The sequence below is a fragment of the Eriocheir sinensis genome, chromosome 61 (genome assembly GCF_024679095.1).
Source record: "Eriocheir sinensis breed Jianghai 21 chromosome 61, ASM2467909v1, whole genome shotgun sequence".
NCBI lineage: Eukaryota > Metazoa > Arthropoda > Malacostraca > Decapoda > Varunidae > Eriocheir > Eriocheir sinensis.
In genome coordinates this window covers 8990894-9106039 of record NC_066569.1, presented here as the reverse complement: position 1 = coordinate 9106039, position 115146 = coordinate 8990894, and the positions used below count along the sequence as shown (strand labels likewise).

The 115146-nt window shown below is 47.1% G+C and overlaps 8 protein-coding genes across 8 annotated transcripts in view; 5 read left to right on the top strand and 3 right to left on the bottom strand.

The window, feature by feature from the left end:
• The first annotated feature begins 10659 nt into the window (after positions 1-10659).
• Positions 10660-44385, top strand: LOC126986026 (uncharacterized). Its single transcript, XM_050841713.1, has 11 exons — positions 10660-10776; positions 12626-12832; positions 24710-24920; positions 25489-25587; positions 26419-26684; positions 26907-37211; positions 37675-37773; positions 39205-39411; positions 40030-40160; positions 41329-41529; positions 42379-44385. The coding sequence occupies exons 2-11, from the start codon at positions 12755-12757 to the stop codon at positions 42644-42646; spliced, it is 11865 nt and encodes a 3954-aa protein (XP_050697670.1). The 5' UTR covers positions 10660-10776; positions 12626-12754; the 3' UTR covers positions 42647-44385.
• A 3163-nt stretch (positions 44386-47548) lies between these two features.
• Positions 47549-63819, top strand: LOC126986025 (uncharacterized). Its single transcript, XM_050841712.1, has 16 exons — positions 47549-48224; positions 50163-50406; positions 50560-50646; positions 50698-50916; positions 50968-51105; positions 51208-52757; positions 53053-53161; positions 53251-53352; positions 53554-53963; positions 54291-54565; positions 54978-58815; positions 59432-59533; positions 59813-59974; positions 60074-60204; positions 60552-60647; positions 61248-63819. Exons 1-16 carry the CDS (start codon positions 48174-48176, stop codon positions 61438-61440), a joined length of 7707 nt encoding a protein of 2568 aa, XP_050697669.1. The 5' UTR covers positions 47549-48173; the 3' UTR covers positions 61441-63819.
• LOC126986363 (ankycorbin-like) lies at positions 63750-80307 on the bottom strand. The gene is made up of 20 exons (XM_050842418.1): positions 80233-80307; positions 77306-77465; positions 75613-75805; positions 75344-75442; positions 74575-74912; positions 74054-74356; positions 73202-73312; positions 72754-72837; positions 71904-72032; positions 71311-71490; positions 70875-71009; positions 70031-70147; positions 69736-69870; positions 69126-69263; positions 68246-68380; positions 67787-67924; positions 67276-67350; positions 66688-66849; positions 65233-65367; positions 63750-64647 (listed from the first exon to the last, which is right to left on the bottom strand). The coding sequence occupies exons 2-20, from the start codon at positions 77327-77329 to the stop codon at positions 64525-64527; spliced, it is 2754 nt and encodes a 917-aa protein (XP_050698375.1). The 5' UTR covers positions 77330-77465; positions 80233-80307; the 3' UTR covers positions 63750-64524.
• Positions 80308-83645: 3338 nt separating this feature from the next.
• Positions 83646-88902, bottom strand: LOC126986024 (trans-1,2-dihydrobenzene-1,2-diol dehydrogenase-like). The gene is made up of 8 exons (XM_050841711.1): positions 88822-88902; positions 88010-88227; positions 87627-87793; positions 86653-86780; positions 86421-86544; positions 85074-85199; positions 84340-84487; positions 83646-83683 (listed from the first exon to the last, which is right to left on the bottom strand). Exons 2-8 carry the CDS (start codon positions 88215-88217, stop codon positions 83646-83648), a joined length of 939 nt encoding a protein of 312 aa, XP_050697668.1. The 5' UTR covers positions 88218-88227; positions 88822-88902.
• Positions 88903-91757: 2855 nt separating this feature from the next.
• On the top strand, positions 91758-99280 carry LOC126986364 (F-box only protein 7-like). Its single transcript, XM_050842419.1, has 2 exons — positions 91758-91993; positions 94621-99280. The coding sequence occupies exons 1-2, from the start codon at positions 91764-91766 to the stop codon at positions 95963-95965; spliced, it is 1575 nt and encodes a 524-aa protein (XP_050698376.1). The 5' UTR covers positions 91758-91763; the 3' UTR covers positions 95966-99280.
• On the bottom strand, positions 97894-104993 carry LOC126986362 (pre-mRNA-splicing factor ATP-dependent RNA helicase DHX16-like). The gene is made up of 3 exons (XM_050842417.1): positions 104623-104993; positions 103560-103810; positions 97894-102788 (listed from the first exon to the last, which is right to left on the bottom strand). Exons 2-3 carry the CDS (start codon positions 103765-103767, stop codon positions 99880-99882), a joined length of 3117 nt encoding a protein of 1038 aa, XP_050698374.1. The 5' UTR covers positions 103768-103810; positions 104623-104993; the 3' UTR covers positions 97894-99879.
• Positions 104994-105100: 107 nt separating this feature from the next.
• LOC126986365 (gastrula zinc finger protein XlCGF7.1-like) lies at positions 105101-108863 on the top strand. Its single transcript, XM_050842420.1, has 2 exons — positions 105101-105545; positions 106698-108863. The coding sequence occupies exon 2, from the start codon at positions 107003-107005 to the stop codon at positions 107999-108001; it is 999 nt and encodes a 332-aa protein (XP_050698377.1). The 5' UTR covers positions 105101-105545; positions 106698-107002; the 3' UTR covers positions 108002-108863.
• Positions 108864-111588: 2725 nt separating this feature from the next.
• The window catches only part of LOC126986361 (gastrula zinc finger protein XlCGF58.1-like), a 5931-nt gene continuing 2373 nt past the window's right edge, over positions 111589-115146 (top strand). Inside the window, exons 1-2 of the mRNA XM_050842416.1 lie at positions 111589-111822; positions 113507-115146. The exon at positions 113507-115146 is cut by the window's right edge and continues 513 nt beyond it. Of these exons, the coding sequence (XP_050698373.1) occupies positions 113817-115146 (1330 nt within the window). The 5' untranslated portion in view covers positions 111589-111822; positions 113507-113816. The remainder of the gene's footprint in view (positions 111823-113506) is intronic.

Below are 115146 nucleotides of genomic sequence, written 5' to 3'. Positions count from 1 at the left end.
CGCAATATAATGAAATGCAACACAAACCAATGAAATGCAACACAAAAATGCAATGGAACACAATACAATGAGATGCAACACAATACAATGAAATGCAACACAAAACAATAAAATGGAACACAAAACAATTAAATGGAACATAGTAGAATGAACTGCAACACAATACAATAAAATACAACACAATACAACGAGATGGCGCGTAAGTAGTAGTGGTAGGAGAGAGAGAGAGAGAGAGAGAGAGAGAGAGAGAGAGAGAGAGAGAGAGAGACTTCATACTTATCGGGTACAGGACGTGTATAGTGCAGAACACACACACACACACACACACACAGACACACACACACGAGTAGTTATACATAAAAAAAAACAAGAACAAAAAATGCAAGAACTGAACACGCATGCTACATTAACTTGGTCATGACGCGTACCGAACAGGACACACACACACACACACACACACACACAGAAACGCACATGAATAACTGACCTTGAAGAGAGAGAGAGATAGAGAGAGAGGGAGAGTTACCAGTTCATGTTTTCCTCTATTCACGCAACTAATGAAAACAGAAAAAAAAAATAACAACAAAGAATCATGATCAGCGAAAACCATATCACCATTACCATCACCACCATCGTCACCATCACCACTACCACCATCATCATCACCACGCGGAAGTGAATAAATGATGATGACGCGGCGTTGGGGAGGAACAGAGGTGATAGTGACGTGACGTTAGAGGAAGCAATGATAGTAAGCTGATAGGGGAAGGGGGGGAGGGGGGTGAAGGGGGGTAATGGGGTGGGGCGCGGTGAGGCGTGTTGGGGTGGTGGAGGCCGTTTGAGAGGCGGTAGTGGGTGGTGGAAGAGTGGATTATGAGGATCAAGAACTGGTGATGGGTGGGAAGAATGGGTGACAATGGGGAAGGGGTGATGATGGGTGGAGGTGAATGGTTAACAGTAATAGCTAGGTGGTGATGGGTGGATTGGTGCCCTAGTGAATGGAGAGATTGGAAGAAGTAGTGATGATTAGGAATGTGGAAGAGTGGATGAGAATGGGTAAGGACTGGTGATGGGTGGAGGTGAATGGTTAACAGTAATAGGTGGTGATGGGTGGATTGGTGCACGAGTGAATGGAGAGATTGAAAGAAGTGGTGATCGTTAGGAATGTGGAAGAGTGGATGAGAATGGGTAAGGACTGGTGATGGGTGGAGGTGAATGGTTAACAGTAATAGGTGGTGATGGGTGGATTGGTGCACTAGTGAATGGAGAGATTGAAAGAAGTAGTGATGGTTAGGAATGTGGAAGAGTGGATGAGAATGGGAAAGGATTGGTGATGGGTGGTGGAGGAGACGGAGGGTGGCAAGAGAGGCAGTGATAGGTGGAGAGGAACAAGGGAAGTGGAGAGGGAGGGAGAGAGAAGCTGAGTCAACCTGTTAAAAAAAAAAAAAAAAAAAAAAGAGGTGCTGATCATGGTGGTGGGGGGGGGGGGAGGGGCGGTGGTGGCGGTGATGTTAGTGGTGATGATGGTGGAGGGGGGCAGGGGGGGAGGGGGCAGGGAAGCAGTGAAAATGGTAGTGTTATATTAATAAAAAATAAAAAAAACATTCTTTATTTTATACATTTCTTTCCTATTTTCCTGTTTTTAATTATACATGCCATTGGGTGGAATAAAAAGTAGCTAATATTATTTTTTTTAGTGGAGGGAGCTATGCTGTGGTGATGGGGAATGTATTGTGTATGGGTGGAGTGGGGTAATAGTAGGTGGAGCAGACTGTAGAATTGGGTGGGAAAGTGTAGTGGGAGCAGTGGAGAAGGGTGGATATGATCGAGGTGAGGTGGAAGAGGGTGAAATGGGTGGAGGGGCAGGTGGAGGAGGGTGGCAGAGGAGGAGCAATGAATGGAAGGAAGGGTGGATGAGGGGTGGCAGGGGAGGAGCAAAGCGAAGATTGAGGTGGAGTAGAGTGGATAAGAGGAGGAGCAATGGGTGGAGAGGAGGGGTGGAGGAGGAGAGCAACGGAAGAAGGTGGAGGAAAAGAGGGGGATGGATAAGAGGAGGAGCAATGGGTGGAGAGAAGATAGAGGTGGAGGAAATGGGTTGAGAAGCAGGTGGAGGAGAAGGAAAACTGGGTGAAGAAAGTTGAGTAGGGGGAGGAGGGTGAAAGGGAGTGGAGGAGGAGTAATTGGGGAAGAAGATAGAGGTGGAGGAGAAGGAGCAATGGGTGGAGGAAAAGGGTGGAGGAGAAGGAAAACTGGGTGAAGAAAGTTGAGTAGGGGGAGGAGGGTGGAAGGGAGTGGAGGAGGAGTAATTGGGGAAGAAGGGAGCGGTGGAGGAGGAGGAGCAATGGGTGGAGGAAAAGGGTGGAGGAGAAGGAAAACTGGGTGAAGAAAGTTGAGTAGGGGAGGAGGGTGGAAGAGAGTGGAGGAGGAGTAATTGGGGAAGAAGGGAGAGGTGGAGGAGGAGGAGGAGCAATGGGTGGAGAGAAGATAGAGGTGGAGGAAGTGTGTGGAGGAGGGTGGAAGGGAGTGGAGGAGGGGTAATTGAGGAAGAAGGGAGAGGTGGAGGAGGAGGAGTAATTAGGGAAGAAGGGAGTGGTGGAGGAGGAGGAGCATTATGGGTGGAGGAGGAGGTGGAGGAAAGTGGACTGGGTTATTCAAGTGCGTGGTACATCATTCTTGCGTCATTGTTCACCCCCTCACCCCCCCCACCAGTACCACCACGTACCCGGCTTATATTTTCTCGAGGGTATTGGCAACATTGTCTCGAGGCACACATCATCATCATCATCAGCTGTCCTTGTTACCACGGCATCTATTTTAACTTTTGATCTATCGTAACAAAGGAAAAATTATATACCTTTTCTCATTTTCCCTTTTCCCCTTCCTTTTTCCCCATCATCAATATTATATTTAGCCTATACTTTTCAATAATCTTAATACATAGGCCTATACGTACGTTTATCATCTTCTATATCAACATCATTTGCTTATTAACACAAAACAAACTTATCTTTTATGTATAGTATCTTGCCCTTCCTAACTTAACCTTAATATTTTTTTTTTCCATATCATCAGTATCATATTTAGCCTATACCTTTCAGTACCCTTAATGCATAGGCCTACGTATCCATTTCATTTTCTCTATCAATCATTTGCTTATTAACACAAAACAAACAGTTATCTTTTATGTATAGTATCTTGCCCTTCCTAACTTAACCTTAATATTTTTTTCCCAATCATCAGTATCATATTTAGCCTATACCTTTCAGTACTCTTCATACATAGGCCTACCTTTTTAATTTTTTATATCATCAACATCATTTGCTTATTAAATACACAAAACAAACAGGCATCTTTTATGTATAGTATCTTTCCCTCCCTATCTTAACCTTAAGATTTCTTTTTTTCATATCAACAACATCGCTTACTTAACAACGTCTCTTACATACCCTCTCTATCTTCCCTATCATCATCTACTTATCAACAATTCACACATTCCCTTCCCCTTTTACTGTCCTCGTTATCATATACTTATCAACCCTTATCATTCCTGTAGTATGCATTCCTCGTGGAAGGCTATACAGCTCACATTTGACAAGGCTTTCGTAGGAGTTCTGAGCATTTCCAGGGGTAGTTTTATGACCCTGGTGGTAGTTTGACCCTTCTTCTGTACCACGAACCTAAATACCCACACATTTGATAAGGCTTTCGTAGGAGTTCTGAGCATTTCCAGGGGTAGTTTTATGACCCTGGTGATAGTTTGACCCTTCTTCTGTACCACGAACCTAAATACCCACACATATTTGACAAGGCTTTCGTAGGAGTTCTGAGCATTTCCAGGGGTAGTTTTATGACCCTGGTGATAGTTTGACCCTTCTTCTGTACCACGAACCTAAATACCCACACATTTGACAAGGCTTTCGTAGGAGTTCTGAGCATTTCCAGGGGTAGTTTTATGACCCTGGTGATAGTTTGACCCTTCTTCTGTACCACGAACCTAAATACCCACACATTTGACAAGGCTTTCGTAGGAGTTCTGAGCATTTCCAGGGGTAGTTTTATGACCCTGGTGATAGTTTGACCCTTCTTCTGTACCACGAACCTAAATACCCACACATTTGATAAGGCTTTCGTAGGAGTTCTGAGCATTTCCAGGGGTAGTTTTATGACCCTGGTGATAGTTTGACCCTTCTTCTGTACCGTGAACCTAAAAAAACACTTATGAGAACCCGACTGATATCCTTTTTTGACCTTTGAAAATAGTTGATCTTCCTTCCTTTTTTTTCTCATTTCCATATTTCATTCCATTTTTTTTTTTTTTTATTATTTTTACTTATGTCGCCTTCAAAACAACAGATCTTCATTTCAACGTTATTTTTAGGGTGGTATTACAAGGCACTTTTGCTTCTCACATTAACAAATTCTAAAGGTCATAGAGGGGGTCAATCAGGTTCTAATGAGTGTTTCTTCAGGTTCATGGTACAGAGGAAGGGTCACACTACCACCAGGGTCATAGAACTACTCCTGGAAATGCCCACAATTCCTACGAAAGCCTTGTCAAATTAGTGTTCTTGGGCGATGAAATATCTTAAAATACGACCCATATTATTCCTGTTCGTATACCCACATAGCCTGTACTTATCAATACCATCTTACACTGACCTAGGCTATTTAATTAAGATGTTTTACCGTACACTTAAGCACTGGAAACAAACACAAGAATGAAACAACGCAGAGAAAAAAAATTAAAGTAAGGCGTCAGAGAGAGAGAGAGAGAGATTGCAAGGCCTGACTCCTGTTTTACCATACACTTAAGCACTGGACACAAACACAAGAATGAAACAAACGCAGAAAGAAAAACTCATTCTAAAGCAAGGCGTCAGAGAGAGAGAGAGAGAGAGAGAGAGAGAGAGAGAGAGATTGCAAGGCCTGACTCCTGTTTTACCATACACTTAAGCACTGGACACAAACACAAGAATGAAACAAACGCAGAAAGAAAAACTCATTCTAAAACAAGGCGTCAGAGAGAGAGAGAGAGAGAGAGAGAGAGAGAGAGAGATTGCAAGGGCTAATTCCTTTTATGTTTTGCTGTCGGCGCTGTAAGCATTTAGACGGGCATGGCAGAAGTAGAGGCTGCCTTCTTTGTGTGTGTGTGTGTGTGTGTGTGTGTGTGTGTGTACTCTATCCCTTCTTCCCTTCATTTATTTTGTTTGAAGTTCATTAAGTAAAAGTTAATAATGAACCTTAGCAGTTAACATAAAAAAAAAATTAAGTCCAAACCAATTTTTTTTTTTATTTCCTTACTTTGTCTAGTCTTAATTGTGTGTGTGTGTGTGTGTGTGTGTGTGTGTGTGTGTGTACGCTTTCATCACGTTTGCCTGCAGTTCTAAGATTACGTAACATTTCTTCCTCGAATCAACATATACATACATAAATTTCTGTACACCAATAATCATGTAGTGTTAATATCGTTTTTTTTTTCACTCACTTTTGTTGGGGTTTGTCTCGTTACTTTTATTAATTCGTGTGTGTGTGTGTGTGTGTGTGTGTGTGTGTGTGTGTGTGTGTTAATTCATCCCTTCCATGCCTCCTCGTTACTTGCAATGTTTCAAATTCAACCCACAAACCCACTTAAAACCCACCTCAATGAAAATAAAACCACAGGGAAGAGGCAGTTACATACATTCATCAATGTCTCATATATACCCAAATGTATCGTTCTTCCTTGTATCAATTCTACCTCTAACCCCACAACCCCGCCCATCTCTACCCATTCTACCGCTAACCCCATAACCCCGTCCATCCGTGTACCCATTCTACCTGTCACCCCATAAAACCGCCCATCCATTTCAGCCCCGTGACCCATTAACCAACTGCGCAGGACGGCTGAATCCGGGCTGATCAAGTAGTGCTATACCTGTATCGTTCACGTTGTGGGAAATATCAGTGAAAGGGGGAAGGGGGGGGGGGGGAAGCGGTGTTGCCACTTCCTCCCACTCTCTGTCCCCGTCACGTGAGGCTTACTGGAAGAAGGGGGGAAGTAGGGGGTTGGGGAGGGAGTGCTTTTGGTGGTGGTGGAGGGGGAGGTAGGGTGGAGCAGGGTAGAGGAGGGGGTGATACGTGTTGTGTACTTGTGGTGGTAGTGATGGTGATGAGGAGGGGAGGGAGAGGGAGGGGTATGCTAAGAGGTTGTTGTTGTTGTTACCACTACTACTACTACTACTACTACTACTACTTCTACCATCGTTATTACTTTTACTACTACTACTACTACTACTACTACTACTACTACTATCACCCTCTTATCATCATATTACTATTATCACTAATCACCACCACCCCTACCACCCTCATCACCTCCACCACCACCACCGTCACCACCCAATATACAAACATCACAAAAAACCATCTCATTTCCGTATTACCAACTTATATTTTTCAGCTTCGTGGATTTCAATCGCTCTGGCATTCGATAGAGAGATAGACAGATAACACACAAAATTATCATACCCGAGAGAGGGATGCAATAGATAACAATGATAAGATAAAGAAGATCCGTGTGTGATTTTGTGCTTTTGATAAACGTTGGGTATATATACAAATAACTGGGGTGTGACAACATCAATTTCGGAAAGCTGTCTCGCGCTCTCTACCTGGACGAAGAAAGGGAAGGTAAGAGAAGGGCAGGAAGTGATTAAGGGCAAAGGAAGGGAAAGAAAGGCTTGAATGAGTTTTAGATTTGGTTGTTGGTATTGGTGGTGGGGAAGGATGTTTTTGGTAGTGGTGGTGGTAGTGTAAGTAACGAAGATAGGGAAGGGGGGAAGTGATTATGGTAAAAAGGAAGGGAAAGAAAGCCTGGTGTGAGTTTTAGATGTGGTTGTCTGTATTGGTGGTGGGGTGGGTTGTATTTCGTAGTGGTTGTGTTAGTAACGAAGATAGGGCAGGGGGAAAGTGATTATAGTAAAAAGGAAGGGAAAGAAAGCCTGGAGTGAGTTTTAGATGTGGTTGTCTGTATTGGTGGTGGGGTGGGTTGTATTTCGTAGTGGTTGTGTTAGTAACGAAGATAGGGCAAGGGAGAAAATACTGAAAACGAAGGGAAAGAAAGGTCGGGTTGGGTTTTAGATGTGGTTGTCTGTATTGGTGATGGGGGAGGATGTTTTTGGTAGTGGTGGTCGTAGTGGTAGTAGCGATGATAAGGAAGGGGAGGAAGTGGTTTTAGTGGAAGGGGGAGGAAAGGAAGAGAAATTAAGGTTGAAGTGGTTTTAGTTTGTTGTTGTTGTTGTTGTTGCTGGTGGTGGTATTGGTGGTTTAGTGGTATATGGTGTTGGTGTTGGTGGTGGGGAGAGGTTGTTATTGTTGGTGGTATAGGGGGTATAGTGGTGGTGTTGGAATTGTTCTTGGTGGTGGTGGGGGTTAGTGGTGGTGGTGGTGGTGGTAGTCTTTGTTTTTTTGTGCTGTTGTTGTTGGTAGTGGTGGTGGTAGTCTTTGTTTTTTGTGCTGTTGTTGTTGGTAGTGGTGGTGGTAGTCTTTGTTTTTTGTGCTGTTGTTGTTGGTAGTGGTGGTGGTAGTCTTTGTTTTTTGTGCTGTTGTTGTTGGTAGTGGTGGTGGTAGTCTTTGTTTTTTGTGCTGTTGTTGTTGTTGTTGGTGGTGGTGGTGTTAGTGGTGGTGGGTATGTTCGTCTTGCGCATTTTTATCTTTCCTATAATTATCCTCTTTATCATCACCCTTGAACATTGAGGCCAAGACGCTTATTACATTAAATGACCAAAATGTTAAGATAAACTATAATATCCTTCTAACGTTTTATGAATAGCCCCGAGTCTCCAACAACCTCTTCACTAAAAAATAAAATAAAAAAATAGCATAGCGTCAACCGGGACCATCACAAAATGACCAAAATGTTAAGATAAACTATAATATCCTTCTAATGTTTTATGAATAGCCCCGAGTCTCCAATAACCTCTTCACTAAAAAAATATATATAAAAATAGCAAAGCGTTAACCGTGGCCAACACATCATGAATGGTGTATGTGTTGCAACCGACCAGTCTAGTACTGAACACACTCATCCCGTCCCGTTCACGTCTCAAACCTGTCGGCGCCCAATTACACATATTTTACAAGGCTTTCACAGGCGTTTCGGGCATTTTCAGGGGTAGTTTAATGGCCCTGGTGGCTGTTTAACTCTTCTTCTGTACCATGGATGTGAAAAAAATCCTCATGAAAGCCCGATGACTCTTCAATTTGACCTTTGAAAATAGTTATGTGCGAGGTGGAAGGGTCTGGGAATACCGCCCCTCACAGGTCTGTATCATGTATTCCCGCTCGCTCGCGCCTCCACTCCGCCTGGGTGAAAATCTAGATCTCATTTTTCTTCTAATTCTTCCTCTTTTTCATTGTCAACTCTCTTTTTCTCCTTCAGTCTTCCGTCTAATCCTTCTTCAACTGCTTCTTTTTCACCGTCGTCTTTTTTTTTCTCCATTTTTTTTTCTTACTATTATTATTATTATTATTATTATTATTATTATCATCATCACCGGAAGCGGCGTTCTTTAATCTTTTCATCGAGTTTTTGCATGACCTATAACCTTGAACTGACTGACTAACTGACTGACTGACTGGATGACTGACTGGCCTCACTGACTGAATGACTGACTAACTGACTGACTGACTGGCCTCACTGACTGAATGACTGACTAACTGACTGACTGACTGGCCTCACTGACTGAATGACTGTCTGACTGGATGACTGACTGGCCTGACTGACTGACTGGCCTAACTGAATAACTGACTGACTGACTGACTGGCTGACTGGATGACTGCCTCTGGCCTGACTGATGACAGGTGACTGGGGACGATTCTTGCCTCGCCGTGCTCTGCTTGCTGACTCCCTCGCGTGTAGTGAACGGGAAACATTAAAAAAAAGAGTAAGGGATAGATAGATAGACAAAATACATAAATAAATGAATATAGATAGATAATTGAATAGATATCACGACACCTCCCGAAATTGACCTCTCTTTCGGTCACCTCTTGATTCTCTTTTGTAGGAGCAGCGAGTAACGGTCTTTTTTTTATTATTGTTTCCTTTTTTTGTGCCCTTGAGCTGTCTCCTTTAATTGTTGTAAAAAAAAAAATGTAAGATACTCGTATATGATAAGAAAATAATAATGTTTGCGAGAGTTATTGGATGAATGGATGAGTTTGAGAACGTCTGAACGAGTGAATAGGGTCGGGTTAGTGGGTGACAATGGGTGAAAAGATGAATGATTGAATGGATGAGATTGGGTGAGTAACGAGAAAAATGGATGAATGAATGAGACACCATGAATAACACTGACTGAGAGAAAACGGATGGATGATTGGATGAGTGACACCGAAAGAATATGGGTGGATGACAATGGATGACTGACAACGAAAGAATGGGTGGATGACAATGAATGAAAATGGATGGATGACAATGGATGACTGACAACGAAAGAATGGATGGATGAGTTACTGGATGAATGGATGAATGAGTGAAAGGATGAGTGATGTAATGGATGAAAGGATGAGTGACAATGATGAGAATGAATGAATGGATGAAAGAAAGGATGAATAACTTAATGATGAAAATGGATGAGTAACAACGTGAGTGGATGGATGAGAGATGGATGACTTAATGAATCAGAGGAAGGATGAGTGACAACGAGAAAATAGATGAATGAAAATGAACGAGAGAAGAGATGGATGATAGAATGGATGACTTAGTGAATCAGAGGATGGATGAGTGACGACCGAGAGAATGGATGAATGAAAATGAACAAGTGAATGAATAAATGACAATGAATAAGCGACGATGAATGACTTAAGAATGAAAAGATGGATGACTTCATGAATGAGAATAAGAATGAATAATATTGAGAATGGATGAGAAAATGGATGACAAACAGAAGCGAATAAGCAAAAGAGTAAACAAATGAATAACCTAATGAATGGATGAATCAATAGAGAAATAACTTAATGAATGAATGGATGAAGGAAGGAGTGACTTGATGGTATGATGGATGAATGAATACGTATATGAATGGATGCAAGTTAATGCTTTAGAAGTATAAGTAGAACGGGGCAGTCAATTAGTTGCTAGGTGACACACACACACACACACACACACACACACAGCATACTAAAATAAAAAACAGGAAATAAATGAAAGTTCTATAATGAAAAGAATAAAAACACACACACACACACACACACACACACACACACACAGCATACTAAAATAAAAAAACAGGAAATAAATGAAAGTTCTATAATGAAAAGAATAAAAACATCAGCACACACACACACACGCACACACACACACGCACAGTTCTTGGAAATAAAACACTTCACTTTACATGAACAGCTACGTGTATGCGTCTCGTAGCGAACATGTCTGTGTGTGTGTGTGTGCGTTATCATGATACAAACAACATATATCAGTATTATCACAGACTCACAATAGAAGGGCGATAGAGCCAATCCTCCCAACTCAACCCCCTTCTCTCTCTCTCTCTCTCTCTCGTTCTCGTCACTGCGTATCTCTACACGTATAGTACGCGTCCCGTCACCCACCACCACCACCACCGCCGCCGCCGTCTGTCTGCTTGCCCCTCCCTTTCCTCCCCTCCGCGGCGCCTTACACCCCCTCCTCCTCCACCCTCATTCACCCCCTCCCTCTGCTCCTACCCCGTCCTCCCTCCTCAGTCAGTCAGTATTCCTCCAGCTAGTGGCAAGGGAGGACGTGTTTGTTGTGTGAGTAGAGCCGGTCTGTGTGTGTGTGTGTGTGTGTGTGTGTGTGTTATTGGGTATGTGCTGTTTATTTTGTTTTTGTTGTTTTCGTTTCTCTTGATTTGCATGTTTTTTGATACGATATTGGGTCTTTTTTTTTAAGTATATGGTGTAAATGTGTGTGTGTGTGTGTGTGTGTGTGTGTGTGTGTGTGTGTGTGTGTGTTGGGTATATGCTTTTTATTTGCATGTTTTTCTTTTTGTATATGGTGTGTGTGTGTGTGTGTGTGTGTGTGTGTGTGTGTGTGTGTTTGATTTCCCATATAGTGTTTGTTTTCGTTTCCCTTGTGTGTTTTTCTAGATATTTCCGAGGTAGTGTGAGTGTGTGTCAGGGAGGGAGGGACAGGGAGAGAGTGTGTTGTGTTTGTCATTCAGTCAGATATCCAGGCAATGCTTATTGTTTTAAGTGCCTCTATGTCATGTCTATGTGTGTGTGTCATGTGTCTTTTCATGTCCACTGTTGGGTAGGTGTGTGTGTGTGTGAGAGAGAGAGAGAGAGAGAGAGAGAGAGATGTGCCTTTTCATGTCCAGTGGTTTTGTTGGGTAGATGCTGTGTGTGTGTGTGTGTGTGTGAGAGAGAGATATGTGCCTTTTCATGTCCACCGTTTTTGTTGGGTAGCTGCTGTGTGTGTGTGTGTGTGATGACCCTTGACCTCTCCATTACCTAAACAGCTGACCCAAGCATGGAGACCGCATGGGAAAACACACACACACACACACACACACCTCCCCCCCTTCCCCTCTCATGTCACACACATTCATATATACACGTACACACAACACCCCCCCCCAACCTCCATCTCCACACACACACACACACACACAGTCATCTGCTAGTAAGGTCGATAGAGTGTGTGTGTGTGTGTGTGTGTGTGTGTGTGTAAGGGGTTGGGGGTTGGGGGTTGATGGGTTTACTCGGCTCATGTATGTGTGTGTGTGTGTATGTATGTATGTATGTATGTATGTATTTCAGAGAGAGAGAGAGATAGAGAGAGAGAGCACCTACACCACACAGCTGCTTACACCACCTTCAAAACAGACACGTGACCTTGACGTGGTGGTGGTGGTGGTGTGGGAGAGGGGTGGAGCGGCAGGAAGTAGAGGAGGAGAAGGAGGGGGAGGCTGTGATGAAGGGGAAGGGACAGTTGGAAAAAGAGGAGGAGGAGGAAGAGGGAGAGGAGGAGAAGGTGGAGGGGGATTAAGGAGTGGTTGGTGGAGGGGAGGAGATGGAAGTATTGGCAAAGAGGAGGAGGAGGGGGGAAAGAGGAGGATAAACAGTATGACGAGTAGGTGGAAGAGGAGGAGGAGGAGGAGGAGGAAGCAGGGAAATACGTGTTCACATCCTAGCCCCCCCTCATCCCCCCCCTCTCTCTCTCTCTCTCTCTCTCTCTCTCTCTGGATTTACTGGACTTGACATTCCTCTTGTTATTTCTCCTCTTCCTCCTCCCTCTTCCTCCTCCTCCTCCTCTTCCTCCTCCCTCTTCTTCCTCCTTCTCCTCCTCCTCTTCCTCTAACCCCTTTTCTTAACCCTTCTCCTCTCCCTCTTCTTCCTCCTTCCCTTCCCTTAATCTTCCTCCTCCCCCTCTTCCCTCTTCTTCCTCCTCCTCTTAATCCTCCTCCTCCTCCCTCTTCTTCCTCCTTCTCCTCCTCCTCTTCCTCTAACCCCTTTTCTTAACCCTTCTCCTCCTCTCCCTCTTCTTCCTCCTTCCCTTAATCTTCCTCCTCCCCCTCTTCCCTCTTCTTCCTCCTCCTCTTAATCCTCCTCCTCCTCTCTCACACATCTTATTAACCCACAATATATTTTTCCCTCACAGATTAATTTAGCCACTCACAAACACACGAACGAACGAACTAAAAAAAAAAAAGCTGAAGGAAGCAAAATTAAATAGTGACTAAGAAGAGGTTGTATCCTGATTCATCACCATCATCATCAGCAAGGAGGAATGATGGAGGGGTTGGAAGCAGGACCACCCCTACCACCACAACCACCACAATCACCACAATCAGATCTACACAGCCTGGTAAGTATGAGTGGAAGTTGATGTTTTGGTGTGTCCTTTCAATTTCCACTTTCCCACATTCCTATTTTTTTTTATCATTCCACTTTATTTCAGTTGATTCTTTTTGTGTCTTTTCAGCTACAATTTTCCTGTATTCCTGTTTTTTCCCTCTATGACATTTCCTTATTCCTACCATGTTTTGAGTGTGTTCCCTTTCCTTCATTCCTTTCCCTTCCTATCTCCACTTTTCTGTATTCCTATTTTTTTTCCCTCATTGTGTTTGTTGTGTCCCCTTCTGTTCATTCCCTTCCTTGTCTATCTCCACTTTCTTATATTCCTATTCTTCATCTTCCTTAATTACATTCCCTTCTTTTCCCATCATGTATTTGTGTGTTCCCTTTTATTCCTTTCCCTTCCCTTCCTATCTCCACTTCTTCTTTTCTTCCTCCCTTCCTTTCCTTCTTCATTTCTGTTTATCATATTTCTTCCTCATTTCCTTTCTCTTTCCTCTCATCCTTCCTTCCTTCACGCTATTCTTCCTTTCCTCATTTAAATTGCTTCCTTCCTCACAGTTTTCCATTCTTCTTTTCCTCCCTTTCCTTCTTCATTTCTGTTCACCTTATTTCTTCCTTATTTCTATTCCTTTCTCTTTTCTCCCATCCTTCCTGCCCTCCTTTTCCTTCCTTCTTTCTCTATTTTCCTTCCCTCATTTAAATTGCTTCCTTCCACACAGCTTTCCATTCTTTTCCTCCCTTCCTTTCCGTCTTCATTTCTGTTCACCCTATTTCTTCCTTATTTCTATTCCTTTCTCTTTTCTCCCATCCTTCCTGCCCTCCTTTTCTTTCCTTCTTTCTCTATTTTCCTTCCCTCATTTAAATTGCTTCCTTCCACACAGCTTTCCATTCTTTCCCTTCCTTTCCTTCTTCATTTCTGTTCACCTTATTTCTTCCTTATTTCTGTTTCTTTCTCTTTTCTCATCCTTCCTGCCCTCCTTTTCCTTCCTTCTTTCTCTATTTTCCTTCCCTCATTTAAATTGCTTCCTTCCACACAGCTTTCCATTCTTTTCCTCCCTTTCCATCTTCATTTCTGTTCACCTTATTTCTTCCTTATTTCTGTTTCTCTTTTCTCCCATCCTTCCTGCCCTCCTTTTCCTTCCTTCTTTCTCTATTTTCCTTCCCTCATTTAAATTGCTTCCTTCCACACAACTTTCCATTCTTCTTTTCCTCCCTTTCCTTCTTCATTTCTGTTCACCTTATTTCTTCCTTATTTCTATTCCTTTCTCTTTTCTCCCATCCTTCCTGCCCTCCCTTTCCTTCCTTCCTTTTTTCTGTATTTTTCTTCTCATTTAAATTGCTTTCTCACAGTTTTCCGTTCTTTTCTTTCCCTTTCCTTCTTCATTTCTATCCTTCCATCCATCCTGCCCTCCTCTTCCTTCCTTTCTCTATTTTCCTTCCTTTATTTAAATTGCATTCTTCCTCACATCTTTCCATTTTCCCTTCCACCCTTTCCTTCCTCCATTCTACTTTTACTTTTATCTTTTTTCCATTCATCTTGCCTTCCCTTCCTTCCCTCCCTTCCTTCACTCCTTCCTTCCTTAATTCTTTTTATTCTTGAACTCATTTGAAGTTAACCATGTGTCTCTTTTTTACTCGAATTCAGGGGAGACGCAATTATTTTCTGTGTGTGTGTGTGTGTGTGTGTGTGTGTGTGTGTGTGTGTGTGTGTGTGTGTGTGTGTCCAGTCCCTTTCCTTTGTCTTATCTGTAACCTTTCCTTACCCTTCTCTCCTTACCCCCCCTCACCCTCTTCTCCTTTCCCCTTATCACCATTTCCTCTCCTCTCATGGTTGTGTGTTTGTGTGTGTTCCCCTTCTCTGCCCCTTGCTTGCCCACTCCTTTCCTTCATCTCTTTTTATCATACTGTTATATTTCCTCTTTTTCCCTGTCATTCTTTTTGTTTGTGTTCCTCCTTTTCTGTCTATTCCTTTCCCTTCCCTTCCTTCCTACATTTCCTCTTCTTCCCTCATTCTTGTGTGTTGTGTTCCTATCTGTTCAATCCTTTCCCTTTCTATCTTCATTTTCTTGCATTCCTTTTCTTTAGTTTTTCTCATTGTTCTGTATTGCCTATCATATTTGCCTGTGTGTGTGTGTGTGTGTGTGTGTGTGTGTGTGTGTGTGTGTGTGTAAGCTGTCTCTTCCCCCTTATCTTCCCTTTCCTTCCTTATCCTTCATAACAATCTATTATTCCCTTCTTTTTCTACCCTGTGTTTATGTCTGTCTTCCTCTGTGTCCCTTCCCTCCCTCCTCTCCTTACTTCAAACGCTTTTATCAATAGTGTTTTTCCTACTCTGTGTTTTGTCCCTTCCCTTTCCTTATCTCCTTCCTTCCATAGCCTTTAATATCACTCTAATTTCCCCGTTTTCTGCCCTGAGTATATGCCTGTCTTACCTCTAATCCTTTCCCTCCATCCCTCATTTCAAAGCCTTTTATCAATAGTGTTTTTCCTACTCTCTGTTTTGTCCCTTCCCTTTCCTTATCGCCTTCCTTTCATACTCTTTAATATCACTCTAATTTCCCCGTTTTCTGCCCTGAGTATATGCCTGCCTTACCTCTAATCCTTTTCAAATCCTTTTATCAATAGTGTTTTTCCTACTCTTGTGTTTTGTCCCTTCCCTTTCCTTATCTCCTTCCCTCCATACTCTTTAATATCACTCTAATTTCCCCGTGTTCTGCCCTGAGTATATGCCTGTCTTCCCTCTTATCCTTTCCCTCCATCTCTCAATTCAAAGCCTTTTATCAATAGTGTTTTTCCTACTCTCTGTTTTGTCCCTTCCCTTTCCTTATCGCCTTCCTTTCATACTCTTTAATATCACTCTAATTTCCCCGTTTTCTGCCCTGAGTATATGCCAGTCTTCCCTTTTAATCCTTTCCCTCCATCTCTCATGTCAAATCCTTTTATCAATAGTGTTTTTCCTACTCTGATATGTCCCTTCCCTTTCCTTATCTCCTTCCTTTCATACTCTTTAATATCACTCTAATTTCCCCGTTTTCTGCCCTGAGTATATGCCAGCCTTACCTCTAATCCTTTTCAAATCCTTTTATCAATAGTGTTTTTCCTACTCTGATTTGTCCCTTCCCTTCCCTTATCTCCTTCCTTCCATAGCCTTTACAGTCATTCCCTCGCCTGTGTGTGTGTGTGTCCTCTCTCCTTCCTTCCATACCCTTTATTATTTCCCCCCTCCTTCCCCTTCCACCGCCTCTACCCTATGTGTGTGGGTGTGTCTGTCTGTCTGTCTGGGTTAGTAATTGGTCTCGTGGGGGTTAGTTACTGGTGGCTGTTAGGTTTCTTCATTAATTTGTGTCAGTGTGTCCGCGAGGTGTGACCGTGTGATTGTGGTGTGGGAGAGTGAGTTAGAGACAAGATGAATAGCCTAATTTTGCTGATTGGGATAGATTAGTGGTGATAGGTTAGGTTAGGTTAGTGATGGGGTGGGGTTTGGTTTGGCTAGTGGGATTAGGTTAGATTAGCGAGGTAGGTTAGCGATGGAAGGGTTAGGTGGTAATGGTGGTATGCTTAGGTTAGTGGTGATGGTGGGATTAGGTTAGATTAGTGAGGGTTAGGTTAGTGATGGTGGTAGTGTTAGGTGGTAATGGTGGTGGTGATAGGTTAGGTTAGGTTAGTGATGGTGGGGTTAGGTTAGGTTAGTGATGGTGTGGTTAGGTTAGGTTAGTGATGGTGGGGTTAGGTTAGGTTAGTGATGGTGGGGTTAGGTTAGGTTAGTGATGGTGGGGTTAGGTTAGGTTAGTGATGGTGGGGTTAGGTTAGGTTAGTGATGGTGGGGTTAGGTTAGGTTAGTGATGGTGGGGTTAGGTTAGGTTAGGTGGTGGATGAAGGCGGGGTTAGATTAGGGGGTGGTGATGATTGGTAAGGTAAGTGATTGAGTTAGGTTATGAAAAAAATAAAACGAAGAAAAAATAAAGAACGAGAGGAGAGGAAAAGAAGAAAGAGAAAGAAAATGAGAAATGGGTGGAATGGAAAAAAAAACGATAAAAGAGGAAAACGGAAGGAAATTAGAAACGAGACAAGGGAATGAGGAGAGGCGATGGGACTAGGGTGTCAGGGTGCGGTCAGTGAAATCAGGTCACATCAGGTCAGGTCAGGTCAGCGGCGTGTGTGTGTGTATGTGTGTGTGTGTGTGTGTGTGTGTGTGTCAAATTGTTTCGTAGGGTAAATACAGACAAACACGGAAGACCAACAGACAAAACTACACAGGGAAACGTTTATTGGAGAGAGAGAGAGAGAGAGAGAGAGAGAGAGAGAGAGAGAGAGAGTAGTTGTCTGTCATTCTTTTCCCTTCAACTGTGTCTGTCTGTCTCACTCTTCTCTTTAACTGTCTGTCCTTTTTTTTCTCCTTTAACTATTTTTGTTTGTCTATATGCCTCATCTCTCTTTAATACCTCTCTCTCTCTCTCTCTCTCTCTCTCTCTCTCTCTCTCTCTCTCGATTTGATATATGAATGCATATCTATTTCTCTCTCTCTCTCTCTCTCTCTCTCTCTCTCTCTCTCTCTCTCTCTCTCTCTCTCTCTCTCTCTCTCTCTCTCTCTCTCTCTCTCTCTCTCTCTCTCTCTCTCTCTCTCTCTCTCTCTCTCTCTCTCTCTCTCTCTCTCTCTCAAAACAAGATTGGATATATGGATGCATAGCTATTTCTCTCTCTCTCTCTCTCTCTCTCTCTCTCTCTCTCTCTCTCTCTCTCTCTCTCTCTCTCTCTCTCTCTCTCTCTCTCTCTCAAGATTGGATGGATAACTATTGCAAAAAAAACAAAACCTAATGGAACCGAATAAGAGATAAAATGAAGAGTTAGGACTTTTAAAAATACAAACAACGATGAAAATAAAAGGAAAATAGTACCAAGGAAACAATAATAGCCTAATAATAATAAAAATAAGGCAGGGATAACCGGTCATAACTGCGCGTGGCCTCAAGGCTCATATCCGTCTCACTAGCCTTGGGGGTAAGAGCAACGAAGATTAGAGGTTAGATAAAAACAACAATTATGATAAAGGTGGAATTTAGGGCATACGTTATAGCTGCGCGTGGCCTCGGTGCTCAGCTCAGTCACATTGTCCCTTGTGGAGGATAATACCAACGAAGATTCAATGGTTTAAGTAAATTCACGTTAAATGGATGTTTTTTTTATTTTTTTATGGATATGTAAGATTTATAATGCGGAATAGGGGGTTGTCTGTGCCTGGGCGGGGGTGGGTGAAGGGGGTAGGTAGATGTTCCAATACTAAGAATAATAATGAACTAATCTCCTCCACGATACTGAGAAAATAGATAAACTGATAAATGTGTTATGAAGAGTTTCAAGATGCGACTGGAGTGTGACAACCGCTAAGAAAATAATACAAAGATAACGAGCCTGGGACAAAAAAGTATGTTATCATGTTAAATGTGTTATGAGATCATGCGCTGTGAATGTGACTGACAATGCTTAGAAAATAAAAAGATTGGGTGCTTCTTGAGCGTGCGATGTACCCTCCCATTTTTTTTTACAGCAAAGGAGACAGCACAAGGGCACAAAAAAGAGGAAACAATATAAAAGCCCGCTACCCGCTTCTTCTGAAATTTATACTTTAATGTGCGATCTACCACCATATTTAAAATTTAGCGTGCAGTCTGCTACAGGAACCTTATACTGCAGGATGATGAAAAGACATGTTGAATAGTGCCGAAAAATTGTTTATTATCCAGAAGACTTATCGTAAAAATTCAACAGCTGTTTCCTCCGTCAAAATGATCTGTAGAAGTCTTTTAACCCGTCCGCTGCGATTGGCACGGATTTGGCTTTCACTTGTAGCCTGGTAACATATACTCCCTCCATACACCGCACTGGCCCAAAAGTTTATCACAGTCGAAATTTCTTATATCGAGGTCCGTAAAAGCGAGAGTTTACTGTATTAAGGGGCTACACTGGGCAAATTTTCCGTGGATCTTCAGTCAAACCACGATTTTCGCTGGCACGGTTCTGATTTATTTCTTCTTATTGCTGCTGATGATGATGGTGAGTAATACCGTCGTCCTTCAAGGAACTCTACCGTAGCTTTGGAAGATCGTGGACACGTCAGAAAAACACGGTAATATGAGAACCACTCCAGCGGAAATCGTGGTTTGACTGAAGATCCACTTAAAATTTACCCAATAGCCCTTTAAAGGAGTTCAAGTCACAGGAAGGAAAAAGTTGAGTGCAAAGATGGTGGCTGTTCCAAATTCTAATCAGACAACAACAACCACAAAAAAAACGAGAACAATTAAAGAGATAAGATAAAGCCGCGAATACCCGAGGCTTCCAGGAATTGATAAGCGCTTGCTGTCATACCTGTAAATACCTGACGCGTCGAAGAGGGGTAATGAACAGGTACGGTAAGGGAGATACGGTATGTGTGTGTGTGTGTACATGTGGGGGGGGGGGGGATTGTGTGTGTGGGGTGGGGGGTGGTGGAGGGTACCGGTTGACGCCCTTGAGATTGTCCTGTTGATAAGATTGCTTGAGGTGATTCTGATAGTGGTGATGAGGTGCGTGTGTGTGTGCGTGCGTTTGTGTGTGTGTGAATGAAAGACCTTCGTTTGTGTAGACTTTCAGGGGAAGGAGGTGAGGTCAAGGTGTAATGGACGTGCTGACAAGGTGGTAGGCCTATGTCATCTTCTTTCCCTCCATCTAAATATTTATCCTCTTAATTAACCCTCTTCTTCCATATGCATCTTTTTCTCTTCATTCTCCTCTATTATAGAAAACGAATACCTCAAATTTCAAAGAATATGAATGCCAATAATACGAATATTCATAATACATTCATAACCTTTGTAAAAAAATGGCTTCTCGCTACCATCTCAGCATAACATTGTACGGTAATTATGCCACGGTATGATGACATTGTGAACAGTAGCCTATACGGTTTTGGTAGTTTTTTCTCCTACTAATTTCAATAGAAGCACAACAATTACACCTATAGTTTCGAATCCTATCTCTGCGATTTCATCAATACTCGCACGTTCAAGGCAAAGCTGTCCACGTATCAGCCGTGTGGGCGACAGGATTTAAACTGGAAGGCGGCCGCTCACTCGTTCGAGGTCCGCAGACTCTGCACATGTGACCAGAACAGACCGGTTACCAACGCGTTCTGGACGGCTTCATTCCCCTTTCTTCCCCTTCACTCCCCTTTCTTCCCCATTAAATTCCCATTCTTCCCTTTCACTCCCATTTCTTCCTTATTTTTTACGAATATTTTCAATCTTTTTTCCTTTTCTTCCTCATTCTCTACTCTATCATCATCCCCCTCTTTCTTCCTCTTCCTCCACTTCTATTCATCTTCATAGGCATCCTCCTCTTTCTTCCTCTTCTTCATCCTCTTCCTCAACCTCTCATGTTAATTTTTCTCTTTCCTCTTTATCCTCTTCCTTGGTTGCCCGTCATAGTCATCCTCCTCTTCTTCTTCCTCAGCCTCTTCATGTTGATTCTTCTCTCTTCCTCTTCCTCTTCATCCTCTTCCTTCGTTTCTCTATCTTCTCAGTCATACTCCTCTCTCCTCTTCCTCCATATGCATCTCTTTCTTCACTCTTCCTCCACTTCTTCATTCTTCTCTTCCTCTTCCTTTTCCTCTTCTTTCCCTACATCTGCATATTCATCCTCTTTCTTCCTCTTAACCCTCTTTCTCCACTTATCTTGATCTTCATACTCCTCTTTCTTCCTCGTACCGGCCTTCACCTTTATCCTCTTCCTCCTCCTCTTCCTCCTCCCTGGTTTTATTAGTTCGAGTTCCGTACAGGTCACTTACTACGTACTATACTCGTCTGATACAGGTCTTCCTCCTCTCCCTCTCCAGCCATGCCGAGTCAGTCGCTTTGAAATCTTCCTCGCCTTCCTGTCTGCTTCCTCCTCCTCCTCCTCCTCCTCGTCTTCCTTTCTAGTTTTATTACCTGTTTGTCTATTTATCTATATCGGTAAGCTTGTGGTTTGACTCTCTCTCTCTCTCTCTCTCTCTCTCTCTCTCTCTCTCTCTCTCTCTCTCTCTCTCTCTCTCTCTCTCTCTCTGTGTGTGTGTGTGTGTGTGTGTGTGTGTGTGTGTGTGTGTGCATATTGAGCCCACAATCGGCGCCAGTCGCTGCTACTCCTCTTCTTCCTCCTCCTCCTCCTCCTCCTCTTTTAACCTCCTTTCCTCCTCTTCCTCTCCCTTCCCCTACCTCCTCCTCCTCCTCTTCCAGACGTCTCCTGTTCTCTCCTCCCTCTCCTCCTTCCTCCTGTATTTTTTTTCTTCCCTCCATACCTCCATTCCCTCCTCTGCCTCCCCTTTAACTGCATTCTCTCCCCCTTTCTCTCTTCCCCTTCCTTCCCCATTCCTTCTCACTCCCTTTCTCTCTTCCCTTCACCTCCCTTCCCCTTCATTCCTTTTTCTTTCCCTTTTTCCTTTCTTCCCCTTCACTCCCATTTCTTCCCCTTCACTCCCATTTCTTCCCCTTCACTCCCATTTCTTCCCCTTCACTCCCCTTTCTTCCCCTTCACTCCCATTTCTTCCCCATCACTCCCATTTCTTCCCCTTCACTCCCATTTCTTCCCCTTCACTCCCATTTCTTCCCCTTCACTCCCATTTCTTCCCCTTCACTCCCATTTCTTCCCCTTCACTCCCATTTCTTCCCCTTCACTCCCATTTCTTCCCCATCACTCCCATTTCTTCCCCTTCACTCCCATTTCTTCCCCTTCACTCCCATTTCTTCCCCATCACTCCCATTTCTTCCCCCTCACTCCCATTTCTTCCACTTCACTCCCATTTCTTCCCCTTCACTCCCATTTCTTCCCCTTCACTCCCATTTCTTCCCCTTCACTCCCATTTCTTCCACCTCACTCCCATTTCTTCCCTTCACTCCCATTTCTTCCCTTCACTCCCATTTCTTCCCTTCACTCCCATTTCTTCCCTTCACTCCCATTTCTTCCCATTCTATCCCATTTCTTCCCCTTCACTCCCATTTCTTCCCCATCACTCCCATTTCTTCCCCTTCACTCCCATTTCTTCCCCATCACTCCCATTTCTTCCCCATCACTCCCATTTCTTCCCCATCACTCCCATTTCTTCCCCATCACTCCCATTTCTTCCCCTTCACTCCCATTTCTTCCCCTTCACTCCCATTTCTTCCCCTTCACTTCCCTTTCATCCCCTTCACTCCCATTTCTTCCCCATCACTCCCATTTCCTCCCCTTCACTCCCAATTCTTCCCCTTCACTTCCCTTTCATCCCCTTCACTCCCATTTAGTCCCCAACACTCCCATTTCATCCCAATCACTCCCAATTCTTCCCCATCACTCCCATTTCTTCCTTCACTCCCTTTCTTCCCCTTCACTCCCATTTCTTCCCCATCACTCCCATTTCTTCCCCATCACTCCCATTTCTTCCCCTTCACTCCCATTTCTTCCCCTTCACTCCCATTTCTTCCCCATCACTCCCATTTCTTCCCCTTCACTCCCATTTCTTTCCCATCACTCCCATGCCTTCCCCTTCACTCCCATTTCTTCCCCTTCACTCCCCTTTCTTCCCCTTTCTTCCCCTTTCTTCCCCTTCACTCCCATTTCTTCCCCTTCACCCCCTTCCCTCCACCCCCCTTCTTCCATTCTCTTATTCACTCCCTTTCTTCCCTTTCACTCCCCTTTCTTCATTCTCCTTCCTTCCCCTTTATTTCCCTCTTCACTCTCTCCCCTTGCCCTTCTCTTCTTTGTTATCCTCTTCATTCCTTCCCTCCCCTTCCTTCCCCTTCCCAGCAAAACTCAAGCAGCCAATTAGACAACCCCCAGAGAGAGAGAGAGAGAGAGAGAGAGAGGTATATGGGAAGCAGAGGAATCTTACTCCATTTATTTTTTCTTTATTATTATAATTGTTATTATTTTTATTATTATTATTATTTGTTTTTGATCTTTTGTTCTTCCTTTGTGGCTCTTTCGCTGTCATTTTCCTCCTTTTTCTCTTCTTTTTCTTCTTTTCCTCCTTTTCCTCCTCCCTTCCCTCCTTTTTCCTCCTCCAATTACTTCTCTTTCCCTTTTCTTCCTCCTTTTTCCTCCTCCTTTTTCCTCCCTTTTCCTTTTTTTCCTCGTCCATTTCCTCCTCCTTCACCTCATTTTCCTCCTTTTCCCCCTCCTACTTTTCCTCCCTTTTTTCCTCGTCCATTTCCTCCTCCTTTACCTCCTTTTCCTCCTTTTCCCCCCTCCTACTTTTTCTCTCTTCTCCCTTTCCTCCTTTTTCCTCCTCCTTTACCTCATTTTCTTCCTTTTCCCCCTCCTACTTTTTCTCCCTTTCCTCCTTTTTCCTCCTTTTCCTTTTTCCTCATCCATTTCCTCCTTTTCCCCCTCCAACTTTTCCTCTTTTTTTTCCTCCTCCTCTTCCTTTTTTTCCTCCTTTCCTTCCTTTTTTCTCCTCCTTTCCTATGTTTCTTATTTTTCTCATCTTCCTTCACTCACTCCTATCTCATTCTCTCTCCACGATATTCATTTATTTCTCCTTCTCTTCTTCCCCTGAGTCATTACGTGTCTATCCCATTTTCTCGTCTTTCTTGTATACCTTGATATTTATTTATTTTTCCCTCTCCTCATCCTCGCTTTTCTTGTTATGGTTGTGTCTTCGCTTTTAAACGTACTATCTTCCTTTCTTCTTCTGTTGTTACATTCTCTCTTCCCTTCTTCATCCTTATTTCCTTCCTTTCTATCATAATTTCTTTTCTCTATAATCTCCTCTCTTGTTTCCTTCCTTTCTTCTTCTTCTGTTACATTCTCTCCTCCCTTCTTCATCCTTATTTCCTTCCTTTCTATCATAATTTCTTTTCTCTATAATCTCCTCTCTTCTTTCCTTCCTTTCTTCTTCTTCTGTTACATTCTCTCTTCCCTTCTTCATCTCCTTATTTCCTTCCTTTCATAATTTCTTTTCTCTATAATCTCCTCTCTTCTTTCCTCCCTTCCTCAACTCCTTTCTTCCTTTCCTTTTCCTTTCTCTTCCTATCTTCTTTCTTTCTTTCTTCCCCCCTTGTCATCACTTTCTTCTTTTCTCATCTTCGTAACACTTCGTTCTCTTACTTTCTTCTTCTCTTCTTTCATAACTCTTCTTTTTCTCTACCTTCGTATCACTCGCCGTCTCTTCCTTTCTTCCTCAACTCCTCTCTTCCTCTTCCCTTCTATTCCTATTTTCTTAGCCTTTTAAAACACACATCACCTCCTGTATTCTTCCTTTCTCCCTCAACTCCTTTCTTCCTTTCCTCTTCCCTTCTATTCCTATTTTCTTAGCCTTTTAAAACACACATCACCTCCTGTATTCTTCCTTTCTCCCTCAACTCCTTTCTTCCTTTCCTCTTCCCTTCTATTCCCATTTTCTAAGCATTTTAAAACACATAACTTTCTATATTCTTCCTTTTTCCCTCAACTCCTCTCTTCCTTTTCCCTTCTATTCCTATCTTCTTAGCCTTTCAAAACACACATCACCTCCTGTATTCTTCCTTTCTCCCTCAGCTCCTTTCTCCCTTTCCTCTTCCCTTCTATTCCTATTTTCTTAGCCTTTTAAAACACACATCACCTCCTGTATTCTTCCTTTCTTCCTCAACTCTTCCTTTCCTCTTCCCTTCTATTCCCATTTTCTAAGCATTTTAAAACACATAACTTTCTATATTCTTCCTTTTTCCCTCAACTCCTCTCTTCCTTTTCCCTTCTATTCCTATTTTCTTAGCCTTTCAAAACACACATCACCTCCTGTATTCTTCCTTTCTCCCTCAACTCCTCTCTTCCTTTCCTCTTCCCTTCTATTCCTATCATCTCAGCCTTTCAAGACGCACACATCATCCCACTCACAACACCCCCATCTCTCCCACAGCTCAGCCAGGCCGCGGCGGGGAACGTGGCGGGGGTGGCGATGGCTCTCTCCAGCGGGGCCCATGTTGACAGTTCGAGCCCCGCCCACCTGCCTTACCCCGGCCGCTCCGCCCTCCACCACGCCGCCGCCAAAGGTCACGTGTCTGTGGTGCGGTTTTTGGCCCATCACGGTGCTAATGTTAACCTACACAGCGGCTTTCCTGGCGACCGAGGTGAGAGAGAGAGAGAGAGAGAGAGGACTGGTAAAATAATGTATCTTGATTTTCTTTTAGTCTTCCCTGAGTCGAAAATAAAATAGTAAAGCGAGGAATAAGTGTATGGCCGAGAGAGAGAGAGAGAGAGAGAGAGAGAGAGAGAGAGAGAGAGAGAGAGAGAGTTGGCCAGTTTGTAATGCAGTCAGTCAGTCATTATTCATTCATTAAGTCAGGTTATCAGTAAGTTAGTCAGTTGGTTATTCAGTCAGTTAGTCAGCCTTTCATTCATCTATTCAGTCAGTCAGTCAGTCATTCATTCAGTTAGTCAGTTAGTCAGCCTTTCATTAGTTAATTCAATCAGTCAGTCAGTCATTCATTCATTTAGTTAGTCAGTCAGTCAGCCTTTCATTAATTCAGTCAGTCAGTCAGTCAGTCAGTTGGTTAATTAGTAAATCTCATGTATATTCTTAAACCTTAATATTGCAACGTTTCCTTCATTTTAACCCCCATTTGACCCACCCACCACCACCTCTCCCCTGCACCCCTCACCCCCTCACCCCTTCACACCTGCTCCCCCTCCCCTCAGGCGCCACCCCCGCGCACCTGGCCGCTGAGAATGGTTACTACCTGTCCCTTCAAGTGCTAATGGTCGCCGGTGCCAACCCTGACAGACCCGACGCCGATGGTGAGTGTGTGGGGGATTGTTGTGTGTGTGTGTGAGAGTGTGTGTGGCGGGGCGCTGTTGTGTGTGTGTTTTGTCTATAGTGTTTTAGTGCGATTGTGTATTTTTTTTCTCTTCTACTTAACATAATTATTACTGTTACTTCTCCTCCTCCTCCACCTTCTCCTCCTTCTTCACTTTTACCTCTTCTTCTTCTTCAAGCCGCAGTGATGTCTATGCTACTTCGCTACGGCTCATGAACGTCTCCGAGCATAGCGGAAAACTCTACGGACGAAGCCTTCCCTTTTTCGTTTACTCCCCCACTCGCTAACCTCTCTCTCCCTTGCTCCTCTTCCTGCTTGTCTCCCTTCCTCTTACTTCTGGCGTTCTGGTCCTATGATAAGACTTCCCTCCTCCTTTCTCTCGCTTCCTCCTTCTCTCCCCTCCCTTTCTCTCGCTTCCTCCTTCTCTCCCCTCCCTTTCTCTCCCTCTCACTGACAGCTACATAATTAACCTCTTTTCTGTCCTTCCTCCTAACAAGTCATATGATAAGGGTCGGTATTTCAAGACACATTTGCTTCTCACATCAGTTATTTCTAAAGGTCAAAGAGGGGGTCAATTGGGTTCTAATGAGTGTTTCTTCAGGTTCACAGTACAGAGGAAGGGTCAAACTACCACCAGGGTCATAAAACTACTCCTGGAAATGCCCATGAACTTCTATGAAAGCCTTGTCAATTATGTGTTCTTGGGCGGCAGAGTGTCTTATGATGTGACCCCTTAAGCTGTCTTCCCTTCCTACTCTGTACTGTTCCCTGCGCCCCTCTCAGCCCCACTAACCCCCAGCCCCTCCCCCAGGCCGCCTCCCCATCCACCGGGCAGCACTGAAGCGTCAGGTATGGGTGCTCAGAGCCATGTGGGACTTTGGCTGCAACCTCTCCTCCCCGGCCGCCGACTACTCCACAGCGCTCCACTTGGCGGCGGGCGTGGGGGCGCTCAACGTGGCCCGCTTCCTGGTGGAGGAGTGCGGCGTGCGGCCCGGCGTGACGGACGGGGCGGGCTACACGGCACTGCACCACCCCAACACCCAGCGGCACCCCAGGATGGTGGCGTACCTGGAGGAGGTGAGGGGGTGTGCTGACCTCTAATACTACACACACACACACACACACACACACACACACACACATCTATAATGGAAATTCTGATATGTTGATATAAAAACTTTACCAGGTAAGAAAAAAAAACAAAACATGGTAGAGTTTAAAACAAACATCAGGTTAGGGTGTTAAAAAGACACTCCCCTAACAGAACCTAAACCTAACCCCTCCTCCCCCCTCACACAGGTGGCAGAGGCAGCCAACAGATGGAACCCCCAGCAAGTCCCCACGTCAGCCTACCCTCGCCTCCACATGCGGCCCATACCCCGGCACGCACGCATCTACCATGGCAGCACACCCTTCCACCACTCACCCCGCAGCCCCTACTACCACCAGTACGACATCCCCCCTCAACGGTATAGCCAGTTCAGGGGGCGACTGTGGCAGCGTAGGGGGCAGAGGGGAAGGTTCACTACTTCTGGTGGCAAGTCAAGTTCATCCATGTCAGCCTCAGCCTCCTCTGCTTCTGTCTCCACCTCCACCTCCACCTCCTCCAGTCACCCCAGCTTAGTGCCTGCTCACGATGTTGCTCCGTCTGAGGCAGTGCAGCCACCCAAGGATGCTGTGGTGAATGGAGATGATCACTTGGAACATCACCAGGCTGAGAGTAAGGAGGGACAGGCATCGAGAGGAGAGGTGACGCAAAACGGACATGGGGATCACCACTCTGAGGCGGCACCAGCAGACGACATGGTGAACGGCTTTGGTCACACCAAGGCGGCAGCACCAGCAGGAGAGGCCTCTGGGGGACTCTTGGATAACCTTCAGAATGGATACCACCCTGATGACAAGTTCTGTTATCCTACGGCCACACCACCAGCGGATGACGGCCACCAGGACCTAGTGCATGCCATTTGGAAAGGCGCCCACTCAGATGCCCCTCAGAATGGCCACCACAGAGAGACCTACCCATCGGATGCACAGGTCTCGCGGAATGGCCACGAACACGTCTTCCAGCCCTCATCAAAGACACCTGACCCGTGGGACTCCGCCTTCTCTCTCTCGCTGAATGCACACACTGGCAGGGAGGAAGGGATGTCAGAGGGAACAGCCCATCAGACCTGGCACACTAATGGTCACCTTGAGTCATCGGGAGAAGGTAGTGAGATGGAAAGCCAGAACCAGTATGGGCTGACTCCTGCACGCCTTGAGGGGGTCACTAGCAAGGCAGGACACCATGGCACATCTGAGGAGACACATCGGGACATCACTTCATCGTCAGAACAGTCATCAGGTTCCTATTTGTCTGAACCCATGACACTGACTCCCTTCCCGGCAGCCTCTAAGCCATCTGATCCCCTCTCAGAGAACACAGAGACACAGACATCAGAGCCCAAGGAGACCACAATGCAGGCCTCAAAAGACAACGCCTTCATGAGAGCTATTGATATGTTTGACCCCCAGCCCATGCCAGGAGGAGAGGAGATTCAGGCTCAGACAGACATGGATGAGGGTGACTTGGGGAAGCATGAAAGTGAGGAGAATGAAGGTCAATGCGGAGATTTCATGGAGAAGGCTGAAGAAGAGGAGGAGGAGGAGGAGGAGGAAGAGGAAGAGGAGGATAATACACAAGGTTTTAAAGAGAGAGGCCTTGATGTGGTCATGGAGGAAGGCTCACCTCACCTGAACTTAGAGATGGAAGAGACAGAAAAGGAGGAAGAGGAGATGGACAAGGACGAAGATGCTGAGAGGGCCGAGGAAGAGGAAGTAGAAAAAGAAAAGAATGACGACAGAGATGAGATGATGGACAAGGATGTGGAAGAGGAAGCGGAAAAAGTAAACAGTGAAGATGACGACAAGGAGAGGATCAAGGGTGAGGAAGAGGAACCTGAAAAAGAAAAGAATGAGGAGAAAGATGAGAAGGCGGACAAGGATGAGGAAGAGGAAGCTGAAAAAGAAAGGAATGAGGACGAAGAGAATGACGAGGGTTATGGTGAAGACGTGGCTGAAGGGAGAGTGAGGAAAGACATTGATCTAACAGTGGAGACGGAGAACACGGCAGACCAAGAAGCAGTGAGAGTAGGGAATGAAAACAACCGTACTAGCATAAAGGAAGAAAATAGCCCCGACTTGGAATATGAGGAGACGGGCGGAGACATCATGGTGGTGACTCGGAAAGAAGAGAACAGGACGAAGAAAAGAAACATGTCTGCAGAGAAAGAGACAAGTGGCCACAAGAGGACGGTAGAAGACAAGGAAGAGAGCATGAAGACAGATAAGAAGACAGGGCTCAACATAGTCATCACAGGGACCGAAAACCACAGTGACAGTGATGTTCTGCTGGAGACAGGCAGCGAAACGGATGACTGCGACAAACTGCTTCAAGAAAAGGTGGTGATGGATGCCCAAGAGCCACTGAAAGCTGCAGAATCTGAAGTACCAGCCAAGGGAGACAAAGAGGAGCCTGAGATTGTGACGATTGAGGCAAGTGAAAGCAGTACTGAGATGACGCGGCGCCCGGACGTGACGCAGACAAAGAGGGAAGCCGTTACCAGCCAAAACTTGAAGAAGAGAAATAAAGAAAAGCAGAAGAGGAAGGTTACTTTTGAGGTTGAGCACAGTGAAGAGAATCGAGTAGAAACGGAAGAGGAGCAGCCGGACAAGAGCAGCAGAGAGGCAGAACCAGTGAAGCAGGTGGAAGAGGCGGCACAGATTGTAGACTGCATTGTGAATCAGCAGGAGGAGCAGGAGCAGGAGCAGGAGGTACAGGTGAGAGGCAGAAAGAAAACACATGAGAAACGGGAAAAGGAATCACGAGGCAAAGATAGAAAGAAACGTCACAAGCAGGAGAGTCAGACCAAAGAGCAGGAGTCACAGAGCAGGGCCAGCAGTGAGCCACAACCGCAGGAGGAGCAGGAAGAGCCACAGCAGTTCATGGAGGAGGAGCCACCACTGGAGCCTGTCATGTCAAGGAGGATGAGGCGGATGAAGAAGAAGGAAAAGTCGAAGAAGGTGACGAAGACGGGACAGGGAGTGACCCGCGCCAAGGAGTCAGTACCTGTGGACAGTGACTTAGATAAAGAGTCGCATCCCAGGTCCTCAGAGACAGAAGGCCACTCAAGGAAGGGCAAGAAGAGAAGCAGGAAGGGTGCCACATCATTGCCACAGAGCCACTCATCAGGGGGCCACAAAGCCACCTCTAAGGGGCAGCAGCAGCACAGCACTGGAGGCCATGAAGCAGAGGAGACAATGACAGTGCCAGCTAAAGCAACAAAGACCGTGCCAGCTGAGACAAAGATGGTGTCAGTTGAAGAGACAAAAATGGTACCAGCTGCAGAGAGGGAGAGAGTGCCAGCTGAAGAGACAGAGACGGTTGGAGGTGAGTCAGGGGCCAATGAAGTGCAAAAGCAAGTGGAACTCTCCAAAAAGGCTCTGCCAGTTGGTGCCAGAGGGAAGTCAGTGCCAGGCAGCAGGACCAAAGAGACTGTGCCACAAAAAAAAGAGAAGGAAATAGTGACCATTGGCTTGGCTGAATCAGCTCAAACCCCAGCCAAGGGAACAGTGACAGCAGAGAGTGAAAGGATGGTGGCTGCTGAAGAGGAGAGAGTGGCGGCCAAAAAGACACGGTCAGAGCCTGCCCAAAAGGTGAAGCCTGATGAAGGTACAGAGCACGCAGCAAAGACAGACACGACCACCATGGAAGAGACGAAGCCTGTGCCGGAGGAAAAGACTGAGACAGAGCCAGAGGAAGAGACGAAGCCTGTGCCGGAGGAAAAGACTGAGACAGAGCCAGAGGAAGAGACGGAGGCAACAGCAGCTTTGAAAACCGAGGAAGCTGAAGAGTCAGTAGTTGCTGAAGAGACAGTGACTGCTGAAGAGTCAGTAGTTGCTGAAGAGACAGTAGCTGCTGAAGAGACAGTGGCTGCTGAAAAGACTGTGACTCCTAAAGCGACAGTGGTTGCTGAAGAGACAGTAGCTGCTGAAGAGACAGTGGCTGCTGAAAAGACTGTGACTCCTAAAGCGACAGTAGTTGCTGAAGAGACAGTAGCTGGTGAAGAGACAGTGGCTGCTGAAAAGCCTGTGACTCCTAAAGCGACAGTGGTTGCTGAAGAGACAGTTGCTGCTGAAGAGACAGTGACTGCTGAAAAGCCTGTGACTCCTAAAGCGACAGTAGTTGCTGAAGAGACAGTAGCTGCTGAAGAGACAGTGACTGCAGAAAAGACTGTGGTTGTTGAAGAGACAGTGACTGCTGAAGAGACAGTGACTGCTGAAAAGACTGTGGTTGTTGAAGAGACAGTGACTGCTGAAGAGACAGTGACTGCTGAAGAGACTGTGGTTGCTGAAGAGACAGTGACTGCTGAAGAGACTGTGGCTGCTGAAGAGACAGTGACTGCTGAAGAGATTGTGGCTGCTGAAAAGACTGTGGTTGTTGAAGAGACAGTGACTGCTGAAGAGACAGTGACTACTGAAAAGACTGTGGTTGCTGAAGAGACAGTGACTGCTGAAGAGACTGTGGTTGCTGAAGAGACAGTGACTGCTGAAGAGACTGTGGTTGCTGAAGAGACAGTGACTGCTGAAGAGACTGTGGTTGCTGAAGAGACAGTGACTGGTGAAGAGACTGTGGCTGCTGAAGAGACAGTGACTGCTGAAGAGACAGTGACTGGTGAAGAGACAGTGACTGCTGAAGAGACTGTGGCTGCTGAAGAGACAGTGACTGCTGAAGAGACAGTGACTGCTGAAGAGACTGTGGTTGCTGAAGAGACTGTGGTTGCTGAAGAGACAGTGACTGCTGAAGAGACTGTGGCTGCTGAAAAGACTGTGGCTGCTGAAAAGACCGTGGTTGCTGAAGAGACAGTGACTGCTGAAGAGACAGTGACTGCTGAAATGACGGTGGTTGCTGAAGAGACTGAGGCTGCTGAAGAGACAGTGGTTGCTGAAGAGACAGTGACTGCTGGAGAGAACGTGACTGCTGAAGAGACAGTGGTTGCTGAAAAGACAGTGACTGCTGAAATGACTGAGGCTGCTGAAGAGACTGAGGCTGCTGAAGAGACAGTAGTTGCTGAAGAGACAGTGACTGCTGAAGAGACCGTGACGACTGCTGAAGAGACTGTGGCTGCTGAAATGACAGTGGTTGCTGAAGAGACTGAGGCTGCTGAAAAGACAGTGGTTGCTGAAGAGACTGAGGCTGCTGAAATGACAGTGGTTGCTGAAGAGACTGAGGCTGCTGAAATGACAGTGGTTGCTGAAGAGACTGAGGGTGCTGAAAAGACAGTGGTTGCTGAAGAGACTGAGGCTGCTGAAATGACAGTGGTTGCTGAAGAGAGAATGACTGCTGAAGAGACAGTGACTGTTGAAGAGACAGTGACTGCTGAAGAGACTGTGGCTGCTGAAAAGACAGTGACTGCTGAAGAGACAGTGACTGCTGAAAAGACTGTGGTTGCTGAAGAGACAGTGACTGCTGAAAAGACTGTGGTTGCTGAAGAGACAGTGACTGCTGAAGAGACTGTGGCTGCTGAAAAGACAGTGGCTGCTGAAGAGACAGTGACTGCTGAAAAGACTGTGGTTGCTGAAGAGACAGTGACTGCTGAAGAGACTGTGGCTGCTGAAAAGACAGTGGCTGCTGAAGAGACAGTGACTGCTGAAAAGACTGTGGTTGCTGAAGAGACAGTGACTGCTGAAAAGACAGTGACTGCTGAAGAGACAGTGACTGCTGAAGAGACAGTGACTGCTGAAGAGACTGTGGCTGCTGAAAAGACAGTGGCTGCTGAAGAGACAGTGACTGCTGAAAAGACTGTGGTTGCTGAAGAGACAGTGACTGCTGAAGAGACAGTGACTGCTGAAAAGACTGTGGTTGCTGAAGAGACAGTGACTGCTGAAGAGACAGTGACTCCTGAAAAGACTGTGGTTGCTGAAGAGACAGTGACTGCTGAAGAGACTGTGGCTGCTGAAAAGACAGTGGCTGCTGAAGAGACAGTGACTCCTGAAAAGACTGTGGTTGCTGAAAAGACAGTGACTGCTGAAGAGACAGTGACTGCTGAAAAGACTGTGGTTGCTGAAGAGACAGTGACTGCTGAAAAGACTGTGGTTGCTGAAGAGACAGTGACTGCTGAAGAGAACATAGCTTCTGAAGAGAGAGTTACTGCTGCAGAGACAGTGACTGCTGAAGGGACATTGGTTGCTGAAGCAACAGTAACTACTGAAGAGACAGTGACTGCTGAAGGGACAGTGGTTGCTAAAGAGACAGAACCAGCTGAAGAGACAGTTCCTGTTGAAAACACAATGCTTGCTGAAGAAACAAAGACAGTGGAAGCCAAAGAAATGGTGTCAGCTGAAGAGACGGAACCACCTGAAGAGAGACAGCCAGTGCCAGCTGAAGAGCAGGCCACCGGGGCCCACGAGGCTGAAGGAATAAAGAGAGTGGCAGCTGAAGAGGCAGATGTGGTGCCAGCTGAGTCAGGGGCCAAGGAAGTGCCAAAGCAAGTGGAACTCACCAAAGAGGCTCAGCTAGTTGGTGCCAGAGGGAAGTCGGTGCCAGGCAGCAGGACCAAAGCGACCAAGAAGGAGACAGTGACCATTGGCTTGGCTGAACCAACTCCCACTCCCGCCAAGGGAAGGTCAGTCGAATCCACTGACGAAACACCAGCAAATCCTGCAACTGAAGGGAATCTGGCAGCTAAAGGACCACAGACAATGCCTGCTATAACAACAGGCCCAGCAGAAGAGACAGAAAAAGTGCCTGCTGTAAAGACTTTGCCAGCAGAGGAGACAGTACCAGCTGGAGAGACAGTCAACAATGGGTATGCAGTGCCCTCAGATATGACTAATGAGTCCAAATGCTCACAAAGTCCAAGGAAATCTAAGAAGAAGAGAAAGAGCAGGAAGGGAAAGGTGAGAGATGCATCAAGGGAGGAGAGGCCCAGGCAGAGTGAGGGGCGGCACCAAGGCCACACAGCCCCTGCCCTCTCACCCGCCCACAGTGACTCAACAGGCAGTGAGACTGTTCAGGAGACACTGGATGTAGAAGAACCAATGAAAGTTGAAGAGACAGTGCCAGCTAAAGAGGCAGTGCCAGTTGATGTAAAAGTTCATGTTGAAGAGACAAATGGAGTGCCTAAATACACATTGTCTTTTGTGGTGACAATGTCTGTTGAAAAGACTGTGGCATCTAAAGGGACAGTGCCTCTTGTAAAGACCTTGCAAGCTGAAGATACAGAGACAGTACCTGTTGAAGAGACGGCGGCAGCTGAAGAGACAGTACATGTTGAAGAGACAGTGGCAGGTGAAGAGATATTGCCTGTTAATGATACCATGCAAGCTGAAGAGACTAAGACAGCACCTTTCGAAGAGACCTTGCAAGCTGAAGAGACTAAGACAGCACCTTTCGAAGAGACCTTGCAAGCTGAAGAGACTAAGACAGCACCTTTCAAAGAGACCTTGCAAGCTGAAGAGACCTTGCAAGCTGAAGAGACTAAGACAGCACCTTTTGAAGAGACCTTGCAAGCTGAAGAGACCTTGCAAGCTGAAGAGACTAAGACAGCACCTTTTGAAGAGACCTTGCAAGCTGAAGAGACCTTGCAAGCTGAAGAGACTAAGACAGCACCTTTTGAAGAGACCTTGCAAGCTGAAGAGACTAAGACAGCACCTTTTGAAGAGACCTTGCAAGCTGAAGAGACCTTGCAAGCTGAAGAGACTATGGCTGTTGGAGAGACTATGGCTGTTGAAGAGACCTTGCAAGCTGAAGAGACAAATGCAGTGGCTGTTGAAGAGACCTTGCAAGCTGAAGAGACTATGGCTATTGAAGAGACCTTGCAAGCTGAAGAGACTATGGCTATTGAAGAGACCTTGCAAGCTGAAGAGACAATGGCAGTGGCTGTTGAAGAGACCTTGCAAGCTGAAGAGACTATGGCTATTGAAGAGACCTTGCAAGCTGAAGAGACAAAGGCAGTGGCTGTTGAAGAGACCTTGCAAGCTGAAGAGACAGAGACAAAGGCAGTGGCTGTTGAAGAGACAGGGCCAGGTGAAGAAACCCAAACCCTTCAAGAGACAGGGGTGGCCATAGGGACAGAGACAGTCACCAATGGGGATGCAGCGTCCTGTGAGTCAGACCAAGCACTCACTCCAAGGAAATCCAAGAAGAAGAAAAAGAGCAGGAAGGGAAAGGTGAGAGACACATCAAGGGATGGGAGGGTGAGTAAGGGTGAGGGGGAGCACCGCCCAGACCCCAACACAGCCCCTGCCCACACCCATGCCCACAGTGGCACAGCAGGCAGTGAGACCGTATCAGCTGAAGAGACACTGCTTGCTGAGGAGACAAAGCCTGTTGAAGAGACAAAGACCGATGAATCAGAACACTCCGTAAGTCCAAAGAAATCAAAGAAGAAGAGCAGGAAGGGAAAGGTGAAGGAGGCAGCCGAGGAGGAGCGACCCAGCAAGAGTAAGGGAGACCACCAACGCACCCACACAGCCCCTGGCCACACACGCACTCTCAGTGACACAACACGCAGAGGTACATCCGTGCAGCCACTCATAGAACAAACTAGAGAGGAAGAAAAGAAACTAAGGAAAACTGGAAAGAAAGAAACTAGAGGAAATGAAGAGGTTACAGCCACTCCACAATGCACACTGCCAAACACAGAATGGACAAAGAAAACGGAAGACAAGAAAGGTGAACTGAGGAAAACCAGACAGATGGAAGAAAAGAACCTAAGGAAAACTGAAGAGAAAGAACCCAAAGGAACAGAAACAAATGAAGAGGTCACGGCCACTCCACAATGCACACTGCCAAACACAGAATGGACAAAGAAAACGGAAGACAAGAAAGGTGAACTGAGGAAAACCAGACAGATGGAAGAAAAGAACTTAAGGAAAACTGAAGAGAAAGAACCCAAAGGAACAGAAACAAATGAAGAGGTCACGGCCACTCCACAATGCACACTGCCAAACACAGAATGGACAAAGAAAACGGAAGACAAGAAAGGTGAACTGAGGAAAACCAGACAGATGGAAGAAAAGAACCTAAGGAAAACTGAAGAGAAAGAACCCAAAGGAACAGAAACAAATGAAGAGGTCACGGCCACTCCTCAATGCACACTGCCAAACACGGAATGGACAAAGAAAACGGAAGACAAGAAAGGTGAACTGAGGAAAACCAGACAGATGGAAGAAAAGAACCTAAGGAAAACTGGAGAGAAAGAACCCAAAGGAACAGAAACAAATGAAGAGGTCACGGCCACTCCACAATGCACACTGCCAAACACAGAATGGACAGAGAAAAAGGAAGACAAAAAAGAAGAAATAAGAAAAGCCAGAGACATGGAACCTGGAAAAACTGAAACGAGTGCGTCCAACATCACAGCCACACCTCAACACACCTTTACGGACCAACCAACAGACGCACAAACTCACGAGCTGGCCACTGGAGCACTCGTAGGAGGGGGTGAAGGAGTGTCTGCTTACCCCAAGGCAGATGAGACTATGACATTTGATAACACTAAGGCAGATGATTTTGCAACAATGTTTGAGCTCCAGAATCTTATGAGGGAGCTGAGGATAGTGACGGAGAAGATCAAGGAAGAGAAGGGCATTTTGAAGAGAAAGTGGGAAGATGGGAACTATGGGGAAGAGGGAATGCAAGGAAAGGAGTTGAAATTGGATGACGGGGTACTGGAGAAGCTAGAAGAGGAACTTAAGACCGTAAAGGAAAAAGTAGTGACAAATTGTAGGGGTGTTGAGGATGAAGAGGAATATGAAAATGCCATAAAGGAGGAGGAGGAGCAAGACATGATGGGCAAGGGAGAGCAGGAAGAGGCTGGAAAGAATGAAGAAACAGAAAATAGAGACTTCACAGGAAAGCGACTGGCAGAAGAAGAACAGAAACAAGGAGAATGGAAAGAGCTGAACCAGTACACAGAGTCAGTGGAAGGACAAGAGGAGGAGAAACTATACCAATATGAAAAAGAGACCAGCACATCAGAAGAATGGAGGAAACACGAGGAGGAGGAACTATACCAATATGAAAAAGAGACCAGCACATCAGAAGAATGGAGGAAACACAAGGAGGAGGAACTATACCAATATGAAAAAGAGACCAGCACATCAGAAGAGGAAGAGAACCACGAGGAGGAGGAACTATACCAATATGAAAAAGAGAACAGCCTATCAGAAGAGGAAGAGAACCAGGAGGAACCCGAACCAGAGGACGTGGAAATTCAGAATGACGAGACAACCAATACCCAGATCGAGATGGAGACCACTAACCCCGGCCACCTGGAAGCCATCGTGCGGTGTCTGGCGGCCGTGTGGACCTCCCTTGGCCATGGGGAAGATGCGGTGGTGGGGAGAAGGCGTGAGGGAGACAGAGTGGTGGCAATCGAGGGTCTGCGCGGTGGGGAGGAGGCGGCAAGGGGAAGCAGGGGTGAGGAGGAGAAGCTGGGGGTGCAGGGGTGTGATAGGGAGGTGTGTGAGGCCTTGAAGGAGGTTGTGAAGGAGTTGTACCCTGGCCCTCACCACCACCACCACCACCATGCAACAGCCTCCCTGCACAAGCTCCTGGTAAGATGTTTTTCTCGTATCTGTTTACTTATTGTTATTATTATTATTATTATTATTTTTATTATCGTTTAGTGTTATTTTTGTTATTGATACTACTGCTCGTTGTTGTTGTTATGAGAAGTATCTATCATTGTTATTATTGTTATTAATGATATTGTTTTCGATTTGCTTTGTTTTGAATTTTGTCGCTTGGTTTCGCTCCTACTACTACTACTACTACTACTACTACTACTATTATTACTGCTATACTAACACTCCTACCATTGCTGTACTGTAATTTTGCCTTTGTTGATTCTATTTTGAGTTTGTAGTGTTGATTTTTTTCCTGATTGTTGATTTTGTTACTTTTTTTCTTAATCACCCATCCGCCTCCTCCTCCTCCTGGTCCTCCTCCCCTCCTCCTCCTGGTCTTCCTCCTTCTCCTCCTCCTGCTGCTCCTCTTCCCCTTCCTCCTCCCCGCCAGGTGGGATTGGAGGGGGGTGAGGGGGGTGCCAGGATGAGGATGAATGTGGATGAGTGTCTGCTGTCCATCCTAATCCACGTACACCACCACCTGTGTGCGGTAAGCCCTGTGTGCATGTGTGTGGGGGGGGGGGTGCTTGCTGCCTTGGGGAGGAGGAGGAGGAGGAGGAGGAATGTGTTAGGGAAATTGTGGAAAGTGTGTGTGTGTGTGTGTGTGTGTGTGTGTCCTCTTTTAATCTTAGTCCTGTTTTTATGTTATTTTACTTATTTGGTTGTTTGATTTTTTTTTTAATCTTTTTTTAATCATTTTTAATCTTTTTTTTTAATCTTTTTCTTTTAATTTTTTTCTTTTAATCTTTTTCTTTTAATCTTAGTCCTGTTTTTATGTTATTTTACTTATTTGGTTGTTTGATTTTTTTTTAATCTTTTTTTAATCTTTTTTAATCTTTTTCTTTTAATCTTAGTCCTGTTTTTATGTTATTTTACTTATTTGGTTGTTTGATTTTTTTTTTAATCTTTTTTTAATCTTTTTTTTTAATCTTTTTCTTTTAATCTTTTTCTTTTAATCTTAGTCCTGTTTTTATGTTATTTTACTTATTTGGTTGTTTGATTTTTTTTTTAATCTTTTTTTAATCTTTTTTTTTAATCTTAGTCCTGTTTTTATGTTATTTTACTTATTTGGTTGTTTGATTTTTTTTTTAATCTTTTTAATCTTTTTTTTTTAATCTTTTTCTTTTAATCTTTTTCTTTTAATCTTAGTCCTGTTTTTATGTTATTTTACTTATTTGGTTGTTTGATTTTTTTTTTAATCTTTTTTTTTAATCTTTTTCTTTTAATCTTAGTCCTGTTTTTATGTTATTTTACTTATTTGGTTGTTTGATTTTTTTTGTAGTGTAGTTTTAACATTGATTTTAATTTTTTTACTGTGTTTCATCTTCCTCCATTTTTCATTTTAATTTTTTTACCGTGTTTCATCTTCCTCCATTTTTCATTTTAATTTTTTTACCGTGTTTCATCTTCCTCCATTTTTCATTTTAATTTTTTTACCGTGTTTCATCTTCCTCCATTTTTCATTTTAATTTTTTTACCCTGTTTCATCTTCCTCCATTTTTCCTTTTATTCCTTTTTCGAGCACCCTTCACGTCTCCCTCCATAACTGATCACTTTTGGCCACTCATTACTGTTTTCTTTATAGTAATACTTTGAAGACTTTTGCATTGTTTGCATTTTGCCATTGAGCTGCTTCCTTTACCCATAACCTGGTAGCAGCGACGGGCCAAATTTGTGACTTTACCATGTAGCAGCGACGGGCTAAATTTGTGGCTTTACCATGTAGCAGCGACGGGCCAAATTTGTGCCATGATATAAACCCCCCAAAATAGATGATACATAATCTGATCACAAATGCTTTGATATATATTATGAAATGATTTGTGTGAGGGGTGATTTTTTTCTCATTTTTCTCGCTTGGAGGGATCGCGATAACGCCCAGCTATGTCCCTACCTCACCCTTGCCGTCCCTTCCTCACAGAGCGCCACGGACAGGCACCCTCATTTCCCGGGGGTGTCGAGGGCCAAGGTGCCAACGGAGGTGAGCGACACGTTCCTTGGGGTGGAGGAGATCAGTTTCGTGTGCCCGGAGAGGGACATCACGCTCTCCAGGTCGAGGGGAACCTTCATCCTCTACGGCCTGACTGTGCCTCCGTCTGGGGTCCCGGGGCTAGATGGGTGCCTGCAGGTATGTGTGGGACGGAGGGAGGATGTGAGAGGAGGGGGGGAGGGAGAGAGAGTGAGTGCTTGAATGAGAGAGGGAGGGAGGGATTGAGTGTGAGGGAGGAAGGGATTGAATAGTGAGTGAGGGATTGAGTGAGAAGGAGGGACGGAGAGATTGAGTGAGTGAGGGAGGGAGGGATTGAGTGAGAGGGAGGAAGGGAGTGTGTGTGTGTGTGTGTGTGTGTGTGTGTGTGTGTGTGTGTGTGTGTGTGTGTGTTATCAGGATTTCATGTCGTTTTGTGATATTTTAGTCATTTCTTTCTTATCTATTTTCCTTCACCTCTCTTCCTGTTCCTTCTTTTCTGTTCTCCCTACGTTCACACCCTACCCCTCTGACCTGACCTGACCCTCCCCCCCTCCCCCTTGACCTAACACTCCATGACCTCCCTGACCTTACCTGCTCTGAGCCTTCTCGTGACCTAATCTGATGCACTCCATGACCTTTCTTCCCCTGACCTTACTTACTCTGACCCATCTCTTGACATAATCCAATACTCCCTGACCTTTCTTACCCCCTCCTTCCTGAGCCTCCCCTCCTCCCGCCCCCTGGCCTGATCTGACCCCCTCTCCCTCTCACCCCCAGGACCAGCTGCTGCGTTGCTCCCGTGGCCCCCAGGTGAAGAGGGAGTGCCCCGTGTGCCAAACCAGCCACACCTGTGAGTGCCACATCCACCTGGCTCGCCCGCCCCCGGTGCTGCTCCTCTACCTGTGCCCGTGAGTGCCAGATCAGTGCCAGAATAGTATCAGGTCTACAATGGTGCCAGAATAGTTGAAAGTGCTAATAGATGCATAATGGTGTCAGAATAGTGATGAAATAGTGTCCTCATAGTTGTGTAATAAGGCCAATTAAGTGCCATAAGCTTCATTGGGCCATAGTAGTGCCATAATTGTTTCTTGATAGAATTGTAACAAGACCAAAATATTGTCTAGATAGCTTCATAGTGCCATAACAGTGCCATAGTAGTGCCATAATTGTTTCTTGATAGTATTGTAACAAGACCAAAACATTGTCTAGATAGCTTGATAGTGCCATAACAGTGCCATAGTAGTGCCATAATTGTTTCCTGATAGTATTGTTATAAGACCAAAATATTGTCTAGATAGCTTAATAGTGCCATAACAGTGCCATAGTAGTGCCATAATTGTTTCTTGATAGTATTGTAACAAGACCAAAATAGTGTCTAGATAGCTTCATAGTGCCATAACAGTGCCATAGTAGTGCCATAATTGTTTTTTAATAGAATTGTAACAAGACCAAAACATTGTCTAGATAGCTTCATAGTGCCATAACAGTGCCATAGTAGTGCCATAATTGTTTCTTGATAGTATTGTAACAAGACCAAAATGGTGTCTAGATAGCTTCATAGTGCCATAACAGTGCCATAGTAGTGCCATAATTGTTTCTTGATAGTATTGTAACAAGACCAAAACATTGTCTAGATAGCTTCATAGTGCCATAACAGTGCCATAGTAGTGCCATAATTGTTTCTTGATAGTATTGTAACATGACCAAAACATTGTCTAGATAGGTTTACTCTTCTTCTCTCACGCTCTATTCTGAAGTCGCCTGTCAAGCCTTCATTCTTTGTGTTCCTGTGTCTTAAGTCTTCATTCTTAGGGTCATATCAGACATTTCGCCGGCCAAGAACACACATTTGACAAGGCTTTCGTCGGAGTTGTGAGCATTTCCAGGAGTAGTTTGATGACCCTGGTGGTAGTTTGATCCTTCTTCTGTACCGTGAACCCGAAGAAACACTCATTAGAACCCGACTGACCCCCTCTTTGACCTTTAGAAGTAGCTGATGTGAGAAGCGAAAGTCTCTCAATACCGACCTTAGTGTTACTCATTTTTAAGTTATCCATTTCTTACTCATCTTTCCAGACATCAAGAGGCATGCCCACCCTCTCCTCCCCCCACTCCTCCCTCCTCTCTCTCCTCTTCCTCCTCCTCCCTTTCCTCCTCCTCCTCCCCCTCCTGCAGCGGCCTGAAGAAGAGGAAGAGAGGAGGCAAGGGCTCGCTGACGCCCCCGTTCATCTCAGAGAGCCTGGACTTGACGTCGCTGCTGCCCCCTGGGAGTGACAAGTGAGTGGCCGGCATTGCTGTTGCTCAGTGCATATATATTTTCCTTTGTCCTTTCTGTTTGTTGTTTATCCTCCTCTAAATCCATCTTTTCCTTCTTATATTGCTTTTAGTCTTGTTTCTTGTTCTCGTCCCCTTCTTTATCCCCCTCCATCTTCTTTTTTCATTATGCCCATATCCTCCTCTAAATCCATCTTTTCCTTCTTATATTTCTTTTAGTCTTGTTTCTTGTCCTCATCCCCTTCTTTATCCCCCTCCATCTTCTTTTTTCATTATGCCCATATCCTCCTCTAAATCCATCTTTTCCTTCTTATGTTGCTTTTAGTCCTTTGTTTCTTGTCCTTGTCCCCTTCCATCTTTTTTTGTTATGCCCGTATCCTCAACAACCGTTTCCCAAAGCCACAAAGGAGACTGGTTCGGTTTTCAGGAGTGTTTTTCACATTCACGGTGCAGAAGCCTTGTCAGAGTATCACCAGGCTCATAAAACTACCCACGGACACACCCACAACCTCTACAAAGCAGCGTTGCCAGATTATCGTATCCACCACTTCATCTTTATCACTTTTAAGCCTCAAACTCTCATGCCTACACAAATAACGGTAGAAAATTGAAGTTAGCGTTAAAACTCCTATTTATTGATGTTTGTTTGATTTGGGATTCGTTACTGGTCAGAAACTATGAAAATGCAGTGCGATGAGTACGATAATCTGGCAACGCTGCTTCAAAGCCTTACCAAATGAGGGTGTGTAAGCCCTGAAATGCTTGAGTATCAGCCTTACTTCATGGCTGACTCGTTTGGGGTCAAGGCTGCGCCACGCCATCTGGCACACCCACATCTCATCCCATTCACAGGTGTGCACGCTACTTGCTGAGGGCCATGGTCACCTGCGCTGGCCCTGACATCACCACCGCCGACACTGCCATGCCCACCGCCTACGTGAAGCACTCTGGTAACTGGTGGGTGCACGGAGGGGGCAGCACCACCACGCAGACCACCACCACGGACACTGTGCTGTACGACTCCGAGGCACGACTTCTCTTCTACGAGGCCCAAGGGGAGGCGGAGGATAACGAGAACTCGCTTTGTTGCTCTGATGGGGAACATGTGACAAGGCTGTGAGACTACTGGAGCTTTTAAGGGAAGGGGAAGGGAGCAGTCAGGGAGGTAGAGGTCACTGCTAGGAGAGGCGTGCAGGCAGAGTCCTGGGCATGCACCATTAGTGTCCGCAAATGAGGCAGATCAGCTTCCCAATTTGTGTGATTATCGTATTAGTCCCGATTCCGAGACGAAAGCGTGTACCTGATATAAGCATTCTTGTGATCCTATCAATTATTATGGCTGCAGTCCGTTCCAGTGTGTCTGTCAGAGGATAAGCTAACCGTATGCCAGCACTGCCGTTCCCTGACTCTTGAGTTACGAGAAAGGTGTTTGTTGGTCCTACGGTTATAATTGTTCTTTGTCGGAGTTGCTGCGAGGGTCTCCATGCATGTATGTATGTATATAATTGTATGTATGTATGTATATTTAGCGTTAGGCAGAGAGCAAGATGTTATGCCAAAGTTACAGAGTTAAGAGATACACTTTGGTTATTGCTGCCTGTGAGTGAAAGATGGCTGTTTTATTTTTAATTTTACATACGAGATGTCTTTAGTTTCCTGCCCTACTTTAAGCATTGGAAAGGTGTTATCTTACTCCCTTCAGCACAAGAAAATGATATATCCCTCTTTGCAATTATTTCGCCTCATCACAAGTTTGTATATAATAGTGATACTGAAACTATTGATGAAGGTGATGTGAACCAGTGTCGACATAAAGTCAATCCACCTCTCGCTAAACTCGCTCATACCACAAACTCTCCCTTCCTTGGCCATTCCCTTGTTATTAGTTCCGACGATATCAGACGGCCAGACCCCGTTCCCTATACACGAGCTTTCATGTAATTACTTCTACGGGTTAATGGCTAAATCTGATATCAATTTTCTCAAGGATGGTGCAAACACGTCAAGGTAAAGTGATTAGAAGGGAAGTTTGTGGAAAATTCAATGAAGGTGGACAACTTTTTAGAAGCTGGAGTAAGTTTTCGAGTTTATAGAGTGAGGTTGATGGATATTTTTGTCCATTGAATAAAAAATGCAGTGCTGTGCCTTTATGACCATTTATTCGGGGAAGTGCGTGATCAATGAGTGTGTTTTGGGTATCTGGTTCATTGGTGTGATCGTGAACTCAACCCACCTTTATGCACCGTCATTATTTTACGAGAAATTTTTTTGGGTCGAGTCATTAACTGATTCAAGAATTGCCTTAGTGTCTCGTGTGAGTTTATTCCTACATAGTCGCATTTAATAGTGTTGTCATTTGTTGTTCTATTCAGCAATGTTAGTATAATAACCGCGTGCCTCACTTACATATACCACTATGATGATTATAATACCAATATCGCGTTCCTGGGTGGGGCTTACGTACAGCATTATGTCGTGTATGTAGGAAGTTCCTGTACTCATTCATTCATTAGCACAAGGATGATTTTATGTAACTACCGTTTGATACAGGAATACTTTTACAACTTGGATGCTTTTTATTTTATTTTATTTTATATTTTAATCATTGTGGTGTGATGCCCAGTAAGCTCTGAATCATAGTTAGCTAGTGGAGCTGTCAACACTGGCCTCATCTACCACATGGCTGCCCAATGCGCCACACACCATCCCCGCTCAAGGTCACCTCTTGCCTGTATAACCTGGTGCTGTGATTCCCCAGGTGACCGACACACACACACACACACACACACACACACACACACACACACACACACACACACACACACACACACACACACACACGGTATATATATATCTTTATGTACAACAAATCAGTATTCCTTTAGTGCACAAAGACGCACGTTTAAAATCAGGTTGATGCTGCAAACATTCAGCTCTCGTAACATAGTCTGCGCTGAACCTCTCCTGTGTGAAGCTGGAGGGAAGGATTTTCTGTATTATGCCGTGTTTTTCAAATGTCGTATTAGTTTTCAATAATAATGTAGCTGACTTGTCTATTTTGACCCGTTTTTCAAGGCATGGTTAGTTGGCTTTGGTGATTCTTTTATATAATTTTTTACAGGTGAGTTTCTAGTATGTCGACTTAATTGCGAAAACCCAACACTTTTAACTAACGCTGTCCCCAAAGTGAAATAAAAAAGCCAAATCAGCCACATAACTAATGAATACTAACATCACATTTAAATATTCTGTCGCAAGTTTTCACCTCTATCTCGAACCTTTGTATAGGAGTTACGAGGATGTTCTGAAAAAGGGTTATGTCTGGTGGTGTTGAAAGAATCTAATGTTTTCACCTCTATCTCGAACCTTTGTATAGGAGTTACGAGGATGTTCTGAAAAAAGGGTTATGTCTGGTGGTGTTGAAAGAATCTAATGTTTTCACCTCTATCTCGAACCTTTGTATAGGAGTTACGAGGATGTTCTGAAAAAAGGGTTATGTCTGGTGGCGTTGAAAGAATCTAATGTGGCCCTTGAGACATTAAACATGCATCTGATTATGATTATTTAGACTTAAAAAGATTCACGTTTACCGCAGCGTCATTTATCCGTGCCTTGTGATGCCTCGTCCTTCGTCAATAGTGTATTATTTTTCCTCTCGCCGTTCACCAGCAAAGGTTCAGTGTTTGGCTTCATGTGTCAGTAACGGTATGCTTTGTTTATATTCCTTTCCTTTATAGAGTTACTTGTTATGTCGCATCTTAATTATCTTGGTCTTCATTTATTTTGTTTTTTCCTACCATCTTTCTTTCATTGATCAAGTTACTCATTGTGTCATCTCCATACTTACCTCAGTCTCCAGTTATTCTGTTTTTATTCCTTCCGTCATTCTTTCGTTGATTAAGCTGTTCATCGCATAACCTCATAACTATCTCAGTCTTCAGTTATGTATTTCTTTATTCCTCCCATTTTTCGTTAAGTTACTCGTTAAGTCGCCTCTTTGTAATCATCTCAGTCTCCCGTAACTGCATCATTCCTTGTGCCATTCCCATTTTCTCAGATATAGGAATGCGCTTCGATGTAACGCTGCAGACAAGTGTCGACTTATTATAATTTTTCAGTTAATCGAAAATAAACTTACGAAAAAAGTTGCGTCTTCATAACTTCTTCCCCAACTTGTCTAAATGTTTTATTTCGAGTTTACCCTATTCCATGGACACGGGGGGAGAGAGAGAGAGAGAGAGAGAGAATTGGTTGGCAAAGAACAGTGGAGCGGACCGTCATTTGGTGGTATTGACCCGTACAGGAAAAAATAGTTGTTTCTTGGATAAGGAAGACAAGTGGATTTAGATGACGAGCTGCGACGTGTAGGCTGCCTAACCCTCGTAAATTCATGTTCGTGGAGGGAGAGAGAGAGAGAATTGGTTGGCAAAGAACAGTGGAGCGGACCGTCATTGGGTGGTATTGACCCGTACAGGAAAAAATAGTTGTTTCATGGATAGGGAAGACAGGTGGATTTAGATGACGAGCTGCGACGTGTAGGCTGCCTAACCCTCGTAAATTCATGTTCGTGGAGGGACATGCTCTAGGTACGCAAATAAAATACAAATAAACCGGGATATGACAAACAGTTTAACCAAGTATGGCTACCAAACCCTCAGTATGACACCCCCTTGGCTCCCAGGTGAGTTCCCAGCGCCTCCCTCTCCACCCCCTAACACAAACGAATAGCCTACATCTCTCGAACAAATAAAACTTGCCTTGGTGCTTGAGAAGGATTTTGTCACTGATTCTGTGAAGTTATTAATTCCTCCTAATGCCACCCTTCCGCCCAATCTCTCCTCACCGACCCTGAAGACCTTTCCGCCGCCCTCTTTGGAAAACACTATATAATTCATACCCTCACAAATAGCTACACACTGGGATTTAAGAGTACAGGCTTTGATAAATAAATAAATAAACCCCCATCATCCTAAGACAAATTAACACCCTCACAATCCTCTCTCTGATGCGTGGGCAGAGAGGCACGACCATCGTTGCCTCGTATTTACCTGTTTCTGAGCCATAACTAATGCTAAAAAACACCAATAATTAACTATTTTAACGATAACTATATATGGAGGCAGTTATCGGGGCCGTGGAGGCAGTTTTTAGGTCGGAAATCGGCAAACCGGTGGCTGAGTACGACAATATGGCAAGATTGGGCACGACTAGGAAAACCGCCGAGCTGCTTCGACCCACTCCTCCGGGGATCGAACCCTTGCAGTTGTGATCCGAGCGTGCCAGCCAAATTGTCGTACTCAGCCACCGGTTTGCCGATTTCCGACCTAAAAACTGCCTCCACGACCCCAATAACTGCCTCGATATATAGTTATCGTTAAAATAGTTAATTATTGGTGTTTTTTAGCATTAGTTATGGCGCGCCGCACTGGTGTGTTGCCGTCGTCTTCATCGTTCGCTGTGATAAGGTCAAAGCGAACTGTAAGAAAACGGGATATGTTATCGATGTCATTTTGCGGGGTTATCACCACCACCAGTGTTATCTTGGATCTTATCGCCCACCCTCCCACCCCCTTCATTCCACCAGTATCACCGCCCTCACCACCACCACGTCTCGACCATCCCTTCCTCAGCACCAGCCAACGCCCACACGGATACGTACACGGCCACACGTCCATTTGTGTACACGGCCGGAAACACCGTGCTGCAGTGATGGAGCCTAAGGTGAGAGAGAGAGAGAGAGAGAGAGAGAGAGAGAGAGAATGTGTCTCGTATTCTACAGGTTCCCAACTGTTGGTGGTGGTGTTAGTGGTGGGGTGATGTACGTGTGTGTTGGTGGTGGTGTTACTGTTGCTGGTATTGGTGGTGGTGTTGCTGGTGTTACTGGTGTTGGTGGTGGTGTTAGTGGTGGGGTGATGTACGTGTGTGTTGGTGGTGGTGTTACTGTTGCAGTGTTGCTGGTATTGGTGGTGGTGTTGCTGGTGTTAGTGGTGGTGTAGTGTTACTGGTGTTGGTGGTGGTGGTAGTGGTGGGGTAATGTACGTGTGTGTTGGTGGTGGTGTTACTGTTGCTGGTATTGGTGGTGGTGTTGCTGGTGTTAGTGGTGGTGTAGTGTTACTGGTGCAATGTTGGTGGTGGTGTTACTGGTGCTGGTGCTGGTGTTAGTGGTGGTGTAGTGTTACTGGTGCAATGTTGGTGGTGGTGTTACTGGTGCTGGTGCTGGTGTTAGTGGTGGTGTAGTGTTACTGGTGCAATGTTGGTGGTGGTGTTACTGGTGCTGGTGCTGGTGTTAGTGGTGGTGTAGTGTTACTGGTGCAATGTTGGTGGTGGTGTTGCTGGTGCTGGTGGTGGTGTTAGTGGTGGTGTAGTGTTACTGGCAGTGTTGGGCGTAGCGGCACTACTAGTATGTAGCCCCGCTACGTAGCGAAGCTACTTTTTTAGGTAGGGCTAGTCACTACCCGCTACTCGGGGTGGACCATGCAACTACGTACGTGACGAAAACGCGAATGAAACGTGTACAGTTGAGTGGGCTGAGCCGCGGCCCGTCACGTACTCTTGTCAGTCACGGTCTCAGTCGCCCGCCTCGAGGCACGGGAGTGTTTGGAACAACGGGAGTCAGACGTACAGTATCCTCCTGCTTGGCGCAATAAATGTCAAGAAAGTTACGATCCTGCCTTTCTCTGCCATGGACACCTTCTAAGGTATCAGTTAAGTGATTAGTCACTCGCGGATATCTCTGATCGCGGCTCACGAAGCCTTGGAGACTGGTAAAAACTGCATGGGTGAGTCAACCAGCACAGCAGAGGGAGGTGAGTGAATCTTCTTGCCTCACGTGCAGAAAGTGTAAAGTGACTTACTCAGTACTCTATCAAGGACGTGGAACGTAACAATTATATGTATAAAAGAGAATTATGTTTTTCAGTACAGACTTATTGTTCACAAGTAGCGGTGGCGGCAGTAGTAGCGGTAGTGAACTACATTTAGAATAAAGTAGCTATCGGTACCTAAGCGCAGCCAAAGCGTTTCTGGGCGTTGTTTTGGTCCCAGGCAGTTTGTGTTTGTCCTCAGAACCTTCATGAAGACTGGCCTCAGAGAGAGCTTTATTCTTCCCATTATCTCGTGGACAGGTCTGTCACTAATGTGCACTGCTTTTGTTGCACTTGTCTGCACGTCAGTGCACCGTAATTCATACATGTAGAACACACACACACACACACACACGTCACTCATTATATAGTCATCATGCTACTAGAACAGATGTGATAGTAGGGAGTTCATCTCTCTCTCTCTCTCTCTCTCTCTCTCTCTCTGATTAAGAGAAACTTCAAAGATAATGATGTAATACTCCTGCTTTACAATAGTTTAGTCAGACCTCACTTGGAATATGCGGTACAGTTTTGGTCTCCCCAGCATGCAAAGGACATCGCTAAATTAGGTGTTCAATGTCGAGCAACAAAAATTATCTCTTCCTTGCGCACCAAATCTTACGACGAGATGGCTTTCAACTCTTATCTTGTTCTCTCTTGAGAAAACGTCGGCTCCGAGGAAAACTGATCGAATGTTTTGAAATACTTAATGGCCTTATATATATTGTGGACAAATCAAAATTGCATATAATCGATGATACTTTGGGAGCGAGAAATAATGGGACAAATTTTTAAGTGTAAACAAGTAAATTCAGACTGCACCAATTTTTTCTTCACCAATTAACGTTGTAGTGCGAGAATGGAATAAGTCTCCACCTTAACGGTCCAGTGTAACACGATTAAACACAAGCTCCACCGACACCTCCTTCAACTTAATATTTACTAAAGTAGAAATGCAAGTTTTGGAGCCATCTGATTAATATAAAATCACTTAGGTTCAAGGACAGACCACCTAGTCTGGACCATAGGGTCTTTGTGGTCTGAATTTCTTATGTTAATCTCTCTCTCTCTCTCTCTCTCTCTCTCTCTCTCTCTCTCTCTCTCTCTCTCTCTCTCTCTCTCTCTCTCTCTCTCTCTCTCTCTCTCTCTCTTTCACACACACACACACACACACACACACAACGTTTGGGGCAGTAAGAGTTTGTCAGGAAGGTGTCGGGAAGCTGCCAGAACTAGACAACAGCTGTACGTAGCTATGAACGGCCTCGACCCTTGCACGAGGCTTCTTGTGGCCTCGTGCAAGGAGTAGAGAGGCTCCTTGGGTTTGTGTTGGGCTGCTCGCTCTTCGTGCCAAGCTGTCGGCCACTCCTCCAGTAGCCTACTTTGTCCCCAGTGAGAGTTAAATTACCGGACATACCAGTGTAGAGTGAGTTATATGAAATGAAAATGAAACTTACAGAATATAGGCAACGTAAAGTTAGAAGCATACGCTATAGCTGCGCGTGGCCTCGGTGCTCATTTCTGTTGCCCTGGCCTTAGAGCCTGTGGTGGGAAGAACCCATTGCTTCGGGATGCATGGCCAGTGTGACCTCCAGATTACCACAGTTTACCTTCTCCATGTTTCCCAGGTACCGAACAGAATAAACTAAATTAAATGATCGATATAAAATCTAATAAAAATTAAATATTAAGGCAAACCTCAGCCAGTGAAGTACACCAACACAAACAAGTACAACACAAGCTTATTGACGCTCCTCTCCATCCTTTCCTCAGGCCACGACTCCGTTCAGCTCAGCGTTTGCCTCGGTCCCAAGCTACGGTGGGCTGGCAGGGACGCAGGAGTCTTCAGGTGCCGCGGCCCCAGGTTCCGGCGGGCTGGTGGGGACGCAGGAGTCTTCAGGTGCCGCGGCCCCAGGTTCCGGCGGGCTGGCGGGGACGCAGGAGTCTTCAGGTGCCACGGCCCCAGGTGACGGCGGGCTGGCGGGGACGGAGGAGTCTTCAGGTGCCGCGGCCCAAGGTGACGTCGGGCTGGCGGGGACGGAGGAATCTTCAGGTGCCACGGCCCAAGGTGACGGTGGGCTGGCGGGGACGGAGGAGTCTTCAGGTGCCACGGCCCAAGGTGACGTCGGGCTGGCGGGGACGGAGGAATCTTCAGGTGCCACGGCCCAAGGTGACGGCGGGCTGGCGGGGACGGAGGAGTCTTCAGGTGCCGCGGCCCAAGGTGACGGTGGGCTGGCGGGGACGGAGGAGTCTTCAGGTGCCACGGCCCAAGGTGACGGTGGGCTGGCGGGGACGGAGGAGTCTTCAGGTGCCGCGGCCCAAGGTGACGTCGGGCTGGCGGGGACGGAGGAGTCTTCAGGTGCCACGGCCCAAGGTGACGGCGGGCTGGCGGGGACGGAGGAGTCTTCAGGTGCCGCGGCCCAAGGTGACGGCGGGCTGGCGGGGACGGAGGAGTCTTCAGGTGCCACGGCCCAAGGTGACGGTGGGCTGGCAGGGACGGAGGAGTCTTCAGGTGCCACGGCCCAAGGTGACGGTGGGCTGGCAGGGACGGAGGAGTCTTCAGGTGCCACGGCCCCAGGTGACGGCGGGCTGGCGGGGACGGAGGAGTCTTCAGGTGCCACGGCCCAAGGTGACGGCGGGCTGGCAGGGACGGAGGAGTCTTCAGGTGCCACGGCCCAAGGTGACGGCGGGCTGGCGGGGACGGAGGAGTCTTCAGGTGCCACGGCCCCATGTGACGGTGGGCTGGCGGGGACGGAGGAGTCTTCAGGTGCCACGGCCCAAGGTGACGGTGGGCTGGCGGGGACGGAGGAGTCTTCAGGTGCCGCGGCCCAAGGTGACGGCGGGCTGGCGGGGACGCAGGAGTCTTCAGGTGCCGCGGCCCAAGGTGACGGCGGGCTGGCGGGGACGCAGGAGTCTTCAGGTGCCGCGGCCCCAGGTGACGGCGGGCTGGCGGGGACGCAGGAGTCTTCAGGTGCCGCGGCCCCAGGTTCCGGCGGGCTGGCGGGGACGCAGGAGTCTTCAGGTGCCACGGCCCAAGGTTCCGGCGGGCTGGCGGGGACGGAGGAGTCTTCAGGTGCCGCGGCCCAAGGTTCCGGCGGGCTGGCGGGGACGGAGGAGTCTTCAGGTGCCGCGGCCCAAGGTTCCGGCGGGCTGGCGGGGACGGAGGAGTCTTCAGGTGCCGCGGCCCAAGGTTCCGGCGGGCTGGCGGGGACGGAGGAGTCTTCAGGTGCCACGGCCCAAGGTGACGGCGGGCTGGCGGGGACGGAGGAATCTTCAGGTGCCACGGCCCAAGGTGACGGCGGGCTGGCGGGGACGGAGGAGTCTTCAGGTGCCACGGCCCAAGGTGACGGCGGGCTGGCGGGGACGGAGGAATCTTCAGGTGCCACGGCCCAAGGTGACGGCGGGCTGGCGGGGACGGAGGAGTCTTCAGGTGCCACGGCCCCAGGTGACGGCGGGCTGGCGGGGACGGAGGAGTCTTCAGGTGCCACGGCCCCAGGTGACGGCGTGCTGGCGGGGACGGAGGAGTCTTCAGGTGCCGCGGCCCCAGGTTCCGGCGGGCTGGCAGGGACGCAGGAGTCTTCAGGTGCCGCGGCCCAAGGTTCCGGCGGGCTGGCAGGGACGCAGGAGTCTTCAGGTGCCGCGGCCCAAGGTGACGGCGGGGTGGCGGGGACGCAGGAGTCTTCAGGTGCCGCGGCCCAAGGTTCCGGCGGGCTGGCAGGGACGCAGGAGTCTTCAGGTGCTGCGGCCCAAGGTGACGGCGGGGTGGCGGGGACGCAGGAGTCTTCAGGTGCCGCGGCCCAAGGTGACGGCGGGCTGGCAGGGACGCAGGAGTCTTCAGGTGCTGCGGCCCAAGGTGACGGCGGGCTGGCAGGGACGCAGGAGTCTTCAGGTGCTGCGGCCCAAGGTGACGGCGGGCTGGCAGGGACGCAGGAGTCTTCAGGTGCCGCGGCCCTAGGTTTCGTCTGGGTGGCGGGGACGGAGGCGTCTCCTGATGCTGCGGCCCCAGGTTACGGCGGACTGTCGGGGACGAGGGAGTCTTCATGTGCCATGGCGAACTACACGCAGGGCGGCGGCGGTGGATGGGAGCAAAGAGGAGGTGAAGGGTGCATGGGTATTAAAAATAGTTTGAGTAGAATTGTTGAATCAGTAAAAAAAATTGGCAGTTCCTGGATTCTTAGTCAAGGCCACCGACATGAAAGCAACTCTGAAGGGAGGTCCGTGATAAAAGTCCATGAGGATGAAGGAGGCTCGCATGGGGTTGGAGGAGCCGCCGTTACCGTGGGTGTTGACGCCTTGACTACGATGACTCCGCTGTCCCACCTTTACCACAAGCAAAGCCAACAGGAGCGTGATAAATTGCCAGAAGAGGTATGTAACCCCCTTCTGTACGCACACATTCTCTTTCTGTTCCTGGAGGCGATGAATGATGACAAGGAGGAGGAGGAGGCGAGGTAATGCATCTGTCTGTGCAGCCTGTCATTGAGTTGTCGTGTGCACCTTATATAGCAACACCTTCCGAGGAGCGTTCCTGTCCCGTAGTCACGCGGCACTCCACTGTTCATGTTCATATTGCTAGTCCGTGAGTGTCGCCCTGTGTTGCCTGCGAGCCATATACTTGGTGTCGTTTTGTCACGACAACTTTTGCTCCTCCTCCGTCCCGCAGGATGAGCTGCTGCAGGCGGCCGCTGAGGGAGACTTGTGTAAGCTGCGTCCGCTGCTGCTCGACGGCGGTGTTGACGTGAACGCTGCCTGCCGCTCCGGGGACTATCAAGGCAAGCACTTGTTGTGCTGTTGTTGATTATTGCTGTACACACACACACACACTCACACACATGCATTAAACAATTCTTGTTTCTAACAGGGTGGCGGGCGCTACACCGAGCGGCGGATGAGGGCCAGTGGGAGGCAGTTCTGATGCTGCTGAACGCTAAGGCTGACCCGGGGGCAAGGATTGGAGAGAAAGGTGGGTCGGCGATCCTCCTTATCTTCGCTTCGCTCCACTTACCCACCATTTTCTTTCCCCTTTTTTTCCACGTTCTCTTTCTTTATCTCTTCCTCACGTTTATGTATCTTGATCACCACCACCAACAACACCAACAATTCCTCCTCCTCCTCCTCCTCCTGTAGGCCTAGAGCCCCGCATGTCTCGTGTCCTCGTCCGCAGGGCCCATGGCGGCACACCTGGCGGCTCAGGGAGGGCACCTCAAGGTGCTGAAACATCTTCTCCCGCGCATGACTCAGCGTGACAGGTTCGCCACCACGCGCAGCACAGGCGTTGCTAACCACCCGCCTCCAGGGATGCAGCTCATCCATCTGGCTGCCTTCGGCGGGCACGTGAACGTGCTCAGCTATCTCACTAACCAAGGCTTCGACGTCAATGCCTTGACACAAGATGTCAGGGTGCTGACGGCGCTCCACCTGGCGTGTGAGAACCACAATGAGGCGGCGGCGCGCTGGCTGGTGACGGAAGCCAAGTGTGACATTACCAAGGAGGACCACCGGGGCTACAGGGCCAGCGACCTCGCCGAAGAGAGTGGGAGCAAAACTTTGTGCCAGTTCCTGAAAGATGCGCAGGTTAGTTTGTTTCTTTACTTTTTACTGAATGTTTGTTCGTCCTTTCTTGAGGTGATCTGCCTGGCGTGAGGGCGTCAGCACGGCCCATCGGGCTTGTGCACGCAGTGATGGATAGAGCCACATGCTGGGCCACGTCATCAGCCAGGAAGTGACTGGTGATGGTGGCGGCAAGCAGACCACCAGGCCCAGTCATTGGCAACGCGCTGCTGATCGAAGGTTCTCCTGCAGCCACGAGGTGAAGGTGGAGTTACAACCACCACTATAAGTGCCTTAATTTCTGCCCGCCACCACAGCCACGTAACTACCCAAACGCCTCCACCCCCACAGATGGCTCAGCTCCTGGTTAGGCACCCCGAGCTGGCAGAAGACGCGGCCTGGCGCAAGAGGGGCGACGAAGGGAGGAGCCATATGAGGAGGGGCAGTCACAGAGGAAATGGCAGGCAGAAGGACCAACCAACGGGCCAGATTAACCAACCTGTGCGGATGAATAACCAGCCCGTGGGCCTGAGGAACCTAGGAAACACATGCTACCTGAACGCCGTCGTGCAGTGTTTGTACCACACCGACAAGCTGACTGCCTTCTTCCTGGACGATGCATGGAGGTAAAGAGGGAGGTAGGCGGGGTGAAAGGGACCGAGAAGGAGGGGGTGGAGGACTGGAGGTAATGAGGGAGGCAGGGAAGTGACGGAGGAGTGTAGGGAAGGCAACGAGCGCAGGCTGCATGTAAAAAGAGAGGTAGGGCGACAGGGGAAGGAAGGCAAGGAGGGAGAGTCTTGAGAGCGTAAAGATTTGAGAAAGAAATACCCGAGAAAAGGAGAGACAGTAAGACAGCAAAGAGGAGGCGGCGGGTGAGGGGAAGTGCCGCATGTTATCTGTGAGTTATTTTGGTTATGTTAGGTTGGATTAGGAAGGTAGACACAGACAGGCAACGCGTGAGGGATCAGTGAACGGCGAGTCGTTTGTGAGGTTCTGTTTAAAAATTAATATCTGAACCCCGTCCTGTGTTCCCTGCAGGAGCCACAAGACCAAGGGAACCAGCGGCGGTGAACCTCATGGTGGAAGCTGCAGCAGTGAACAGGACGACAAAAGAAATTATGGGGCTCATGATAGTAGTACCACCAACGGTGAGGATCATGGTTGTGCCACCAACAGTGAGGATGGTAGTAGTGCCACCAACAGTGAGGATGGTAGTAGTGCCACCAACAGTGAGGATGGTAGTAGTGCCACCAACAGTGAGGATGGTAGTAGTGCCACCAACAGTGAGGATGGTAGTAGTGCCACCAACAGTGAGGATGGTAGTAGTGCCACCAACAGTGAGGATGGTAGTAGGGCCACCAACAGTGAGGATGGTAGTAGGGCCACCAACAGTGAGGATGGTAGTAGTGCCACCAACAGTGAGGATGGTAGTAGGGCCACCAACAGTGAGGATGGTAGTAGTGCCACCAACAGTGAGGATGGTAGTAGGGCCACCAACAGTGAGGATGGTAGTAGTGCCACCAACAGTGAGGATGGTAGTAGGGCCACCAACAGTGAGGATGGTAGTAGTGCCACCAACAGTGAGGATGGTAGTAGTGCCACCAACAGTGAGGATGGTAGTAGGGCCACCAACAGTGAGGATGGTAGTAGGGCCACCAACAGTGAGGATGGTAGTAGTGCCACCAACAGTGAGGATGGTAGTAGGGCCACCAACAGTGAGGATGGTAGTAGGGCCACCAACAGTGAGGATGGTAGTAGTGCCACCAACAGTGAGGATGGTAGTAGGGCCACCAACAGTGAGGATGGTAGTAGGGCCACCAACAGTGAGGATGGTAGCAGTGCCACCAACAGTGAGGATGGTAGTAGTGCCACCAACAGTGAGGATGGTAGTAGTGCCACCAACAGTGAGGATGGTAGTAGTGCCATCACTGGTGAGGATCCAACCACCAACAGTGAGGATTGTAGTAGTGCCATCACTGGTGAGGATCCAACCACCAACAGTGAGGATCCAACCACCAACAGTGAGGATTGTAGTAGTGCCATCACTGGTGAGGATCCAACCACCAACAGTGAGGATTGTAGTAGGGCCATCACTGGTGAGGATCCAACCACCAACAGTGAGGATTGTAGTAGTGCCATCACTGGTGAGGATCCAACCACCAACAGTGAGGATTGTAGTAGGGCCATCACTGGTGAGGATCCAACCACCAACAGTGAGGATTGTAGTAGGGCCATCACTGGTGAGGATCCAACCACCAACAGTGAGGATTGTAGTAGTGCCATCACTGGTGAGGATCCAACCACCAACAGTGAGGATTGTAGTAGGGCCACCACTGGTGAGGATCCAACCACCAACAGTGAGGATTGTAGTAGTGCCACCACTGGTGAGGATCCAACCACCAACAGTGAGGATTGTAGTAGTGCCACCAACAGTGAGGATCCAACCACCAACAGTGAGGATTGCAGTAGTGCCATCACTGGTGAGGATCCAACCACCAACAGTGAGGATTGTAGTAGGGCCATCACTGGTGAGGATCCAACCACCAACAGTGATGATTGTAGTAGTGCCATCACTGGTGGGGATCCAACCACCAACAGTGATGATTGTAGTAGTGCCATCACTGGTGGGGATCCAACCACCAACAGTGAGGATTGTAGTAGTGCCATCACTGGTGAGGATCCAACCACCAACAGTGAGGATTGTAGTAGTGCCATCACTGGTGAGGATCCAACCACCAACAGTGAGGATTGTAGTAGTGCCATCACTGGTGAGGATCCAACCACCAACAGTGAGGATTGTAGTAGGGCCATCACTGGTGAGGATCCAACCACCAACAGTGAGGATTGTAGTAGTGCCACCACTGGTGAGGATCCAACCACCAACAGTGAGGATTGTAGTAATGCCATCACTGGTGAGGATCCAACCACCAACAGTGAGGATTGTAGTAATGCCACCAACAGTGAGGATCCAACCACCAACAGTGAGGATTGTAGTAGTGCCATCACTGGTGAGGATCCAACCACCAACAGTGAGGATTGTAGTAATGCCACCAACAGTGAGGATCCAACCACCAACAGTGAGGATTGTAGTAGTGCCACCAACAGTGAGGATCCAACCACCAACAGTGAGGATTGTAGTAGTGCCACCACTGGTGAGGATCCAACCACCAACAGTGAGGATTGTAGTAGTGCCACCAACAGTGAGGATCCAACCACCAACAGTGAGGATTGTAGTAGGGCCACCACTGGTGAGGATCCAACCACCAACAGTGAGGATTGTAGTAGGGCCACCACTGGTGAGGATCCAACCACCAACAGTGAGGATTGTAGTAGGGCCACCACTGGTGAGGATCCAACCACCAACAGTGAGGATTGTAGTAATGCCACCAACAGTGAGGATCCAACCACCAACAGTGAGGATTGTAGTAGGGCCACCACTGCTGAAGATCCAACCACCAACAGTGAGGATGGTAGTAATGCCACCAACAGTGAGGATCCAACCACCAACAGTGAGGATTGTAGTAATGCCACCAACAGTGAGGATCCAACCACCAACAGTGAGGATTGTAGTAGGGCCACCACTGCTGAAGATCCAACCACCAACAGTGAGGATGGTAGTAATGCCACCAACAGTGAGGATCCAACCACCAACAGTGAGGATTGTAGTAATGCCACCAACAGTGAGGATCCAACCACCAACAGTGAGGATTGTAGTAGGGCCATCACTGGTGAGGATCCAACCACCAACAGTGAGGATTGTAGTAATGCCACCAACAGTGAGGATCCAACCACCAACAGTGAGGATTGTAGTAGTGCCATCACTGGTGAGGATCCAACCACCAACAGTGAGGATTGTAGTAGGGCCACCACTGCTGAAGATCCAACCACCAACAGTGAGGATGGTAGTAATGCCACCAACAGTGAGGATGGTAGTAATGCCACCAACAGTGAGGATCCAACCACCAACAGTGAGGATGGTAGTAATGCCACCAACAGTGAGGATCCAACCACCAACAGTGAGGATTGTAGTAATGCCACCAACAGTGAGGATCCAACCACCAACAGTGAGGATTGTAGTAGGGCCATCACTGGTGAGGATCCAACCACCAACAGTGAGGATTGTAGTAATGCCACCAACAGTGAGGATCCAACCACCAACAGTGAGGATTGTAGTAGTGCCATCACTGGTGAGGATCCAACCACCAACAGTGAGGATTGTAGTAGGGCCACCACTGCTGAAGATCCAACCACCAACAGTGAGGATGGTAGTAATGCCACCAACAGTGAGGATGGTAGTAATGCCACCAACAGTGAGGATCCAACCACCAACAGTGAGGATGGTAGTAGGGCCACCACTGGTGAGGATCCAACCACCAACAGTGAGGATGGTAGTAATGCCACCAACAGTGAGGATGGTAGTAATGCCACCAACAGTGAGGATGGTAGTAATGCCACCAACAGTGAGGATCCAACCACCAACAGTGAGGATGGTAGTAATGCCACCAACAGTGAGGATCCAACCACCAACAGTGAGGATGGTAGTAATGCCACCAACAGTGAGGATCCAACCACCAACAGTGAGGATGGTAGTAGGGCCACCAACAGTGAGGGTCATGGCAGCAGTGATGGTGGTGTTGGTGACTGTCATGGCAGTAGGAGTGATAATGAAGGTGAGGATGATGGTAGCCAAAGAGGTGGTGGTGCTGGTGAAGGAGGGAGCCACGGTGAGCAGGGTGGTGGTAGCCTCGGTGAGGGGCAGCACCATGGCAGCAGCTGCGGCCCTGACTACCACGGCGAGGTGGCGGAGAGCTTCTGCGCCCTCGTGCTGGCCCTCAGGCGACGCGGCGACCCTCAGGAGGCCCTGCTCCGCTTCAAGGTGAGAAGTCGTGTCTCTACTTCTCTTCGTATTTTCTCATTTATTCTTTCTATGTTAGCCTTATTATTTCCTTCTTTTCCTTCCTTTGTAACGGCTTGTATTCATCTCTTCTATTACTGATTCGTGCGTCGTTTATCATCTATGCTTACCTCATTTTCTTATTTATCTGTTTGCCTTATTATTTCCTGCCATCTTTCCTTCCTTTCTAACTGCTTGTATTCATCTCTTATTGTTCAGTGTGCCTTTTATCATCCATACTTCTCTCTCCGCATTTTCTGATTTATTCTTTCTATGTTAGGCGTAACTCCGTCCTTCTTTCCTTCCTTATTTTTATACATTTCTTATTGATTCATGCGTCTTTTATCATCCACACGTATCTCTTTACGCTTTCTTATTTATTCTTTCTAAGATAAGCTTATTATTTCCTGCCTCCCTCTCTTCCTACCTACTGCAGAAGCTCGATTTACTGAACTAATTCATCCAAGCACAAGCTCGCTAAACCGAATTCTCCGCTAAATCGAGATACTGCATTTTCCACTTTTTCCAGCCCTCGCAGCCCCCTAACACTTCGCCCCGCGGCCTACATGCAATCTTTTTTTTTTTTTTTCTTCGTCAGCGCACGATTGGGCGCTACGATTCCACCTTCGTCGGCACCAATCAGCAGGAGGCTCACGACCTGCTGTCCTTCCTGCTGGACGCCCTAGATAGAGACCTTCAGGTGAGCAGGGACTGGGGAGGGAAGGGGTGAAGGGACTGGGGAAGGAAGGGTGAAGGGACTACTACTACTTCTACTACTACTACTACTACTACTGCTACTACTACAACAACAACAACAACAACAACAACAACAACAACAACTACTACTACTACTACTACTACTACTACTACTACTAGGTACTACTACTACTACTACTACTACTACTACTACTACTACTACTACTACTACTACTACTACTACTACTACTACTACTACTACTACCGCTATCACCACCACCAGGGTGGTCCAGGCCCGTGGCGTCCTGCCGAGATGTTCTCCGGCCTCCACCTGTCCAAGATCATCTGCTCCGCCACTGGGAAGGTGATATCAGAGGTGGAGGAGCCTTTCACCAGCCTCAGCCTACCTGTGGTGCGGCGACATAACGGAGATATGGACTTATACGTATGTATTGGTGGACGTAGGTTATATTTGTGTGTGTATATGTAGCCTATATGTATGTTTGCATGCACACAGTGACCGCCGCCTTCCTCACTCTCCCAGGAATGCCTAGAGAGGTTCTACAGGAAGCAAAAGTTACTCTGGGACTGCCCGGAGTGTCCCGAAGCTCATGAATGCGAGAGTGTCACGGTGATTATGAGGCTGCCGCCGGTGCTGGTCATCCATCTGAGCAGGTGTGTGTGTGTGTGTGTGTGTGTGTGTGTGTGTGTGTGTGTGTGTGTGTGTGTGTGTGTGTGTTTACTTGTTGCTTCATTGTTTCCATTTCTTTCCGCGTCTCTCTTTGGTCATCTCTTCGTGATGTGTAAGTTTTTTTCCTTTCCCTGCGAATCAATTCCTGGCCGTCCCTTGTATACTTCATTCTTCCAACCCACCTTTATGTTCCTGTGTCTTCTACATTCCTTTCATTACTTTTCGCATAACTTCCTTTTATTTCTGATCTTCAACTCCTGGTCTTCACATTTCTGCCTTTCTCCTGACCTGACCTCCTCGTGTGACTGGCCCCGTTTACTCCCTCCCCCAGGGTGGTCGACTCGCCCCAGGATAAGTACAAGGAGACAGTCTTCTTCCCCCGGAAACTGAGTGAGATGAACCAGTACGCCATCACGGAGGCCCAGCGGTGAGTTACCGAGAGGCGAGACGGCGTTCAGGTTAGGCAGTGAACATCATCGACACTCTCTCTCTCTCTCTCTCTCTCTCTCTCTCTCTCTCTCTCACACACACACACACACACACACACACACACACACAGTGCCGCGGCTCGGAGTCTCCCGCGCCAGACGTCGCGTCCAGTCCTTCCTTCAGCCCCGCGAGCACACGGTGTGGACTGAGTGTTCCTGCATCAGCGTGTGAGGCAGAGCTCTGCCACATGACGGTCACAGGAGTAGAGTGCTTCTCGGCAAGACACGCAGGAAAACGCATCTTTCGTTTTCCTCAAAGGAACAAGCCGGACTCTTGAGGGGATGGCAGTTCAGTCACTGTATTCTCGTGCTCCTTTGTTCTCTCAAAATATTACGACAAACACACGCGTAATCGAGCCTTTTGAAACACTGAGTTTTTAGGCAGCGTTCTGTAAGCTCAAAAGCTTAACTTGATAAAATCTAACTATTAGTTCAACGCATCCTAGGGCCTCCAAAGTGAGACATGATGAGTCCTCAGTGTTTCTTCCCGCCCGTCTGTCCACTAAACCTGTGACTAAAGCCGACCCCTGCCCTCACAGGGGGGGGTACTACCAGCTGTGCGCCGCCTGCTACCACCACGGCACCACGCTCGGCGGCCACTACACGGCCACCTGCAGGGCCCCGGACGAGGACCAGGAGGCGTGGAACCTCTTCGACGACGACCACGTGACTCGGCAACACACGGGCCCGGCGTTCAACGAGGCCCACATCCTCTTCTATCAGAGTGTGTGAGAGAGTGTGTGTGTGTGTGTGTGTGTGTGTGTGTGTGTGTGTGTGTTTTCCTGCAGTTGCGGAATTTTGTGTGAATGCGTGCGTGCGTGCGTCCACACGGAATTAGCTTAACTATAGTCTGTTCACTTAACTCCGACCCAAGCTGACAACATAAACCTAAGCGTGTTTGCAAGCTGAGTGCTGATTGGCTACTGCTATGGCTTCCAAGTTTTCTTTAACCTCTGTTTGTGTTTATCTCACGCAGCACTTTCTGCTAATCCGCACTGTGCTTACGAACACGCTTAGGTTTATGTTGTCAGCTTGGGGAACAGACTACAGAAACGAAGCTCTCAAGTGTAGCCATCATTCTAAAGCTTCGAGTTAGTAATCTCGTGTAAAAAAGTGTTAAAAGGATTATTATTATTATTATTATTATTATTATTATTATTATTATTATTATTATTATTATTATTATTATTATTATTATTGTAACGAGAATCCTCCTAATGGTGTGGGTGTCAGCATGCGGTGGAACAGGTCCAGTGGTGCCCTGTGCAGCACGCCGGGCCGATGACTGGCCTGTGTCCGCTGTGCTGTGGTGCTGTTGTTGTCATGAAGGAAGGAAACATTTTATTCTCGCCGTCAAGCTCTCGGAAAATTGTGCTTCCTTATTCGTATTTGGACTCCCACTACGACCACTCCCCAAGACACAGGAAAGATTAACCGGGTGTTCATGGGTGATTATCCCGTTCACAGTGCAGACGTTGTGTAGAACTATTACCAGCATCACAAAACACTCCATGGAAACCCCAGCAACTTCTTTAACGTATCAGGCTTCCTTTACGACTATTTCCCAAGACACAGGAAAGATTAACCGGGTGTTCATGGGTGATTATCCCGCTCGTGGTACAGACGTCGTGTAGAACTATCACCAGGATCACAAAGCACTCCATGAAATCCCAGCAACTTCTTAACCCGGTAGCAGCGACGGGACAAATTTGTGCCATGATATAAACCCCCTAAAATAGATGATACATAATCTGATCACGAATGCTTTGATATAATTATGAAGTGATTTGTGTGAGGGGTGATTTTTCTCATTTTTCTCGCTTGGAGGGACCATTAAGAAACATATGATCCTCGCTGCCACCGGGTTAAACGTATCGGACTTTCTTTATGACTATTTCTCAAGGCCACAGAGAAGATTAACCGGGTATTCATGGGTGATTATCCCGTTCACAGTGTACGTCTTGTAAAACCACCACCACTTATTCACCAGCATCACAAAACACTCCATGGAAATCCCTCAACTTCTACGAGAGGCTTTCAAACAGGTGAACTGAGACGCCGACACGTTTTGAATAGCTATGGGCTGTAGATTCCTTTGGTCAAATGACAAGCACATTGATTCATTAGCTTTATTACTAGTCTTGATAAAAATACAAATCTTCCTACTTACTGATTAAAACATATTGGAAGTTATTTACCTGTGTGCTAATCATTACCTGCTTACTAATATAGGTTTCTGCTATCATGGTTACTTGTCTGTTTGTTTATCTAGTCTTTGTTTATTTATTGGATTTCTTCTTTTAATTGTGTGTGTTTTGCAATCTGTTCAGTGATGTGTGTGTGTGTGTGTGTGTGTGTGTGTGTGTGTGTTCTTCTTCGTCTTCTTTTTTCTTCTTTGTCTTCTTCATTTTCGTCTTCTTCTTCTTCTTCCTCTTCTTCTTCTGTTTTGTCTTCTCTGTCACCTTTCTTCTTCTTTTTCTTCTTCTTCTACTTTTTCATCTTTTTTTTTCTTCTCCCTCTTCTTCCTCTTCTTCTTCTTCTTATTATTATTATTATAACTACTATTACTATTATTATTATTATTATTATTATTATCATCATTATTAGTCTAGCAGTGCGCAAATTCCTCTTCCTATGTCTGTCTTCTCATGTTGGTCGCCTTGTTAGCTACCAGAGAGTTGCCCTAATCGTTATGCTGCATCTCTCTCTCTCTCTCTCTCTCTCTCTCTCTCTCTCTCTCTCTCTCTCCTCAACTCCGAACAGGCGAAACAAACCTACGAAGCTTCAGTCTCGCTTGTCTCGGAACGCTGACGTCACAAGAAATGGAAGAGGAGGAGGAGGAGGAGGAGGAGGAGGCCGACAGTGGAGGAAGGACAGCCAGAGGAGGAGGAGGAGGTGGCGGAGCAGCGGTCACCAGTTCGATTCCCTTCGTCTGAATGTGTGAAGGATATGTTCGAGGCGGATCTATAGCAGGACTCGAATCTATGTAAAGGAGGCCTGGGAGAGGTATAAGGGTGGTGGTGAATTGCTTGTTGGTGAAGTCTCTCTCTCTCTCTCTCTCTCTCTCTCTCTCTCTCTCTCTCTCTCTCTCTCTCTCTCTCTCTCTCTCTCTCTCTCTCTCTCTACCGCAGCAAACTATACACAAAATCATATCGACTACAGCTATCTTAAAAGTTAAAGAAATACTAAAGACAAAATTGTAACAAAAGTCTTAAAGAATAACACTAACGAGATGAGGCGCGGGATCCCTACCTTCTTAGCGACCTTTTTTCCGCTATGTGTTTGGGAGTAAATGGAGTTAAATACGTGACGGAAGCCGAGTGCCAAATGTACGATAAAACTAAACACATGTTCTTCTCTTGAATATTTGGGCTCAGCTTCAGGTCCGTATTTCATTTTCCGTAATCCCTAGTATAATGTAATTTAATGATAGACGTATTACTATAAACAAGTTAGTAAGCAAAGGGTAAAGCGTCGCCGTTGCCATGGAGACGCACGCGAGGGCCCTCCAACGGCGAAGAGGCGAACTGACAGCCAATCAACGTTGCCAGATTGTCGTACTCAGCCGCTTATATTTCCCGACTTCCTACCCTAAAACTGTCTTCTGGGCTCCAATAACGAAACTCATTTATAGTTACCGTTAAAAGACTTAGACCCTGATGTTTCTTGGCAGTAGTTAGGCGTCAGAAACAGGTAAATACTATGCTCTGAGTACGACAATCTGGCAACGGTGCAGCCAATACGGTCTACTGAGTTCTATATGGCGGAAATTTCAAGTCCTCTTTGCCCGCTCTGCCTTCCTGCGGCCTGCGTCCCTCACTGGTGGTGGGCGAAGGGCGAGGTGTAGGTGGTCTCCTGCCGCGGGGGGGAGACGTGGTTGTACTTCTGGCTGTAGGGGACGGGGGGCGGGGGTCCTGAGGGTCTCCACGGCTGGGGGGCCTGGGGGGGGTGGGGGAGTCAGGTTAAAAAATGGTGCAAACTGGAAGAAGGGAAACAAAAGGACAAAGGAAAGTGAGGAGGAAAAATAAAAAAAAGTAAAAACTATTCTTTCTAAAATGTTCTGAGGATATGAATGAATATGAAGGTTCCTCTCCTCGCCCCTCCCTTCACCCCTCCTTCCCTCCCTCATCTCTTCTCCTTCCCTTCCTTCTCCTCTCCCTTCTTCTTCCCTTCACTTCATCCCTCCTCTCTTCCCCTCCCTTCCCCTCTGTTGTTTTCCTCCTTACCTCCTTCCTCCCTTCCCTTCTCATCCTTCCTTCCCTTCATCCCTCCTTCCCTCCCTCATCTCTCCTCCTTCCCTTCCTTCTCCTCTCCCTTCTTCTTCCCTTCACTTCATCCCTCCTCTCCTCCCCTCCCTTCCCTCACACTTCCCCTCTTCCCTCACCTTCCTTCCCTCCATCACCCCTTCCTCTTCTCTTCCTTCACCCCATCTCTCCTCTCCTCCACACATCGGTCCGTTCTTCTCCCTCCCTTCCCTCTCCCCCCTCCCTCCTCCTTCCCTCACCTCCCTACATCCCCCCTTACCTGTCTGATGGGGACTTTCTGCTGTGGCTGTCCCCCCCTGCTGAGGCGGTCCACCTCCTCCCTCAGCTCAGCGATGGTCTGCTGACTCGCTGCTTCCCTCTGCTCGTGTTCCTTGTCCTTCTCCCCCTGCTGCGTCTGTGGAACGGTGACGAAGGCGGTGACGAAGGGTTAAGATGCGGGGAGGGATCTTGGTTTCCTATCTTCTAATCTTACTTTCAATTGTTTTCTGATCTTGCTTTCTAATCTTCTAATCTTACTTACAATTGTGTTCTGATCTTGCTTTCCAATCTTCTAATCTTGCTTTCAATTGTTTTCTGATCTTGCTTTCCAATCTCCTAATCATACTTTCAATTGTTTTCTTATCTTGCTTTCCAATCTTCTAATCTTACTTTCAATTGTTTTCTGATCTTGCTTTCCAATCTTCTAATCTTACTTTCAATTGTTTTCTGATCTTGCTTTCCAATCTTCTAATCTTACTTTCAATTGTTTTCTGATCTTGCTTTCCAATCTTCTAATCTTACTTTCAATTGTTTTCTGATCCTGCTTTCCAATCTTCTAATCTTACTTTCAATTGTTTTCTGATCTTGCTTTCCAATCTTCTAATCTTACTTTCAATTGTGTTCTGATCTTGCTTTCCAATCTTCTAATCTTACTTTCAATTGTTTTCTGATCTTACTTTCTAATCTCCTAATCTTACTTTCCATTATTTTCCATATATCCAATGCTCTTAGTAGGTACGATAATTTGGTGACTGCTTCAAACGTAACCCAATTATCGAACTCAGCACACTGTATATCCCAATTTCTGATCCTTAGATTATCGAAAAAACTCAATAATCAACGACTTTTCACAATAACGTTAAGTGAGTATCGTTATTTGTGTGAGTACGACAGTTTTGGGTCTGGAACTGATGAATGTAATGGTCTTAGTACGATAATCCTTTGCTCCCTTGGTCAATCAGTTTAGCGTGAACCATCGTGAGGGGAGGGAGTGTTCGTGCGGGGGTTGCGTCATCTCTTATCATTATTTGCATTGTTTTCGTTCGTCTAGTGAAAGAAGGAAGTTTATTGCGGCTGAGGATATTCTAAGGTAAAGTGAAGTCATTGTGTTGTTAATTTGTTCGCAGACTGTGATGTGTTTTTGATCGTCGTAATGCCGTTTTTTTTATTTTTTTTTATTTATTTATTTTTTTTGGTTATTGTGAAAGAAAACGGGAGGAAGGAAAGAAGAGGAGGAGGAGGAGGAGGGAGGGAGGAAGAGGAAGAAGAGGAGGGAATGAGGGAGGTAGTTAACTAGAGAGAGAGAGAGAGAGAGAGAGATAGATAGAGAGATTTCGTATTTTTTTGTGGATATTGCGTCACTCTCTCTCTCTCTCTCTCTCTCTCTCTCTCTCTCTCTCTCTCTCTCTCTCTCTCTCTCTCTCTCTCTCTCTCACACACACACACACACACTCACCTGCCAGGAATAGAAGTTGGTGTAGTTTTTCTTGAGTTCCTCGGAGAGTTGGTCAATCTTTCGGTTCAGCGCCTCGATGATCAGCTGGTTCGACAGGTCCTTCTCGCGGTACTCCTGAAGCGTCTGCTGCTGTTGCTGTGCCCCCGCCGACGCCGCCAGGTCCTGTGTGTGTGTGTATATATGTAGTGTACGTACGTGTGTGTGTATTTACCTGGTTATAGTGCACATGATTCGAGTTGTCATGTGTTCTCAGATGTTGTATTTTGTTGTTGTTGTTGGTGGTGGTAGTGGTGGTGTTATTGGTGGTGGTGGTATTGGTGGTGGTGTTGTGTGGTTGTTGTGTGGTTGTTGTTGTTGTTGTTGGTGGTGGTGGTAGTGGTGGTGTTATGTGTTGGTGGGTGGTGGTGGTGATGGTGGTGGAGATGGTGTTGCTATTGGTGGTGATGGTGTTGTGTTGCTATTGTGCGCTGTTACTGTTGTTGTTATTGTTGTTGTTGTGTGCGCTTATAGAATTCTTACATTGCCAGTTTATTTGTGTATTTATTTTGTCTATCCATTTATTTATTTATTTATTTGTTTGTTTGTTACCTGTTTCGATGCTGCGTTCCTCTTGGCCTCGTCCAGCTCCTCCTTCAGCTTGTTAATCGTCTCCAGCTGCTGCCTCTGTAACGGTGGTGATGGTGGTGGTTATGGTGATGATGATGATGATGGTGGTGGTGATGGTTATGATGGTGATGGTGGTGGTTATGATGATGATGGTGGTGATGATGATGGTGATGGTGGTGGTTATGATGATGGTGATGATGGTGGTTATGATGGTGATGATGATGATGATGATGGTGGTGGTGATGATGATGATGGTGATAATTGCTTCATTCTTTGCCGGTATCATCTTCCTTCTGCTATTTCCTGAGTACCTATTTTTTCCTTCATTTTTTTCCCTGCTTCTTCCTCTCTCCCATTTCTTTCCTCCTCTCATTCTCTCTTACGCTCACTTCAGCTGTCTTCCTAGCTCTAATTATCTCTCTCTCTCTCTCTCTCTCTCTCTCTCTCTCTCTCTCTCTCTCTCTCTCTCTCTCTCTCTCTCTCTCTCTCTCACCTGGATGCTGAGGGACGCCTGCTCAGCATCCGCCATCTTGAGGCTGAGCTGCTGAAGCCTGTTCTCGAGCGCATTGATGGTCTGCTTCTGGGCCGAGTCCCGCTTCTGAAGGGCCACCAAGGTCCCGCCTCGCTCATACTGTGTTCGGGGAGAAAGGAGAGGGGGGGGGGCTAAGTGTGAGGGACTGGGGGAGGTAGAGGAGATGAAAGAGGGGAAAAGAGAGAGAGAGGGGGGGGGGGGAGTGTGTGTAAGGGGGAGACAACAGACAAACACACAGACAGACAGACAGATAGATACATACTTTAATTACCCCTCCCCTACACACACACACACTCACACACACACACACACTCACACTCACACACACACACACACACACACACACACACACACACACACAACGTCAAGGGAAGGAAAACAACAACAACAACAACAACAACAACAACATAATCAGTATACCTGTGTTAAGGATATCTTCTGCGCCTCTTCCAGCTTAAGGGAGAGCTGGCGCACCTCCTCCTTCAGCGCCTCCACCTCCTGCTGCCTCTCCGCCTCCTTCGCCTCGCTCTCCCGTGCCTTCTGCTGTACCTGGCCCTGTGTGAACGAGGATAGTAGTAGTAGTAGTAGTAGTAGTAGAAGTAGTAGTAGTAGTAGTAGTGGTAGTGGTGGTGGTGGTGGTGGTGATGATGGTGGTTATGGTAGCCCCTCTCTCTCTATCTCTCCTCCTCTATCTCTCTCTCTATCCTCCTCGTCCTCCTCCTCCTCCTGCTCCTCCTCAAGTTACTCCTCTACCTCCATCTCCTGTTAATCTTTCTCCTCCTCCTCCTCCTTCTCCAATACTTTTTTCCTCTCCTTTCTTTTCTTTTTCTCTCTCTCCTTCGTCTTTCTCCACTTCTTCCTCGTCCTTATCATCTTCCTTTGCCTCTTATTTCTCCATCATCTTTTACTCTTTCAACAACACCACCACCAACAACACCACCACCAACAACAACACGCACTAACACTATGGGTCATTTTCTTGAACATTTCAGGCACCCAAGCACACTCACATTTAACAAGGCTTTCGTAGGAGTTTTGGGATAGCATTTCCAGGGATGGTAGATTTCTGACCCTGATGGTACGTAATTTGACCCTTCTTCTGTGTCATTAACCTAAACACACACTCATTAGAACCCGTCTGATATCCTTTTGGTCTTGTGGAAATTGTTGATGTGAGTGGCGGAGGCTTCTGGGAATATCGACCTATTACCATCAATACCCACACCAGCCCCCTGCACTATCCTCCCAACTACCACCACTACCACCCACTCCCCCACCCACTCCCCCCTTCCACACCCACCTGGTACCAGACGATGCTGTCCTGCTGTTCCCTGAGGCGTCTGTTGATCTGCTCCGCCTCGCTGGACAGGCTGTTGATGCTGACCTGTTTAGCCTCGTTCGCCTCCGTCAGCTCCTCGATCCTGGCCTGCTGCTGCTTCTGCGGGGGGGAGAGGGGATAGATAGATAGATAGATAGATAGAGAGATAGATAAGCGTAGGTAGATAGACAGATAAGAGATACAAACACAGATAGAGATAGATAAAGACAGAGATAGATTGATCGATAGATAAGAAAATATATATACTGATGTTGATAGATAGAGAGAAACAGAAAAAAAGATATAGTTAACAGATAGATAGATAGATAGAGCGATAGATACATAACCGTAGGTAGATAGACAGTTAGAGAGACAGGTAGAGATAGATAAACACAGATAGATAGATTGCTTCATAGATAAGAAAATATATATACTGATAGTTAAATGGATAGAAACATAAAAAAATATATAGTTAACTGACAGATAGATAGAGAGACAGACAGATAGATACATACTTCAATCACCCCTCCCCTTACACCCTACCCCCCTCTCCCCTACACACACACACACACACACACACACACACACGTACATGATAGGTCAGGGTCTTGTTGTCATGGTCTGTTATGTTCTGTTGGAGTTGCTGGATCTTTGCGTTGAGGGAGGCTATGGTCAACTGGCTCTCCGTCTCCTTCTCTCGCAGCTCCTTCACCCGCCGCTCCGCCTCCTGCAGGATAAGAAGGATGGAAGGAGTTTGAGGAGACGTGTGTGAGAGAGAGAGAAGAGAAGAGAAGAAAAGAAATAACAGTAAAAAACAAAATAAGAAAACGAAGTGCTTATAAAAACGAAAACAACAGCAACAACAAGAGTGCGTGACCTGCCCTGACCTGCGTGGTGGCGGAGGTCATCTCGGCTTGACGCAGGCGGTCGGATAACATGGAGATGGTATCCGCTTTCTGCTCGTTCTGTTCAAGCAGCTCCGATATCTTCTTCTCCAGCTGACTCTGTAGTGGTAGTAGTAGTAGTAGTAGTAGAGGTAGTAGGAGTGGCCCCTCTCTCTCTCTACTTCTCCTCTTCCTCCTCCTCCTTCTCCTTCTCAAACTGTTCTTTCTCTTCTTCCATCTCCTGTTAATCTTTCTCTTCCTCCTCCTCCTATACTTTTCTCTTTTTCTCTCTCTCTACTTCTCTTCCTCCTCTTCCTTCTCCTTCTCAAACTATCTTCCTCTTCTTCCATCTCCTGTTAATCTTTCTCTTCCTACTTCTCCTCCTCTTCCTTTTCCTTCTCAAACTGTTCTTCCTCTTCTTCCATTTCCTGTTAATCTTCCTCCTCCTCTTCCTTCTCCTCTCCTTCTCCTTCTCAAGCTGTTCTTTCTCTTCTTCCATCTCCTGTTAATCTTTCTCCTCTTCCTCCTATTCTTTTATCTCCTCCTTCACTGTTTTTTTTCCTTCCTTCCTCTTCCTCCTCCTCCTCCTCCTCCTATACTTTTCTCTCCTCCTTCACTGCCTTTTTTCCTTCCTTCCTTCCTTCCTTCTTTTCTTCCTTTCCTTCCTTCCTTTTTTCCTTCTTTCCTTCCTTTCCTTCCTTCCTTCCTTCCCTCCCTTCCCTCTTCTCACCTTTCCATTTCCCTTCCTTCCTTCCATCCATCCTTCCTTTCCCCCCTTTCTTCCCTCCTTCCTTCCTTCCTCCCTCCCTCCTCCCCACCTTCCCTTCGCTCACCTGCCCAAACTCACCTGTATAATCATGGCGTTCTCCCTCGTGTCATCCATCATGCAGGTGAGGTGTTCGATCTCCTCCTTGAGCGTGGCCAGCGAGGCGGCGGCGGCGGTGCCCTCCTCCACCTGCCGCAGTGCCTCCCTCAGCGACCCCTGCAGGAGTGGAGGTGAGGGGGTGAGGGTGGTGGTGGTGGTGGTAGTGGTAGTAGTAGTAGTAGTAGTAGTAGTAGTGGTTGTAGTGGTAGTCCCCTTCCATCCCCTTTCCCTACCCTCCTTTCCTTCTCTTTCCTATCCTCCTTTCCTTCTCTTCCTTCCCCCTTTCTTCCTTCCTCCCCTTCCTTCTCTTCCCTATTCTCCTTTCCTCTCTTCCTTCCACCCTTCCTTTCTTCCTCACCTCCCTTCCTCCCCTCTTCACCTCTCTTCTCCTTCCCTTCCTTCCCCTCCCCTTCCTCACCTCCTTCTGCTGCATGCGTTCCTCGTTCAGCCTCGCCTCCACGGACAGCCGCTCCACCTTCTTCGTGAGCGCCTCAATGGTCTGCTGGCTCAGTGTGTCACGCTCCCTCAGGCCGTCCACGTCCTTCCGCGCCGCCGCCAGCAACTCCTGAAGCTCCTCCTCCCGTCTGGCCGCGGTGCCCTGCAGAGGAGGAGGAGGAGAGAGGGATTACAGTTAGGAGGAGGAGGAGGAGGAGGAGAAGGAGGATTGTGTTATCTCTTCCTTCTCCTATATATTTCACACCTTCTCCTTCGTCTTCTTCTCCTCCTACTCCTCCTCCTCCTCCTCCTCCTCCTCCTCCTCCTCCTCCTCCTCTTCCTCCTCCTCCTCCAGCATCATATATCTTCCTTCTCCTCCAGTACCTCCACATCTCTCTACTTCTTAATTCTACCACTCCTCCTCCTCCTCCTCCTCCTCCTCTTCCTCTTCTTTCCTTCAGTTCCACATCTTTTATTCCTTTTCCTCCCCCTTCTGCTCCTCCAATACCTCTTTTCCTTCTCCTCCTCTTTATCTCTTTTCCTCCTCCTCCTCTTCCACCCCCCCCCCATACCCACCATGGCCGACTCCTGCTCCTGCTGGTGGTGTGCCCTGAGCCGCTGCTGCCCCTCCACCGCCTCCGCCACCTGCTGTCGCTGTGCCTCCACGTGGTAACGGAGCTCCGACACCTGCTCCTCCGCCTGGGTCTGTGGAGGAGGAGGAGGAGGAGAAGGTGAAGAGGGGAGGAGAGGAGGATAAAATGAGGAAGGGAGGGTGGAAAGGATGATGCTGAGGAAGAGGAGGAGGAGAGGAAGAGAAGATTGAGATGTAAGGTTGAGGAGGAGGAGGAGGAGGAGGAGGAGGAGGAGGAGGAGGATAAAAAGAGGAAGGGAGGGTGGGAAGGATGATGCTGAGGAAGAGGAGGAGGAGAGGAAGAGAAGATTGAGATGTAAGGTTGAGGAGGAGGAGGAGGAGGAGGAGGAGGTGAAAAGGGGAGGAGAGGAGGATAAAAAGAGGAAGGGAGGGTGGGAAGGATGATGATGAGGAAGAGGAGGAGGAGAGGAAGAGAAGATTGAGATGTAAGGTTGAGGAGGAGGAGGAGGAGGAGGAGGAGGTGAAAAGGGGAGGAGAGGAGGATAAAAAGAGGAAGGGAGGGCGGGAAGGATGATGCTGAGGAAGAGGAGGAGGAGAGGAAGAGAGGATTGAGATTAAGGTTGAGGAGGTGAGAAAGAGGAGGAAGAGGAGGAGGAGGAGGAGGTGTGGTAAAGGGGAAGGATAGGAGGAGGAGGAGAAAGAGTGGAAGGGGATGGGGATAGGAAGAGGAAGGGAGGATAGAAAGATAATGAGAAGAGAAGAGAAGGTTGTAGTAGTAGTAGTAGTAGTAGTAGTAGTAGTAGTAGTAGTAGTAGCAATAACAACAACAACAACCTTTTCCTGCTGGAGTTGGCTCAGCACAGACTTCAGCTTGGACAGTTCCTCCCTCTTGAACTCCAGCTCCTCCTCCTGCTGGGTCTGTAATGAAAGTAGTAGTAGTAGTAGTAGTAGTAGTAGTAGTAGTAGTAGTAGTGTGATAAAAATAGTAACGGTCATGTATAGCAATTGTCTATCTATTTTCTCTCTCTCTCTCTCTCTCTCTCTCTCTCTCTCTCTCTCTCTCTCTCTCTCTCTCTCTCTCTCTCTCTCTCTCTCTCTCTCTCTCTCTCTCTCTCTCTCTCTCTCTCTCTCTCTCTCTCTCTCTCTCTCATTTCCTCTTTCCTCCCCTCCTTGCCCTCATAACCTTTTCTTCCTCCCTTCGTTTCCCTCCATACCCCTCTCCTCAACACATCTTTCCTCCACTTCCTCCTCTCCTTTCCCACTTCCCTCCTTTCTCCCTCACCTTGATGTCCATGAGCTCCTCCAGCTGGCCCCGGAGGTCCCTGGCGGCGGGGCGGCTCTTGGCTGACCCCCCGAGGCTCCACGTACGCCGGCGGGACTCTCTCTCACGGCTCTGGGCACACGAGGGTAAGGGGACAGTGTTAGGTTGTGTTAGGTTAGGTTAGGTTAGGTTGTGATGGTTCGGGGGTGTCGCTGAATGGTTGTCTCTCTCCGGCATATGACCACAGATGTTGCGCCGACTAAACGAAACTTTCCAACTTTCCCTGAATGTTTAAGTCTGCCCTGAAGTGCGTGGCTGAGTAAAGAAAATGGGGTAATGTTGATTTTCTTTCGATTTTACGAGTTGGTTGGTTGTGTTTCGTACTATATAAGAGCTTAGTCGTGGCTGAGTGATAGCGATTGAACTGACGTTATGGAAATGGCCAAGGAAGAGGTCAGAGGTTACAGTAATGATAATAATAATAATAATAATAATAATAATAATAATAAGAAGAAGAAGAAGAAGAAGAAGAAGAAAAAGAAAAAACAAGAAGAACAAAAACAAGGAGAACAAGAAGAAGAAAAAGAACAATAAGAAGAACAAAAACAAGAAGGACAAGAAGAGGAGAGGGAAGAAGAAAAAAGAAGAAGAAGAGGATAAGAGAATAGAGGAGGAGGAAGAAGAGGATGTATGAAGAGAGAAGGAGGACGAAGAGTCTGTAACGAGATGGGAAAGAGGAAGAGAATAAACACGAGAAAACCACTGAAAAAGAAGAACAAGAACAACAAGAACATTAAAACAACCCTAACCATATTGTAACCCCGCAAACAACCACAACCACAACAACAACAACAAAGCCTAAAACAAACCTACCCTTCGATCTAGCGAGGTGCTGTTCCGCGGGGAGTCGGGGGGGGACAGGGACGGCATGGAGGCTCGCATATCTTCAGGAGCTTGGCCCAGACCCGCGGGGAGAGAGACGGGCTGCGAGGGCGCCTTATCCACACTCCTGTCCCCATCTGCAGAGTCCTGGCGGCGGGGCGCGGGGAGGGACTCGGGTTCAGAGGAGGGCGCTGGGGATTCGTTGAGTTGGTGTCGTGAGCGGGAGGATTCGCGGCCTGACATGCGGTCACGGCTCGTCTCCCGCGTGCTTCTGCGAGCCTTTGGGCCGCCGAACTGAAAGAGAGGTGATGGAGGTGATTATAACGTCTTTTGTCCTCGCTTTTTATACTTTGTCCTTTACGTAGAATGCGTTAAGTAATTTGACCAGCAGGAGTAGTAATAGTAGTAGTAGTAGAAATAGTAGTAGTGGTAGTTGTAGTAGTAGGAGGAGGAGGTAAAAGAAGAAGAGAAAGAGGAAGGAGTAGAGAAACAAACTCATGTAGCCTACTTACCAAGGATCCCCCACCACCACCACCTCCTCCTGCTCCTCCTCCTCCTCCTCCTTTCTTCCCCGTCCCGCTGCTGTTCTTGAGGTACTTCTGCACGGCATTATTGTTGAACTTCTTGGCCACGTCCTTGGGCTGGCGGCCGTTCTTGTCCTTGTACGAAGTGGCGACGCCCGCCTCCTCCACCAGCCACCTCACCGTTTCCAAGTTCCCGTTGAAGGCGGCGAAGTGGAGAGGCGTGGCTTTCCCGGCATCCCGAGCGTCCATGTCCGCTCCGTGGTTGTATAGGACCTCGAGGGCATGTTTCTGGCCGTGGGAGGCTGCTCTGTGGGATGCCTGGCGCCCTGAGGAGGATGTGGAGGAGTGTGTTAGGGAGTGTATTTACCTAGTTGTGGTTTTACAGGGCCTGGGCTTGCGCTCGTGTGGTCCCGTCTCCGTATCTGTATTTGCCCAACTTTTCCTTAAAGATTTGCACACTTCGCCGATACTACATCCTCACTTAGTCTGTTCCAAACCTCTGTATTTCTTTGCGGGAAGCTATATTTCTTTATGTCTCTCAAACATCTTCCCTTTCTCAATATTTTACTGTGTGTGTGTGTGTGTGTGTGTGTGTGTGTGAGGAAAGAGCTAAAGAACAGGCTATTTCGTTTCTCTCTCTCTCTCTCTCTCTCTCTCTCTCTCTCTCTCTCTCTCTCTCTCTCTCTCTCTCTCTCTCTCTCTCTCTCTCTCTCTCTCTCTCTCTCTCTCTCTCTCTCTCTCTCTCTCTCTCTCTCACCCTTAGCGTCCAGCACCTCCGGGTTCGCCTTCGCCTGTAGCAGCTCTTCCATCACCTCCAAATGACCGCCCTCCGCCGCCAGGTGCAAAGCCGTCCCACCTGTATAAATAGTTAATATTAGTGTTAGTATTGGTATTAGTATTAGTACCCGCACATCAATCTCTTTCTACTTCTTCTCGTTCTTCTCTTTTACCACCTTCGTCTTCTCCTTCTCCTCCATTCTCTTTCTTCTTCTGCCTCGTCTTCCTCCTCCTCCTCCTCCTCCTCACCATTGTCCTCCTCCATCTTGCTCCTCTTGGTGGGGTTGGCCTTGAAGTAGAGGAGGACCTTCACCACATCCTGCAGGCCCTCGGCGGATGCGTAGTGGAGGGCCGTGCGTCCGTCTTCCGTTTGGTCCACTTCGGCGCCCCGCTGCAACTCGGCCTCCACGGCGCCTGCATCCCCGGCCGCAGCGCTCTCGATCTGTGGGCGACGGGGTGGTGAGGTTAGGTTAGGTTAGGTTAGGTTTGGTTTAATTAGGTTACGATAGGTTAGGTTACTGTGGTTAGAACTGTGTTAGGGGTGCGGGTGTGTCACATCAGTGGGGCGACTTATTTGCGACCCCAGGAATCTCTGAGGTGTGGCCGACAATTCGCTGAGGAATTTCTGAAGTCATCAGGGTCGGCAAAAGTTGTTGTTTTCCGTTCGCGGAGGCGTTTTGAAATCTTTGAAATACCTCAGGGACTAACTCGGACTCGTTGAGGTCGCTGAGAGGTCGCTGGGCGGTTGTTCAGAGCTCGCTGGGGTCGCCGACCAGTTCCTGGGGTCTCTTGTTCTATTCATTCCATTCACTGCTAATTCATGAGACGTTCGTAGAACCCGTATTTCTCTCCTGACAATCCATGACCCTACCCAGACTACATCTGGGGAGCAAGAACTTGTGCAACTGCCATTGTGTTTTACGTCGACAAATACTACGAGGAAACTGACGAGTCGGCCGATACATACAGCCTGAAAAATCCTCCCATTGCCACATTCTTAATCATTTCGGCGCCCAGGCTCACACATTTGACGAGGCTTTCATGGGAGTTTGGGGCATTTCCAAGAGTAGTTTCATGACCCTGATGATAGTTTGACCCTTCTTCTATACAATCAACCTAAAAAAACACTCATGAGAACCCGAATGATTTCCTTTTGGACTTTGGAAATAGTTGATGTTCGCGGCGGAATCATCAGAGAGTACCGACACAAGCCTTTAGGTGTGTGGAGGGGTGTTAGGTTAGGGATGTGGCGGTGGTGTTGAGCGTTGTCAGGTTTTGGAGGTGTCATTCACGGTGGGAGGGACTGTGAAGGGATGGTGTATTTACCTAGTTGTATTTACCTAGTTGTGGTTTTACAGGGCCTGGGCTTACGCTCGTGTGGTCCCGTCTCCATATCTGTATTTGTCCAGTTTTTCCTTAAAGTTGTACACACTCTTCGCCGATACTACTTCCTGTGTGTGTGTGTGTGTGTGTGTGTACTAGTGAGGAAATAGTTAAAGAGCACTATCACATATCCTGCATACTTTTAGGCCTATCTCCTTGTATCTCGCTAACTGTTATCATCACTCCGCCAACACACATTATTTTGGTCTTACGTCGGTATACTCAGACGCTTCCGCCTCGCACGTAAAGGATATCACTGTTCTAATAAGCTTTTTCACGTTCATGGTACAGAAGCTTCGTCAGTCTACCATCAGGATCATAAAACCACCCTTGGAACGCCCATAACAACCTCTACGAAAGCCTTATGATATTGTGTGTAAGTCCCGTAATGTTTGAGAATATGGGTCTTACTTAGTACTTATAAGAAAGAAAATAAAAGTGAGTTAGAGAGAGAGAGAGAGAGAGAGAGAGAGAGCGTAGTAATAGTAGTATAGAAGTAAGAATAGTAATAGTAGTAGTAGTAATGATAATGATGATAAAAATAATAATAATAACTTACCAGAGATATTTGCGCGTCACTCATTGCTGTTGTTGTTGTTGTTGATGTTTATTCCTTGTTGTTTCTCAGTTTCTTTTACACGAATCCCACAAACTTGTATATATTTTCTCAATTTTTCCTTCTCTCTCTCTCTCTATCTGTCTTTCCGTGTGTGATAAATCTGAAAAAAAAAAAATAATATGTACGGTGCAATATCCGGTGTGTGTGTGTGTGTGTGTGTGTGTGTGTGTGTGTGTGTGTGTGTGTGTGTGTCGTCTCATAACACATTAGAGAGATTTCCGTTGATAAGATATAAATAGTTAGTCACTTCGTGTGTCATAGAGTATGGGCTTGTGAGGGGGGGGTGAGGGGGGAAGGTTAGCGCTATAGATTAGATACAACAGAGGGCGAAAAGCTTGGTCTTGGTCTTGGTAGCAGGTTAAGATAGATGGATTACTATAGAAGGAGGAAGAGTATAGAGAAAGGAAGAAAGAGCTGCGATATAAAGAAGAAGAAGAGTACAGAGAAAAAGGAAGAAAGAGCTTTGATATAAAGAAGAAGAAGAAGAAGAAGAGGAGGAGGAGGAGGAGGAAGAGTACACAGAAAGAGGAAGAAAGAGCTACGATTTAAAGAAGAAGAAAAGGAAGAGGAGGAGGAGGAAGAACAGAAGTAGGAAGGCGAAGAGAAAAGAAAGGAGAAAGAAGAGGAAGAGGAGTAGGAAAGAGATTGAAGTCCGTATCCTTAGACATTTTCATCTCCTACATCAATAATTTCTCGAGGCTAAAAAAAAGAGGCTAATTGCGTCTCTGTTGATGTTTCCTTACGTTCATGGTGCAAAAGAAGGGTCACACCACCACCAGGGTCATAAAACTACTCCCCCTGAAAATGCCCCAAACTCCTACGAAAGCCTTGTCGAATATGTATGCTTGGGCGCCGAAAATGTTTAAGAATGTGACCGTTAAAAACAAATAAATAACTTAGCCTACTCCCAAGCCAAGACCAAGACTCAGATCAAGCGTTTCGTCCATCAGAGTGCCGTTACAAAGGCGTGATGTCAGTTCAGTGAGATTGCTTGGGAGCGAGATAAGAAGGTTTGACTGCTCGTGTTTAACTAAAGTGAAAGATTAGAAGTTAAAATTGAGCTAGATTGGACTGGATTGGACAAGCCTAGAGGGAGATTCTCTTAGATTTACTTGAACTGGACTGGGTTGGTCGAGAACAGTGGTCGGCAAAATGCGGCTCTTTCAGGATATTTAGGAAAGGTAAAGTTAGGGGCATATCTAATAGCTGCGCGTGGCCTCAGTGCTCATCTCCGTCGCATTGGCCCTTGAGCCACGGAGTCACTTAGATTAACTGATAGACTGAACTAGATTGGACTGGATTGGGCGAGAACGAGCTATATTGAACTTGATTGGGCTGTATTGGGCTGGACTGAGTGTGATTGGCCTAGATTGGGCTGGGTGGCCTACAGAGGGATTGGGCTTGCGGTGTAAGGATGGAGTAAGGTCAGGTTAGTGTATGGTGACTATAGAGTGGGCTGTATTGGGCTGGACTGGGTGATTGGTCTAAATTGGGCTGGGTGGGCTACAGAGGGATTGGGCTTGCGGTGGTAGGGCTGGAGGAGGGTCTATTTAGTGTACAATGACTAAAGATTGGGCTGGACTGAGTGTGATTGGTCTAGATTGGGCTGGACTGAGTGTGATTGGTCTAGATTGGGCTGGGTGGGCTACAGAGGGATAGGGCTTGCGGTGATAGGTGTGAAGTAGGGTCTGTTTAGTGTACGGTGACTATAGATTGGGCTGGACTGAGCGTGATTGGTCTAGATTGGGCTGGATGGGCAACGGAGGGATTGGGCTTGCGGTGGTAGGTGTGAAGTGGGGTCTGTTTAGGGTACGGTGACTATAGATTGGGCTGTATTAGGCTGGACTGAGGGTGATTGGGCTAGATTGGGCTGGATATATAGGGATTAGGGTTGCAGTGGCTGGGGTGGAGTAGGCTTGAGTGGAGTGGGCGTGTGGTGGAGAGAGTGGAGCTTATCTTGACCTTATCTTCGTGTTGTGGGTATCTGCATCACGTGTAGAGATAAGAGCAATGAGATTAGGTCTGCTGTTCCGTCTTCCTGCGCTCTCTCTCTCTCTCTCTCTCTCTCTCTCTCTCTCTCTCTCTCTCTCTCTCTCTCTCTCTCTCTCTCTCTCTCGTGTTTTTGTTGTTGTTATTACTACTGTTATACTAATTGGTCCATTGGAGAGAGATTTACACAGATTCACATAGAAATTCAGACCACACATACTCCATTGTCTCTCTCTCTCTCTCTCTCTCTCTCTCTCTCTCTCTCTCTCTCTCTCTCTCTTGTTTTTGTTAATATTAATCCTGCATTTCTAATTGGTCCATTGGAGTGAGATTTACACAGATTTACATAGACATTCAGACCACACAGATCCCATGGTCCAGACTAGGTGATCTGCCTTTTAAGTGATTCTACATTAATGATACACCTCCAAAACTTTGCATTTCTACTTTAGTTGATATTAAGTTGAAGGAAGTGTCGGTCGAGCTTGTTTTTTTAAAGGAGTCAATCGTATGTCACTGGATCACTCAAGACGGGAATTCATTACATTCTCGCACTCAAATGGTGGTGAAGAATAATTTGGTGCAGTCTGAATTTACTTGAATTTACTGAGAGAGAGAGAGAGAGAGAGAGAGAGAGAGAGAGATTTCGTTTTTTTTGTGGATATTGCGTCACTCTCTCTCTCTCTCTATCTCTCTCTCTCACACACACACACACACACACACACACATATATGCAAGCGCACGCACACGCCACCACCACCATCACCACTGCCACCACCACTACCACCACCATCACCACTATTTCACTATTCATCACCATCACCACGACAGTTCTCACACCATCACCACCACCATCACTACGCACACGACACACTCACCACACCATCGCACCCACTGACATCACTATACCACCACCATCACTACCACTACAACAACTAACACCACCTCTCACACACACTGACCCACGTACACACCTTATCTAACTTTGACTGATAAGGAAAGATATCACATCACAGCACGTATAACACACACACACACACACACACACGTACATACATTTATCGACAATTTTCTTTAACTTCCTCTCGGTCCGTTTCACTTCGTCACGTCTTTCGCCCACACAATCTCCCTCTTCGTAATGCCATAAGAATGCTGTTTGGATCCGTCATTGCGTTAAGGTTCTGTGCGTCACTATACCTAAGAGCCTTGACGCGTAAGAATGTGGCGGGGTCCTCAGTAACGGCGATAAGATAGAGGAGTTAAGGGCACTGGGACGATAAGAGGAGGATTCAGTACTGGCTGTTGGCGGTGGTAGTCGTGGGAAGATAGTTAATTGTAGTAGTAGTAGTAGTAGTAGTAATAGTAGTAGTAGAAAGCTAAACACTGATCACTCCTCACAAGTCCACTTCCTCGCGTCTCCAACATAAACATAAACTATCTCCCTCGCCTGATGCAGTGTTCCCTTCAATGCAAACTGTCTGTTCATATTTTTAAATTTAAACGCCTCGGGGTTCCATCACGGCTGTTTCCCAAGGCCACAATGAAGGTCAACCAGGTTTTCTTGGGGTGACTTTTCTCGTCCAGATGGAATGGTCGTGTTAAGGGGCTATTCCACTGGGCAAATTTTCCGTGGATCTTCAGTCAAACCACGATTTCCGCTGGCGTGGTTCTCATATTTCCGTGGTTTTCTGATGTGACCACGATCTTCCAAAGCTACGGTAGAAATGAAAACCACGCCAGCGGAAATCGTGGTTTGACTGAAGATCCACGGAAAATTTGCCCAGTGTAATCGCCCCTTCAAGCTTTCACTAGCACCACAAACAGTCACGGAAAATCCCAAGGAAATTTTAGGAAGACTTTTCAGATTAGCCTAATGGACAATAATATAATGATAATTTTATGAGCACCGCCGCCACGCACAGCTATAGCATATGCCCCCACCTTTACCCTGCCCTTATAGTACACTGAGGGGCCAGTAGGCTTAGGAAAACGATACACTGAAACATAAGCCAGTCGGTGTTGCGTTAGCCTCGACATGACGCACTGATACACGAGGCCAGTCGGCGAACATTCCTGCGCCCAAGCTCACATATTTGACACAGGTTTCGAAGGAGTTTGGGGCATTTCCAGGGGTAGTTTAATGACCCTAGTTATAGTTTGACCCTTCCTCCGTACCAAGAACCTAAGAAAACACTCATGAGAACGCGACTGATGTCCTTTTTGGCCTTTTGAAATAGTTGATGTTAGAGGCGGGAGCGTCTGAGAATACCGACCCTGTAACTGCGCCTCGGTGGGTAGCCTAGTGACCCCCTGGTGATACTCTAGGCTCCGTGGTCCTAGCCATGTTGAGGAAAATCCCGCTCTGTGACACGACGGGCAGTTCAAAAATGGCTGAGGAAGACATGACGAGAGTTGTTACACGAGGATACACAAGGATATAAGGAAACTACAAGTCTTAAGGAGCCCGAGACGGTGAAGAATGTGGACCTTTTTCATTCCTATTCACCAAGTCTTAAGGAGCCTGAGACGGTGAAAAATGTGGACCTTTTTCATTCCTATTCACCAAGTCTTAAGGAGCCTGAGACGGTGAAGAATGTGGACCTTTTTCATTCCTATTCACCAAGTCTTAAGGAGCCTGAGACGGTGAAGAATGTGGACCTTTTTCATTCCTATTCACCAAGTCTTAAGGAGCCTGAGACGGTGAAGAATGTGGACCTTTTCATTCCTATTCACCAAGTCTTAAGGAGCCTGAGACGGTGAAGAATGTGGACCTTTTTCATTCCTATTCACCAAGTCTTAAGGAGCCTGAGACGGTGAAGAATGTGGACCTTTTTCATCCCTATTCACCAAGTCTTAAGGAGCCCGAGACGGTGAAGAATGTGGACCTTTTTCATTCCTATTCACCAAGTCTTAAGGAGCCTGAGACGGTGAAGAATGTGGACCTTTTTCATTCCAGTTCACCAAGTCTTAAGGAGCCCGAGACGGTGAAGAATGTGGACCTTTTTCATTCCTATTCACCAAGTCTTAAGGAGCCTGAGACGGTGAAGAATGTGGACCTTTTTCATCCCTATTCACCAAGTCTTAAGGAGCCCGAGACGGTGAAGAATGTGGACCTTTTTCATTCCTATTCACCAAGTCTTAAGGAGCCCGAGACGGTGAAGAATGTGGACCTTTTTCATTCCTATTCACCAAGTCTTAAGGAGCCTGAGACGGTGAAGAATGTGGACCTTTTTCATTCCAATTCACCAAGTCTTAAGGAGCCCGAGACGGTGAAGAATGTGGACCTTTTTCATTCCTATTCACCAAGTCTTAAGGAGCCTGAGACGGTGAAGAATGTGGACCTTTTTCATTCCTATTCACCAAGTCTTAAGGAGCCCGAGACGGTGAAGAATGTGGACCTTTTTCATTCCTATTCACCAAGTCTTAAGGAGCCTCAGACGGTGAAGAATGTGGACCTTTTTCATCCCTATTCACCAAGTCTTAAGGAGCCTCAGACGGTGAAGAATGTGGACCTTTTTCATTCCTATTCACCTATTACTACTTCAGTCTGGCACCTTGGTAGTGTTTGTCAGTCCTTTCCTCATCTATCTATCTATCCATCTATCTATCTATCTTCGTATCTATCTCTTTTGAACAATACACTTCAGTAGATAAGTAGTATAGCAATGTAGGTGAAGTAAATCATATTCATACCATTTAATTAACAAAAGTCAAGCTAGTTTTCCATGATGACGCGCATATTTCATACTGGTTTAAATAAATAATGATAGGATTTCCTGTTTCCACTTTAATATAGATGTGGGTGCCTGCTTCTTCTGGTACAAATATCTGACTGCCTGTTTTACATTGGGTTTCCCCTTGCTAGTAGTTTAACAAAGATATGGGTGGTTGTTATACACTGTTTGTCCCGTGTGAGTGGTTTAACAATGATATGGGTGCTTGTTTTACCATAATTATCCCCTGTGAGTGGTTTAACAAAGATGTGGGTTCCTTCTTTACACTGTTTGTCCCGTGTGAGTGGTTTAACAAAGATGTGAGTGCTTTCATTACACTATTTCCCCGTGTGAGTGGTTTAACAAAGATGTGGGTGCTTGCTTTACGCTCTGTCATGTGTGGGTGGTTTAAAAAAAGCTGTGAGTGCTTTCATTACACGATTTGTTTCCCTGTGAGCGGTTTAACAAGGTCGTGGGTGCCTCCTTTACTCCGTTTTCCCCTTCGCTGCCTGGCTAAGCTGCGTCCTTGTTATACACTGTTTGACCTGTGAGTGGTTTAACAATGACCTCGGCGATGGTTATACACTGTGCGTCATGCCGGGGCTCTCAAAGAGGCCTGCAGGGAGGAGGGATTGTTGTTATATTAAATAGCTTGAAGTCTGATAAGTGGTTTAACAGATATGCATGCCACTTTACTGTTTGTCCATCCTGAAGACTTAACGTGTTAGTGCTTTCCCCACAGCTATTTCCCGTGTGAGTGGTTCAACCAGGGTAGTAATTTCCTCATTTCTTTCTTGACTGTAAAATTTTCATGTCCCTTTCTTCCTTAAAGGTACATGGTGTTCTTTTCTAACAATTTCCCGCCGGCACGTTGCCGGAAGGAGAACTGGGTGGGGAGGAGCCTTCATCTATTCTGTCCTGTCCTACCACACGTAGATTACTAGTAGTAGCGGTAGTAGACAGACACCCTCGCAATAGACCGACAGGTCTTCTGGTGTCTGTTCTTCCTATGTATATCCCTCCTCCTCCTCCTCCTCCTCCTCTTACTACTACTATTACTACTACCACTACTACTACTACTACTACTACTACTACTACTACTACTACTACTACTACTACTACGACTAAGACTACTACGACTAAGACTACTATTACTACTACTACTACTACTACTACTACTACGGCTATTTTTGACATACATGAAAGGGCATCAAGGGAATTTATAAAAAAAAAATGTTATATAGCCCCAAACAAGTACAATGGGCCACTCACCTTCCTGGAGGCAGCGTCGCACCTCCTCCGCCTCGTACATGAGTCCCTCGCTGTTAGGGAAGTTGAACGTCTCGCCCCTCGGCAGCGGGGACGTGAAGGCGCCCGACGGCCCCTCCAGGCTCTCGGGGCAGTGCATGGGGGAACACACCTGCAACACCGCCACGTCTTGTATTGCGCCACCACCACCAACAACACAACCACATTACCACTACCACCAACAGCAACATACCTGGAACACCGCCACACGTTCTGTATTGCACCACCACTACCGCCACCACCTTCACCACCTGCAACACCACCTTCACCACCACCACCACCACCTGCAACACCACCACACGTTCTGTATTGCACCACCACTACCACCACCACCTTCACCAACACCGCCTTCACCACCACCAACGCCACCTCCACCACCACCACCCGTCCTGGAAGCTAGAACTCTTTCAGGAGGGGCGTATCAAGAGACTCCTTCATCCTAAGCTGACCCTCTCCTTTTGGCCTCTCGTCCTGTTTTCTTTATATGAACAGCGCCGAGCGAGTTTTTGTTTTTTCTTCTCTCTTCGCTTTTGCCCTTGAGCAGCTTTGTTTTCTTTATATGAGCAGCGCCGAGAGAGTTGTTTTCTTCTTCTTTCTTCGCTTTTGCCCTTGAGCGAATTCCTTTGCTCTAAAAAACAAAAATGAGGGGGGGCAAGCTTGCAATGGTGTGTTTTGGTTTGTCCCACAGGCCCACTCACCTTGATGAAGCCCTTGGTGCCGAAGATGAGCGCCTCGGAGGGCCTGCAAGCCTTCATGGAGGAAGAGACGGAGGCGACGCGGCCCTTGGAGTACACGAGCGAGGCGGAGATGGTCTCGTCCACGCCCTGAGGGGAGGAGCGAGCTTAGGTCTTGCTGTGGCTGACGCGGAGGTAAGCTTGAACAGGAGTCTCGAAATGTTTCTGTTATTTATCTTGTTGACTAATTATTTATTTTTTTACAACAAAGGAGACAGTTCAAGGGGACAAAAAAAGGAAACAATAATAAAAAAAAAAGCCCGCTACTTGCTGCTCCTAAAAAAGAATCAAAAGAGGTGGCCAAAAGAGAGGTCAATTTCGGGAGAAGTTTCCTGTTTACTCTTACCATCACTCACATTAGCGGGAATGGTATAGTTGGGATTTTTTTTGTATTTTAATTTGCTTGAAGGAGACATTCCCAGCATATTTTCCCTCTTGAATACCATGAATAGTGTGATGTTTTCTCGATGTGTGTGTGTGTGTGTGTGTGTGTGTGTGTGTGTGTGTGTGTGTGGTGAAATCAGCATCGGTTTTACCTAAGAGTTAGTACACACACACACACACACACACACACACACACACACACACACACACACACACACACACACACACACACACACTTAATACCCCGCGCCTCGGCTGCACCTTAGAGCTTTGACAGACCCCGATACACCACACGGACTACATAGAAGATAAAATTATAAAAGCCCAATTTAATTCCGCCCTCGCCACTCCCCCCTGCTAGAGTACTGCCACCCTGTGAGGAACAAGCGGGAGTGCAGCGGCGACACGTTTTTAACCCCGCGTTGGTTGCCTCTCTCTCTCTCTCTCTCTCTCTCTCTCTCTCTCTCTCTCTCTCTCTCTCTCTCTCTCTCTCTCTCTCTCTCTCTCTCTCTCTCGCTCTCTCTCTCTCTCTCTCTCTCTCTCTCTCTCTCTCTCTCTCTCTCTCTCTCTCTCTCTCTCTCTCTCTCTCTCTCTCTCTCTCTCTCTCTCTCTCTCTCTCTCTCTCTCTCTCTCTCTCTCTCTCTCTCTCTCTCTCTCTCTCTCTCTCTCTCTCTCTCTCTCTCTCTCTCTCTCTCTCTCTCTCTCTCTCTCTCTCTCTCTCTCTCTCTCTCTCTCTCTCTCTCTCTCTCTCTCTCTCTCTCTCTCTCTCTCTCTCTCTCTCTCTCTCTCCACTTATCGCCTCAACAGTCTTCACACACGCAACACATGTCTGCTCCTGCTGGTCGCCATTGTCGAATCAGCAGTTTCAAGAGCCCACAATCAACACGTCCATTCGCTCCCACTGCCTCCCACACCCCTATGACTCACGTTAGCGTTCAGGTGCCCGCCAGCAGCCACCCTGAGGGGCCGCTCGCCGCCCATCACGAGGGTCACCAGCTGGATGGGGTACAGGGCGAGGTCCAGGGTCACGCCGCCGCCCAGCTCCCTCTTCCTGTCAGATACGTTGATATATATATATATATATATATATATATATATATATATATATATATATATATATATATATATATATATATATAAGAAAAGTCCTGCCACTTACTGCATCCGCTCCACGTTCCTGGTGTCGTCGAACAGCGTGGCGGTCACGTGCACCACCTCGCCGATCTCCCCGGCCTGCAGGCGACGCTGGAGCTCCTTGTAGACGGGGAAGAACCTCGACTTCACGGCCTGGAACACGCCACGCCGTTGAGACACACACACACACACACACACACACACACACACACACACACACACAAGATTTAAAGAGCTGCACCACAAACCCTCGCGCCCCGCCCCGCCCCGCTCTGTCGGTGTGGGGGCAGATAGCCTGTAATGATAACCATTGTATCATAAAGCGATTGCATGTTTGAGATTGTGCGACAGTGCCTTGCAAACGTAGATAAAGCAGCAGGATTTGCCAAAAGAAGGAAGGTACTCCTGATGTAGCTACTAAAAGTATCTTGTAGGGTTTTTAGCATTCAACACTTCAGGCCAGCACATGATCGTTCCTTCACCCTCCCTGCTCGCAGTGTTACCAACAGTTATTTTGATCAAACAATGTTGTGTGTCTGGATGCAACAATTTTGTTCAGAGGCCGATAATTCCGATATTATGGTCACGCCGTGTGTCTGGCGATGTGTCAGCCCGGCAGCACACCAACGCCGGCAGATGTGCTGCATTGATAACACTTTGTAATATATGCGACAGTGTGTTTGCGATAGTGCGATAACTTTCATGAACTTGCCTGTGCCTTGCAAAAGTAGGTCGAGCCGCAGGATTTGCCAAAACAAGTTAACCAGGCGACAGCTTCTAAAATTATCTTGTAGGAATTTTAGGATCTAACATTTTAAAGCACCACATTAACGTTCATTCACGATCCCTTCACGCAGGAGTGTCGGAAAGTAATCAACAATTGCTTTGATTGAATACCGTTTTGTTCGTGGGTGCAATAATTTTGGCCAGAAACCGATAATTTAAATGCGAGTTTGATGTTGTGTGTGTGTGTCCGGCGGTCACGGCGGCACCACTCACCTCCATGAGGAACCGCCCGTTCTGGCGCGCCGCCGCCTCCAACAGCTCCCGCGTCTGGCGCAGGTTCATGCTCAGCGGCTTCTCGCACAGCACGTGTTTGCCGCCGCGCAGCATGAGGGACGCCACCTCCAGGTGCTTGGTGTTCACCACGCCCACGTACACCACGTCTGGCGGGATGCACGCACCGTGACAAGACAGATAGAGATGGATAGATATAGACATAGATAGATCAATGCCTAGTTAGATATATATTGTTCATTCATTCATATATTCATACCCTGAACAGGCAGCTCTCGAAACGAACAGTCTTATTAGTATCACAGCGTATTGTTCAAGACCCCAAACTCATGCAAGGGCCGAGGGGAACACAGCCGTTGGCTCACCGATCTCCGGGTCCCCGGCCAGCTCCGCGTAGGACCCGTACGCCTTCTCCCCGCCGTACTTGGCCGTGAAATCCTTGGCGGACTGAAGGCTGCGCGCCGCCACGGCCACCACGCGGTGATGGCCGGCCGGCAGCAACCTCTGGGCCGTCACGAAGTCTGCGGAGATGAGGCCGGCGCCCGCGATGCCCCAGCGCGTCGGTGCTGCCATGGTGGTGGGTCTGCAACGAGGCCAGAATTTGATGCCACCGCCCTCTGAACACCTCCTTGGATTTTTTGTTTGTTTTTTTCAGGCGACTTCAATCATACACCTCTAGACATGACCGCGACCCCACTAGTTTAGTTGTATATATGTTATTATAATATAATAACACCAAGTTTGATATTTTGAGGTCTTGGCTACAACAGGAAAAACGCTTGGCGACCCCACTTATGGTCGCGGCCCCAGGGTGTGGGAGAAGGGGTTGTAGAAGAAGGTGACAGCTGAGTGTTATCAAAGAATAGGGGACAGGTGTTGCTCATTACTGCTTATTGTTCTCATGCCCTTACCCATAAAAACCGTTCCTGTTCAGCAGGTCTGAAAGATTTGGAAGGTTTGAAAGGGTTAAGTCTTAATAAGCTGTTCACGGTACTCCATACACCTCTGGCCTTTCATACGCTTCTGTCTGTATAAAACCCCACCTTTACTTTACTCTGTCTTACGAAAAGGCTACTGAATGCTTACCTACCAGCTCTGAAGCGAGTGTTAGCAATGCATACTGAGAACCACACCTTTACTTTATCTTACTGCAAGGCTATACTGAACTCTTACCTACCAACTCTGAAGAGAACACTAGGAATTACCATTTACTCCCACCACTGCACTCGGCACACTGAGGGGTCGGCGAGGCGGCACTATGCAGGCAAGAGGATGCTGGCGAGGTTGTTGGGTGCTCTGGTGGGCGGGGCTGCTGTGTAGCGTGAGTGTACTTGCCGCGGGGTGACATGGTACTGGCGAATCACTGTTACGGCCGAGGATAAAGGTTTTGGGTCTATGATGACGGGGTGAGAACCGAGGGAAGGAGGCAGAAATAGAGTATTGTTTGACTGATTGATGGTTTAGTGTTGCAAAAGCAGGTACACAACTAAGGAGAAGGGAGGAACATGCCATCCCGACCCCCAGACTATACATATTGTGATTTAACCTGGTAGCAGCGACGGGCCAAATTTGTGGCTTTACCGTGTACCAGCTATGGGCCAAATTTTTACCATGATATAAACCCCCAAAATAGATGATGCGTAAACTGATCACAAATGCGTTGGTACTATATATTATGATATGGTTTGCGTGAGTGGTGATTTTTTTCTCATTAATTCGCTTAGAGGGGCCTTTAAGATACATGACCCCCGCACCTACCGGGTTAATATAATACAAGACAGATGTGTGCAATACCCATATCACCAAGCAGTGGAGGAAATAATAACATCCGGAATATGAAAACAGAAAACAGGAAAACAAAGGTAGAGAGTGCATGAAACCAACAAAGTCAATAATAAATAACTTTCTAGATGTTTTGGGCAGAAATAGAGTATGTATGGGCAGAAATAGAGTAGGTATGGGCAGAAATACAATAGGTATGGGCAGAAATGGAGCATTGCCCGTCACGGAGGCGCGGAGCAATGCAAACGTGGCCGGCCGTGACCGTAGAGTTTAATGCGTCACCGCCTTGGTAATCCCCCGTCTGTAATAACACAGTGTCTTTCTTATATGCAATAGAGAGGCTGCGGCAATCTTCTGGAAACCTTGCTGAAAAACCTTCTGCTTATTAGTCTGCTGGTGCTAAATGTGGCAGGAGAATTACCGAGACTTTTTGGTTGAACTCTATGTTAGTATTTTGTGTATAATACGATGTCAGCCAAAACTCTATCTTGTGTAAGTGGTACAATAAGGCAAATGGTATAGAAACATTCAGCTAAGACGTGTAAATTACAGGAGCAGTACCCACAGTGACTGAACTGAATGGAACTATTTGAGAGTTGTTTTCCTCCTTTTCTTTCCTTTTTTTTCTATTTTTATCCAAAACTGAAATACAGGAGCAGAACCCACAGTATAAAAAAAAGAAATGCAAGTGTTAGAAGTTCCGTTAGTAAGGCTACACTTCTCCCCATCAACTAAACTGTCTGGGTATGTTATTTTCATCATTTTCTCTCCTTTATTTTCTCCTCTCATCCAAAATTAAAATGCAGGAGGAGAACTCAGAGTGAGAGTGAGTGAGACGATTTTAGAACCACAATAATTAAATGAAAACAGAAGTGCCGTTACAAAGACTAAATATCACCTTGTCAACTGGGAACTCCTTTATTTTCTCCTCTCATCCAAAATTAAAATGCAGGAGGAGAACTCAGAGTGACAGTGAATGAGACGATTTTAGAACCACAATAATTAATCATCAAAAAAAATAAAATGCAGGAGAGAGAACAGTGAGTGTGAATGAGATAGATTTAGAAGATAAATAAAAAAAAAAAAGAAGTGCCGTTACAAAGACTAAACATCACCTCATCAACTGGGAACTCCTTTATTTTCTCCTCTCATCCAAAATTAAAATGCAGGAGGAGAACTCAGAGTGACAGTGAGTGAGACGATTTTAGAACCACAATGAAAACAGAAGTGCCGTTACAAAGACTAAACATCACCTCATCAACTGGGAACTCCTTTATTTTCTCCTCTCATCCAAAATTAAAATACAAGGAGGAGAACTCAACGTGACAGTGAGAGACGATTTTAGAGTGCCGTTACACAAAGACTAAAACATCACTCAAAACTGGGAACTCTTTATTTTCTCCTCTCATCACTTTTCTTTTCAGTATTACATCACTTTCTTAAGCACTTCATACTGATCTTACGTTTTCTGTCCTTTTCTTTCCCTGATTTACTTGCCTGTGTGGTTTGCTATTTTCCACTATTAGACTTTTCACTCCACTTTCACTGCTCAGATCTTTTTTCCCAGCAACATGTCAAGAAAATTTTCGTGTGAGGTAATAATTTCACTGCTTCCTCCTAACTGCCATATAGTCCTAGCACGGTACTTATTCCTCCGTCTTCCTCCTCCACTCTGCTATGCCACTCCTCTTCCCCAATAATTTCCACCACAGATGCCATTAACCCGTCCGCTGGGATTGGCACGGATTTGGCTTTCACTGGTAGCCTGGTAGCACATATTCAGGTCTTTTTCTGCCTCTGTGGTGGATAGTGGAGTGTTTCCCATGTGTTTTGGTATGCTGGATATCAGGACTTTTACATTTTGCTTCATATAATTGTAGCAGCCACTTTTTGCTCCATTCCTGTTGCTCGGTAATGTCTGCTTGTAGGAAGTTTGCAGTCAAGGGGTTAATAGCCTTTGCCTCTCCTCTTCATGCCTGGGGGTTGGGATGGCATGTTCCTCCCTTCTCCCTTGTTGTTTACCTGCAACAATAAACTATCAATCAATCAATCAAATGCTACCTACACATGTATTAATAGTTGTATAATCACACTCTGTCCTGCCTGGGGGTTGGGATGGCATGTTCCTCCCTTCTCCCTTGTTGTTTACCTGCAACAATAAACTATCAATCAATCAATCAATCATACCTGTCATTTCTTCTTCTTCTTCTTCTTCTTTTGACCTGTGCCGCTTTGTATCGCCTCTTAGGTCCTCCTTCTTTCGTTCCTCTTATCTTCTTTTTCCCTTCTACACATTTTTTCTTTCAGTATACATCACTTTCTTAAGCACAGGCCACAATGAAAACAGAGGTGCCGTTGCAAAGACTGAACATCACCTCATCAACTGGGACCTCCACTTCCACCCCGCCCAGCCCCAGACCCAAGGTGGTGGGGCCTGGCAGCATGAAGGTCAAGGTGCGCCTCTCCGCCACCCGCAAGTTCGTGGTGTCGCTGGGGGAGGACACGCTCGGGGCACTCAAGGAACACATCAGGCAGTTCGTGCGGGACACCTACCATGAGGACGTGAGGTGGGGGCCGCTGTCTTAGAGGGGGGGGAGGGGCGGGGTGGCACTGACGGGTTCGTGACGTGTACTGTACTGGTACTCCTGACCTGACCTCCCCGCGAAACCATGTCATTAGAGGGAAGAGGTCAAACCATGATGTGAAGTGGGGGCCGCTGTCTTAGTGGGGGGGGGAGGGGCGGGGTGGCATGACGGGTTCGTGACGTGTACTATACTGATACTCCTGACCTGACCTCCCCGCGAAACCATGTCATTAGAGGGAAGAGGTCAAACCATGATGTGAAGTGGGGGCCGCTGTCTTAGAGGGGGGAGAGGGGCGGGGTGGCACTGACGGGTTCGTGACGTGTACTATGCTGGTACTCCTGACCTGACCTCCCCGCAACAGGTCATGAAATGGAAGAGGTCAAAACAGGATAGAAAGGCCGGGGCATCAGCATTAACATTATCTACACAATAGTACTTCCATGTGAAACTGTCAGGTGGGGTGGTGGGGGCTGGGGGGTCAGCCCCGCCCCGCACCTTGCCCCACACACGCAACACCTCTCGCTTCGTCTCATATGTCAGCTATTTACTACCTTTAAATGAATTTAATTGAGTAATTGGATAATCCAATAAGGCCATACAGTGTTCAGTTTGTTTTGTTTTTAGGATAATAACAAAGAATTTGTATAAATACAACAGCACTTGACAATGTTGTATTCGAATGTTGTCAAGTGTCGTAGTATTTATACAAAATCTTTTTTATTATCCTAAAACCAAAACAATCTTAACATTGTATGACCTTATTGGATTATCCAATTAATTAATTAAATTCATTTAACCCTTTCACGCACCATGATGTGACTCGTTTCAAAACAATCGTCTACATCTGAGCTTTTGACTTAAATCGCATAAAAAAAACTTTTAAAAATTCACCAAAAAATAAAGGATCTGGATCTGGATAATAATGCGCAGGGCAGCTTTCAGGTGCATAACACGCTTACTTGTAACATCTTCGTACAGTATCCTCTGTGGTCTAGTGGTCAGCATGCCTGGCTACTACTCCACGGGCCTGGGTTCGAATCCCGGCCTGAATCCAAGTCCCGGCCCGCTGCTACAGCGTATGCCCCCAACTTTACTGTTACCTTAGTATGGTATCTTTCAGAATAGCGTCAAAGTTTTTTGCATCAAAGATCCAAGCCAGACCTGTAAAATAAACTAATTGTCAACTCTCGTACTGTTGGTTTTGAAGTGATAATTGCCCATGGCTTAGTTGCCTCTCAGCATACAGCCTGTGAGTGTGGATTGTCTCGTCCCTTTAAATTGTGTCTGGAGCCTGGTAAACCTAGATTACAGTGGTCTGACAAAATTGGTGAAATTTATTCTTACTTTCGATATAAAGTGATTGTGCCGTGATACAATATTTTGTTTTATATTCCCAGGGACCAATAACTGTTACTATTAGAAAATATGGCCAAGAAATTATCAAGTGAAGAGATTTTGAGACCCATTTGTACAGAACATGATTATGATTCTCATGAAAGTGATGGTGATGATGGAAAAAGTGAAAATAAACTACAGAAGAGAGTGTTAGGGAGAGACTTGGTGGTATTTATTATGATTATTATTGCATCTGGCGAAGTTCTTCCAGGCAGCAAATATGTGTGCTAATAGTCATGTTTGTTATTATTATCAAAACTCTATGACTGCTATTTTGACCGCCTTGACCTGCCTGTTGTGTTTTGTTCGCTGCCTTGAGTTGTTTCTTCTACTGGAGAGAACAGAATAGATAAAGAAATATAATTTTCCTCTATTTTCTAAGAACTACTGTTCGTATGAAAAATCCAATGATAGTGTTGAAATCCTCATAAAAATCCCCTTTAATTGGCATATAAATCTTAAAAGTCTGCTCAGGAAGTTTCGAGCTACGAGTTGGTGAACGTAAGCATTTCTTATTTATCTTTAATCAATATTTTTTTCGGAGTCAGTAAACCTAGCTATTTATTTGCATTTCTTGATATTTTTTTCTTTCACAAGGCAGAATAATCTCTTCCAAAACCAACGATATATTTATTTGCATTTCTTGATATTTTTTCTTTCACAAGGCAGAATAATCTCTTCCAAAACCAACGATATATAATAATGCCAGGAAAAAATAATACTCGTGGCTGAAATTGATAACATGAAAAAAAAATTGCTGCACGGTCAGGGCATTCCGGGAAGCCCCCTCCCTAGGAAGTCCCAGACGGATGTCGCAGTGGAAAGAGAAACTTATGAAACTTTTGGTGCATGAAAGGGTTAAAGTTAGTAAATGACACATTTGTTAAACTTTATCGTTTATGATAAATTCACGTGATACGCTTTCTGCTGTGCAGTTGTTGTTATTGGCAGCAGAGTAGGCTGTGCTAATCTACATACTCCCCAGGGTGCTATTTCAGCAGTGATAGGCTACTGTAGTCTACTACGCTGCCCCTCATCAGTGAGGCAGGGAGAGCCACCCTGAGTATTTGTGCAGAGAGACAAGTGCTGTTTGTTTATACTTAATGTAGGAGTGTTTGTTGCATGTTGTGTGAATTGTGTGTATTTAATGTTTGAGTGGTGAATGATTGTGTTGTGACTTATGTGTAGTGTGAGTAACATTTTCTTATCCGCAGGGAGCCGCTGGCCCTGAGCCTCAATGGGAAAGATGCGCTGGCTGGGGGGGACGATACCCTGCTGGCCTCCCTTGGAGTGGTGCAGGGGGACCTGCTGAGTGTCATGCAGTCTGATTCAGGGCCACAGGAGGCTCCCCCCTCAGCCAGGCCCCAGCATGCAGCCGCAGCTGCAGCCCCCAAGGAGGTGCCCAAGGAGTCCCCCAAGTCTGAGGGTGAGCAGAAGCCCCCCATTCCTGCCACAGCCAGCCAGCCCCCAGCACAGGCAGAGGGGGGCAGGGCAGCGGGGAGCAGTGGTGGCGAGGGCAGTGCCTGGCGAAGGGAGCTGCTGGTGGAAGCCGTGGATGGGTGCGCCCCCCCAGCTCTGGAGCAGCTGCTGGGCCAGTGTGGGCCAGCCAGGCTGAGCAGTGCCCTCAACCTGGTGCTGCACCTCACCATGCTGGAGTGCGGCTTCCAGCTGGACGGGGTGCCGCACCCTCCCCCGGGCTGGGCCGAGACAGTGGTCGTCTTCCCTTACCTCAGCGCCGCCCACCCTGACTTCCGCTGCAAACTGGTGCTGATGGATGTGGGCCACGAGAAGCAGGTGATGGCCAGCTTCCCGGAGCAGGCCGGGGAGGTGAAGCACAGCCTGGTGATGGAAGACCACCTCAAAGGGTCGACCAGCGGCCAAGTGGCGGCCAAGGACCTGGTGGGGGTGGCCCAGCTGTCCCGGCGACTACGCGATGCCGTGCTGCTGCCACTACAGGTGGCGGCCCATCAGGCCCTGGGGGTGCCTGCCCCCTGGCATTTGGCCGGCCTGCCCCAGGAACTGGTGCTGGCAGTGGCCATGCGACTGGACTACCGCAGCGTGATAGCCCTGGCCAACACCTGCCGCCGCCTCAAGACGGTGCTAGCCGACAACAGGCTGTGGCACGACCTGTTCAAGCGGGACTTCGGTCATGAGGCGGGTAGTGCCGGCGAGGCGGAGTGGCGGGACAGGTACAGGGAGGCTGTGCAGCGCCAGAAGGAACGGGAGAAGCTGCTGAAGGAAGGCACCTTTGTGATCCCTGGCATGTACCCCACGGGGCCGTACCTGCCCCCACACCGCCCCGGCCACCCCAACCCCTTCGTGCCCCACCCCTGGGGCCCTGGGCCCTTCCCCCCACAGCCCAACCCCAACCCCTTCATGGATCCCGACAGTCCCTACTTCCCGGGGGAGATCCCCCCAGTGCCGGGGGTGTACCCTGACGTTCCTGACCCCTTGGGACCGCTGGGACCCATCAGGCCGGGCCACCCTCATCAGCCCCCCTTCATGCCTCCTGGCAGGCCCAGGAACCCCAGGGGGCCAAGGTTTGACTTTTTCCTATGAGTGGCCAGCGGAACGTGTGGCGGCGGTGGCCTGCCAGTGGAGCGGCGCGTGGTCGGTAGCGTCACGCTGCCCTCGTGGGGGGGTGCAGAGAGGCCCTTAAGTTCCTGGCAGGCTGGGAAGAAAGTTGGGTGAAGCACAGCGGGTGTAGCCAACAGGTGTGTCAGCGGCTGTGATGGATGGCAGACTGGACCGAGACGTTCCATTGCTTGCAAATCAACGAATCACCACTAAATTGGCGTGGGCAAGTGCCTTCCCCCAGAGCCTCACACACACACACACACACACGCGCACACACATGCACACACATTTTCTCTCTCTCTCTCTCTCTCTCTCTCTCTCTCTCTCTCTCTCTCTCTCTCTCTCTCTCTCTCTCTCTCTCTCTCTCTCTCTCTCTCTCTCTCTCTCTCTCTCTCTCTCTCTCTCTCTCTCTCTCTCTGTCTCTCTCTCTCTCTCTCTCTCTCTCTCTCTCTCTCTCTCTCTCTCTCTCCCCAACCCAGAGGTGTGTGTGAGGCCTGAGGGTCACCTTACTGAAGCTACGTCACCTTGCCCACCTCTCCTGTGACACACGAAGCACCACTGAAACCCTAAGCTAAGAGGCATCACTGCACAAAAGTTGCATGTAGCATGTCAAGGCAGGGAAGGAGGCAAAAACACAACTACAACCCGAGAGATAAAGACGGAGGAAATAGAAAAGGGGAATAAACCAAATAATAGAGGAAGTAGAATTCAAGGAGGTAGTAACTAGTTTAGAACAACAAAGAGAGGAAGTTGAAGTCAAGTAATTAAATATGTACCCTAATAGATAAAATAGGATATGGAAGGTGCATGTAGGAGTGGAGAAAGATAAAAGGATAAGCAACCAGCGAGTCGGATAAAAAAATGTTGAAGGAAAGTGAGACGACCCAAATAAAGGAGTGGAATGAGAGAACAGAAGGTAAAAAATAAATGTAAATGAATGGAAAGAGAGACGGAGAAAAGGGAGAAGAAAAACCAACGAGTCAGGTCAAAGAAAATGTAGGAGAGTGGAATAAGTGATAAAGTGAAGAAAATATAAGAGATGAAAGAAGAAAGGAAGGAGGAAGAAAGAAAAAGGAGAATGATGACCAACAAATCAGATCAAAGAAAATGTTGAGGAATGAGAATGAGAAGGAATGAGAAGATGCAAGGATGATGAGTGGAATGAATCAACAAAGTGAAGAAAGGAAGAAAAGGAAGCAAATTAGATTGAAGATGTGAAGGAAAGTGAGCAAAATAAATGAAGATGAAATAGAGAAAGAAGAAAGAAAATGTAAAGGAAAGTGAGAAGATGCAAGGAAGATGAGTGGAATGAATCAACAAAGTGAAGAAAGGAAGAAAAGGAAGCAAATTATATTAAAGAAGATGTGAAGGAAAGTGAGCGAAATAAATGAAGAAGAAATAGAGAAAGAAGGAAAAAAAGACGAAGAAAGAAAGACATGTACTAATTCTTCAACAATGAGATAAGGGAAGGAAGGGAAGGAACAAGGGATGTGGAGGGAAGAGATGCAACTGTAGACACCACTGAGTTTATTGCCTTCCATCTTAGTCAATCCATGCACTTGTAATCACTCCTCCCGACGCTTATCCCGAGTGACAGTTTCAGTAATCCCCGCTGTTAAATGGCAATGATCTGTGATGGTGTGGTAATCTATCCCTCACTTCATTTGCTAATACATTAACATCAATTACTAGCTTCAGATCTTTGTCGATTAATGCTGACGAACTGTGATGGTGGTAGTTTCTCCTTTTCTCGTTAGCTAACACATGCTCATGTACCTACCAAAGCCTTGCAGTATTCAGGACATTACTGTAAATTCCACAAGGGTGACATGGGTGTTCGGTGCACCTCTTGGCTCACAAATTGGCTTTGAAAGTTGAGGGAGTTATGTGAGGGTAATGAGACTAATATGAATAGTTTAAACAATTTATGGATGTATTATATATTTACACTTGTATTGATGCAGTTCCTTAGTTGCATAACGCGCACACACACACACACATACCTGAAGCTCCCTTGTGCATTGGTTAGCACACTTGGCACATAACCAAGTTTCTGGGTTCAATTCCCAGGTAGAGTGGAGACAGATGGACAACCTCCATACACCTGTGCCCCTGTCCACCCAGTAGTGAATGGGTGCCAGGTGTCAGTTGGGGGTTGTGTCCTGCCTCCCGGGATGGTGGATTGGCACCACTAAAAACAAGTAACCCAGTAGTGAAAAACCCAAGGCATTCAGACCTGGGACTTAGGAGCTTGACTCTTGCAAAATATAAACAACTGAACACACACACACACACACACACACACACACACACACACACACACACCTTGTACCATAGAAAAAATATACTCTAGGTGACACACACATCCCCTAGTCACCATATCGAAACTGGCTACTGTCTGTCTCCTCGTCCATTGGAGGTCCCGTCACAAGCCCCAGTCCCTTGGTGTCACACTGGCTGCTGGTCATTTACTGTAATTCTTAAGCTTGTCCTGCGATGGAGACGTCAGCCAGTCAGACATTGCTGCCCTGTCAGTGAATTAGGATGTGTCTGCCAGTTCAGGTAAATCGTTTCAATTCGACACCTCTCCATCCAAATTTGACCCTCTCTTTTTGGCCTCTCATTCTATATTATTTACAGGAGCAGCAGTTAGCAGGCTGTTTTGTGTTGACTTATTGCTTTTGCTCTGCTTCCTCTGTTGAAAAGAAGAAAAAAAAAGTTCATATTGAGAAAAACTATTGAAAATTGTCCTCATAAAACAGAACCCTAGTCAAAATCTAAACATATCACCATTAGCTCTGATAACAGCTATTTTTCTTTTTTCTTTTGACCTGTATTGCTTCGTAGGTCCTCCTCCCCCTGGCCCTCTCTTCTGCTTGTTCACACACACTGCTTGTCAATGGCATTATATTATTTATCCTCACTATAATTTTCAGTTTTTATGCTTGAATCACTTATTTACATTCCTTTTCCCTGGACTTATTCAAACATCCGTGCCTTTTTTTCCAAGCACTGCATTATGGTTTGATTCAACAGTATTCCTGACCTAATCTGAGTACTAATAGGAGAGCTGGACACGAGCTGGCAGACACACACTAACAAGAGGCCGGGGCTTCCATAGGCGCCTCGGATGGTTGGTTGACACGACCTTTAGTGTGTGGCCTTGTGTGCGCATTGCCTACACATGTGCGCGCTCGATTCCTGTATGTATGTAGGCTAGTGATGGCCAGTCAGTGCATCCTATACCAAGCCTTATGTACGCAAGGTTTTTACGGCACCAATAAAGAAATAGATTGACGTGTTCTTTTTCCTCACTGATGCCTTGGGGGAGGTGACTTAATGCTTCTCTTACAGCAGAAGTCTTGGTCTTGTGTTGTTGGGGTATTGTTGTCTTTCTTCACCTCTGTCTTATCCTTCTCATTCTTTCTCTTTGTCTTATTTTAACCTTCCCATTCTTTTCTCTGTCTTCTTTTATCCTTCTCATTCTTTCCCTTTGTCTTTAACCTTCCCATTCTTTTCTCTCTTTTTATCCTTCACATCCTCACTAGTGTTGATATTCCTCCTTGTTCCCACCTCATCTCATCCTCCTCAACCTCACTTGTTTTAATAATCCTCCTTGTTCTTATCTAAACATTTTTACTGACCCATCCTTCCCCTAACACCAGGAAATGCTATCCTTCATTCACTTCACATTTATCAAAAGAGTCAGGAGGCAGTGGAGGGTTTGCTACTCTCTGCACAGCTCCCAAGTTACCATTTTCACCTTATTTTATAGTTTCCACGTGTTAGCCCTCAACCAGAATGAGGACCGAGCCGGAGAAGTGCATGATACGACTCACAGCGTCTTCCTTTTCATACAGTTTTAAGTCCCTTCAAGGAGGACAGACACTGGCCCTCTAAGCCACGGGTTCGGCGTACTCCTTGCGCAGCTCCTCCCTGGCCTTGCCCTTCACCTTAGGCATCTTCTTGGAGGCCATGTCCTGCACCTCGTTGTCGCGGTAGTAGTGCGGCGCCACCTCCAGCAGCCACTTGCCCTCGATCACCACCACATTGCGCATGTACTCCTTGGTGGTGAGGACCAACTCGTGGTACACCACCCAGCGCGGCAGGTCCTCCGCCAGGCAGGACTGCGGGTGCATCATGACCGTCTGGCCCTTCTTGGCCGTCTTGTACATGCCGCCCTTGCTGAAGCGTGCCACATGGTAGAAGTAGCCGGCGGTGATGGCCTTCCTGATGGCCACAGAGTCCCCGGGGTTGGAGGTCAGCTGGATCTCAACGCGCTCCATGAGGCCAACCAGCTGGTCCCGGATGTCCCGTGCGCGCTTCATGGAGCGGTACTGGATGAACACCTCGTAGCACCACTGGGACGAGTACTCCGTGCCCGCCCACTCATTGTACACGTTCATCAGTGTCAGGTGGTCGCCGTCAGGGTGGAAGAAGTTCTTCCGCGCCGTGTCTGCGTGGATGGCCTTGTCCTTGGGCCGGTAGAAGATGGCACCATTGACGGACAGCATGGAAGCCACTGTCAGTATCTCCTCCACAACTTCGTGCTGGGCCGCTGCCAAGATCATGCGGGCCATCAAGGGGTCCACCGGCAGCTCGGCCATCTTGCGGCCGGTCAGGGTCAGCTCCCCCTTGTGGTTGAGGGCCTTGAGGGCGTAGAGCTGCTCCATAGCCAGGATCAGCGTCTCAGCTGGTGGGGGGTCCAGGTAGTCAAAGTTGATGAGGTCGCTGATGCCAAGGGACTTGAGCTGGAGGACGACGTTCCCGAGGTTGACACGCTGGATTTCCGGGACGGTGTTTTCGTCCATCTCGTTCTCGTAGGCCCACTTGGTAAACAGACGGAAGCACTTCCCTGGCCCCACCCTGCCTGCCCGGCCCGCCCGCTGGTTGGCTGAAGCCCTGGAGATGGGCACCACCACCAGGGACTCCATGCCGCTGCGGGCGTTGAAGTAGTTCTGCTTGGCGTAGCCCGGGTCGATGACATATGCGATGCCATCAATGGTGAGGGATGTCTCGGCGATGTTGGTGGCCAGGACGACCTTCCTGGCCCCTGGGGGTGTCTCCTCGAAGATCTTTGCCTGCATCTCTGAGGGAAGGTTGGCGTAGATGGGCAGAATGATTAGCTCCTTGATGCGGCTGCCGAGGGCCCGCACACGCTCTGTCAGAATCTCCTGGCAGGCCTCAATCTCCTCTTGGCCCGTCAGGAACACCAGGACGTCCCCGAGCTGCTGTGTGATGTGGATCTGCAGCACCGTCACGGCCGCTGCATCAATGTAGTTGGCCTCGGGGCTCTTGGTGTAGTAGATGTGCACTGGGTAGCGTCGGCCGGGGATGCGGAACACTGGCGCCTCGTCAAAGAAGTCCGAAAACTTCTCCGAGTCAAGCGTCGCGCTGGAGACGAGCAGCTTAAGGTCCGGCCTGAAGCGCGCCACGTCCTTCAGGAGGCCGAAGAGGATGTCTGTGTGCAGCGTGCGTTCGTGGGCCTCGTCCACGATGACGGCGCTGTAACCCTCCAGGCTTGGGTCCGCCAGGAACTCCCGCAGCAGCATCCCGTCTGTCATGTACTTGATGCGCGTCCGTTCGCTGGTGCAGTCCTCAAAGCGGATGCTGTAGCCCACCTCATTGCCGAGCTTCTTCCCCATCTCCTCCGCCACTCTCGCTGCCACGCTCATGGCTGCCACTCGCCGGGGCTGCGTGCACCCCACCTTCTTCCCGTCATCGCAGAAGCCAGCCTCGTACAGGTACTGCGGGATCTGCGTTGTCTTCCCCGAGCCTGTCTCGCCCTCCACTATCAACACCTGGTGGTCACGAATGGCTGCCAGCAGGGACTCCCGGAAAGGATACACCGGCAGGCTGCGACGAACCTCCTGTATACTCATCTTCCTCTTCTCCGTCTTTGTCACCTCAGGCTGCTTCTCCTCCTCCTCCTCCTCCTCCTCTTCATCGTCCTCTGAGGATGAGCTGCTGGAGTCTGATTCTTCCTTCGTCTTCTTCTTCTTTTTTGTCTTCTTGCGTGTGCCCTTGAGTGGGAGTGACTTGATGAACTCAATCTCATCCTCCAGCACCAGGTGGTACTCCTTCCTCTGCTCCTGGTGCCGTTTGGCCTTGTCCCGGGCACCAAAGGACAGTGAGGTGCCACGCATTTGGTCCTCCTCCCACTTCTGCTGCTCGTAGTTACGCTTCTTCTCCCTCTCGTCCACCTCCACGTAGGCGTCGTCCACGCTGGTGCCTTCCTCAGGCATGACGTAGCGCTGCACATTCTCGGCGTCCCGCACCGTCTCATAGTCCTTGGCCAGCTGCAGCACCGTCTTCCGGTACTCTCGCTCCTTGCGCTCCTTCGTCGTCAGGTCGTCCTCCTCAAACAGGTACTCTTCGTCCTTGATGTCGGCCTCCAGCTCCTTAATCTTGTCGTCTTTGCGTTTGATGAGGTACTTCCGCCGGGATTCCACCCTCAGCCGGGGCAGGGCCTTGGTGCGGTCCTCCTTCTCCAGCTGGAGGCGGCGAGCAGCCTCCTCAAATGCCTTCTGGTCGCCCTTCTCGGCCACATTCTTGGTGCGGTCCTCGTCCCGCTCCCGCAGACGCCGGGCAAAGTCGTCCCTCTCAGCCAGGTCCACCAGGCGCTGCTGCTCCTCCGTCAGCTCCTCGTCCTTCACCTTCCTGGGCAGCAGCTGTGGACCCTCGCCCTCAGAGTCTGAGCTGTCCTCAGCCTTGCGTTTCCTTTGTCCACTTGACTGGCTGCTGTGTGATGACTTTACCCTACTGCTGCCGCTGCTGGTGCCACCACCTCCACCGCTGCTGCTGCCTGTAACAACCAGAAATACTTAACATGACTAACACCAGACCTCACAGGTGTGTGCAATCACCCATGAAAGTCAGTCCCATCCATGAAAATCAATTAGTACATAATATGAAAATAATCTAAAACATATGTCATTCACAAATATCAGCATCCATTCTCTATTAAGTTTGGTTCATTTTCAATTCTCAGTGATTTAAGAAAGCCTATAAACCCAACCCAACCACGAGAGCAGTACTTGACCCCTTCAGCACCGTCATGTGATACGGGATGCACTACGATAAACCGTCACGTCTGGGTGTACGTGAAATTTTCTATTGTTTCAAAGGGCGGGTAAATACGGGTGGTATAGTGTATTACACTGTCTTTAGGGGGTGGTGCTATGTACTAGAGATACCCTGAAGCTACGCCCACAATCACTCAAACAAATCAATGATTGCCTTGTCACGAGACGTCACGGCATCTCAAGGCTGGCTGGCTCAGGGTTGCCATTTGGGACTCCGTGCTTGTCTTGCTTCCATAAGAGAAGGATTATATCACTATGTGTCCCTAGCCTGGCCATCTTGGATTTGCTACGACCATTGCAACCTCAGAAAATGGTGATAGTGACTTAGTAGATGACAGTGATGAGGAATTTTCAGACTGTGGAGCCAGTGGAGGAACAAGGCTGGCGCCTCATGTCTGACCCTTTCAGTGATACCTGGTATACAGGCCCTTGAGTTACTTCCCTTACTGTAAAAAAACACCTACCAGGGCCACCATTAACCCTACACTCACCGCCATGGACGCGCTCCCACAGCTCCTCCACAAACTCCTCGATCTTGCTGTCCACAGGTATCTCCTCCTTGAGTTCGGCGAGGACATGGTTCTTGGAGGGGCGGCGGCGGGAGAGCTCAATCAGGTATTCGGCCAGCGTGGCGTCGCTCATCCCCATCACCTGGTGCAGCCGATGACTCACCCATGATCGCAGTGCTGCGTCCCCCATGGCTGCTGTGGTGCTGACTTGGCAGACCACTTACTTATCTGGTCTGCGGGGAGACGATTGGTGAGTTAAAATTGTGTTCTGTTGTGCTATGTTTGATGAGTTGGTATTTTAGTGAATTTAATTGTCAGGAGAACAGGTTAAAGTTCTCTTTATGTTAGTTTTTGTTGCCTGGTTAATTTATGTGGTACTCACTCAATTGTTGATAGCTTGACACTTTTTTTTCTAACAGATCATAATGTACTAGCTAGATTTTTTTTAAACATTTGTGGCAAATTACTAGTTTTTGAGATGATAGCTTTTCTCTAAACACTATCCACTGCTGAACCACCCATTTACTATTTTATTCAGTTTTGCCAATTCTCCAACTAACTATAGCTGGAACCATCTCAAAAAGTAGCTGATACAATGTTGAAAAGTAGCCAGCAGGCCCAGGTGTTCATTGCCAAAAGAAGAGATTAGGGATTTACGTACTTAAAACTGTTGGCCGATCTTTTTACTAATGCTAAAAAAAGAGTTCCCAAATCTAATGACAAAGCTGGTAAATTGGCAACTCTGGTTCTGGGAGGAAAGAGGTCAGAGCAGGTCACCCCACTGAACCCATGCACTGCAGTCTCATAAACTAACCAAATTCCACCTGAACCTAATGGATACTAACCCATCACCACTAAAACAATCACCTATTACCACTTGATTAGCTGTTTATATCTCAGAAACACGTAATTTGCTATGGAAACTCTGTACAAAAAATGCTAACCGCTGGGGTGAGTTGGGTGTAATTCTGGAGTAAAACCGAAAATATATTAGTACTTACAATACTTTTTAGTCTTCACGTATAAATACCATGGCAGTGCTTACCTCCGTGGCCGTGATGTGTCTGTGTGTGTTGTAAGTCTTATGTGGGTAATGGGTGAGCAGAATGGGGGCCGTCATGGAGTGCTGGGTGTTCACGTGTGCTGAGGTGGTGCTAAGGCGGGGGTTGGTGCTGGCCTCTCCTCTCACGTCTAGGTCTGTTGTTTTCTGTCTGTCTATACTCTGATCGGTCTTAATTAGGTGCTGGTAGTGATTTTTTACGTCTGGCTCACCCTCCGTCTCTCCAGCGCCAGGGAACAACACCGAGAACGAGTGCCAACGTTTTCTTCTGTCTCCCCTTAAACGTTCGCCGTGTAAACAAACGTCCCGTCCGTGGCTGTGGCTTAGGCTTGGTGCCACTCTGTTTCCTTCCTCATTCCTCCTTTTCCTTTTCTTTTCCCTATTATTTTTTTCTTTTATCTCAGTTCCTCCTTGTTCTACCTCTCCATCATGCTGTTTCCTTCCTCATTCCTCCATTTCCTTTTCTTTTCCCTATTATTTTTTTCTTTTATCTCAGTTCCTCCTTGTTCTACCTCTCCATCATGCTGTTTCCTTCTTCATTCCTCCTTTTCCTTTTCTTTTCCCTCTTATTTTTCTCTTTTATCTCAGTTCCTCCTTATTCTACCTCTCCATCATGCTGTTTCCTTCTTCATTCCTCCTTTTCCTTTTCTTTTCCCTCTTATTTTTCTCCTTTATCTCAGTTCCTCCTTATTCTAGATTTACATTATTATAGGTATGTAGTCCAGTAAATAATGTTATATTTACTCAATCTCTGGTACGTTTTGTTCTCATTTGGTACTTTTTACTGGTGCAATCTGGTACTACTAATATTAAAACTGAGTGCCAATACTGGTCAAGAGAAGAAGAAGAAGAAGACGAGCTACTGAACTTGAATTACTTGAAGGTTTGCCGCCGCCTGCAGCGTTGGGGTGAGCCGTGAGCACCTTGGCTGAAGAGGGCGTGACTGTGGCTGCGGGCGGGGAATGGCTGTGATGGGATGTGGCTGTGGCGGAGGTGTGGTTGTGGACGGGGTGGGGCTGTGATTGACGGGGGGTGGCTGTGGGCGGGATGGGGGTGTGGCTTTAGGCGGGGTGGGGCTGTGACAGGGGTGTGGCTGTGGGCGGGGTGGGGCTGTGACAGGGGTGTGGCTGTGGACGGGGCTTGGCAGTGATGGGGGTGGGGCTGTGGGGTGTGTGTGACTGTGGGCGGGGTGAGGGTGTGGTTGTGGGCGGGATAGGGCTGTGACGGGGGTGTGGCTGTGGATGGGGCTTGGCTGTGACGGGGGTGAGGCTGTGGACGGGGTGGGATGTGGCGGGGGGTGTGAGGTGTGCATATATTTCGCCGCCCCACTCTGCAAGCTGAAAAAATTTAAACTAACCTACATAACGGGATGGGCTTCGTCCCCCTCACATCATAACACGAGTCAAAGAACATTTGAGTGAACATGAATCTTCTACACACACACACACACAAATAAAAACACTGAGTTAGATGAAGGAGTCAGTCATGAGTGCCACTTAGGAAAGAGTGACCATGAGCTATTAGAGATGAAAATTAAGGAAGGATATGAATATCGAGATGAGGTATATAAGAAAAAAAGAAAAGACTACGCAAAGGCAGATTACATTGGACTCAAGACTTTCTTCGCTGGGGTAGACTGGAGTGATATGAAGAGGAGTACTGATATTCAAAAGAAATATGACTTTTTATGAATATTTACAACAGAGGAATAGAGATATATGTTTCATACCTATGCACACTCACCACAACGCCCTAATATTAACAGTTACACTTGATTCACTTCGCACTTTACCTTGCACCCCCCCACCCACCCATCAACCAACTCCTGTGAATGCATGTTATTCACTAAGCCTGGCACCCAGCACATTGTCAAACAGGATCAGAATTAAAAAGAGCAGTTAATGCTGTACTATGAGTCTATTTTGCTTCAATTTGTTTGGTGCAGATTTTACATTATGGTTGAAAACTAGTAACTGTGATATACTTTGGAATTTACAAATGCCTTTGGTACCTATTTTGAAGCATGTTTCTATGAGGATGTGATCTTTGTGTCCCTATAGTCACGCCAGTGCCGGTGCAGAAGTGAGGGTCTGAGGTGGTACTGTACTCAAAGCTCCCTGCGTCTTCGCTTCCGCTGACTTATGTTCCAGTGGAGGCTGCAAGGCTGGGCAGCAGCCTGAGTGGCCGGGACCAGCAGGAGCAGACTGTCTCTGGTGTGAGGATCAGGGGTGCTCAGAAGAGCCACCACCACTTTCACCACCACCACCATTTTGCTGCTGGCATCTCCAGCCATAAATGAAAGTGAAAGTTTGAGTGCAGGAATACTTGATACTGAGAACAAGTCCACACGTTGGTCAAGGAAACCATGAGTACCAAGAGTGTGGGAAAAGACTCCCTGGGAAGGGTGACCTCACTAAGTACACCCACACACTCTGGAGGAAGACCTCATCAATGCCATGAGTGTGGCAAAAAGTTCAGTAAAAAGAGTCACCTCAACACACACACTCTTACACACACTGGTGAAAGACCTCATGAATGCCATGAGTGTGGCAAAAAGTTCACTCAGAAGAGTGTCCTCAACAAACACACCCTTACACACACTGGTGAAAGACCTCATGAATGCTGTGAGTGTGGCAGAAAGTTCAGTACAAAGAGTGTCCTCAACACACACACCCTTACACACACTGGTGAAAGACCTCATGAATGCCGTGAGTGTGGCAAGAAGTTCAGTCGTAAAGGTAACCTTAACACACACATCCTTGGACACACTGGTGAAAGACCTTATGAATGCCGTGAGTGTGGCAAAAAGTTCAGTATGAAGAGTAACCTCACCACACACACCCTTACACACACTGGTGAAAGACCTCATGAATGCCATGAGTGTGGCAAAAAGTTCAGTAGGAAGAATGACCTTAACACCCACACCCTTACACACACTAGTGAAAGACCTCATGAATGCCATGAGTGTGGCAAAAGGTTCAGTAGTATGAGGAATCTCAAGAATCACACCCTTAATCACACTGGTGAAAGACCTCATGAATGCCATGAGTGCAACAAAAAGTTCAGTCTTAAATGTAACCTCAACACACACACCCTTACACACACTGGTGAAAGACCTCATGAATGCCATGATTGTGGCAAAAAGTTTAGTCATAATTGTGAACTCAAGAAACACATGATTACACACACTGGTGAAAAACCTCATGAATGCCAAGAGTGTGGCAAGAGATTCAATTCTAAGTCCAATTTCAGCAAGCACATCCTCAGACACTCTGATCTGAGAGAGTTCGAGTGTGATGTTTGTGGGAAGCATTTCAAGGTGAAGGGGGATATTGCCAAACACATGAAGATCCACTTCCCCTGAGGTGCTGTGTTGTGCTCTACTTACCTCCAAGAGCGTCAACGTGCTGTTGGAAAAGTCACGGAACCTGTGAATTGTGGGCAAATATTGAAAATTGGGCGTGCGTCTGATTATATGAACGATGGCCGGCCGAGTGCACTTCGGCAGGTGTGGTGAAATAAATAATGGCCGTTACTGAAGGGTTGAGGCAAATGTGAGCATTTTATTTACAAAAAAATGGAGGAAAAAGACGAAGAAAAAAAAAACATACATAGCCAGAGAAACAAACACGTACACAATCACAGCTTAACTGCAGCTATGAGGATAAAATAACATAACTACATAATTCCACACTTTATGCAATACAAATCTGCTGTTCATACTAACTAGGCAAATATGCTCCTCCCCCTTCCTCAATAACTGTGTGTGATTGGCCAGTTCACCAGTAGGCCATGCCCCTTCCCAGTAAGGGCCTCCTGTGATTGGTGGATACTCAGAGAGGTTGAATCCTATTGGTGTTTAGTGAGCATCTGTGTGTGGGACTTATTTACCAAGCCAGTCTGTGCCTCCTTCTGCAATCTTCTTCCCCTTGTTCTTCATAGCCTCTTTTGGTTGTTGTTGTAACTTAACTAACCCCTTGGAGGCTTTGAACTGTACGCTGTTTGGCCGATTCTTCAAACGCTGTGTGATTCGTCTACATTTTTGCGGCTGTTTGTATATCTTGGGCCGTTTTTTAAAGTTTGGTTAGCCGGCTTTGTTGATTCTTCTGCCTCAGTTATCATGGCGAGTTTGTAACGTGTCGGCTGAACGTGGAAATCCAACCCTTCCAGCTCTGCCCTTAAAGATGAAAGTCAAAGGGCCAAACAGCCACATCACCAGCATCACGTTAATTCAGGTGTTTTAACCGTGTTTATTCTCTAGGCCACTCCCGGATCTCAGCTGATGGACATTACCGTGTATAATGTAATGGAGATGTTTTAATAATAATGTAGAAGTGATCCATTTGCCCCTTACCTATATACCACCCCATGCCTCTCACGGCCCCTCCCAACTGCCCATTCCATTTCTACCGGACCAATAAAATGATATAATGAGAGAAGTGTTTGGGTGACCTCCTCAGTGTGGCAGCTGGTGTTCGCTGAGCCAGAGAATAGGAGAGACAGCCTAACAAGCCCCATAAAACACCCAAGAACAAGAAGAATAGGAGAGTGTGGTCGCGTACCTACGAAGAGAGACAGGAAGCTGAGATTTTTATTGGGTCGTATTTTAAAACATTTCGTCGCCCAAGTTCACATATTTGACATGGCTTTCGTAGGAGCTGTAGGCCTTTCCAGGGGTAGTTTTATGACCCTGGTGGTAGGTTGACCCTTCTTCTGTACCATGAACCTTAAAAAAAAACATGAAAAACAGATTGATCCCCTCTTTGACCTTTAGAAATAGTTGATCTGAGAAGCGACGGTGTCAAAATACGGCCCTAACACTGGCATAAAGAAGAGCATGGCCGGAGATCTAATTGAGGCCTACAAGACACACACTGGGAAATATGTGTGTAGCGAAGGAATATTGAAACTTAGAGAAGAAAGCAGCAGCAGGGGGAATTCACTGAAACTCTTTAAGTCAAGATTACGGTTGGATGTAAGAAAGTATGTTTTCCCAAGTGCCTGAGTGGGCGGTAGCAGCAACCTCAGTGACTCAGTTTGAGGCCAGACTAGATAAATTCTGGGCTAATGAAGATTTGAAATATGATTACAAGGCACGATTAATACACCACACACTGCCACAAATTGTTAATGTAGGAGTCACAGGCGTAAGGGCGATATTCTCAGACGCTTCCACCTCCCACATAGACTATTTCCAAAGGCTGAAAAGGAGAGTAATCGGGCTATCATGAGGGTTTCTTCACATTAATGGTACAGAAGAAGGGTCACACTACAGCCAGGGTCATTAAACTACCCCTAGAGATGCCCAAAACGCCTATGAAAGCCTTGTAAAATATGTGTACTTGGGCGGCGAAAGGTTTGAGAATACAGGCCATTAGTAATTAAGGGTCTTCCAGGTCTTCTGTATCAAGGCCACTCGCCCCATAATCCCGATTCTTTTCAGGGTTTATAAGACATTTCACCGCCCAAGAATACATATTTGACAAGGCATTCGTAAGAGTTGTGGGCATTTCCAGGAGTAGTTTTATGATCCTAGTGGTAGTGTGACCCTTCTTCTGTACCGTGAACCTGAAGCAAGACTTATTAACTCGACTGACCTCCTCTTTGACCTTTAGAAATAGCTGATGTAAAAAGGGAACGCGTCTTATTATATCGACCTTAGAGTGCAATAGAAAGTGTGATAAGAGTTGTGGGCATTTCCAGGAGTAGTTTTATGATCCTAGCGGTAGTTTGACCCTTCTTCTGTACCGTGAACCTGAAGAAAGCGACTGACCTCCTCTTTGACCTTTAGAAATAGCTGATATAAAAAGGGAACGCGTCTTATTATATCGACCTTAGAGTGCAATAGAAAGTGTGATAAGAGTTGTGGGCATTTCCAGGAGTAGTTTTATGATCCTAGTGGTAGTTTGACCCTTCTTATGTACCGTGAACCTGAAGAAAGCGACTGACCTCCTCTTTGACCTTTAGAAATAGCTGATATAAAAAGGGAACGCGTCTTATTACGTGTGATAAGAGTTGTGGGCATTTCAGGATGATCCTAGTGGTAGTGTGACCCTTCTTCTGTACCGTGAACCTGAAGAAAGCGACTGACCTCCTCTTTGACCTTTAGAAATAGGTGATATAAAAAGGGAACGCGTCTTATTATATCGACCTTAGAGTGCAATAGAAAGTGTGATAAGAGTTGTGGGCATTGTTTTATGATCCTAGTGGTAGTTTGACCCTTCTTCTGTACCGTGAACCTGAAGAAAGCGACTGACCTCCTCTTTGACCTTTAGAAATAGCTGATGTAAAATGGAAACGCGTCTTATTATACCGACCTTAGAGTGCAATAGAAAGTTTAATAAGGAGTTAGAGTGTGTGAGTGTCTGACATGCATGGCTCACTACAATGTGCAAGGGAGCGGCTCACTGCTGCTGAAAAATGAAAATGCATAACTGTAACCGGGGGAGTGAACATAAGAACATAAGAACATAGGGAAACTGCAAGAGGCTAGGGTGGAGTTTCCCTATGTTCTTATGTTCTTATGTTCACTCCCCCGGGTACTGCCTGGCTCAGCTTCTTCCCCCGGGCCAAAGTTACAGTTATGCCGAGACAGAAAAGACTGATTGATAGTTTATTGTTCAGGACAGAGTGTGATTATACAACTATTAATACATGTGTAGGTAGCACCATGAAATTAAAAAGATACAATGGTAGGAAGGAAAGCACAAGAAAAGACATACTGGATTAAACTGTAAAGAAATGTGAAGAGGCAGCTATCCCCTCGATGTGCATTCCTTCCTACCATTGTATCTGTTTAACTATCAATCAGTCAATCAATCAATCAGTTTCATGGTGCACCTACATATGTATTAATGGTTGTATATCACACTCTGTCCTGCCTGGGGGTTGGGATGGCATGTTCCTCCCTTCTCCCTTGTTGTTTACCTGCAACAATAAACTATCAATCAATCAATCAATCAACAAGTGAGGCCGTTGTGAAGGCGGGTGTATAAATGAAAAAGAAGAGGAACGAAAGGAGGAGGACCTAAGAAGCGATACAAAGCGTTACAGGTCAAAAGAAGAAGAAGAAGAAGAAGAAGCCAGCCAGCCAGCAGGTCAAGAGAAGAAGGAGGACGGACAGGTGTGTGTATGGCCACGCCGAGCTGCTTAACTTGAAGGTTTGCCGCCGCCTGCAGCGTTATGGTGAGCACCTTGGCTGTGGCTGTGGGCGGAGTGTGGCTGTGGCCGGGGTGTGGGGCTGTGACGGGGGTGTGGCTGTGGGCGGGGTGGGGCTGTGACGGGGGTGGGGCTGTGGGCGGGGTGGGACTGTGGGCAGGTGTGGGGCTGTGGCCAGGATGGGGCTGTGACGGGGGTGTGGCTGTGGCCGGGGTGTGGCTGTGACGGGGGTGAGGCTGTGGCCGGGATGGGACTGTGGGCAGGTGTGGGGCTGTGGCCAGGATGGGGCTGTGGGTGGGTGTTGGGCTGTGGCCAGGATGGGGCTGTGGGTGGGTGTGGGGCTGTGGCCAGGATGGGGCTGTGGGTGGGTGTGGGGCTGTGGCCGGGATGGGGCTGTGGGCAGGTGTGGGGCTGTGGGTGGGTGTTGGGCTGTGACAGGTGTGGGGCTGTGGGCGGGTGTAGCCTCTTTATTAGTATAGCCCGTGAGGCACATTGTGCTGTCAAATAACCCAAAACCGAGTCCTTGTGACCCTTCAATACCACCATATTCGAACAGTGACATGGGCGTGTCACATGGGATGCACTTGGTACCTTGTGGATGCATCAAGCTGTGACAAGCATGTACCATAAAAAAAAAATGGATATTGTTCAACATGCACAACTCAAAATTTGAGTAAAATGGAGGCCATGATGATAGGTAGCAATCGGTAGGTCACTCCCGGGTCATATGACAGCAGGAGTGTCAAGACTGGATGACAGCTGTCACAAATCGGTTTATTTTGTACCACAGAGTACTTGGTAGCAATGATCTAGCTTCAACTTAGCAGAAGTGGACGGGTTAACCGTCAGTATTGTAGCGTATGTAATTGTTAAATATTTATTTTAAAAATATCTGGAATGATAGCCTTAATTGGGGATGTGTGTTTTGACTTTTTCAAATATTTGTTTCCTCTCACAGCAGGTTGCTAGCAACACAGGAAAATTTCCCCAAGTTAGGAAAAATATAACGCTTCCTAGACTGTTGACTGTCAAGTGTGGAACTGACAAGTTGGGCAGATAGAGCTGCCCTCCTTAGCACAGGGGGCGGTCGAGGGGGGCAAAGCCGTTTGGTTGGAGTAGTTTAAATGTATTCGACATGTGGTGTGGGCCGTCGAAAATTACGCAGGTACGCAACGCGGCACAGAGTGGGGCGGTGGCGGCCACTACGCTGGGCAACTGATGACACGCTTAACATTCGTCAACAGACTGGCTGCAGCTGCTTCTAGGTTATGTTGGAATAGATTACAAGAGTATGCGTTAGGGACTTTCCTTCCTTTCGAGATTAGGGAATTTTCCCTATTTTAGGGATTTTTTAGGGAAATTTTGGAAGCCCATTTTTCAGTGATTTTGCCTTCCCCCCCCAAAAAAATGGTTCCCCACAGGTCCCAAGGCTTGTTTTGGGGGGTAGGGGGACTGGAGTGGTTGAGGGGGTGGAGTGGTAATTCTTAAGATTTACCGTGTAAAATATTGGGATTAATAATGATCTGATTATATATGAAACTTTCAAAATAACCTGATACTGTAGAAGGGAGGACTACGAATGTCAGGCCAAAAATCTTCACCTGACACTCGTAGTTAAACCCATATATTATTTATTTTTTCATATGCCTGCTCAAACGGTATTTATTTTAGAGTATATTTTTGTAAAGTTGTGATCTTTGTGTCCCTACAGCCATGCTGGTGTTGGTGCAGAAGTGAGGGTCTGAGGCGGTGCTGTGTTCAGCGCTCCTTGCGTCCTCACTGCCGCTGACCTCAGTTGCAGTGGAGGTTGCAAGGCCGGGCAGTAGTCTGAGTGGCCAGGACCAGAAGGAGCAGACTGTCTCTTGTGTGAGGATCAGGACTGAACAGGAGAGCCACCTCACCACCACCACTTTGCTACTGGCATCTCCAGCCATAAAGGAAAGGAAAAGTTTGAGTGCAGGAAGACTTGAGACAGAATAGGTCCACTAGACACAGCCTTGTACACACTGGTGAAGGAAACCATGAGTGCTGGGGGTGTGGGAGAAGACTTCCTGGGATGGGTGACCTCACTAAGTACACCCACACACTCCGATGAAAGACCTCATGAATGCCATGAGTGTGGCAAGAAATTCAGTAAGAAGAGTATCCTCAACAGACACACCCTTACACACACTGGTGTAAGACCTCATGAATGCCATGAGTGTGGCAAAAAGTTCAGTGTTAAGAGTGACCTCAACACACACACCCTTACACACACTGGTGAAGGACTTCATGAATGCCATGAGTGTGGCAAAAAGTTCAGTAAGAAAAGTATCCTCAACACACACACCCTTACACACACTGGTGAAAGACCTCATGAATGCCAAGAGTGTGGCAAAAAGTTCCGTGTTAAGAGTACTCTCAACACACACACTCTTACACACACTGGTGAAAGACCTCATGAATGCCAAGAGTGTGGCAAAAAGTTCAGTTTGAAGAGTAGCCTAAAGACACACACTCTTATACACACTGGTGAAAAACCTCATGAATGCCGTGAGTGTGGCAAAAAATTCACTCAGAAGAGTATCCTCAACAAGCACACCCTCACCCACACTGGTGAAAGACCTCATGAATGCCATGAGTGTGGTGAAAAGTTCAGTAAGAAGGGTATCCTTAACAAACACACCCTTACACACACTGGTGAAAGACCTCATGAATGCCATGAGTGTGGCAAAAAGTTCAGTAAGAAGAGTATCCTCAACAGACACACTCTTACACACACTGGTGAAAAACCTCATGAATGCCAAGAGTGTGGCAAAAAGTTTAGTCAGAAGGGTCAGCTCAACACACACACCCTTACCCACACTGGTGAAAGACCTCATGAATGCCGTGAGTGTGGCAGTAAGTTCAGTACGAAGAGTCACCTTAATACACACACCCTTACACACACTGGTGAAAGACCTCATGAATGCCTTGAGTGTGGCAGAAAGTTCAGTACGAAGAGTCACCTCAACACACACACCCTTACACACACTGATGAAAAGTCTCATAAATGCCATGAGTGTGGCAGAAAGTTCAGGTACCAGAGTGACCTCAACACACACACCCTAATGCACACTGGTGAAAGACCTTATGAATGCCATGAGTGTGGCAAAAAGTTCAGGTACAAGAGTAACCTCAACGCACACACGCTTACGCACACTGGTGAAAGACCTCATGAATGCCATGAGTGTGGCAAAAAGTTCAGGCACAAGAGTGACCTCAACACACACACTCTTACGCACACTGGTGAAAGACCTTATGAATGCCATGAGTGTGGCAAAAAGTTCAGTAATCAGAACAACCTTAACACACACACCCTTACACACACTG

Bases quoted from the DNA above. Each gene is read 5' to 3' on its own strand.
- LOC126986026 (XM_050841713.1), top strand. From the start codon at position 12,755: ATGATGGAGGGGTTGGAAGCAGGACCACCCCTACCACCACAACCACCA. The intron at 12,833-24,709 runs GTAAGTATGAGT...TCTCTCCCACAG, and splicing joins AATCAGATCTACACAGCCTG to CTCAGCCAGGCCGCGGCGGG. The intron at 25,588-26,418 runs GTGAGTGTGTGG...CCCCTCCCCCAG, and splicing joins TGACAGACCCGACGCCGATG to GCCGCCTCCCCATCCACCGG.
- LOC126986025 (XM_050841712.1), top strand. From the start codon at position 48,174: ATGTCAAGAAAGTTACGATCCTGCCTTTCTCTGCCATGGACACCTTCT. The intron at 50,647-50,697 runs GTGCCACGGCCC...AGGAGTCTTCAG, and splicing joins GGGGACGGAGGAGTCTTCAG to GTGCCGCGGCCCAAGGTGAC. The intron at 53,964-54,290 runs GTTAGTTTGTTT...CCACCCCCACAG, and splicing joins AGTTCCTGAAAGATGCGCAG to ATGGCTCAGCTCCTGGTTAG.
- LOC126986363 (XM_050842418.1), bottom strand. From the start codon at position 77,329: ATGAGTGACGCGCAAATATCTCTG. The intron at 75,806-77,305 runs GTAAGTTATTAT...CGTCGCCCACAG, and splicing joins GTGACGCGCAAATATCTCTG to ATCGAGAGCGCTGCGGCCGG. The intron at 73,313-74,053 runs GTAGGTTTGTTT...TCGTGTGCCCAG, and splicing joins GCACCTCGCTAGATCGAAGG to AGCCGTGAGAGAGAGTCCCG.
- LOC126986024 (XM_050841711.1), bottom strand. From the start codon at position 88,217: ATGGCAGCACCGACGCGCTGGGGCATCGCGGGCGCCGGCCTCATCTCC. The intron at 86,781-87,626 runs GTGAGTGGTGCC...GGCGTGTTCCAG, and splicing joins ACGGGCGGTTCCTCATGGAG to GCCGTGAAGTCGAGGTTCTT. The intron at 83,684-84,339 runs GTGAGTGGCCCA...TCCTCCCTGCAG, and splicing joins GCGACGCTGCCTCCAGGAAG to GCCTCTTTGAGAGCCCCGGC.
- LOC126986364 (XM_050842419.1), top strand. From the start codon at position 91,764: ATGAAAACAGAGGTGCCGTTGCAAAGACTGAACATCACCTCATCAACT. The intron at 91,994-94,620 runs GTGGGGGCCGCT...TCTTATCCGCAG, and splicing joins ACCTACCATGAGGACGTGAG to GGAGCCGCTGGCCCTGAGCC.
- LOC126986362 (XM_050842417.1), bottom strand. From the start codon at position 103,767: ATGGGGGACGCAGCACTGCGATCATGGGTGAGTCATCGGCTGCACCAG. The intron at 102,789-103,559 runs GTGAGTGTAGGG...TGGTTGTTACAG, and splicing joins GTGGGAGCGCGTCCATGGCG to GCAGCAGCAGCGGTGGAGGT.
- LOC126986365 (XM_050842420.1), top strand. From the start codon at position 107,003: ATGAGTACCAAGAGTGTGGGAAAAGACTCCCTGGGAAGGGTGACCTCA.